The 144,179-nt window shown below is 37.3% G+C and overlaps 1 protein-coding gene across 1 annotated transcript; it reads left to right on the forward strand.

Moving 5' to 3' along the window:
• Positions 1 to 35,409: 35,409 nt before the first annotated feature.
• On the forward strand, positions 35,410 to 106,956 carry ST18 (ST18 C2H2C-type zinc finger transcription factor). Its single transcript, XM_063394267.1, has 20 exons — positions 35,410 to 35,459; positions 37,440 to 37,470; positions 52,820 to 53,010; positions 57,290 to 58,087; positions 60,830 to 60,964; positions 62,663 to 62,753; positions 64,258 to 64,365; positions 65,462 to 65,667; positions 68,893 to 69,104; positions 77,572 to 77,817; positions 83,459 to 83,574; positions 86,774 to 86,836; positions 87,635 to 87,703; positions 92,670 to 92,732; positions 92,818 to 92,898; positions 93,941 to 94,162; positions 96,225 to 96,313; positions 97,739 to 97,842; positions 100,027 to 100,170; positions 101,010 to 106,956. Exons 3-20 carry the CDS (start codon positions 52,836 to 52,838, stop codon positions 101,148 to 101,150), a joined length of 3,063 nt encoding a protein of 1,020 aa, XP_063250337.1. The 5' UTR covers positions 35,410 to 35,459; positions 37,440 to 37,470; positions 52,820 to 52,835; the 3' UTR covers positions 101,151 to 106,956.
• The last annotated feature ends 37,223 nt before the right edge of the window (positions 106,957 to 144,179 follow it).

A 144,179-nucleotide genomic window follows, 5' to 3' on the forward strand; every position in this document is an offset into this window, starting at 1 on the left:
GAAGTTTTCCATGAACTTGAATAATAGTCAGGTAACTGTTGTATAGTCTACAAAGAAATTTTATTTGTCAGTCTGGTTTATCTGAGGTATTACCACCATTAATTTACAATTTTATCTATGATCTTTGAGGAGTTATTTTATTTGTCAGTTGAAGTTTATGAGGTCTTGTACCTAACCATGAATGTACAATTTCTTATCACAATGAGTCTGAATAGTAACTACTGCATATTGCAATATACGTTTGTTTCATTTGGATTTCTAAAAGCCATCACTCTCTCCTATTGTATTTCTCTTTTGCCTAAATAGCAGTTTGAGGGATAATTTAGCTTTTTTTACCTTTTCCTCATTAGTCTTGCAAGTTTAGAACCTCTATTGCTTACAGGATTCAAACAGGATGACTGTTGTAACCTAAAGTTTTGCTAAGTTTTAAGCACTTACATCCTAAGTACATTTTTTTTTTTAATGGATAAGGAACACAATCCAATCCACCAGTTTTCCATTATTTATGGTACTGCAAACCATGCAAAATGCAAAGTTCTGTTTAATCTGAACTTTAATTAGGATTGATTTAATGACAAAGATTTTTTCTTTCTTACTTGTCTCAGTGGAATATAACAAATACCTTTCAAAACCTCTTTTAGGAAGTAGTCCTAAAATTTTATTTTTCAGTATGGATGGCACTGCCACTGCAACTATCTAGATAGTTATTGTACAGGGAAAAGTAATCTGTATGTACAAATTTTATTCACCCTCCCAGTCCCATGTTTCTCCCATGTTCAAGAGGATCTGAATAGCTCTGCTAAGTGAGCTGTATCTTTAAAGTAAATGAGGTGCTTATACTTGACCCAGGAAAAAATAAAGACAGTGACCTAAATGCCAATCTCTATGATCAATTAAGGCCATGCACAGCAGATCACAAAAAAAAAAAAGAAAAAAAAAGACTAGGAAAAAAGCTCCATCTGGTTCAGAAGAGAGTGGCCAGTTCCATAAATAACACAAGCTGTCAGGAAAACATCATTCCTGAAGTACTCTCTGTATTGGCTTTCTGTCCAACTACTGCTCCACTACAAGGAGCTTCAGAGCTTTGCATAGGCTTGGACCAAAACTGTCTCTTCATCTCACCATAAGTGAGATGAGTTAATGAGTTATTTCAAATTAGCAAGGTGGAGAATGGAATGTACAGAAGTAAAGAACATGGGCATATACAATTCTAGAATCCTATTGCACATGCACACAGACACAGACACATACACAAACACAAAAAGCCCATGTACACATAAAAAAAGTCTAGGTTTTCATTTCAGCTGAGATTTTCTGAAACAGGACAAAAAAACCCAACTGCAACATTATGTCTGGAAAATGCAATTGCAAACTCCATACCAAAGTATGATGTAAAAATGAGAAATAATCTTTACATTTAATTTATTTGTTTTTCTAATCATTGTCTCAGTAGCTAATAACATTTGTACTCCAGTAGTATCTATTGCTAGGTCTGAAGATGAGAGTTCTGTATTTACGTACAATCGTAACGTAAATAAATAAATAAATAAATGTTCTGGAAGTTTATGACATTGTGAACAACAGAAATATGCCTGTCTTGGGTGGGTTTTTTTAGTTGGAAGACAGGTTTCATGAAAAATGGAAATGCTAACAGAGAACATGAGCAGTGCTGAGATGGTGTTGAGCCCTGACACAACAGAAGAATCCACAGGCCCAGCATTGCCCCTGTAGTTTTTTATCACTCACTTCAAGAAAGCATCTGGCATCTCAATTTTCCTCCAGATGCCACTCAGTGTCTCCTCTCTGGAGTTAAATTTAGGGCTCAAGGTATGTAGGCTACTAGGCAAGCATTGAGAATTACTTTCAACAATCTTACCAATTTTGAGGAATTATCTCATGTAAAGGGTAGCAAGCTTCCTTGATTTAATTCTGCACTACATCTCTAGCACATGATAGGGCCACTCCTTTCCCAGAATGTTTCATCAGTTTTACTTTAACATCCTTCCCCCTACTGCAGAGGGAGACAAAGGATTCCCCATTTTTCTAAGGTCTTCCTGGGGAAAAGAACAAAAGACAATTTGTTTCTTTAAGTATATTTTCTTAGTTAAACATACAGTTTATAGCTGAACTGTTTTCCTGAGGAATCAAATTGTTACTCCTACCAATACCAAAAGTGTTAAAGGATGAGAAAGTTGTGGCATGAACAGGGTGAAGAGACACTCTGGAGATTTTGCTTGCTCAGGGGTGAAATGGAGACCATTATCCCTGCCTGTTAATCTGTTGAAGAAAAATAGCAAACTCCTGCGTTATTTCTTCTTTCTGGTGTGCATTCAGAAAACAACACACAGAAAATTCACTTTGAAACATTTCCTTAAAAGTGCGTGATCAATCCCTAGGGAGAAATCCACAGCGGAGAGAGAGCCTCCTGCTTGTGTTTGATAGTGACAGATAGCAATGGAATACAGTACTTAGTGCTCGGAACTGAGAGACCATTATGTGTGCAACTCACTGTGAGACCAAGGCAGAATAAAGCTTCCCCCAGCCCCACCCAGAAGTGTGGCTGCCTTTGTAATTTTAATTGGTCTGTGTTTGTGGAGTGGGGCCTCTATTTACTTATGGCTTGGGGCTTGTGTTTACCAAGCCTGGTGGAGGCCAAGTGTCATATCACTGAAGCTTAGCTCCTGCAAGCTCTCCTGCTATATCTTGAGGCACTTTTCTTTTCAGTATCTGTGCCTGTCTAATTCACGAGCTTCTGTGAAACAAGCACAGGAGGGTACAAGGCCTACAGGGAGGAATTACACCTAATTACTCAAATAATTGCTAGGCTGTTGCCTTCTTAGTCACTGAAAATAATTTCCAGGTCCCTGGCTTTTATAGATAGTCTTCTAGAGGCAGGAGGACACAGCCCCCTTTTTAACTCAGCCCATTCACTCACAAAATCAGAACACTCGAGCCTGCAAAATTAATAAGCACCACTTCCATTACATATATTTTAGGTTGTTGTTGCCGTGGCGATAAAGTCAGGGACATTGAATCTCCTCTGTTGAGCCATTGTTATCATCCCTGGCCATCTGCTGCAGAGGAGTGATATTCCATCTCATTTGCATGATGACTGATATATGGGAGGTTTGGAAGGACATATGCCACAGCAATCATGTGATGAAAATTAAAGTGAAAGTTTTGGGCCCAGAGCCGAAAAAAATCTGTGTATGCGCATGAGGCTGTTGATGTGCAAATGTGAATCATATTGAGAAGGTTTGAATAGGGAGGTGTGACGTAAAGAGGGGACACAAACGCAGGTGCTTATCTCTAGGCAGTCAAAGGCGCTGGATGTCATATCATGGGAACTACCTTTCAAAGACACAGCTTTAGTGCACAGTTCAGCACACAAGGGAGGAGAAACATATAAGTTTTGGAAACAAAAATAAAGTAAGTTTAACAACTTTTTCACACTATGAAGCCATTGATGTTTAAGCAACTTGTACTGTTAGTAACTTTCTGTCTTTTTTGTTGTTGTTGTTTGTGCTCTAAGCTTGCAAAAAGCAAAAAATCCTATCCATGATGTTAAAATCTTGAGAGATTGCTGTTAAGAACTTTGAGGGGGTTTAATCCATGTTTAAAATGCTCTCTGCAAACTTTTCTTTTTCTTTTTTTTTCTTTCTTTTTTCTTTCTTTTTTTTTTTTTTTTTTTAATGACACTAATGCTGTTTCTTCCACAATGTATGCTTGGTCATTATCTTAAATGCTATTTTGGGCCTCAATTAAAAAATAGCTACTTGTAACTGCTTTGAGACAGCTTTCTGAATAAAATGTCATGGTGTAATTGCATTTATACTGCCTCAGTAAAGCCTTTGTTCATATACATTTTACAATTGTGCAAATTTGCAGCTCTAGCTATTTGATTTGAAGAAATGATCACAAGGACACTTTTTCCCTCATTTTGAAAAGTTACTGAACTTAAATATTGGCTTTTTAAAAAAGAGAGAGGGAAAAAATGAACTGGGAGAGGGAGAGTGGGACCAGTGTATATGCAGGAACTGTTCGATAGATGCAGGTTAATTTGCAGTTCTGTATTACAGACCAGAGAGCTTTCTCAGGATGTTTTAAGATGCTTTAAAATCATGTGTAATGCTTTTGAAATGAAAATTGTTGATCAATATGCCTATTAACTTTACTCTGAGGGGAAAAGGGTCTTTCAAAGCATGGCATTCCTGTCCTTTAAATTATTTGGGATTGAGAGAGTGAATTGGGAGCTTCTGATTAAAAAAGCGAATACTGTACTTCAGAATGAATGTATGTGTCAGGAAAATCTTTAGAAAGTTAAATGACAGTAATATCAGGCAAGGTTGAAGAATGAAATGGACCTTCTGGGACAACATTTTGCAGGAGGATAATTTTTATGAAATAGCATTTGATGCTAGGGAAAGTCTGTTTAACACTCTGATCAGCAAAAGCTCTCTCTCTGACTTTCTTTTGTCTTTAACAAAGCACTTAGTTCATATGTTTGTCTTCCTTCATATGTAAATAGCAAGACAATCTTGTGCAAGGTGCTGTGAATTTTTCATTTAAGAGATTATAAAGGCACAAATCCCAGATTTTATCCTTAAACTGTAAAACTGTATGGGGTGAACTTTGTTAGTTAAGGATCTTTGTGGGATTCAAAACGACCATTTGCTACCTCTTTTGTCAATTAAATTAGTTAAGTTAATTGCGTAGATGTGTCTTTTTGTTTGGCTGTGCAGTGGTTTTGTAATTCTTGAAGAAAATTACAGCATTTGTGATTAAAGCTTTCTCTGAGACAATAATATATTTCTGCTCTAAGGTGGCTAATAAATAATACACATTGGGAATGAAGAATTTCTAAATATAGGCTTTGCCTCTTAACTTCCCAGTTTGGAGCATTTTATTTTAACTTGTAAACATCATCTTTGTGTTATAGTACTTTCATGCCTGCAGGCTAAGATTACCAGTCTTCCTTTTTTTCCTCCTCCTTCTAAATATTCAATTACTCAATGGTAATTATTATTATGTGGCCTTCTTGGCTTACTGCATTATTAGATTAATATAGATTTCTTGTGCCAAATTAGAGGAAATCACTGTTATACACAACAACGAATCACTTTTTTTTTTTTCAAATTTTTTTTTTTTTTAGTTTTATTTACTTTGTTGAACAACAGGAAGACTTTGACATCACAATGTTTTATTCTTAAGACTTAATATATGTCTTTGAAAGCTGAGCGGGAGAGGGTCTCTTTTTGTTTTTCTTTTTCTCTTGTAGGTTTCTAATAGAAACTTTGATTAAATTATAACTTAATTTTTTCAGAGGTCTATGAATAGGGATCTTTGCGAACCAAATTGCAGTTCAAGCCCCCTGATCTCTGATTCTCGTGACAGAGGTGTGTAGCAGAGGTGAGAAAACTGAAAACGAAAGAAGAGGAGCTGTCCAGGGTACTGCAGGGTACTGACTATTATTTCCTGCTAGTGCAACGAAAAACACCTTTACTGAATTATTCACAAAACTGCCACAATTTGTTACTTTTTATTTTCCCCCTCAGAAACAGAAAAAAGCACCCACCTTACAACGAAGTGAACTATGAAAATGATGTGCATGAAAAACTTAATTCAGGAACATGTCATCTTTCTGTGAATAGCAAATACACCCTCAGATCACAGTAACTTTCAAAAATTGCTTAGTAAGATTAAATTTTTTGTGCAAAGATTTTTGACAAGGTTACAGACAATAAACTGTACCAATCTAAATTAATCCATGAGTGCAACACAAATGGTTTCTATGGTAGTGCTGTAATGTAAACAAAACAAAGGGAAAAAAAAACAAAAAAACAACAAACGCAGATCCCAATCTTGCATTACTTGATTGCTTTTGAAATGAATTCTTGTCCTTATGTGACCTGAAATGTGTGGTTATAAAGCTATAGAAATCCAAACGATCATATTTGTTTGATATGAAATGAAAAAAAAATAGTTAAATTGAAAGTTTAACATCATGAAATTCAAAATCCCAAGCGGTATATAAACATTAAAAGAAACTTTGGACTGCTAATCCTAGGAAATGAGTTTTATGGATTGAATTCAACAAGGCTTCAGAAATGGTTCCATCTGCTGCCTAGCAGCTGGTGAAAGGATAAATTTAATTCATTAATTCATTTGGAAAAAAGGATCCAAATAGTAAAGACTTCATTGCTCATAATGCACATAGGTGAAAATCAAAACTGAAATTAGGTTCAGTTGATCATCTTTGATAGTGAGAAACATTTTCTTTGTAATTGTTATAATTATCTTGATCAGTCAGTTGACAGTGTATTGACTATATGCAGTTAACTGATGTTTTTCTGTCTTAAAAAGTTGAGAACAGTTCTGAAAGCATAACTCCTCTTCCAGAAGGAACATCTCTACTTAGGCAGTTACAGATTGTGTAGGTTTTAAAAGTTAGGTTGTTTCAGTGAGACAATATTGGTGTCTTTCCATGAATATTTGCAACTTTTCTCTTATTAAGTCAGTTTAAGAATACAAAATAAGAGACCACTGAAATTAAAAAAATAGACTTAGGCACAGTTAAGTCACCATAATAATCCAAACCCAGAACACCAAATGCAGAGTTTATTACTTTGCTTTTCTATTAGAGTCATAAGTTTTCTATTAGAGTCACAAGCTTAATAATTTCTTTTTTGTCTTCACCCATTTGAGTCTCATGTTAAGTGCTATAAACTTAGAGTATGAGTGAAAAATATAAGTTAACAACTGAGAAAGGGTGATATCTAAAAATCCAGACTTTTAAAGGCAAAATTAATTGGATGAATGCTTCAATAATAAATTGACATTGAAGTTCTAGCTATAAAGTTTTCCGAACTACAACGATCTCCAGATAAAAATAATTTTTTAAAGTGGTTGCCTCTAATTTAATCTAAATCACAAGCAGTAAGTGCAGAGTTAGCTAAGGCTTTTGAACAGTAAGACGGGCAAGTGGAAAAATCTCTTGCTCATCTTATACCAGGCACACAGGTGAACCTTGCCTCATTACTTGCTGAGGAATACACAGGACTGATGCACCTGTTGTCCTGGAACCAGCTAAATGTCTTCCAATGCCTATTTTCAATGTTTCGGCTTGAGATGGTGATTTCATGAATGATATTTGGCTTTTCCCATTTCCTCTGTAGCCCATAGCTCACTGTGGTGGGTTTGTTGGATTTACTATAAAGGTTCTGTTCGCACCCTGTGGGTTGGGTTAAGAATTAGGATTTATGCATTTACTTCTACTGTTGCTTTGTTTATACAGCTTTGGTTTAGTTTTGATCCCTTTTTTTTTTGCCTTTGAGGCTCTTCCACAGTGTCAGCTGCTGACTGATAGTAGGAGAACGGCCTCGTGGTGTGAATGAAAGGGACCTAGCGGTTGGTAAACAGAGATAAGGAATAAATAGAGCACAGGCAAAAGGAGATAGTTCTGTGGGAGCCCAGATTGCCGCCAGTCTGTTCAAGTGAGATGCAGTGCCTGTCCTTTTCCCAGATTAAATTAGTGTGCGAAATCTCCAGTGACCTCCTCCCCTTCTCCCCATACTCTTTAGCCAAGCTGAACAGCCTCTGCTGTAAAGTATTCATTTTATCCAGGGACAAGTTGGACAATAGAACTCTCCCTGTTACTTATGGACAGCTGTCGTGATTCATGGGGCTTTTCAGCATTTCATTTTTCATAGGAGTAAAAAGGGTTTTACCTTGTAACTGACGAGAGGTTAGAAATGCAAAGATGCCAGCCCTGAGGTTGCCTGTAGTAAGGAAGTTAATAAATAAATATCACACACACACACACACAAACACGTCCCCTCCCCAATGTGTAAAAGGCTGTGTTTTTTGTTAGGTCTGCTCTTCTTATTTAAAGGGGTTTAATTGTGATAATATGATTACACTGAAGCATGAACTGCATGGAGAAATTAACAAGCAGAGACATAGCGATATGCAGGGCCCCCAAGGTTCCCTAAATTAAAGGTGACCAATGCAATCCCAGTGAGTGCCCTTTTGCCTTCTTTGCCCTTGCTTTTGCCTACAACTCCTATCAGTTTATTACCTGCAAATAACTCCCAGGAAAGAGTAAACACTCATGAGATACCTCTGTGGTCCCCCGTTTGTTTTTTTTTTTCTTTCTTTTTCTTTTTCTTTTTTTTTTTTTTTTTTTTTTTTTTTTTTGTGATTTACTGCAAATATATTCAGCATTTTGACTGATTAAATAGACCTTCGGCAACCTTGAGGGTCACTGTGTAGAGTATGTACATAGAAAATGCATCAGCCCATTGTACCCTGGCAGCTAATGAGATTGGTCGTTAAGTAAATGACACAAAGCCTACAAAAAAAGCTTAGCAGCTCACTAGAGTATCACAGAGTGTCCCTGCACACCACACAACGACACAAACAGTGGACTAACCTAGCCCACCCCTGCTTTATTCTACATCACTGCTTCCCTGATGTCAGCGTGAGAGGCAGAACAAAGGCTAAAAGGCACACGGTAAGTCAGTCTGACAATTATGCCCTAGGGAGAAAGTAGAGCAAATCTTAGCCTAACCATGGGGTTGAAAGTCCGTTTCTAGACAAGTAGGTCATAATGAAGGGATTTTTTTTCCCCCCCTGTCACTTCATGAAGGGGAGAAAAAATATCTCTGGAATCAAGGTTGGGTTTGTTTCTTGTTTGTTTCCTTTTCTTTCTGTCTGATTTGCCAGCTTACAAAAGTTTCTGGAATTCCGAAAGTAACGTGAAACAGTATGTTTTGTGAACTGGATATTTCAATTATAGTCTAATGAATTAAATATTCCTTGTAGGAACTGTCACACAGTAATCATTGATTCAGATGTACATTACATCTGATGAACTTTACAAACAGAAAGTTTCTTTTTACTTCTCTATAAAAATCTGCTGAAAATGTGTTATATATATGAATGCAAATTTTAATCTACTAGACAGCTACTTACACCCCTAATTCCCTCGTACTATTTTTACAAGTATGCAGATATAAATGAACTTGATACTATAATTTTGGGATTTTTAAAAAGACTTTTACATTATGTCTTCCTCTGTGTTGTCTTTTATATGAGCAGAAATTAAAGAGTTGAAGATTACTGTATAACAGAGTCATTACTTATTTTCTTTGCACAGCAGCAAAATATTCAGCTGATATCTTTTAATAGCAGGTGCCTGCCTGTGTAACCAATGATAAAATCTTTTCTAGTAGTGTTTCAATATAGTACCTCAGGACCCTTTATTTTGCTGAAAAATGGCAACAGGAAGTTGCCGGAAAGTCTTGTTTGCATTGCTAAAATGTTTCTGTCTGCTTTGCACTTTGGAGGCTCAGGGGATGTCAGCTTCAAAACAACATGATATTATTGCAAGATGCCTGTGTGCCTTAAGTAATGCTTCTTCTCTCCTCCCTGCAAAACCACTGCAAACCACATGTTTTAAGAATGCTTTATCAAATACAGACAGTTAAAGAAGTGGGGTTTAGATGTCAGTCTGCATTGCAATTGATCTGTTTTGGGGTTTTTGGCATTTAGTTTTGTGTTTTATTTGGGATTTTTTATTTGTTTTGTTTTGTTTTGCTTTGCTTTGCTCTGCGACTTATTTAATTTAGAAAAAAAACCCCTATCAATATATGTGTATTTAGACATCTTAGGATAACCTGTTCACTTAATTAAAACTCTTCACAGGTCAGAGAAGTCAGTTCGTTGTGATATGTCCCTTACCCAGGAACATGGGCAATATAATTATCAGCACAGCTTACAGACACTAAGATGATATGTGACATTCTTACACAAACATTTGATGATCTCTTGCAAACGGGTATGAGTATAGGCATATATACAAATCTATGTGTGCATATTCATTAAAAAAAGTTCACACATGCAAACACTATATTTACTTATGTAACATCCCAGTTACCTGACACTCAGTATATATTAGGTATATCTGCCATTATATCTGATTCAGCATTTTCCCATAATTCCAGTTTAGAAAATATTATGAGAAAGTAACCAAACTTAAGTAAAATTGTGTATTTTAATTTATTTTCAATATTTTTAAAAGTTGTCTGCATCTCAGCAATATTCTCCCTGTTACCTCAGCAAATATGAGATATTCAAACATCAGAAAACAAGTTTTCTTTCTAAGTAAAATAATTCGAACCTAGATTAACACAGATTTATAAAGCTTCAGTCTTGCAACACAGCTTGCTTTAAAATATGCTAACTGATATTAAGTTTTCAGTTCATTTTAACAGAAAAATTTCCAAGATATTTGATGTTCAAGTGCATCCCCACAGCTTTTAAAAATTAGCATATCCCTGTGACACAGTCATGTATCCTTTTTACATACCTCCACCAACAAAAGTAAAGGGTATTTGATATTTTAGCATTCACCTCATTAAAAGGTTCAGCTATTTTTACTTTTAAAAGCAAAGAATGGTTTCATAAGGGTAATGCACATACAGCAGTGTTACAGAAATCATACTGCTGTAATCTGACGATTACATTCTGTAATCTGACAGGTTGAGCCGCAGTAAGTTTTAGTAGTTTTTCACAGCTTCACTTTTTTTCCTCTTGTTTGTCATTTCTTTACAACACCTAAGAGAAAAGACAAAGAAAACTTGATTTCTTATTGTTAATGTCATTCATCTGATCTCCCTGATAAACTATGAAGCACTCCAGATTTTTAGAAACCGCTCTTCACTCGACTTTTTGGACTTTACAATCCAGTGTGAGGCCTCTACCTTTATCTTAGAGTACAGTTCTGGGGCACAAGAGTTTGAGCTGTGTATGTGAATCTGAAAAACGCTATGGTATTATGCAGTTGTATTGAATAATTCTAATTCAGTTTTTTTGCATGTTTATAGTTTTTCAAGCCAGTAATCCCAAAATAACAGTTATTCCTAACAAACGTCTCCAAAGTCACTGATGATCCTCATAAAGGCCTGACGCTGTCGCTCCAAAATAAAATATAACAGATGACACGCAAAATAAACTTTACATTCTACTATATCCACAAATATATAGAGAATCTAGACCAAAGGCTTTTACTGAGCTGATCAATTTTGGAAGTGTACATATATACCTGGGATCGGGGCACTTTGTAGTTATTGTGCGCCTGGTTGTGGTTCATTAAAAACTACACAAGCAAAATCAGTGTTTCTGGATTTTAGTTATCTTGAAGTACTTAAGATTACAGATACTGTTTAATTAATAATAAAAAAGGTTTTCTTCCTCTTAACTTTTTTAGTATTTACATCAAATCTCTTCGGAGGAGAATTGCTCTCTTATGTTCATGGAAGGTTTTTAATAGCAGCTCTTGCCTTTCTAAGTGACAGATTTCTGATTCAAGAAAAGTTGATAATCTAACAGCCAAAGTTACTTTAGGATGAATAAGTTTTTACCTTCTTGGATAGGTGAACACTGACAAAAACATTTATACACAAGTGATTCCACTGAGGTGAGGTCAATGGCTCACTTTAATACATTAATCAGGTGTGTAAGTGTTTTGAAGACGAGGGGTTTATTGATTTGCTTAAGAGATTCAAATAATATTTGCTAGCACATATCTCAGGTTTGGTTTCATGTGTGAACTTCTCACTTCATTAAGGGACTTTGGTGAAAAAGAGCTAGATTTTCATTTAAAAGCATGTATTTGAACTCAGCTCTGTTGGGCATTAGATTTTAAAGAAATTCTTTAGAACTTTTCCAAAACATCGGTTCAAATGAGCAGCAGAGATCCCAATTTCTTCTAAATAGTGGTCTTTTTTTTTCCAGCGGTAGCGTCACTAGGTCAGTTCTGTAAATCTCCAGAGAAATTTTGACACTTTCACTGCCCCTCTTGCCCCCAAGTTGAAGCACATGTACGGCATCTGGATTGGCACAGCAAAGTAGTAATGGCTCCAAAGGCACCGTTATGGACTATCAGGTCAATAATCCTTATGTTAAGAAGGATTTACATGATACAGAGTAATGGCTCTGTCATTTTTGAAGTAAAAATCCACTTTTTAATCAGCATAAAAATATTGTTTTGCGCTCTTCACATCAGAGTTATGAGGGGAGTTGAAAAGACAAATATATATAATTTCCTGAAATAAAAGTTCTCATTTAAATGGTTGAATAAAATAAATGTTAAAATACTGTTGGTAGACAGCTACAGTGTATCAAATGGCAGGGACTTTTTTGCAAATGTACTTATTTTTCTCCATTTTTTTCTTCCTTACTATATTAGAAGAATTGTAGGATGTCTATATCATGTCTTCAAATAGTGTTTTTATGAGGCAGTCCAGAAATAAATTTGGCTTAGGGTTTGGGGGGTTTTTTTGTTTTGTTTTGCTAATTTTTCTACTGTGTGATTTTCTCCTACTTCTGGCAGAGGTTTGACACAATCTAACACACATGATCTTGTTACAAAAGTAAGTTTGAAGGTAAGATCAGCGGTCATAGAAAACCACATAGAAATCACATAGTTGTGATTTTTTTCTCTGTTAATATGTTTTCTTTTCTCTGATTGAAAAAAAAATTCTCTGATAAAAAAAAAAAAAAAGCAAACCACACACAGACACGCAACACCTTTCTTAAACATCCCACATTTGGGCAAAAAGTATTTTCTTCACTAATAATGTGATTAACTTAGAGTCCATTGAAGTCATCAAATCCTAAATGAGCACTGCAACAAAAATGAAGAGAAGAGTAGACATGACATTTTCACTGTATTTCTAACATTTTATAAAATTAAAGACCATTTTGAAGTGTGTGTCTGATGGGAATCATCCTATATATAAGCATTCAACATTTAGTGAACAGAGTGCAACTGAACACATGAATCACGCTAAGTAGCATTGACACTTGATCAAAAGAAACATATATTTATGGCTCAAGTGTATGTCCAAGCTAATCTGTGGAGAACCTTGCCATTATTTTTGTGATAAACAGTACTGTCTACAAAAAGGGTTAAAGAAAATGCATTCTGTTGCATCTGCTTACTAAATCCCTTACTTTAGTAGAAATTCAAATTTTGTAAAGATTATTCGTTTTATTGATGCATATAATTATAATCACAAGCCATCTGCTGATTTGGCAGGCATGGTTAAAATTCTCTAACTCTCATAACCTTTCAAGTACAGTGCCCTTGGGACTCTATTTCACTTTTATATTTTGGAAAACATGTAGGGACAAACAAGAGAGGTCATCTGCCGAAAGTCAGACCTGTAAAACATTAAAAGAATAAAGATCATGTTGACTTCTCTTGTTTTAAAAGGGAAAAAAGTATTTTCTATTTTGTTTCTCACTTCAGGAAGGATTATACTGGTTTTCATCACACACTTTGGGAATTTGAATTTTTTTCTAGGGATTAAAGCTCTCTCCTAGCACCTCTGGGATCTGGGTTCCAAGTTTAAACTAAAAGAACAAATATTGTTCAGTTTGGTTGCCACAGGTGAATTAAACATATTTAACCTTGGCCTTAATTTTTCTTTTTACACAATGCTCATTGCATTTCCATGTGAAATGTTTTAACAAACACTATTCCATTTTTTTAAATTTGTTTACTGAGTTTCACAGAGAGGCACCTATCATATATTTAGCTTTTTCCTGTGAAGCTCAAAAGAGCATTTTGATTTAGAGGGCTATATCCAATAAGGCATAAAATGAATGGGTAACATTCTTTGCCATAGCCCTTTAGAAACAAATGACTTTATTTATATTAGCATACCATTGACTGGTGGTTAGCCACAGTTGCAAATGTTTGGGCTTTTAGTCTGTAAGAAGGCCTTTGTGTCCATCACCATGTGTTGCCAAACTTTTATGCTTGACAATTCTTTCTTTTTAAAAAAATCTTTGTAGTTGTCATTGTGTTAAATGTGATGTTACTCTGCTCTTCTAGCAGAAAACAACCACAAGGGGAAAAAAAACCCAACCTCTAAGGTGCTCTCTCTGTCAAAAATTAAAAAACAATTATCCCATTTCAACTAGTTGTGGTGTATTGGCAGTGCTGTGATTTAGAAAGAGTGTTTTTGAGAGAAAATACAGGAAGGTGGAAAAAACTATGTGCAGAATGGGATAGTCCAGTGACTTCCTGATATTAGCAGAAGTCGAAGTCAGTAACCCTTCAACAGAGTTGTCTTGGCTCATTCTGTATTGATGTGTAGCTTGCAGGGACAAAAGATGCAACTCTCACTTCTGTTTAATTAGTGTATCTGAAGGCCTGTGTGCAACATGCATGCTGCTTTACTTCTTTTGGAGGTTTGATTCTCACCCCACACCCTCATTATGAGAAGCAGGAGGGAAATGCACATGTTTAAAAGTGTCTTCACAGCTGAAACTAGGGAAACAGGCCGAGAGTAGCTCTGGTTTATTTCACAACCAATTAAGTATGACATCTGTTGAAACTCAGGAAATAAGTCTCCCTTCCCCCTGTTCATATACTTAAGCTGCCAGTCTTTTGTTTAGATATGATGAATTTCACCAACAAGAGTTTTTTCGTGGGGGTAAATACATGAAATTATATTATTATTAATAATAATAAAAAAATAAAATCTTTCTTCACTTTGTTTTTTGCACTGCATTTTACTGAATGCATATGACTCAGATCTGTTTGAGTCTCATAAATCAAGCAAAGAATTGTGTTAGTAATTCTTTGCCTAAACGCTCACCTTACATGCTAAAACAAGGGCATGTTTGTGGCAAGCAATGCAGGCATGATGACATTTTAATTTCTGAAAATCTGGCTCTTATTAACTCCCAAAGCCCAGAAAAAGTCCCAAGAAGGAATTTGGGCTTTAATTTATTTACTTACATGGTTGAAAACTTGGCTCAGAACCGAAGACACCAAATAAAACGGGGCAGGTGGAAATATTTATGGTTAAAACAAAGCAATACAAAAGAATTAAATGCAGATCCACTGTCACTGGTGACATCAGGTTTCTCTGGTGTGCAACAGTTCATAGTAGACCAAGCAAGAAACACGCATAAACTCTATTAGCACCTTTTATTCATATCAGACCCTTTCCATTTATCATACATTAATCCATGTGATGAATTTACTTACTTTTATTCCTACCTAAAATATTGTCCAATACAAGTACTAAAAGGATGGTACTTCAGTCCATACCAACTCTCAGAGTTCAGCTTCCCTCTGTTCTGCTTGGAGCTTGATTGTCTTCTTTCTGCTGTATCTGATAAGAAACATTTACCACATCATGCTGACCTTTTCCTTTGCCTCTTGGCACTGGGTTCTCCTGTGTCTCTGGAAGCACGCTGCTCATGCCAAAGCTAAGGCTAACTCTCTTTTTCTGTAAGTTACACCATCTAGTGCTCCCTTTCATTTGTTCATCAGCTTCGCTTCGGTTGCCAGTTCTTTCCTACAAGGACTGGCACTGCCTTCATTCCTGGAGGATGCTTTCCTACTCTTTTTCCTCTGCCTTCTCAGCCCTATTTCACAACACAGCTCACATGGCATACATGTTATTTAAGTTTTAAGATGCTGTTCAGTGATTGCCATAGGTTCCTTGGTTAGGAGTCGTCATTTGGTGAAATGTCATTGTGCACATTGGAAGTGGCTAGACCTGAGCCAGTCATCCAGATTCCCTTTAGAGTCAGTGAAGAGAGACATTTCTTGTGTGCAACTCATCTCACCCTGAAGCAGGATATGAAATGAGTAAGATGTATCATACATCTACACAGCCTCAGAGATGCCTGCAGGTTGCCTACAGGCTACCCAGAGACCATGGGAATCCAGCAGTCCCTGCCTCAGAAATACGTTTGTATTTCAGGCATGTAAAATTATGAAGATGAATCCCATCTTTCCCATCCAGCCTACAAACTGGACTTGATTTCTTCTTTAATTGTCTTTACACAGAAACATTTCCCACATATTCATACAAGACAGTGATATGGATAATATGATATACCTTAGATCAAAAATCTCCTCTTGCTCCTCTCCTCACATGACATTGATGAAAATCTTTGTCTGCTTAGCTATTAATGGAGAGCAGAATAACAGAAGTGAATACTGCTCTGCAGCTCAGAGGACTAAATTTTGCTCCTGAAATGTAATTTTTACAAGAAGGAGGGTGTCAATTCCTTGTTTTCATCTTAGATGTCATTATATTTCTTTTTTAAAAAAAGTTTATTTTCTCAAAACTGCTTCTTAAAAATATAAAGAGAAATGAACTATAAGATTTAACAATATCCATTAATTCAAAAATACCTTGAATGTGTTGGATTTTTTAAACACTACTGATAGAAACATTACCAGACATTTTCTTTCTCCTGTTGGTCACCACTTAGTGTCTGGAGACACTTTTAAGGGTGGTTTCTCTGTCTCCTCAGGCTTTTAAGACTCTGTTTCTCAGGCTTCAAAGTAACAGAAAGATTGATTTGATTATGGTTTTGCACTGTTTCAGTGGGTGATTATAGTGATTCAATATTTCCCATGCTTTGATAAAAACTATAAACAAACTTTCAGATTAAAATTTCAGATGCTGTGTATATTTTGCATATTTCAATTATTTTCTTTCAGTTTTCAAGAGATTTTCATTTTTCATTTTCTCATCTTTCATTTTCAAGAGATGACACAGATTTAGATTTTTACAGATTTATTTATCATCCCGTGATTTTAGCATATAGGCGTGTGATTTTTAAACAAATAGTCTTCTGAATTTTTAGGGACAGCTTCTCAAAGTTCCTTCAGGTCAAGGCGAAGTTCTTAAATTCTCCAAGTGGGCAGTTCAAGATTCCTTCAGGCTTCAAAGTTACATGCAACTCCACAGATCTGTGTTAACCCTTATGTAGTGGGTGGTCCCTGTGGGACAATTTTTGGCTGTGCACTTCCCTAGTCCATGCCACAGAAGGGACGGTGGGCCTTGGAAGCAGGGAGTGATAGCTGGGTCTCTGATGCTGTTTTGCCTTTTCAGACTCTTTCTCTGAGGGTAGGATAGACTCAGGAGTCAGTTCTGCTGTAAGATAATGCTCAGCTTGATCTTATTTTGAAATGATGAGTTTTACAAAAGGTGATGGCTCTGCATCTCTAGTAGCACCTCCACAGACTCAAAGTCAATGAAAATCATGCATGAGATTGTGGACATGCAAAGTTTATTATGGTATAAATTGGTACCAGTTCAATAAACATAAACCTTTAGAATGTTGTAACATTTCTGCTGAAAAGCTTAAACATAATATTCTCGGAATTTTCTTGCCCAAAAATCAACCTTTAGTGTCTGTCATTAAAAAGTCTCTTCTTATATATCCCTAAGTCATTCTGGATAGCATGAGGGAATAAACAGCTTCAGCCCTGAATGTTTTGGGCCCAGTGTTATTTATAGCAACAACATTAGCAATACCAGTTATTTTTATTGTTATTAGTGTGACTTACATGCTACTATATTCTGATCATGGGGAATAGTACTGTAATATTGAAGAAGTGCAAGCTGCTTTCAATCAATGATTGCCAGCTTACAAACAGCAAGTTCAGCATTGCAGACATGCTCCAGGTCACAAGGCTTACTTCCCTGTTTATTTGATGATGCCTGTCTTTTAAATTTACATGATACTTTAGGGGTAAAGCAGTCAAGTTTATAAGAGGAAACAATATGGAAGACATAACGTTTTTTTACACCAATTATTTTTTCCTTCCACCTGAATCTCCAACAAAAATCCCCACAATAAGAATATCATCAGCTCAATAGACTCAATAGACTCTGCCTTCTAGCATCCTAATTCTTTCAATGTACAGCATGAAATCTACTTCTAGTAGAGAGATATTTAGCCTGGGTACTGACAGAATTCAAGTTAAGCAGATCAGATCTCAGGAAAGGTGAAACTCATGCCAAAGCTGAAGTTTTTCTATTTACCAAGTGGAGAGGACTTTTTCCCTATTTCCTGCCTATGGATGAAGGAGGAATATTGTTCTTGAGAACACAGGAAACCTAAGAAAAGCCAGTAGCATGAGAAGACTTTGGCTATGTGGAGAATAGCCATGCTATCTCTGGGAATTAATTTTTTTTTTTTTCATGAATAGTGTGTTGGAAAAAGGAATAATCTGGTCAGAGGAAGAATCTGAGACAAAATGAGCATTACATAACAGTTTTTCCTGGCCTGACCTGAGTGATCAGGGGTTTCTGTGAATCATTAAGCCCAATTAATGCACCTTCAGGAAATTCGCTTTCACTTAATCCAAAATCAAGCAAGAGAATTGCTTCTAATGTTGCAATAAATAAATATCTGCCTTTTAAAATACATAACCACACAGCTCACATTTTCTCTCTGCTCAGAGTGTTCGAGCTGTCTGTACAACTTGCACAGCCTAGGGTTCATGTCAAGAAGAGGTGCTTTGTTACACTGATGCTCTAAGGAAAGTGCACTACTCATTTCCTAGATCACCATTGAAGTGATCCCTTGGAATGCCATGGTGCTTTTGCTTTTCTCTTCTCAAAAGGAAATTTATCATATATTGAGCTGTCAGTCCTGCCAGGACTGGAGCTGGGAGCTTAAGTTTTTTCTTCCATCATCATATTAAGATGTCTATAGTCCTGCCATAAATTTGCCAATATTCATTATCTCATGTGACAGTTAGCAAGGATTTCAGCCTCAAATAATAACTTAATGAACAGGCCTGTTGCAGATAAAACTGCAGGTAGTTGAGCTCATTCTCACATGACATGTACTCATGACATGTATGTGCATGTTGTCCCTTCAGTGTCTTCAGGTGAAAATCTGCTTTCTCTGCTAACATTTGCAGGTCTTACATGGAGGAAATCTCCTCAGATCAGGGCAACCTCCATACAGATATCTTCAGCATAAAATCAGTGGTATAAAGACAGCACCAGTTAGGAGTCCTGCCCTCACTTATACAAAAAACATTTTCTGAATGTTGACACAAGCAGGACTGGAGTTTTGGAAGAGCTGTCATTATGCCTGACTTCAGCCATATTCTTTGTAGCCTCCCAAAAGAAAGCTCAAATAACCAGTAGTGAGTTACTCTTGATCTTATATGGCTATAAAAAATACATCCTGTTCTATTTAACTAGAAAATGACGTGTTCTATTTACTTGCTATTGAATTACCTGTTGGAATTACGTAAAAACATGAACAGTTTACTGAAAGTCTTAAATCATTGTCTCATTAAAATTTGCCGTATAAAATAATACAAAATCTTTCCCTAATTGCATTAGTTCTTGTTCTATCACTTACACTACTTAAACCAATATATTTATAAAGACGTTTTCTAGTTCCTAGATCAGCAAGCCATAAGTAAACATCCTCACTCAACAATCGGGTAAGACAAGCTAGATGGTTACAGGGATCTAATCTTCCTTATATAAACTATTATGCAATATTACAAAAAACCCCCTCTCATTAGTTTTTATGTCCCTAGATTCCTACTCCTGTTGATGCATTTAGTAACCTGGAGAGCATGGTGTTTGCCCAAAAAATAATGTTTTTTCCATGAAAGAACATGGGAATGGAAGGAGTTTTAAGTATTTCTTTTTTTTCTTAAACTGCTTTGCAAATTCTTTGCACAACAAACCTCGCCAGTGTGTAAACAGGGCTCTAGCTACTGTGTTTGTCCACAGCTAGAGCTACAGATGAACACAGTGTAGTTGTGTGATGACAGGAACAGCTGACTCATTAGTAGAGAGCAGTGAAAGGTAATTAACCCTGGGAAAAGTACAGCTGCCATGCGAGCTGTTCCTTTCTGTAGGATCTGATTAGAAATTAGTGTTAAACCACTGATTCTTTAAAAATATGTCATTGATAATTCACTTTCTCTCTCAGGTGTAGCCCCTGAAAGGGGCCTAGGATAGAACTAGTGTACAAAAGATCCTCTATCTTAAAAGACCTTTTCTGACAGAAGTGCCCACCTGTTTGGCTGCTTCTGGACTTTTCTTAACCATGAATATTGTCCCAGCTTTCAATGTTTTGAGGACAGCCTCCAAGTACATGGGCAATGCAGAGAATGCACTGTCAAAATGATTTAAGGTTGTTGGTTGCCATAATGGAGTCTTTAGTGAGGCTGATTATTTAAAAGTCACAGCTACTACTTCTTGTATCAGGACACAGTTGTGATACAAAATCGTCAGACCTCTTCAAAAGAAAGTAAAAAACTGTCTCCTGTGCTGTAAGCACAGCATATGAAAATAAAAAGAGAAAAAAAGTATTATGTCCTGAGCACAAAAACCACCCCTCAGCCCATCCCTTTTCCTGTGCACGCTTTGGCATTTGAGGTATCAACATAAGACACAGAGCCTGTGATTTAATCACACCCCAAACAAGAAGCCAGACTATTACATAGATATGCAGACACCTGATAAGGGCCTACTTATCAAGAATGAAATAACTATCACCTGAAATAGCAAAATTACATTTATTGTGCTTTTGGAATTTCTAAACTGCTGTTTATTGTTTAGAGCTGTCACATGCAAAATTGTTTAGATCACTTTACTTTGTCAGACTTTCTGACCAGAACTGTGTTTTTGCATACCTGTGTGATTAACACTGAGTATATTTGAGTGCTTTCACACGCAGATAGCTTGTATTGCTGAGGTCCACCAGTGTCATTTTCAATCCAGCCAGGCTTACATTAGGCAACCTGAAGGATAACTGAGCTTGAAGTGACAAAGCTTGAAAGACATCTCTCCAAAAGATGATTTTTTCATCTTGCTGTAGTCCAATTTGCTACAGTAGAATTATTACTATTACTTTTCCAGTATAAAATAGTACTTCAAAGATATGTTCCTGCAGTATTATTTTTTAACTCTGTAATGGTTAGTGGTACCACAGGTCACTTTCTTACCACACATTCAAGAGGTTCACATTGAAAGAAACTTCCCTCTTTCCATTTCTTTTAAATTAAACACACAGTGTTTGTTGTGTGTGACAGTTGAACTTAATGTGATCACAAACATATAAATAAATGTGTATACACAGAAATAGATATATATTTGTACACCAGAAATATATATATATTTATTCACAAACACACACATATATATTCATATACATTCATGAAATATATATGTATACCTTATTCACATTTTCAGCAAAAAGAGCAAAAATATTCAAAGGAAAACAGTTAAAGACATTTTCTTGGAGAATGTTTCTCTATATAGGAAAATAAACTGATTTTTAAGATAAGGGTCTGAAGTATAAAGATTACAGTTATATCCAGATTGTCTAAGATATTAGAAGAGAAGAGAATGGAAATGTGTTTAAATTATTTTGCTGTTTACCGTATGTTTTTTAGTAAACATCCTTCTCAGTATGGTCCTTTCTTATTTCTTCAATTTTTTCTTTGTAAAAAAGCCTACAGTGAAAGAGGAAACATTTAAAGTTGAGTTTCAGAGGAAGTGAACAGGCTACTAAGCTGATGAATGCATGATGATAAAAATAATATTTGCTACATTAAAGTGTATTTAGAAATGCACAAAAGCACTTTACAGCACTCTACATTGTTATCCTCATTTAGGTGAGAGGTGAAAAGACTTGCTGAGGGGCACAGAACAGATCAGTGGCAGAAGCAGGAAGAGGATTCCAGAATCCCTTTTTTTCCAGTTATTTGCTCAATCATGGTGCCTTCTATTTATGTCTATGACAGAAGACAGGTGTCATTTCAGGAAATAATCTTTGTCTCACTTTAGAATCATAAAAGGCTCTGAAAAGAGAATTTGAACCACTGTTCCTGGTGACACTGACCTCTTATCACAAGTTTGAATAAACCGAACATGCTTTTCCTTGTTCCATTTACCTGATGCAAACATATGATAAGCAAAACCTTTCAAATAAAAAGTTTGTCCAAAGGAACATTTGACATGCACATTTTTGTATCTGACAAGTATTAGTGAATTTTTTGGATATCCCTTACTGCTTTGCAAGGTGATATTTTTATTCTTGGAGGGTTTTTTTTTTTTTTTTTTTTTTTTTGTTGTTGTTTTTTTTTTTCCCTGTGCTCTTCAATATGTTCCTAAGATCTTCAGGGCTGTGCAGTAGTGTAAGAAAGCCCCCATTATCTTTAGCAGTTAGGGTCATTACAAGTCTTTGAAATGGTGGCAGACTGTACTTCACATGGCACTCTTGAAGTTAATGAACATATGTGATTTGCATGTTGAGGGAAGGCACACTTCTTCCCTTTGTGTGACTTTCCCTTTCCTGGGACATGCCTGTCATGCCTAATGAAGAGAACTTGTTCAGAAAGGGCAAGATGAATGCATAGGATAGCAGAATGGTAGTTGTAGTTCTTTTAGTAAAAGTAGTTTTTATTTTTAGGTTTATTTCTCCTTTTTACTCTATGTCAGAAAATGTCCAGTCAGCTATTTAGCCGTGGGTTTTGTCCAGCATAAGAATTAAGATGTCCCAATTCTGGCTATTAAAATATTCCTGAAATATATGGCTAGAACAGTCAGAAATCACGAAGGAGAAACAGAGGAACCTACATGAAGCCTGTAAGTGTTTGAGAGGTGACCAGTTTTACTGAACCCAACCAGCTTCAGAACTTCTACAGAGATTCAGTGCAACCGTACCAGCACCCCACAGACTTGCCCTGGACACCCATCAATTCTTCACTAACTTGCTGGAAATCAAGCCCAGTAGAAAGACTGTAACAGCGTTGGCTAAACAGCAGGAGCAGACCAGGATCTTCCTGCTCCTGAAGAAGGCAGTAAGGGAGCCACTAAACCCACACAAGTTCTCTGTTCTTGGCTGTGCTGATCTGTGAGCTCAGGCATCTCCCTCTGTCCTCAACCCTGCAAGTTCTGGGCAGCCCTTCAGTGAGCAGAGCACGGTCACCTCTTGCTGGAGGTGGCAGTCGTCCCCCCACACAGCGCCTCACAACAGAGATGACTTCACACAGGGAAAGTCATCCTGGCTGGAAAAGAGTAAACACATTTTACAAGAAAACAAACCCTGCATTCCAGAGCCAATGACGCATGCTCTTTGAACTTTCTTGTAAAATTGCTCTGAAATAATAAGGTTGTTACGGTGTGGTTTTACTCAAAATAATGCATATCATTGTAAAACAAACCTTGAAGTTAAGTGGCTACTATAATGAAACATAGTTGCCATAGTTACTGCGGGCGAGCAGAGAATAACTTTTAGTTCTTTTGAAGCTACAAATTAGTTTAAAAAGAGGAAAAGAAATAAACAAGCATGCAAGAGTTTATTATTCAGTGTTTCATGCCTGATCAACTCTTAAAAAGGAAAACTCTCCCTAGACTAGGGCAAAAACTTTTTCTAGCTGAAATCTATAATTGCCCATCAACAAACACAAAATTACATTTCAACTCTCCACTATGTCTGTTTTCATGTTTCCCCCCATTTTCTTCCCCTGAAGAAACAGTTGTTCAAAGTTCTGCTTGCAGAATTTTGTTAATAACTGTCATTTTACAGCATCTAAATCGCTATAAAAATAATGTTCTAAAGGCAATAATGTATTGCTTTACACAACTCATGAAATCTATGGTCTAGCTCTATTATTCATTATAAACACTGTCTTAAAGCTGATGAGAGGGAAATGAGAATTTATCATAGTGAAGATGTCTTCTAGGACCAGCTTCATTGTTTTTCAGTTTAGCATCGAGATGTGCTCTATCCCTGAAGTGTTAATGGAGGTCACTGCTGCTGCTCTCCTTTACTGCGTCAAAGCAAAGGAGTTCCTACAGAGTTGACTATTGAGAAACAAAATGATGTTCTTTCCAGTATATCACCTTCAGCTTATGAGCCTCTAGAGCAGTCGTGATTAACAGGACTTTTACAAAGTTTCTGTGTAGTTACAAGGACAGCTTCAATCTTCTGTCATTTTTTTGCATTAGCTATGATTATGCTTTTACCACCAAAATGCATTTATTCTAAAGGTAACAATACTGACTCAGAGAATAGCTTATGTTTCATCTATATTTATCAGCACTCACTGTACATTTGTGTCTTCATTACCAGGAAATATTAAGGGACATTGTGCCATCTATTCCTGTTTACAGTTTATTATGCAGAGATAGGAAACACTTAGCATGTAAAATGAATGTAGAAATTATTCCTGGATAGAAACACGGACATTTCCCACTCGTTGGCTCTTTCTCCTCCATCACCGGATCAGAGTGTAATTGTCAGTAATCAGGCCTGCTTGCTGCTGATAAAACCACTCTGAATGCTAGCAGCCTTCTTTGTGTGATGACTCAATTATTCCAGAAGTGCCTCATCAAATCTGCCCCATCAGCTGGGCTAATAAATAAGGAGAAGAAACTGGCCCCCCAAAGCAAATTATAAATCCATTTGCATTAACCATTTCACTGGTCCATGATCTAGGCAGAAATAAGCATGGCAGATTGCGTTAAGCTTATTTGAATATGTTTATAATGTTTACAGCTTGCAACCTTTTTTTTTTTTTCACAAGGTGTTGGAATTGTCGGTCATGAATAGCATCTAAATGCAGTTATGTTAATTACAGCAAAGCCTCCGGCATCTTTGAGGGATAGTTTGTTGCTTAAATCAGGTGAAAGTTAAACTCCTCTGCTAGGTGAAATATGATCTTGGCTTTGGAGTTACTGCCCTATTTGAAAGAGAGGATGAGTGAAAGTTTTTTACAGGTACTAGAAGGGCAACTGCCTGTGTTACCAGCCTGTCTCATGCTGCAAACGTGACCTTCTGTTCATCTCGTGGTAGAACAAAATAATATAAAGTTTAGCATTAGAGTTGAGAAAGAAAATGCGATTGTTGAAACAGCAATAATTCTGTGTACTTTGTACTGAACGAAACAAGTGAAGAGACGAGTACTCTGCCCTAAGGAAACTCCTTTCTGAAGCTCAAAATATGCACAAAAAAAATGATGTTCCCAAGTAGAGTCCTGCAGATTTCTTGCAGAGAGGGTGTAGGACAAATAGTATTCAGTTAATCATGAGCTGAACATCTTACGTGTACTTCAGGATCTCCCCGAGGCTTGTGCAGAACTTAATGTGTAAAGTCACAGACTTCAGACTGAGCAGGATAAAGATCTGACTGAAGTACAGTTATCTTTTTTTATTTGTAATGCTATCTTTCATTCACATATTATTTTCTCAAATACTAAATCTGCTGCATTATTTTGTCTTCAGAAAGAGAAATCACTGTCACTGTAGAAGCACAAGAAATGTTCAGGGATCATAATGGTGAGCACTTTGGATTTTGTTTCCTTAGATATTACTTTTATTCTGAGTTAACAAATCACAAACTGAAGACATTATTCATTCCCACATTTGCAATCTATCAACCAGTGATGAGGGAAATGAAAGAAAATCAAATTAATCTGTTGGAAATGGAATGTATTATGCTTAAAAAAGCTTTTGCGATCTTTCACAAATATAGTAGAACTTTAAGTATTGAAATTCTTATAGGGAAAACAGCATCAGACTTTTTAACAGCTGAGATAATTTTGTGGTTCCACAATGTATCTTTTCTCATTTTAAAATCATCAGGAGCTCTGGTAATCTGACCTGAACGAGTGGACTTTTACCCACAGACGATGGGTCAACAAGAGTAGTTGTTCAAAGGGATTTGTCGCACACATCTGATGTAGAGGATCGGACCTAAACTGTCATTCACCTCAGTATCCTGGTATGACTCATGGATCTCACTAGGATGGCACTTCACAGTCAGTACAAAATCATGTTGCACTGGAAATGTCTATAAACCAAGGAATGAATTGCAAAGGCTCCAGGTGACTTCACTGAGCAATTACACTGACAAATCAAGCAACTCATATATTCCATCTTCGTGGGTTTATAAAGTTCATTATTCTAGTTGAACTGAGATGATGGTTGAAAAGAGTGAAAGTTTTCTTTATAGGCAGGCAGGCTTCACCTTCTAGAATAAAAAATACTGTCACACACATAGGCAGTTGTAAGCATGATTTACTTCTGTGAAATTGTTTTGAATTCTTGATTGAAAAAGAGAAATGAATTAACGCAAGATATGAATAGATTGGGCCAAATGAAGATACATGAGGACCCAAGTGGAGTGACCCCACCGAAGAACCTTGATTGACAAATAAGTAAGTTAGCTCTGCCTTATTTTCCTCAACAATGATCTTACCATCAAAGCCATCGACAACCTGGTTAGATGTTCCTTGTGGGCTTTTGAGGCTGAGGCCTTATTTTCTCCAGTTGGTATTGCAGATTTCTGCACTTCTTGCAATACCTCAAAAATTGGCCCATAATCAATTTTATAACTCTCAAAACTCACTAAATAAATGCAGTATAAAGCCTTGATACTCCTGTGAAATCAGCACCATGCCTTTTTTGCTACCTGAACTATCAGATCCCAACATTTATATTTGGAATATTACTTCTTGGAGTGTGGACAGGGGTGACACGTAGTTTATGCTACATTTAAGGGTATGTCACATCCCATGACACAGCATAATCCTGCAGACCCTGTTTAGAGCATGACAGATCCATTGTATTAGACTTTTTATGAAACACCATATCTTCAAATGTGGGTACACACCCACGAATCAGCTGAATGGCAGCCAACACCCTGTTATGTGAAAGAAATCAAACCCAGCACATTTAAACTTTTCTAACCAGCAACTTCTGTTGTGCTTAAACACAGCAGAGGGGTGCAGGATTTTTGTGTTTAGACACTGTTGCATGTAGTTTTTCGGTACAATTTTAAAACCTGGCCCCCAGACTCATCCCAGTCCAAACTCCTTTTCTTCTAAGGAGGATTTTCAATATACTAGCTTATTATGTAAAGCTAAATGTGGAAAGTTTTGTATATTTTTCTTTGTCCTTTGTGCACTTTTCCAAGTGGATCTCAGCTGTGCTGTCTTAACTCCTGGTCCCTTAGGATGAGAGAGGCAGCAGATGGGGTTAGGGCAGAGGGCTGATGCTTCTGACAGCAAACGGCCTGGTTGCTGAGTGGAAGCTGTGAGCGTCAGGAAGCTCCTTTTCCCCAGAGAACCAACTAACCACTGAAGAAAGTTGAAAATGAGCCCTTTGAGAAACGCTATTAAAAGTAGTAAAAAATTACAATTGTGCAGATGATGTGCTGCTGTGTGGTTATTCGGATGCTAATGAGTTTGACATTAGGGAACTCAAAGGGTTTGCAGCTACTCCCTTATGTGATTTAGTTCTTTATTGGCAGTCTTTGATAAAATAGAGGAAAAATATATTGTTAATAAATACTTAAGTTGCTAGAATTTTAGACAAAAATCTGCCAAGTTTAAGTCTTTAGAAAGATCTTTGCTCACCATTGTAGGTATTCTCAGAAGTCTTTTCTTTTAGGTTAATACATTTTGAACAAAGAGGAAGAAGAAGGTAGAAGGCTTTGAAACTTCTTTTGTGGTTTTGGGGTTTTTTTATGAATGTTGAAATAAAATAACAGGAAAATAAGACTTTGAGAGTAAACAACATCTCTTTCTAGTAACATGTAGGTTAAAATAAAGTTTAAAAAAAATTTTGATACTGGGATGGTTTGCTCTGGGTTTTCTCCCTTTATCATCTTACATCTGTTGTTTCATTATTTGATAAAAGTGTACTGATTATAATTAAAAGTTCTAGATGAGATGAAACTAGCATCTTGTCACACAAGCAGAAATTAGTCACTCAAGAAACTCTAGCTTCCCTGAGAATCTGTTAAGAATGACTGTTCGCAATTTCAGAAATGGAACATTCAAAATTTTATTGAAGAAAACCCCATCAGATATCATTAAAGGCATAGTTAAAGTTCTGAAAGTTTATTTGCAAACCTTGTCATAATTGGAAAATCTTCAATGAATAGATTTATTTTATTAAATACACTGGGTGATATGTGAAACAGACCTCTGAAGTTGCAACTGATAGCAAAATTTTAATGTTTTGGTCATTAGTGTTAGGAGCAATGCCTAAATAAAACTTGTGCTTAATAGCTGCTCGTTGTCATATTCTTCCAGGTTGCAAGTGCCTAGAACTTCTGGTGTTAGATAAGTTTGGGTATTTAGTATTTCTGAAAACAAGGGTCTCGGTGTTGTACACTCTGATATAAACTTCTGCAGCTCTTCTTCGCTTGCTGTCACTGTTGGTTTAGCATGAAGTCCCTCACAGAAAGGAATAAAAATTAAGCACGGAGAAATATCAAAGATTTCCTTAATTTGGCTTATACTGAGGACACTCTCAGCCTGCCAAACTTTAAATTTTAATATTTGAAGTCAGAAAAAATAAAACGGAGGGGTTTTCTTCTGTTCTTAAAATATTTCAGAATGCTTCTCATTCATTTAACATCACAAACTGAACCATCCCACTCAACCAAAGGGGTTCTGATGCAATTAAGACATTTGACTAAGGATTTCTACATGTAGAAATGGTAGACTTTTGTCCGCATGAGAAGAAAAACTTTTCTTTGAGCAGGTCTATTTCATAAGCTATCATAAAAGAACTAATGATGTAAAGAAACTACTGTGAGAAAAGAAAAAAGCTGTTCTTTACACCTTTTAAAAACATCATTGATGTCCCTACACCTTATCTTTGTAGGATCACTGAATAAAATATTGCACCTGGATTATTTACCCATTTGATTTAAAGAGTGTCTTGTTTCATCTATGTTTTATTTAGTATAGCTGTTTGTTTTCTTTTGTTGTTTTTGTTTTTGTTTGTCTGTTTTTTCCAGAGAATGAATTTGAGGATTATCTGTTAAATCAGGCAAGGCATCTTGGGCTGTGTGACAAATTTGGTCCTTTGGAATCTGCACGTATTTTCACCTGGAAACACGTAAAGGTGGGATAATTTATTTACAAAAATTAAATTGAGTAGAAATATGATTATATTGTTAGTAGCATACTTTATGGTTTCATGTGTTGTGCCTCATGCACTAGGACTACTTTTATTTCATAATATCTACTGTTTTAAGAAAAGTCTTCTACAGTCAGGTATAGCAGTATTAAACAGTTAAGGAGATGAAAATTTTTGTAAATACGTAGAAATTCTAGTTCTTAAATTTGTGAATTACCCTCTTTTAGCTATACATACCATCAGTAACTTGAGTATCTTTGAATCTATATGACTCCAGGAATGAGAATATATTTCACAATGCACTGCTAAGTTTTATTTTTTAATCTTTGATTTTTAAAATCTTTTTTTAATATTTTTATTCTTTGATTAATAACATTACTGATTTTATATATATATATATATATGTATATACATAAGGTTTATTCCTTTGAGATTTTTTAAACTGTTTAACTGTTGGGTGGGCTAAAACTTTACTTAAAAAGATCTCAAAGCACCAAAGCTTTTTTTTTTAATAGTGACTTTTTCTTCTAAAAAAATTATGTTTAATATATACTAGCACAGGAGCCACTGACAAGACCTTGAATTACATAAAAAAATAATCTAGGACGAAAAAACCTGCAGAAAGTATCCTGTGTTGAGCTGCATTTTGGCATAATATACTATATAATTTTTCTCTGAATTTAAAAAACTAGCAGTTGCCCCTTAATTTCATGTAACTGTGACTCTGCCCTCTGAAGCCTTGGTAAAGAAGACTAATAGAAATACTTGGCACATGTTGGTTACCTAAGGGAATAATAGAACTATTTGCTGTAGTCGTTTGGCAAAAGGACGTAAACATATGGCTTTGGTTTATATTCAGCACTGCCAGTTGTGCAAAGTTGCATGGATGAAGTATACAACAGCAGTGACAACTCAGAAATCAGAAGTGAGAATCAAAATAAATCATCCTCATTACAAAGCTATTCAAGCTTGCCTCTGATCTAAGGCTTGTTTTGTCTCTGCATATTTTCAAGTAGCGAATTCAACATTTAAAAAATTACTTCTCAAGACCAGATACACCATTAAATCACACTACAAAATGTCAAATTGTTGAGGATTTACATGCATTATAAACACGCTTTAAAGTTTGCATTTAGTAAATGTACTTATTTTAATTCTCAAGAAATTCATAGAGCTGAACAAATTATTTCCATGTCATTCAACTTTTTTTCTAGAGAAATCAAGTAAAGCATTGAGCAAACTAAAGCAAAATTTTCAAAAATAAATATGTGATGACTCCTTGGTTAAGAATAATCAAAATCACTAAACAAGATATATTTTTAGTGATAGTCTTTAGGAATATGTTTCTAAATAATTTTTTTTCTGGTCATGAACATATTATTTAAATAAAGAAAAAAAAAAAGGAAAGGAGAGGGAAAAAAAAAGAAAGAAGAGCAACAAACATCCATATTAAAAGCAACGTTCCTAAAAAATTTGTATTTGGATTCTGGATAACTTTTACTGCCAGCAATGAAACTACCTAACTTTGTCTAGAGGTTGTTATGTGTGTTCTCAGCATTTCTTTCTTTCACTGTAATTCTCACTGTCAGTGTGAGATTACTACTTCATATTAACAATTTTATCACAGGTTAAGAGAAATATTCAGTCAGCACACATATACACATACAGACAAATAGTGCTCTGCTCTACTGGACGAGAGATAGGAAATCTTGCTTTCAGATTTATTAAAAATATTTTTCTCTATGACTTTGTTCTCTCCTTATGTGATAGAATCTTTCATGACTTAGTGAAAAGAAATATCAAAATATGAGTATCAAAACCACTGAAAATCTTGCTCTTGGGATAATATTTACTGTAGGGAGAAATACAAAGACTTTCGTGTCACCTTGGGGCACAGTATAGCACAGTCCTGTTCACTGTCCTCAGCAGAATCTTATTTCAGCTTTGAAGTTTGTGATTTGTGTTGGAGACTTGAGAATGGATTTCTGTGCTTTAAAAATCAGTGGTTTTTTTTCTTCTGACTGAGTTCACTAAGCTTGTGACAGATATAGCTGTTGTCTCAATACTAACTTAAGTAATTAACAAATTAAAAATAGTAGAGAAAGGTTGTTCTTTTTCTAGACCTCTCAAAATCAGGTAAAGTTTGTCCTAGTGAAATGATTCCCCAAATTTAATCTTGAAAATGGGGAATAACTTTAAGTCAGAAACTCACAGTGCAATGATAAATCTTAAACTTATATCTCTAGATAAACTGGCAATTTCTATTCCTCTAGCTATTTATGTAAAAGGAAACAGACTAATACTCAAGCAGTGTGAAACTCACTCCAGTAAAGTCATGTTTGTATGAAGATTACAATGGAAATTACAAAGTCCATAGCTCTTACATGAGTTCTTTCTAGGAGCTTTCACTTTTAACCATGTCAGCAGCACTGGCTTCCCTAAGTCATAGTTTATTTCACAGTAATGTGCTGTGAAACTATCCTACCCAGATAGTAGTGCCAACTTAGTTTCTGAAATTCAAATTTAAAAATGTACAAGTAAATTGAAATAGTTGCTATTATTATTTTTGTCATTATTCTAATTTATTGCACATGCCCTATTTTCAGCTGTTAGTCATATTCTTGGATCCTGTTATAACATCAGTACATGCACATGTGCACAGACAGATTCCAGGCACACAAAAAACCAAACGCAGAGCCAAATCCTGATTCTCTCACTCATGGAAGTATTTCCAGGTGCTGCTCTTGAGTCTGTTAACTGCAGTGGGATGGTACAAACAAAAGAAGTACCATTTGGTTCCTGCAGCCAGGAACTCCAAAATAGTTTGCTCAGAAAGTATGATTGATGCTATTGCAGCAGTAAATTAATCTGGAGAAACATGAATACCCTGTAGCAGTTAAATAGCAAATTATTACATTTTCAGCCAAGCAGAATTTGGGTTGTTGTCAGTGACTCCAGTCAGTTTTCTACGATCTAGTTGTTGACTTACACTTACATTTCGATCAACATTGAAGGAAAAGTGGAGGAAGGATCAGAATGAAATTCACAAAGTCAGACAGAGGATATTCATAAACCTTGGGGATTTGTTGAAGCATGTTTTCAGAAAAGAATTCGACATCAATATCTTCAGTAAATTTTGAGATTGCAGAAATGGAGAATAACAAGCAGAAAGCATTTATTTCTTAGGCCACTTGCTTAATGATTTGGGACTGCAGAGCTGCTGTGCCTCTGTCCTTGTGTTTCTGACTGCATATTTCCCACTAATTCCTTTAGAGTCCATTAGCTAGCTTCAACTAATTTTGAAAAGAAAATGTTTAGATGAGTTTAAAATCCATCAAATCAGAGAACCTAGCTATAAAACATGAAGATTAAGTGGACTTAGTTCCGCTATTCCCTTGCCATTATTTTTGTAAAGCTTGCCCTTAAAAATTATGGAACTATAACCCGCAATAAAATTTTCCTGGCAAACATTTTATTATCCCCATGGTTCTGATGGCTAAAAAAATTAGCGGTGAGATATTGTGTTAGGATTTTGTTCAGACATGACCATTCTATTTACCCCTTATGGATTCTTGACTCAAGACAACATCTGTAGAGGGAGGCAGGGTGACCATCCCCCAGCTTTGACAGCACGAAGCACCTTCCAGGATCCACCCCACACTTAGAGTCACAACAGTAATAATATATGTCTCAAATTAACACCTTCATAACAATTACCTCTAAAATGTTGGCTAGAATTTCTCAGAATTTAATCCTTTTGTTGTTCCATGGGTGATTAAAAAGCTTGAATGCTTCTTGCTGACCATCCTTTGCTGTAATTTCATGTAAAATTATCACTACGTAGATGAAAACCAAAAGTGAGACTCTTAGTTCACTTTTTATCAGTGTCAGGTAGTCTCTAAAAGAGCCCGAAGTCCAAAGATAGTACGTTTAAATTTTGAGAAGACAGGTTTTTTGGTGTTTTTTTTTTTTTTCTGAAACAGTTAAGAGATTTCAGTTTTATTATTTTTGTATTTCAAGTTAATGCATAGAACTATTTTGTAAGTTAAGGTGTCTTTTGTGCCACACAGACCTGATGATTATTTTGAAATGTGGATGCACCAGGCCAAACTGTTCTATAAATTTTAGGTTTTAGTTGATTAAAAGATATCTCAAAGTTTGAAACTTTTACAAGGAAAGAAAATCAATTGAAAAATCACCTGCATTGATTTTATCATTGGTTTTCACTCTTTGTGCAGTTTTTAAATATTCATCACAGTGCAACCTGCTGTTTAGACCAAAGTAACTGCTGTTCAGTAGAAGCAGCGGGCACTTTTTGTTTCATAATTAAAAGAGCAGCACTGTGATTGGTGTGGTATTTATTATGAAATGATGACAAAGGAGTACCAGTGATTTTAATAGTTTTAGCTTACCGGAGCTGTTGTTAATTTTGTCTGTAGAGTTGCAGGTGAAATAATGCACAGTGGATAAATAGTCTATATTGGTTTAACTGAACATAATATATAGTGTGTTCTGGAGTTGTTTGTCTCAATAGACTATAGTAATCAAAAGTAATGAACCTATTATGTGCAGGACCTTGGAGAGCATAGAATGGCAGTAAAAGTGTGGCACATAAAAGGTTTATTAAAGGAAATTAAAGTCCATCATTGCCACACCTGCTCCCCTATTATAAGTCTATGGCAGGTCAGTGCCTTCAATCACAACTCAGCATCAGAGAACAGAGCCATGTTTCCCATTACCATTGCAGTCACATTGCAAAAACTCGTTCTCCAGCTTTTAAGGATAGTAACAAGTAAAGGCTGCCATCAACCCCACTACATAAACAGAAGCCCCTCATGTTTTTCCCTGCTAATAATCAATATCAGATGTAAATTTAAACAGGGAAAAGGTATCATTGTCTGGCTTTGATGAGAATTTCCATCAATTTATAATTTCATTTCAGACATCACTAACCTTCTAGTGTTCTAGAATTACATTTCTTTCAAGTCCATGAAAGTCCATACCCATTTCAAATGTTTGTATTCTCTCCTTCAGATAGGTATTTTGATTCCAATAGCTGCTTATAATATTCAAACATATATAAAAACAAATAAACCCCAGGAAATTACAGAAAAGCTTTTTATCCCCTAGAAAGTCTGACTTTACTCTTTTTTTTTCTCAGGTCAATTTTGTCATATTCTGCAATGTTCTTTCAGATAAGACCTTCAAAACATCTGAGTCATATAGAGCTAAAAATAGAGCATACTTAGATCTTCAAACTCAATAAATGGAAAAAGGCACAAACAGGACTTCTTGCATCTCTCCTCAGTTCAGTGCAGTTCAGCTGATCCTCAGAAAGAAAAAGTGAAATAATAGACCAGATCTTCTGTTGACATCAGTATTTATCTTGTGACATTTTGCAGATGTTTTGCCTGGCAACTTCTGCTCTCCTCGTCTACCTATCACCCAACACAGTTTTATAAATCAGACACTGGTGTCTGCAAACTGAAGAAGCCCATAGGAATTGCTTTGTCTACAGTATATTTGATCATCACCATTTTACAAACGGGGAAACTGAGATTCAAGTCAAAGACAGATAGCAAGGTTCCCTAGGAGACTGAAGAAAAATTCCATAGCTCCCAACATTTTGCTTAGACAAAAATTCCTGGTGATAGAGTTGTCCTTATGTAAAAACAAGTGTTACTTTTACAAAGGAGTATGCCTTGCTGGACATGGTCAAAATTACACCATTGTACAATCTGCTGTATGTCACAGCAGTTCTCCACAACACAACATGAAATCTTAATCCCTTTGAATTTCAGGGGTTTGCAATAAAATCCATGGATTGAAAGCCTGCCCCTCTAATTATGTGTCTGGGCCACATCCAAGACCAGAAGGTGCATCTTTCTAGTTTGGATTTAGTAGTAGTAGTCAAAAGTGTAGTGAGAGCAGCAGATCTTGAAAGACTCTCTTATTTCAGTTAGAAAACTTATGACAGGAGCTGACTTCTGGGGGCAATCTGAGCTTTTTAATTGTTTGGGTTTGTTTGATTTTTTTAATGTAAAATACAAATCTGGACACCACATTCTCCCCAAAAAAGTCCCATAAACGTGTAACTCACTGTCTCTTTAGGCAAAGCTTCTTAAGGAAACAGTTGATTAAGTGTTGAAGAATTTCAAAGCTGCATGTGTGTAGTTATGCATTGTCAAGCAGGGAGGTTTCATGTTTTAAGGATGAAGTTGTCAGAAACGCAGGTTCCAACATAGCTCTGGAGCTATGCCTCAGTTACAATAAAAATGCAGAGTTCCTGTAGCCACGGCAGCATTCTGGGATCTTTTATTTCAGGAGGTGGATGCTGAAAGCAGCACTCATGCAGCATTACTCTTTCTAACCTTATGCCTTCAACTAACACCTGTAGACCTCGTCATTAAACCTTACAGAGTCACTCATAACCATCACTTTATTAAACAAATCTGCATCATTAAAGGTATCTCCTAGGTATTTACTAGATATTCACAGATGGCTTTTTTATCTCTTTGACAAGATTAATAAGGCATGATTATTCTTTTTTTCTATTACTGTCTAGCCTTTGGAAATGTGGAAAAAAAACACCATTGAAGTATTTTTTTTCTCAATGGCAAAAGGTATGAATTAAAGACCTTGTGTTAATATTACAGATGGATGCAGATGGGGAAAATAAAAAGCTGCGCACACGCTCCAAAGGAACCAAGGGTGAGTTAGCAAGCACTCTCCATGCCCCTGTGCCCAGATCACCATGAAATATCATAGTTCCTGTGCACAGTTCTTAATGTGCAATGAGAGACCCTGTAGCTTCCTTACGGCTGCTTTTTTAATCAAGCCAGGACACAGACTGCTGGCGTTAAGAGGCACAATGTTATTAGCTATGGTAAAAAGAAAAACCAAAATAAATCTACTGATGCTATTATCTTTGAGTTATTTTTCAAAGAAAATAAAGGCTACACTTTTTATTATTAAAAAAAAAAACCCTCAACCAATCAGCCAAAAACAAACAAACAAACAACCCCAAAATTATTTTCCACATTGAGTAAAGTTGACAACATTGAATGGATGCTTTAAAAATAGTATATCAAAACTTTGTCTCAGCCACCTGTGTTTTTATGTCTACTGCCATTAATTATCTATAAAACAGTTGTGTAAATGGCCCAGAAGTAAATTTTCTTTTATCAAAAGCTGCAGGTGTATGTGACAGAAGAGAATCTTGTGGGTTTTTTGAAGTGTTGGTACTCATGTTTCATTGGCAAAGTTATGACATAGTTGTATTTCCCAAATATTGCTCTTTTTTTGTAAGGAACAGATGGAAATGCAGTACTGAGAGATAAACAGGCCCTTAATGATCTCAACATCTGGAAAACATGATTGAGTAGCAGTACAGCCCTTCCAGGAAAATAACTTTTCATTTTAATTCATAACACTTTTTGTGACTCTTGATAACAAGTGAAAAATGCATATACTTAAAAATAAATGTCAAAGTTTTGCCTACCCTGTGAATATTTTTGCTTATGACTATTTTCAGAGGCACAAAGCACCCATCCTTCACTCTGACTTTAATGAGAATTGTGCATTCTCAGGATTGTGTAAAACAGACTACTTCTATTTGTTGTCACAACTCACTAATTTGAATTGTTAATGTTGTGCCTTCAGGTTCAAGTTATGGTCAGAATGAAAAATTAGAGTGGTTTGGCATTACTTCTCTATTTTCAAATGATCAAAAGGACAAAAAGTGCTAGACTTCACTCAGGGAAAGACAGAGGAAGAGCACTGAAGTACAACAGACTGACTGCAGATAAGGGCTAAATACAGACAAACCTTTACAAAAATCATAATCATTGTCATATCAAAACTTTGATGCAACCCTCAGTGGTGATCACTGATTTTAATATAAAATTCATACGTATTTCAAAAGTACCAAACAGAGAACTTGGAAAGTCTCTGAATGGGGAAGTTATTCACACCTCAGCATTAGGGCATGTCTCCTCTGTTGGTCAGGACTGTGAGTTAGAACAGTTTGGCTGGCACAGCAAAACTAGTTGCAGTTAACAGGGGTTTCATACCCTCTTACTCAAAAGACTAATAACACAATTTTAAAACTTAAGAACTTTTTTTCTCCATGTTTTATACGTGTGCACAAATTCTTATAGCAATCAATACATCAAGAACATTTTGCCCAGAAGTGGAAACAACAAAATTTGCCTCTGCAATATGAGCTGTCCTTAGAGACACCTGTTGGCCTTGTCAATATGCTGTATACTCTTGTGTAGGCAGGAATTTCTAAACACCAGTCTCTGCAACTCCCAGACTGGTTTTAAATACTGAAACATATGAGATTTTCAGCATCTCAATTTTCAGGAAAAACAAGGGATTTTGCTTTTAATTTAATTTTTTTTTTTTTTTTTTTTTTTTTTTGTTTTTGTTTTTGTTTTTTTTTTTTGGTTTTTTTTGTTCTTCCACTGAACATCCTACTCCAGGTTTCATGCATCCTAAAATAACTGTGAGAATTGCGTGTTCATTTAGTATTTGTCACTAGTAGCTACTATCCTGTGGTTAGCATGAAATAACCACCTGTGTTTTGATAGCCACTCCTCTGTCATTACACATAGGCAGGTGCAAGGCTGCAGAAAGCACAAGTCTGGAAGTGCAAACTAATTAATTCTTTCCTGCTTTTATTAACAGTTCAAGTGGACTCTATAGCTCAAGAGCTCAGGTAAGAACTTACATTGTTTATTTTTTCAGTTTTGTTTTCTTATTATATTGACGGATTTATATCACTGATACTCCTATAAAATAAAGAATCAAGCAAATGTATTTTGTAAAGCTTTAGCACAGATCTGAAAAAGGATAGTTTATGCGGATTCACTTCTTAGATATACAAAAAACTCAAGCAAAATGTAAGCAATAATTATGCAAGCATAATCAAAAGTAACTTGAAATGGGAAGGATTCTGATATGTTGCCTTTATCTGGTATATAGCCTGTATTAGGGCACAAAACAAAATACTATCTGGTGAATCTTCAGTCATCTTTTTGCTATAATTTGTATTATAGTATTTCAATATCTGAACATTATAAAATATGTTAATATATTTTATTAATACATAAATAATCCTAGATGGCTTTTATAAAACTGATAAAACTTACTCCTGTAAATTCTAACTGACCTAATGGCTCATTCTTCCTTAAGGATTTGTTGAGGTTTCATAGTTTATGGAAGGAGCAGGGAGTATTGTCAAACTTGCACAAAGAACATCAGTCCACCCAAAACCATAAACTACACAAGGATATTTCAGACTGCAAATACTCTGGTAAAATTTCAACATAACTACTTTAATCTACCAAATGCACCAAATTCTAATAGCTGATCCAAAAACTTTGATTAAACTCTGGAGAGACTGGCAGATTATTCTGTAACAAACCTTTAAGAAAGAAAATATTTTGAGGTACCTGCAAATTCCTAGAGTTATTAATCAAAATTACAATTCACTAAAGCTTCAGTGTAAATACTGAAAAAAAATTTTGCAGAAGGATCTTGAGAGTTTTTGCAAATTAACTTATTTTCCCTACAATCACTTTTCATCACATGTTACTGAGCTTCTTGCTTAGTCCCAGCAGGCATCCAAAATATGTGCTTGTGTGTTCATCCATCTAGGGAACAGAAACATCATCATGTGATTTATTTGATCAACAAAAAATGTCCAATCTATTAAAATGGGACGTGAAATATTTACAGGAAATTATTTGTAGTGAAGACATACAATATTTTAAGGTTTTGTTTTATAATAAAACTGAGGAAATTATAAGCTTCTTATAGTTACTCCACGAACAGAAGTGTAGGCTAACTTTTTGGATAAAATATTCATGGTGAGTCACTCATTCAGCTCTACTGTGAATCTCTCTTTTTTTTTTTTTTTTTTGTATAGTATCAGTTTCCTGAGATTTAGTGCTTCTCCTTTTTTTCCTCTGTGCATCACTAATTTATGCACCAGAAGGATGCATTAATCCGAAGAGGCAGCCATCCAAAAAAAGGATGTCCATGTGTTCCTAAGAGAAAAATGTTTGAAAAATAGAGGATGTGCAAGTTTCTGCAACATCAGGGAAGCTGTGATTTATGTATTATCAATTGCTATAGGTTTTCCCAAGCAGATTTATTTTTCCCTGTGAAATACGTGCTGTCTTGGGAACTACTGTGTAGCAGCTCCCTCTGCCAGAGATGTGGACTACCTCCATAAGGAAACATACATTGGTTTGAAACAGTGAGCTAAACACCACAGAAAAGCATTATCCAGTCCTTAACTTGGTATTTCTGATGTCTGCTGTACCGAATTCCATACTGGATATCTCCACAGTCAAGTGACTGGCATACAGGTCAGGTGACCTACTACTTGTTCTTGAAAAAGTAGAGAGAGAGAGGCAGGGACTGCTTTTTGGAAATGGAACGGCCGCACTGCCTTCCTGTTAGCCATACCCATATTATTGTGGGAAAACTATTGATCATTCCTCAAGAATTAAAAGACTGAAATTGTCTGTTGTGTTCCCTGGATACAGATATTGGAACCACTGTCTTTTCTGACCAAGGTTCTAAATGCTGTGTTGGCTGAGAAATTTAAATCCATGCTTAATTAATTTCCCCTTTTCCCCTGGCTTATCCTATCTGACAAAGCACTTTTGCACTCCTTATTGAGTTTCTGTTACGAAGTGCCTTGGGATACTTCTACATGAAAGACACTACATAAGCTTACATGCTCATTTTGTATTATTATTAATTTCATAACATTGATTGGTTCTAGAGCATTTGTTAGCCTTTTCTTATTCTGTAACTCGTGTTTCACAAAAGTAGAGAATAAAATAAATGAAAAGCAAGACAAAGAGTTTCAATCACCAATTAGATTCAATAAAGCATGAAAATTTCTCTCTTCTAAATTTCAGGCATTGAAATCTTGCTTCATAGAATTCAATGCCAAAAAAAAAATCTCATGATTTCAAGAAAGCCACGATTTTGCTAAGAAAGATGGCTAATATTGTTGCTTTCATCCATCTTCTCCTGAAAAATAGGACCACCTTTCTGAATAAAAAAGTATATTTTTAGAAAAATATTATCTTAAGAGACAAGCTGGGCTTTAGATTTTTTATTTTTCTTTGTAAAATAAGTAAAGATTCTGGTGCACTGGACTGACTTTTCAGAGAACAGACTTTTCTTCCAGGTATACCCGATTTATTTGTCAAACTTGCACTTATTTCATGTAACTATATGCCTCAAGGAATCCAAAATTTCAGTAAAATATAAATAATTTTCTTATACATGAACACTATTAACATATCTGTGTTATTAATTCAAATTTATTAGGGTTATTTTAACAATATTTACTGTATGTGCTGCAGTGTTGAAGCATAGTGTGCTAAACATAGTAAACCTTTCAAAACAACTGTTTCTCCTTGAAGTCTTGATCATCCGTTTAGTAGCAACATGATTTAATTTTTTATTTAGGAATTTACTGCTGTGGTGTTTTCATTGGTAGCTAAGCTGCCTTAAGAAAAGATGAATCTTTTTATCACAAAGTAAACATAACAGACCATGAGTGGTAGAGGCGAGTGCTGAAGCCAGGAGTTCTCTTTCCATACATTCAAGTTTGAATCTGACACCTTTTGGGCATGGAGGCTCTGTTGTATCCATCTTCTGTGAGAAGCAGAATGAAGAGGTCTTCTCTTAGGCAGCTTTGTCATGGACCACTGAAAGGACCAGGACCTTCAGCTGTGTTCAGGATTAGAATGGAAACCAAAGTAAAGTGAGGAATATTGGAGTGATGTATTCTCATTACTGTGTTTTATTTAACAGATGGGATACAGTACAATGAACCATCTGTAGGTTATGGAGTGGCATCTGGGTCAGTCCAAGGAAGAGCAAATTGGATTGATCCAAGCACAGGATTGCAAAAGAATAGATCAGTTTGGCTAAATCCATATCTGAATAGAAGGGGTACATTTTATGAGTTAGATAGAAGTGAAACCAAGTGTTTTGGGCTTCTGTCACTGATGATTAATGTAGAGTCCACAAGGTGTTTCAAATCATGAAGAACATTGCTGTTTGGTGGGAATAGTCACACTTCCCCTTACTTTCCACACTGTTGCATCATTTCTTCAAAAGTAAGGAAAATAACTTTTTGTATCTGGAACTCCTGTTTCAGGTGTTGCTAGACATTTTAGCTATTCAGAGAAGTTGAATTGTTCATACTGTGAATGTACAGAGTGATGAAGTTCTTGAATATTTTAGCAGAGAGAGGACTAAAAGAGCAGAGCAATGTGGATGTCTCTTTGTTAGAAGTAGTAACTGGGCAATTCAACCTTTTGCTGCTGTCTGTTGATAAGGAGGGTGAGAAACCAGCAAAGAAACCCTGCAAGTAATGGAACTGAAGCATCTCAGAAAGTCTGTGTTACCAAAATGCATTCCTTAACTTCACCTGTAATGTTTTAAGAGGCATGTTCATCTGTACATCTTGTTGTGCACAAGTATGTGACAACATGCCAAAAAACATGAAGTAGTTATTCCTTATTCCACATTGTTGAATATTTTCCTGGTTTCCTTTAAGAACTATTAAATTACATGTATGTAATTCTAATTGAGCTCTGTTTCAAACAGTAATAGGATGAAACTAGAGAGTTTGGTAGATAGAAGGGAATTTGGCCAGCCAGGAAGAGCTCATGGCATGAAAGAAAAGGCCTGTTCATGCCTAGCTGCATTTAGAAAGGAATGATTTGCAACTCTTTTTCTGAACTTCATAAAGTAAGCACATTTCATCTTAATAATCATAATATTTAAAATCTTAAAATCTTAATACTTCTTACTTAAGCAGTAAGAAGTATTTGTGTGAAAAGAAAGCAGTAGTATGGCAGATGACTGGAGAAGGAGGTGAAAGTGAGATGATGGAAGAAGTGAGCACATGAAGCAAAATCACACAAAAAGGCTCCAAGGTGTTCCTCAGTAAGAATTGAGATTATGGTTGATTTGTGTAGCTATCACCTTCACAGTGGTGTTATCCCATAGCACCGCTTAGAAATGAGACTGAGACTGAGAAATCTGTTTGTTCCTAGCTGGCATCTGGAAAAACTGTTAGGTTTGTCCTTTGGGCTTGGCTTCTGTTTCCACAGGACTTGGTCAGAGACTGATTTTCTGGAAACTGCTGTGGAAAAGCACATTTGACATAATCCTGAATAAGCACATTTGGAACAGAAACTGAGGTGGACTCTCGCATTTCCTGGTGTCTCATCTGTCTCCCACTGGCAGAGAGTGTGGGACCCTAGCAGTCCTTAATGCGCTTTGCTGAAACAAATTGTATCTCTGAATTCAGACAGACTTAGTAGTAAATGTTAAATGAAGATGGTCAATAATTATAGCTACTGCCAGACATGTCTGAGCTTCACAGAAAGTCTTTTTTTTTTGCATTTGAAGATTGGATGTTGACAGCACATCCTTCCAGCTCTCCTCCCAATGCTTCCCATGATGGTAACTGGCTGGGGCAGAGCTGTGCCACCTTGAAATTTAAATGTTTTTCCATAACATATTGGATTAAGCATTTCACTTGAGTCAAGGATCTGTATAATGCTGTTTCTATTGATAACTGATCTTCAATTAAACAATGGGCATCAACCTTAAGAGTAGCTATTCCCAAGATCTGTTAACAGAGTGAGTTAGAGTATCTGAGTTAGAGTATCTGCTGCTTGCTCTTTAGCTTGGAAAAGGAATTTCCTCCTTGCCCTAGCCATTGTAGAGATTGAAATGGTTATGGGGTGCTGAAAATATTAACCTCTGTCTCTTATTCCATGATTTCTGGTACAAGCAATCTGTCATGTTATTATGAATCATGATTTCTTAAATTCCCATTAAATCTTGTTCATTTACTGTTCTTTTCTTACAACATTGTTAGATTCCTAAAGAACTTTATCTGGTGGGCTAGACCTTACTCTCCTCAAAGACTCTGTTGAAATCTATGTTTTACGCTAAGGAAAAATGTTGTTTGTAGTTGATGTTTCATAAAAAACATTGAACAGTCAAACATAAACACTGAACAATCACTATGTGGTGTCATTTCCTGCAAGGCAAAGGTATATAGTCACAGTATATTGTCACAGTCAGAGTGACAAAGAATAGTCCTCTAATAGCCATCAAATTGTCAAATCTATAGAGCTGTAATCCCTTCTCTCCCTTCATTCTGCCTCTCCATCTCATTCCTTTCCCTCCTTTCCTTTTCTTACAGTTTGAATGAGTTGATGGACTTCGGGCATTTTGACGTTTTTATAGTACCAGATGCTTTCATAGCTCAGAACCAAGTTATTCTTTCAGTGCCATTAAACCAGTAACCAAGACCACAGTTAACCACAAACAAACACAGAAAGAAAGTCAAAATTCAAACATTTCCACTTCAAGTTTTCTTCTTTAAACATTCATGTAAGTGGGTTAAGGCTCACATAAAATGTTGGCAATTTGTATATAGAGAAGATCAGATTTGTTTTCACTTTTATTAAAGTGTCACTCTTTGAGTGTAAAGTAATAAGGTAATAAGAACAACCATTCTGTTTCAATAAATGATAACACAGTTCTGGGTGACCACTAGTAATGCCTTTTAACATTTTGCCGGTAACCTTGAGGTTTACAGTTCTTTGACTTAAATATTCAGTAAACTGTTCTGAATAACCACTAAGATGGTTGAAATAAGAACTGTACCTCATAGTTCCTTTGAGACAATTGTGCTTGGAGATGTTAATTATGATTAATAATTTGTTTAATTCTTGTTGATTTATGTACTTTGATCAGACCTTTTCTTCTACATACTGTGACATCTACCTTTTCTTCCTGGATTTTTTTAGAAATTTAGAGAAGTGTTTCATGCTCAGATTTCTATTTTAGCTTGCTTTAGTTGCTACTTAATGTGCATTTGTTTTATAGGTGACTTTTATAACTCTGTTTAACAACTGCATTAGATATATTTCCATCATATTAGGCCTCTTTTGATGTCTACTAGGTTGATTTCTAGCCAAAATCCACAATCTTAGTGTCTCTTTTTGTTATCACGTTTGATTGTGGTTTTACAATTTTTTTACTTAAAGCCTCCATTTAATATTAAAAAGGGTAAGGTTTTTTATAATATATGTCAAATCCACATCACTTTATTGTGGCTGCTAGATTGAGATAGTTATTTTCAGTTTTTTTCTACCTGAGAGCTAGTTGTATCTTAGAATATTCCTTGTCTTGGACTCAAATTTTAATCTTATTTAATATATTACACGAGTCGTTGTCTTCCCTATCACAACTTCTGTGCTTATCAGCACATAGTAAATGTTATCCTCCCAAACCCACACAGAAATTCAGGGTTGCATATGCCTTCATGCCTTCTGCTGCACGACAGAATGCATCAGAACATTACAGCCCCAAATGTTCCTTTCCTCTTATGGCAGATCTTTTCCCTGTAGATGACCACAAGCCATACAGAGATGGAAACACACACCCGTAACTTCTGTCTCACATATATCAATCATGAGTTAAATATTATGGCTAGCTGAATTGCTGCCTCTGACTGATGTCAAGGGTTGATTCAGCCAAGCAAAAGTGAGGAGAAACAGACTGTGTACAGCCTGGAGATAGCAAGGAAAGGGAAAGAATGCAGCCATGGGACCTCCTGCTGCATTAAAGGGAGGTGCTGGCTGCTGACAATGACGTGCTTAGAGTCCCATTCTCTGTTGGCAAAAAAAAACCACCCACAAAGCTGATCTTCTTTGCTTCTTCTTTAACCAGACTGTAGCTACCAATATGCTTTTTATTTAAGCATTTATTGGCACTTGCAGGCTGACTACTCATGTGCAAGGCTTTCTGGATGCAAAGGTTGTGTGGATGATCTGTAGATTTGCCTAGAAACTTAATCCATTCTAAGCCAAATTCTTGGCCTGGGTCCCACTGGAATTTATTGACCTACTAAACCTGGACAGATTGAGTGAGTAAATGAAAAAGAGGCTAGGGAGACTGGATTTGGCCCAGATCTTGGACATTCATTCATTTTACTGAATTTAAGAACTCGAACTCCACAGAATAAAAACTAAATTTTCTATAAACTAGCTCTTACTAAAAATAACTTACCTGATAGAAAAGAGCCCAACCATACAACTTAAACCATGTTGAGTTCTTGATTTATGGAATGGCAGTCTGACGAAGTCATCCATTTCACTGACATAGTATTTCAAATTGAGGGTTTATATGTAATATTTTTCCTATGATCTGAATATCCTTATGATCATACAAGCTTGCTAACTGCAAACAAGAAAATCAAAGAAGTTAAATCTCTGTCGTCTTCCTCCGAGTTGCCTTTCCTTAGTGGAGAATCCTAACAAAATAATAAAATAGAGTTTAATAATAATAATAATAATAAAAATAATATATATATATTTAAAAATAAAAATAAAAAGCCATTTCATGAACCTTTTGCAGCCTGAAATTTTTGTCCACAGAAGCATTAGCTTGAGGCATGGGTAAATTGCACCATAACTACATGTCTTTTTCCTATGTTATTGCTGACTTACTATTGCTCCACTCTTTTTACATGCTTCTTTGCATTTGCTCGATCATTTCACAGCCCAGTTGTTCTTTTTGGTCAGGTGGCCTGTAACATTCAGTTTACTGCCTGAAACATCTCCAAGCTCGGAACATAATGACTCAACACCATTACCCATTTCTCCCCAGCCTCTTCTTACGGGGTCTAATAAATCCTCTTTTACCAACAAGGGTATGACAGTTCCTTCACTTTTCTTATATGTCTTTTTAAAATAAAATATGTCTTTTAATATCTTACTCCAGCCAGCTTTCAGTTATGAAACCATATTTTCTCCACATTATGATCTGTCCAGTTCTGCTCCTCTTTTTTTTTCTAGCTAAACTTTCCATTAGTGTATATAGAAGACACTTAATAGTCCCAAGTTACTGATCTTGCTTTTCTCTATATTAGTGCTCATAAATATAAATTTCCCTTTTATCTTTTCCCCATCTATATCTCATGCCCATTCCTTTCATCTTGGTCCAGCCCTTGACTGAACTTCTCACAACTCTGGCATTTTAGAGAAAAGAGCACTCCCATAGTTGCAGAAGGTCCTTTAATCCTGTAATGGTTGTTACAGGGCACAGGCACTGCCTCTGTCCCTTTCACAGATACAACTTGTAAGCCAAGTGTGTGATTTACAAAAAGATTACATGATTTTTTTTGTATTGTGTGTGCTGTTTAAAAATGAGGATCAGGCAGATTTTCTTTAACATTGGAGTAAGTCCTCCAAGTTCTAAACTTCATTGCAACCAATTCTCTCTGTCCAAATGAAGAACAAATTTTTAACACATTTTATTGGTTTGTATTGTTACCATTTTAATGCTTTAAAATGCTGATGGAAGAAAATAGTTTTTACCTGATGAATTCTTTCACAAATGTATTTTTGAAGAATTTCCAGCTGGAATACTTTTGCAGATTTTTCTCTTCTCCTAGTCTGAATCAGTAAAATAGAATACACTCAAAATGTTATAAAATATCACAATGTTATATATTATTATTATACAATTTTATAAATTATCTGAAATAATCAGGTAGCTTGGTTAATTCTATGAAATAGAAGAAACCATTAATGCCAATAACTCTGGCTCCAGATGAGCAGCTGGGGCAAATACATGTTTAACTTCTTGTCAGTGATGAGAACTCAGTGGTCTTTTCCAGGACTAGCCTTCAAAATTTCATGTGTAAAATCCCATATCAGAGTTAACAAATTTCCTCCTTTAATATTTTCACATAAAGCCATAAGCTTTTATTTGCATCATGTTTGGATATTTTTAACAATTGTAAAAATTATTTAAATAGCTAGAAAGAAAACACTTGTTTTCTAATTTAACTTGGTCTTAGATTGCTAATGAATTTTAGCCCAAACCTTGATGTCAGTTTTCTCAGCTGCCAGTCACAGTCTTACTCCTTAAAGTTCTTCAGCTGTCCGATGTGTGGCCACCTATTACTTGCAAATCAAACAGTTGTTTCTGGACATTTGCAATTTTCCATCACCTGACAGTTCTGAAATCTAACTTTTACTTATTTTAAGTAGATAGAATGGTGATTTCTTTTATCCTTTGCTCTAGCATATTCCACTATTCAGGGATAAATTCATGGACTTACAAAACCTCTGTAATCATAGTTTCATATCCTGTTAAGTAGAAAGATGTTTGGAATTTGAAAATTCATTGCAGGATGGAACATCAGGATACAGTGCAGTGGAAATCCTAACATAAATTAACATCTTTATTAATCCATACAGCAGACAAAAGAGGAAGTACTGAAAAAACAAATCCTTGAGATTGGGAGTTGAAGGGTACATAAATGGGTTGAAGTCATTACAGCCTTTTCTTAACTGGCATTCTCACTAATAAAAAACATCTCATCAAGTATCTTTCTTAAAAAATATAAAAGAGCCGTGTCAAGAAATACATCATTATCACACAAGTAATTTTCTTATATGCTTTGAGAGAATTTTCTTCATTTTGAATCCAGCAAATACATGGACTTTTGAGTAGGATAGAGTAATCAAAATTACTGTTTATCTGTCATTTTTTGCAAGTGTCTATAAGCCTCATATATTTTATATTTTAGTATCCATGATCGAAAGTGATGTATTTTTCTTTCATTCTTTTAGATAACATTCAAATATATATATTTTTAAAATATAGATTTATATTTATATGTTTATATATATATATATAAGTTGTGACTAATATATGTGTCTTAAAGTCACTTGTATCTAGTTTTCTGAAGCTAGGATTTAATTTTGCATACAGTTAGATTTTGCGAATTCTTTCATATTCAGTAATTTCATAGCATTGAAAACACCACCCTAGGCCTCGGGTGTGGAAAAATTCTTGCAGGCCTGACTGGTGCTGTGGATTTTCAAACCCTCTGTGGAGACTCCGACTTGTTGAAACTGTTAATAGCATCTTTCTGTCTGTTATCCTGTAAGGAGCAACCTGAGCTGGCAACACTTTCACTCTCACTGAGACACGAGATTTACATACATTCTTCACTAACGGTGAGAGTTAACGAAGAAAGTGGAACATAAATGTGTTTTAACCTGATGACAAACCACTGAGTCATAGTAACACTCCGCCTTCCTTCCCAACCTCTGTTGTCCATCTGAAGTTATTGTAATTAGCAACACTTGTTTGGAATTTCCAGTGCAGCGATGAGACTACCAGCACTGTTTTTTGAACTCTGGCATAACATTATTTTCACTGCTCTACCTTAAATGCTAGGAAGCCTTTGAGCTAAAGAAATAGATGGAATCCAGTTCATCTGTGTTTTAGAGAACAAACTGATATAAAAGAGAGACTAAGATGGGATATGTTCAAAATTTATGGTCCTCTTAGATACTTCTGATTCTTAAAATTCTTAGAGGCAACCCCAGCCACGACAGACATGTATGTTACTGCTTCATCTCTGAGAGGCAAGTGTCCCTGAATTTTTAAATACCAATTCTTCCCTCCTGTAAGGAAAGTGTAGTATTTGACTACATTGTCTTATGGCATCTGAAAGTTTAGGAAAAAAATAAACCTAATCAATGTCTAAAGCATCTGGCAATATCTTTAACTACAACAGGATTAAGGAGTAGTTAGACTAACCTTTTCTGTGTAAATACTAGTGTGAAGTTAAATGCTTCTAGACATCAGAAGATGCTGTCTTCTTTAATTGCAGTTCAATAGTTAAGCAAACAGTCAAAATCCAATTCATGTTACAAATTTAAAATAATTTTCTCCATGACTAAAAAGTTCCACTAAGTTTTGTTGCACAAACTCACATAAGGTATATGATCCTTACATAACAGTAGAAAATAAATGTAAGTGCCTTGATATTTAAAGGCAATTATTTTCTCTCTTGAATCTAAGAAGTGTATGTGATGTGTTCTGGTCTCACTATTTTACGTGGCATCCATTACAAGCATTATTAAACACCAGTTTTCAGGTTGAATGTACCCCTAGTTTTACCCACTATGGCAATTCTTTGCTCTGTTTTCATGCTTTGCCAATTTGCAGGCTACTATGAGTAAGAAAAAATCCTCAGAGGTCTGTAAGTCTTGCCAGCAGATTAACTACAACAAATCCTTACTGGATACAATGTGGTTAAAGGTCGGGTTGAAGGCTTGACAAACACATCACTTAGATGAACCAATTGCAAAAAAACCCTCCCAAAACAACAAAACAAAGAAAAAACAAACAAAATATCAACCAGCCAAACAAACACAACAACAAAACATCCCCAAGCATGACCAGCTTTTAAGAAAAGTATTATATATTTGGGACTGATTAAAACCTTTATCTTTCTTCTGAGACATTGTTTTGTGGTGGGGATGCAAATGACAGTACTGCCTGTGTACTACCAGTGTCTGCAAGATGTGATCTGGAAAGAAATAAAGGAAAAAGAAAGACCCAATAATTTTCCCCAAAATATATTTAGGTATGAAACATCTATGAAATATTTATCTTGGGGTTTTTTTTCAGTATATGCAGCCAGGTCCTAGGTGTCTTAGATTTTAACCTCTTGACTCACACTATGAAAACTGACACAAGACTGGTCTTGGTAATGGGATCATTCAGTAAAAAAAGATATAATAAGAACTTTGCTCCTTCTAGATAATACAAACGTGATTTGTTATCCATAAAATTTAAGCACAATGAAACTGCGGAAAAAATTCCCAACTATGTATTGGCTGTGGGCTCATAACAAAAAGAGCTTCTCCTGTTTTATGAGCCTTGGATTACCAAATAACCTTGACAGCTGAATCAGTGTTCCATGACAACAAACAGGTCATTGATAAATAGCAACAAAACTATTAGATGTTGAATTTAAGAGATGAGTAATAGAGAAGCTAAATTATAGGTTTACCACTTGACAAAATACAGCTTGACAAATCAGTGATAACCTACATGTGTGTCTATGTATGAATGTGCACAGGGAAAAGAGAGAAATAGAAACTTTTAAAGACAAAGGTAAAATCAGCATGACATGAATGTTACAAAGGCATAAATATATTCTTTTAACAGTACTAAAATTCCTGTTTCCCATTATCAAATCCTTTACAAATCATATGTACTTGAAAATGCAGCCATTTGTGAATTTTTATGGTTTTGTTTAAATTTTTCATTTTAAGCAGTGTATGAAAAGGGGAGGAATTTCTGATATGTGATCTTTAAACTTTAAACTTTTTCCTGCAAAATAATAGATTCCAATCAAAGCTCAAAACCAGCAGTTTAAAGGACAATCAGCAAAAGCAAGGCCTGAAAAATCTCTTCCTGGGGAATGGAGAGCAATTTGAACTTCCTAAGAAATAAATGACAACTATGTTTGTCAACTTCCTGTAATCAGAATGGTTTGGGGAATGACTTTACTAAAAGTTGAATCTTATGTATTTTTAAGAAATGATGGGACCAATAGAGGAAATCTGGACTGGCGGCTGCTCATGTACAGAAAAAGATAAAATAAAGACAAGGGAATGCATCAGTCTTTGACAGAGGAGAAATTTCCCCATATGACCAGTGTACTCCTGGGAAGATCTGTGGGCTGCCTTTGAAGCAGCAGCTTTTGCTTTACTGCTGTAAGCTGTGGAGGCTCTGTTAGGTGGGATCCTTGTGCTCTCACTTCCCAGAGCAGATCTGCAGGTGTGGCAGCAGTGCTCCCACACTGGTATAGACCATGGTCTGCTGACATCTGAGCTTGACTCTCTTTTCTGGTTGTGGTGAAAAACCAATGTGTTGAATAAGTGTTATGCCAGTCCACAGTGTAGAACCTGTAATGTTATGTTGCTAGAAAAAGATTGTACTCAGTGAGCAAGAATACAGCAACAAATTTACTGTATTATCACATTTTCCCTTAACTTGAGGTTAGTCAAAACTTGACAATACTCAGACAAATTACAGGATTAAGGCTGAAGAAACAGATGAAGTTCTGTGACCTGTGTTGCACAGGAGGGTCCAATTGGATCTCCTGTTCCAAAAAACCTGTTAATTGTTCTGGTGTAAGAAACAGCTATAGTTTTGTCAAAGGGGAATTAACACTGGAAATTCATCATATCCTAAACACTTTCACAGTATCAACTGGAGGGTAACTTGAACAATAAATGAGAAGCACACAAAGTAAACCTACTGTAGGTTTTGGGTTTTAAAAAAATTGTGTATGAAGGGATTTCAAATTTTTTGTTATTTATTCAGTTTTCCTGGAACAACATGACTGGTATGAGCTGCCATTCACAGATATGAACTAAGTAACTGTATTTCCCTAGAAAAAAATGCATGTTTTTTGACACTGCATCCATCTCTGATATCTGTTATATGGGCATTATTTCCAGTGGTACACTGATACTACTGTGATTCTGACCTTTATTATGATATTCATGTTATCCTCTATTCATAAAGAGAGAAATAACACAGAAGCCATATTTCATTCAACTACAGCATAGGCTTACCATCCCATATTCCTGGATTCCAGATGCCCATAGCATTTTGCCCTTCAGAAGATCAAGAATATCCAGTGTTTGAGATGTATATGACGGAATTTTAACATTCCCTCTAAAATGCAGATCATTGTATTTACATGTCCTTTATATTTGCCATGAGGGATTGCCAAAAAGGTGATTAGCCAAAAGCTTTTTTGGTTTTTTTAACAAAAAGCTCAAGTTAGTCATGTGCTTTCATCCAAAACAATCAGAACCTGAGCCAGTTTAGTGCACATAAGATACCTTGGAAGGATTAATTTATGCTGTTGAGCTTGTAATATGTGTAACCAATAGAAGTTCTCTTCATACTTTTTTGGGTTTTTTTTTTTGCAAATCTTGCAGCTAAGTCAGTGAGCCAAATGCAAAATCCAACACCTGAGGGCATCATGTAGATTTGTAATGCACCCTGGGGGTACCTAAGGTTGAGAAACCATTGAGTGGATTACACAGATCCGTATATGTTGTTTTCCCATCTCTGACAGTTATAATATGAGCAGTATTATTTGTGCTACAAAAATTTCTTATTATACTCCGTGTGAGAGAAAAACAAAATCATCAAATCACCTAGATGAAAAATCATTAAGAAAAGAATGTTGAAAATTCCAACCTCTTTAGGGATGTGTTTTATGTTGGAACACCTGCATGCCATACAGATTTGTACAGTGACAAAGGTTTGGTTAAATAACTGTGGAACCAAATGAATATTTAGATAAATATATGGGTCTATTAGGACCTGAAGGAAGTATATTAAACCTGTTATAATTCTTCCTGTCTAAAATCCTGCCATTCCTCCTCCTGTCAGTCATCTGAAAGTTAGGCATCCGAACTGTGTGAAACCTTTCCCAGAGAACAGCTCTCCCTTTTTTCACATAGATATAGTTTTAAGTGAGATGAATAGCCCTTTGCAGGAGCTTTTTTTCATAACCTATACAGAGACCTGAGAAAAGCTTGAACCAGGTCTTTATGGCTGGAGTAAATCAAATGAAACTGATGCTCAGGACTAATATAGAAAGAGGGACCTGAGTTGCAAAATGTTATCAATGTACAGTGTTTCTCACAGGTTTTATGCTGTTGGGCTCAACATGTGTAATTGGATATTCATACTGATGTAAAGATAATGGACCAAAGGCTCAGGATTTTATAATAAAATTGGTAGTGTTATTTTCCCTTCAACTGTTTTCCTGGCTTATCTATACCACAATTTTGTTTACTTTTTTCTTAAGGCTGTTGGGTTATGAGCTTCTTTGGTTTTGTCTAACTCCTCATTCGCCTTCCCCCCCAAAGATTTTGGCAGCAGAAAAAAGAGAGGGGATTTGCCTGTGGCCTGGACTTTCAGTACCTGAGCTAAAATTAAATATCCACTAGACACAGTTACCTGAAACTGCAAGTGATTTAGCATTTTGTCAGTTCTCACTTTTATACCTAGAATTGAACTATAGCGTGGTGTTATTTTTAAAACAATTTGCACCTCACTTCTCCCGTTTTTTCTCTGTCCCTGGCAATTGATCATTCCAGTGCCTACAAATGCTCCATGGCTAAGAAGAGAAAAGCTGAAGATCAGATATCAGGTGTTCCCGTCAATAAAAGGAAGTCCCTGTTAATGAAACCCCGCCACTACAGCCCCAGCTTGGAATGCAAAGAAGAAAATGAAGACAGGACAGAGTTACAGGAAGATATCAGTGTCCTCAAAAGCAGCTCAACTCCAGGTAGTTGCTTACACTCCACTTGAACTTGAATTCCACTGGAAGGGAGATAAAAAACCAGTATTTTCAAACAGGATGCAAGACATGTTTGACTTCTAAGACAGTTGAAATGGTGCCTTTCTGTCCAGGTTTAACCATCATACTTTCATTTATTTTGTACAATAACTTCTCCTGGGGTCTAGTAAGTGCTTTGTAGGTCACAGAGACAACTACTGCAGCAGGTCAGATATGGAGCAGCATCTGCTTCTTCACTACCTCTGAAAAGGACAAGCTTATGCCCAGCACCATCCCACACGTATCTGAAGAGCAGATTTTCACTGGAATATATGGAGCTCTTAGGAAGGAAATATAATGCTTAGCAAAACATTGTTGACTTTAACGTTTAGCAAAGCAATTTCATGCATGTGACTGCTGTGTGTGTTCTGTTTAACACGATTATTAGACTCAGCACTTTTATACTTGTTATTCCAACACTGGTAAGCCAAACACATCTGACAATTTACAGCAGCTTCTACAATGTGTATGCAGGAAAATATGGACAAGGAAGGGGGACAGAAAGATGTAGCTATAGTATGTTTTGATTACTCTTCCTTTCTAATATTTTTAAATATATATTTAAGTTGAACAAAAAAGTCTCAAACCAAATTATTTTTCACGTATGTGTTTAAGAATTCCTGCCAAAAAAGTTAATCAGAAAAGTGAGAAGATATCAGTGGAAGATATGAGGAAGACATTGGCAGTCACCTGCACACAGTAAATGTTAAAATAAAAGGAATGTGATCTGGCACTGAGAAATTAGTAATGATAGATAATATGTAAACTGAATGAACTTTAATGTCACTCTGTTGTTAGTTGCTATTGGAATTAAAAGACAATTTATTTTCCACTTAGTTTCTTTTTATGAAATGTTTTTGAAGAACAGAGTGATAGATTACATCATCTAGGGTCCCTTTATCACAAAGACTGGACCTAGATGGTCTTTCAAGATTCCTTCCAGTCTGGGCTGGAATGTGTTTGTGTGTCCTATTATTTTATGATGAAACAAGATTAGTTGTTTGTGTATTTATCCACCCTAAACTGAACTCCCTTAAAACAAACCCCATGAATTTTATATATATGACTACTATAAAACACACAGTAGAGGAAGAAAAATGTCATTGAGATTGAAGAGACAAATCCTGATTCTACCAAAATACTGGAGCTCTTTCTGGTATTTCTATAACCGCGAAGTTTTCAGTCAGCTGCCACTTGTAAACCTTCTAGGAGGAGATTTTTCCAAAGGTCTGCATCCCTTTGCTGTGAAAGCCTAGAAGGTGGCTCCATCTTCAAATAGAACATTAATTAGCAAGGTGATACACAATGTCTCTGTCTTTTGGGTGACATTTTTAAGAAAAAAATCATTACATAAAAAATCCCATACCTCTCAGTGCCTGTTCAGGCTGCAGGGAGTATTTCTAGCTCCTAACACCAGAAGGGAATCTGTTGGAGTAAGGGTTCCTGTATGGTTCCTGTTCTGGGGTTTTGTTATTTTTTGTTTCAACATTTTGGGTTTTTAGATATTTGGATTTTAGCTATTTTTTTTTTGTGTTGATTCAGACTGGTTCCTGATCATCCAGAGCTGCACTCAGCAATGTCTTTTTCTTCCCCTTTTTCTGTCCTCGGCACATCTTGAAGAACTTGATGAAGGGAAATTACTATGATGAGTGTAAAGGTAGACTCTGTGTCATTCACTGACAAACCTAAGTTATTGAACTTTTTAAAGTTCCCTTTTTTAAAGGGGAAAGTGATGGGCCAAATCTGTTGATAAAAAAGTAGGGAAACCATGCCTTTCAGTTAACATAAAAAATCCCACTTGGCTTTGAAGATATTTATTTGATACCAGTATGACATATTCCAACCTGCTTGTGTCAGTGCTAATACAACCTACATCTTTTGCATAAATTTTACCAGACACAAATTTCAGTGAGAGCATACAGTTGGTCTAGGTATGTAGGTTTACTTGGGATTTCTTAGTGTGATATTGCTCACTTTATTATGAACTCCTGATTCTTTTCAGTTGATCCATTAATGATTCAGTTCATGGACTGATGCAACTGTAAACTAAGCTGAGTTTTGGTTATTTTAAAAGTAAATTTACAGCCTGTAGATGTAAAAAGCAAAGCTGGGACAGCTGAACCATTAAGACTGATTCAACAACAAATTTTTAAACATCTCTTTAAAAATTGCTGATTATTTAAGGAACAGGTTTTTTTAACATGAACTTATATTATTTTTCATCTTTGACACATAAAATAACTGAAAAAACTCTTACAATTGAGCATTTTGTTGGATTTGTTTTCTTTTGATGGGTGGGAGATTTAAGATAGATCTTGTTAGTTTTTGAAATTACCCACTGATGGGATTCTGTTATTTTCCAAATGGCAGAAGAGCAAATAATGGAAATCCATTTGACTAAAGTTAGTTATAAAGCCAAATCATCATTCTTACTTGCTGAGATGTGAAAAGATGGCAGCCTTTATTCAGCATACTGCAATGTGTGTGGTACTAGGCCAGCTGCTAAAAAGTTACACGAAGGTTTACAGACACTTCTTTAAATACAACTTTATACACACAGTGCACAAGGCCACCTCTGCCTGCATGAGTCCAATTTTCTGAAGAAGAATAAGAATTAATCAATATTTTCTTTTAACATATAACAAACAGTTGAACCAAACAATTATGTAAACTGGAAATGACCCAAAATGCTAACAGTTTGGCAGCAGTAAAGTGAAATGCATTGTGGTGCACATGTGCATTTTTGTCCCCCTTTTCCCCTCCACAATAATCTGCACTTAATAGGAATATTTTAAACTATGTAGCTAAGCAACAGAGGTAATTGTTGCTTTCTAGAGCTTTTGTTAGGCACTCTAACACAGCCCAAATATGCATAATTAGGTATAATGTCTATAAATCATTATTGTACACATGTGGGTAGTTAAGTGGATTGAGAGAATAGTTCAATGAATTGGACATATTCACTGAAAATGCTTTTTATTTGTTTTCTGTAGTTCATAATACTTTAAAATTATCATAACCCTTTACACTTTCTCTTAATAGCTCACTGTGTTATTGAGAGAAACTTCATTTGCATTTTAGGCTATGCTTAATTTATTATTTAAACCTGGAGTTCTTCTGTTTCAGGAAAGGACAGACACATCTTATGAAATAGTCTATGCTTGTTTATTCATCCTCCTTTCTAGGAAGTAAAATGTTAAATTTTTCAGTTTATGTTGAATAGATCCCAACAAAAGAATGTACCCTATAATCAGCATTATTGAAGGGGCTAGTGTTGTGACTAAATTCTTCCCTTCATCCAAAAATGCTTTTAGTTACTATGGCAATATTTACTTGATCCTGGCAAAACCAGTGTTGATTTTAGAGAGATAATTACCAGAAAGGAAGATGATGGAGATGTATTTTTGAGTGTCCTTGTCAGAGGAAATGTTTATAAAAAATTAAATGAGATGCAAAAGGCATATTGTATTCCACGCTGACAACCTCTCCTACATGCAGCCTTTATTACCTGCTGGCTGCTGCTTTTCTTCTGAAGAAAGATGTTTATGAAGACAGGATGCACTTCAGTGGTGTCTTTAACAAGTCCTTTATGAGTCTGTACATAACAACCATTTCTGTTTGCCTGTGCATGACCTGATCTGTCACTTAGTGTGGCAATTTCAATGGCGACCCGGAGCTTGCCCTTTGTGAAGTATTGAGGATTTTTCCATCAAGATCTTTCATGGGATCTGGGGTGACTGGGAAAGTAATTAGGGGTTATTTTGAGAAAATTATTTGGGAATCTTAGATGAAATAGAACTGAAAATAGATCAGAGGAATTTTTAAAAGTGTTTGTGTGCTTGTATATATATATATATATTATATAGATGATATGTATATATGTAATATCAATGTATGGCACATTATATTTACATACATGTTTATGTCTGTGTGTGCATGTGCATGTGTTCTAAATAAATAAATATTTTCACCCTCAGTGAGAAATGGGGGTATAATCCTTTCCCATATAGTGCTGGAACTATACTATAAAGTATATATAACATTAGAAAGGCTTTTCATCATGCTGCAAGCAGTCATTTCAAACAGATCCTTGGTGTGAATTCAATCATTTCAGAGTACCTTTCTGAGTAATGAAAGAGTAATTGTTAAGTCAATATCTCCATGTTATTTCTACAAGATGAAAAAATAGTTATTCTTACATATTTCTCTTGCCTTTTTTCTTGTACAGAGGAGAGTACTCCAAAATCATCTGAGGAAACCCCTCATTTGGGTGGGCAAGAAAATTCCAGTCAAAGAAAAGAAAAATACTCCAGCTATCAAGATACCGTGGCCAAATCTTTGATGAACATGGGAAAAGTAGCAAAAGATTCACCCAGTCAAACAGTGGCAGAAAATCTAAATGATAGTGGCATTCAATCCTTAAAAACAGAAAGTGATGACACTGATGAATGTTACCTGATTAGCTCAGCTGAAGGAAAGGAAAAGAGTGCTATTTCTGACCCAAAATACTGTTCATCTGAGGAAAATGAAAGTAATTCTGAAATTATGGACAACGAGTGGGATAGCTCTTCAAATTTCTCAGAAGAAACCAGTGTAAAGCCCCCTGTAACTCAGAAATATATTGTAGAGTGTAACCAACCCAGCATCCTGGAAGTCCCAGAAATTAAGAAGGAAGAGGTTGAATATGGCCCTTGTGAAGCACTGTGTGACTCAGAAGCAGAGCTAAGAGCACCCCAAGAGCCTCACTCAGATCCCTTTGAGAAGAGAATTCAGAATCTCTTCCCTGAAAGTGAGGAAGATGACAACGAGTGCCTGTCAGAAACCACAGACGTGTCAGTTGAGCTGGACAAAACAAAAGGGAACTTGAGTTTGCTAGAGCAAGCGATCGCTCTGCAGGCAGAGCAAGGGCATGTGTTCCACAGCACCTACAAGGAACTGGATAGGTTTCTCCTGGAGCATCTAGCAGGGGAAAGGAGACAAACCAAAGTTATTGACATTGGTGGGAGACAGATATTTAGCAGCAAACGTAAGGAAGTATTTTTGGCTCTTCTTCCTGGCTTAAGCATTTGTCCTGTGACTGATAGAGGATTCTGAGCTGGGTTTTATAGCAACAGTAAAGAATCTGGAATTTAGCTGGTAATTTTGTTAATTATGTACCTTCACACTAGTGCCTCACGTCTAACCAGGTTAAATGCTAGGTACTTGGCTTCCTGCCAAACTGCTATGTGAAATGATCAGTAATGGGTACTAAAAGACCTGTGTAGCTGGCACTGACATTCCTTCTCCTCCTTTTCCTCCTCCTCTGCTTCCTCCTCTGTAGGGTACTAATACAAACCTCCAAAGACAAGGCACTAAAACAGTGCTCAAGGGCAAGTTTAGGGTGAAAAATTGGCCTCTCACAGAGATACTACCTAATTCCTAAGCCATGTGTTTTCTGAGTTGTCTGCTTCATGCATCAATCACTATTACATCAATCAATATTACATTTTTCTTCATCCAGCACTTCTGAACCAGGAAAGCACAAACTATGCTCTTCTGGCTCGTTTGCCGTCAGCAGAAATACCAGTAAACTTCAAAATCTTTATTGTTTCTGAGGGTTTCTGGTATCCTACAAACCCGTAGGAACATCACTCAATTTTCAGCACTTAATCAGGCTTCCAGAAGTGGAGATTTAAAAGACTTGGGTTTGATTTAAAAACTGGGCTGTCTTGTATGAAACTCCTCAATTGAGGATAATAACAAAACACCAAGAGATGTCATTTTATAAGCACACCCCCTTCTGTAGTAAGCAACAATATATTAATCTGTCCTTTGACTTTTTGTTTTGGCCTTCCAAACACCCCGAGGTCACCTTAGCATCAATGCAATTTCTGCTTTTGATAAATGATTTACTTTGGTATTTCTAATGTAACTTTAGAGTAGTCCCTGTGGACATTGCAAATATTATAGTAATTTACTTATCTAAAGCATTTGGTGTGAGAGAGAACTGACAGGCATTTTTAGGAGCTGCAACTATAAAATATTTCCTGCAGTATTTGGGAAGAAAATGCAGACATCTCATTTTTTTTGCTCAAGCAGTGTTTTCATTAGCATGTGTTAAGCTGTGCATGCATGATATTAACCTACCTTTTTACTAAACTACATGAACCTTTATTTGCTCAGATGACTTTGGCTTATGCAGAAACTTTATCCTTTCCTACCCTGAGAGTAGCTGTGCTTACATTGGTGTCAATGTGACTTTCTCACAGCACACATAGAAAAGAGCAGTGATGTAAGAATGTCACAATCTATCCTTTCCTGATTTACCTCATATTATAATTAGCTGTGGTTTCCAGGTGAATTCAGAGGTAACACCTGTGGAGAAACACACCAGGCTTTGTTTGGGTTGTATAAGCACCAGATGATTGTAGTCAGTGTTGTATTGGGCACATAATTTTGCCACTTCATTAAATTAACCGGGTTTTATTTCTAAAAAATCTACCATCAGATCCGTCAGCTCTTAATTTTCATTCTTGAATTATAAGTCAGAAAAAAATCTACTTCATGATAGATCTTTCCAATTACCAGAGGAACACTAAATCATATTTCAGGGTCCCTCTTTATTTTTTGTTCACTATTGCAGCACTTTCCATTTGCAGTGATTCCAAAAAGCATGTCGCCTCTTGATGATGCTGAACCTATTTTCTTTCATCTTTATTTATTTATTTTATTTTATTTAATCTAAGAACTTGCCAGGAAGTTTAACCCTCAGCTGCTGTGGTGATTCTGTCCCTAAGCACATCCTACCTCGTAGTCCAGAAAAATGAGCTTGAAGGAGGCAGCTCCCTGTTCTGGCTGCAGCTGTTTTCTCCCCCAGCACCAAATGCTGTTGGCAGCCAATCACAGATGGAGCTAAAACCATCCTCAGCAATTTATGCGGCCACTTCCTTCAGATTTCTCACAAGAGAATTTCTGGACCAGAAATCATTCCTTTCTAGCCCAGACTTTTGATCACGCATTGGAAATCAAATAAAGGTTTTCTGACCAGTGCCTCTTGCACAATTCTAGGTGCTTGAAGCAGGAATTGGGGATGCAGTGAGGCCGCTGCAGAGCGGTGGCTGTGGGGCTGGGCTGAGACCTCGCCTTTGAAAGGGTATCGGCTGCTCCATGTTTGCAGTGGCTTTGTGGGCTGCTCCACAAAGAGGCATTGCCATGTGTACCAGAGGGAGCTGCTTGCCTTCCCTCTCAAATGTAAAGTGGCATGTATTCAGTTTCCTAACAAAGAACCTACAGCCTAGAGATCTGTGATATTTAAGGAATGGCTTCTGGTTGAAATGCTTTTTGTTTGTTTGTTTATTTGTTTCACACCTCAGCTTTTATTTGGTTGTCCCAGCTTCCTGGAGTCTGACATTAACAGAGAAAAAGATTGTTTCTCCTTTTTTTATTTATTCCTTTATAGATCTTGCTGTTGGCTCATGCTGCCAGTTTTCTGGCTTATTGGATTGTGGCTTCTGTCCTGTTTGAGGCTCTGAATGGAATAGATGACACTGCAATCCTAAAGCTATATAGTTTAGCACATAAATGGCATACTGGGAGAGAGAAATCATTGTTTAAAGGACACAGTGTGAAAACCTGAAGTGATGTTTCAGGTGCATACATCCCTGTTAAAACTTTGGACAGGAATTAAATCTGAAGTATAAAATAGAGAATATCACACTGCTAGGATCACTCCGCTGAGTGCAGACAGGGGCTAAACCCAAACAAAATTTTTAATCTGATTTCTCTGCAGATTCACCCAGGCCTGAAAAGAGAGAAACCAAATGCCCCATCCCAGGATGCGATGGCACAGGGCACGTGACTGGGCTGTACCCTCACCACCGCAGTCTCTCAGGCTGTCCACATAAAGTTAGAGTGCCACTAGAAAGTGAGTATCATCACCCTGCAATCCAGAATAACAACTGTCAGTATTGTGGGTACTGTGTGCTTATGCTAGAGAAGAATCCCCTTTTTCTGCATGAGATTGCAGGATGAGACTGGGAGAGAAGCCATCACACCCTCTTTGCCCTCCAGCTCATCGTCACAGTCCTGCTTCCTACACTTGTGCAGCTCAAGTGCTCCCCAGCAGCAACAGCAGCAGAATCCTTAGGTAGCCTGGGAAGAGCAAGATCAGACAACCTGTCCCCATGCTGCCAGCAGACCTGCAGGCTGTAGTCCCATGAATCTTCAAGATGTTGCTTGCTCACACCTTTGCTGAGGCACAGATATCCCCTGCTTGTTTCGGAGCTGTGGCCTCATTTGCAGCCACCGCACACGGAGGCTGCTGGTTTTCATTGCCAACACATGAGAGGCCTGGGCATGCTGATGTTTCTAGTGTCCCCCTTACTGCTGAGCTCAGAAAGGTTATTTCCATCAGTACATCCCAGCACCGGTCTGCAGCAGGTCCCTCTCTTGTGACAGTATCACACTAACTCTTTTATGCCCAGTCTTGCCTGAATTTCCCTGCTTATTTCTAACTGTGCTGCTCTGATTACATTGGCTTTGTGTGTGTGTGTGTGTGTAATCCTGCAACATGATGCAATGAAATGCTGCGTAATAAGCCAAAACTTAAACTATCCGCTTAAACAACCTAGTTAGTCAGATGGTTCTTTGTGGTGGTATGCATAACAACAAATTAAAGGGATATTTGCACTTTACCAAAATCCTCTTCCTAACTGTAGCTCTCTCCCTTTTTAAAAATCTGGTACTAAACTGGTATTTATGGAAACATCTGCTGAATTAAGCAGGCTGCAGTTGGAAGCCTTAGCAACTTTAACTTCCTAAAAACTTAAAATTAACAAGTTCTTGTTAATTATCACGCTTCCAATTAGATGTGCTCTGTCCTGATGGGATTAAAAAAAAAAAAAAAAAAAAGTTAGAATGTGGTTCCTGGCAGAACAAACCCGTGGACTGCACAGCCAGCTTTTGTGAAACACTGTGCCCCAAAGATGTATAATATTTAATACGGATATATCTGTCAGTTTTAGCAAAGGTGATCCACATCCAAGGGCATAAGAAATGTACAGACAAGAGGTTGTAATCGCTACTAAGAGTGTAAGCTGATCTTTGGAACCATTACTGATTGGTCCAAGGTAGTTTCAGCACAGCTCAGATGACCAGAATGTTCAGAGGGACATTCTCAATATATCTGATAAAATATATAAAGAGCCTTCCTGTACTTGGGAGCTTTCCTTCCCTGGGACAGAGAGGGACTGCAGCTCCATGTGACATGGGCTGTGTGGCGCAGGGCTGCTCTATCACCTGCCTGTTGCAGTGTTAGTGGTGTATAAAGGGCTTCAGGATTTAACATCTTTGCTGATTTCCACTTATGTTCTTTTAAAGTCTGTATAAGCAATTTTGTGCATTTGGGAAGCCATGCCACAGTAATATAAAAATAAATTGGTTTAAGCTGGAGGCACCATGGTCACTGTGTTGTAAGTCCTTTGCTTCCCCTCTTCTTTTGTGATAAAAATGTGAAAGAATTGAGAATCTGAGTTCAAAGAGGATATGTTCATTTTTTTAAAGATATGTGGTTTTAATTGATGCATTTTACTATCAACTTTTTTTTATTATTATTTCTGTTTAGTTCTTGCCATGCATGAAAACGTTTTGAAGTGCCCCACCCCAGGATGCACTGGAAGAGGACACGTCAACAGCAATCGCAACACACACCGAAGGTAGATCAGAAAAATTCATGTCCGCTTAAAACCTGACGTATACTCGGGAGGAAATTGATAGGCACATCTTGGAATTAGATGCTATGTACTACACTGAAGAGTGTCTATGAACTGCAAGGGCAGCCTGTATTATTTATAACCAAATAATTGTGTTTAATTCCATTATATAAAAAATATGGATGCAGCACAGAGGATGGCAAATTCCACTTGTATTTTCATAGACGAGATTTAAAGCTACAATTTCATCACAGCCCTCACATTGAAAAATCATCATGTACAAGGGGAAGGAATGAAAAATACATTATTATTGCCACAACTGGAAAACCCAATGGAAACCAAAACCCATTTGTTTTGCATCACTACCTGCTAGTCCTTGACAGGAACCTCCAATCCAGGCACATTCCCTTTTAGCCAAACAGAAAATTTGAAGTGAACTATTTTAAAATCTGTTTGAAAGCTCCACTTATTACCCTCAGGAATGCCATCTCCCTGCCTGGAACCCTCCTGTCTGTTTAACATGTTGCCTGCAGGGAGAAAGTAAAATAGAGCAAGGACTTCCAGACAGGCAGCTGTGGAATCACAGCTGGGCTGCAGGTGAGGCAGAGAGTCAACACACTCTGTCTCCAGCAAGCCATTGCTGTCAGCACAGCACTTGTCAGTACTGCTTTCTGCTGGAAGCAGTATATTCCATCATACTGCTTCTGGGAAATTATAATGTCAATCTTAAAATCGAACTTGAGACCTGAGAATTTCAAAACCAACTTTCTTTGTTGATCTGAATTTTTGGTGAGATTTTGGGGTTTTTTGTTTATTGATTGATTTGTTACTACATCGCACACCAAAATTAAGGTTTATCATACTGTGTTTTAATTCTAGGAATAGTAAGTCAGTCTTTATCAGGCATATGACAAGCTTGTCTACAAGAGTATATAAGGCACAAGCAGATATTTTTTCTTTGTTTTGCCTGTTTTCAATCCTCAGTTATCTTTGAAGCACATCAGCTTTATCATGAGCAACCCGTGAATAGGATAAGAAAACATGTTCTAATCTAATAAAACAAACAGAAAAATATAAGCTAGCACAACTTGAAATGACAAAATGTGTTCTTTGGTAACAGTCTCTCATATATCCCTGCTTTTTTTTCCCCAAATTTACTTTCCTTTTAATCAGCAGGAGGCTTATATGCATGGTTTAGCTGATAAAGTAAATGTCATTTGTCAAAAAATTTACTAGTGACTTGCCAGACACAAAACATCAAAGCTGAACTGTGGAAAACTCCTACATGATTCAGTTTCCAGATATATCACCTAAAATACACAGATTTCACAGTTTTGCATTAAGGATTGAAAAACAGATGAATCTGGGCTATAACAGCAGCAGTTCCTTTAAATTCACAGACATCAGTCACTGGTTTCCACAGAAAAACAGCACACATCTTTGCTCAAGAATCAGTTTCAATGTCTTTTTCTTGTTGTTTCTGTTCTTCATATTTGCTTTTCAACAGCCTTTCTGGTTGTCCAATTGCTGCAGCTGAAAAGCTGGCAATGTCCCAGGAAAAGAACCAGCTCGAGTCTCTTAAAAAAGCTGGGCAGTGCCATGATCAGACTCACAGGTAGGAGCCCTCACAAACCAGTTTCTCCCAACAAACAAACTCTTATTTATGCACAAACTGTGTTGATTGGTCCTCAGACCTTTCACCCACTTCAGCTTCAGTGGTAACCCAGTTTTCTCTGCAAATCTATCTGATTCTCAAAATAAACCACCATCTTTCTGTTGGTTCTTGTGCATGTGGCTGACATTAAAGACAAGAGATGTATCTTTAGATAAGCAGTCAAACATATCCTATTAAATCTTACTTCCAGACAAGTAACCTGATCAGAACAATTCATAGAATTTCTTTATTTTTAGTTTATTGGTTTAATTACTTTAATTTTTATACAATGGCATCAAAAAGGAGAAACACTTTTTATTACAATAGTATTTTGTCTGAGTTATATGGACCCTACAGACATGCATAATTTGCACATCATTGGCACCACGACCATTACAACCTATTATATTCAGGTCTATTTGGGGACACTTTAATTTGTGGATTATTGACATGATCAGCTCTAATGGTTCCTTCAGAGCCATTACAGAATATTATGTCCATGTGTCTGCCAACTGCACGTGCCTTAACTCTACATGTGAAAAGTCCTAAGGAAATTACTAAAGACAAGTAGCTACTGAACATTAACTAAATGGAATGACACGCCATAAATCATTCATTCCTCCCAGATAGCACAAGCAGTTATTTCAGATCATCTTATATTAGATTTATACCATACTCATTCACAGTCAAGTGAGAACAATAGTGATCCAAAAAAACCCCTAAAAGCTAGAAAAAAAATCCAGACAAATTTTTAGAACTAAAGGAAGTGACAATCTAGCAGTAAGTCAGTAACTTCCTTGTAAATAGTCCAAACTAATATTAAACAACACTGCATTTTTTAATATTCTTGTCTTTTAATTTGTGAAGTAGTCAAAGTACTTTTTGACTATGAGTCAGCCACCGCGTTTATGTTGTTTATTTCTCATATACACCCAGTTTTGCATGTGGTAATAGCACACTTTTGGATTATGGGATGCAGCCATATCCTATTTTACAAGACAAGGTTGCTTAAAGACATTCTCACCTTTCTCCTTCATTCTTTTTTTCCTCTCTGCAGGACAAATTTAGCAAAGCAGCCTGAGGTATCTCAGTACAGTTACAGAACTTCACAGCCAGTCACTTCCTCCAGAGGCACCCTAGTGAAAGAACAGGAGAAGTTTGGGAAAGTCCCATTTGATTATGCCAGTTTTGATGCACAAGTCTTTGGAAAACGCACAACAGCACCTGTGTCACAAGGTCAAAAACCACCTCAGTTTCTTGAATGTAAGCTCAAAATTCCATTTTCTCTCGAAAAAGGGGCAAAATGTCAATGATTTTTTTTCCTTTTTGCTTGCTCTGATTTCAAACTTCTAGAATTCTAAAAAGGTCTGTAGAAACCATCCTTATCACTTGCATCTAGAATGTTAAATAGAATCCCTAATTTATGGAATATAGAATTTTAAAACCCTAAATATCATCACTACAAAGTTTACTTTTTTGATGCTTCTTTTGAAAGCAGTTATCAGTGGAAAAGAGGAGTTAAAAGGAATGCTTTATGTTTCATCCATCACCTTCTTCCTTGATTAAATTGGGATATCTTTATGAGATGGATGAGAAGTCCCATGGAATGCGTCTGAACAAGATGTGATGAATTGTAGTACAAAGAAATCCAAGTTAGGTTTCAAAGGTACTTCAGGTTCCATTTAGCTGAATCTATACAGGTATTATTCCTCCTAGATGAACATATGCCCCAGCTCCGTTAATTCCAGGCCTGGGCTGAATTTGTTTTGGTACCCCATATTTCTGTACTAAATCGTATTTGTAGTGCAGTCATATCCAATACCTCAAATTGTTATCAAGATTCCTCTGCTTGCCTCATTTCCAGATTTGCTGAGGTACTGCTCTGCACAAATGAGGTACCACAGTGGGAACACTGATGGGTTATTGCAGATGCTCTTCAGAATCTGCATGGGAAACACCTGCAAGGCTCTGCCATTGCACTGACCATCATAAAATATTCTTTAGTTTAAAGAAAAAAATAATTCTGTTGCCATGAGGGAAATGGAAATGTTTAATTCCAACAAAACTGGGTTCAGAAGAAACTAGATCCAGAACAACATGAAAAAGAAACTTTTTAGTTGGCTTTTGTTTTGTTACTGACAAAAAAGATTAGTAAAGGAAAATGAAATAGGAAAACAAATTTTGTCCCACTTACTCCAACAAAGAAGAACATTCACAGTAAGGTGAACAGAAAAGCAAACAATTTTGTTAATAAATAAACTAATATATATAAGATAATTATTACATAATAAACATCTAATATGAAAAATATTATATATGTTTTATATTTTGATATATTTTGTATATTTTTATATTTATTTGTGTATGTGTCTGAGTACACAAAAACACACATATATGTTTGTAAGTATTTGCTTTTTGTGTGTGTATATATAAATACTCTCTTTAAAATTGCAAATGAAAAGTAGATATTTATCTGACCTGGAAAATAGGCTAGCTTAAATGAAAGCAAATATATGTATTGCCACCTTCTTGGGTGGCAGATTTTCCAATTCTGTTTGTAAAACTGAATATTCCCTATTAGCTGTCTCTTTGTACAGATGTATGTCTATTTCAGAGATTCATTTCAAGGAAAAAATGATTGAAATGTTTTTAAACAAATGCAAATACATATCTATGTAATTTATGTATGAAGCATATCTGAGCTGAAGTTTACAGCCCGTTGTTCTTGCAAAGATTGCAATGTGCAGCTATTATTTTAATGGAAAGGTGAAAGTAAAAGAGCTGGTGAGTGATTTAACTATTCAGGTACAAAAAGTTGGCAATAAGAAGCTGATGATGTAGTGATGGGTTCAGAGTCCTGTGTAAATATGTAGCCAGACAAAAGCTCGTCATTAGTCCTCTGTGGATGCTGCACTTGTAAACTTTTTTTTTTTTTTTTTTTTTTTTTTTTTTTTTTTTTTTTTTTTTTAAACAACAAAAATACAAAACAAAACATACACCCTTTAGAGCCTGGGGTGGAGTTTTTTGTTGTTTGGTTAGCTGTTTGTTTGTTTTCTTTTAGGATAGGTAATGAAAGATGTACTTTCTGGTCTTTAAACACAATTTAAATTTCATTGCAGTAACTGTTAAAAATGTAGACTGTCTTGTTTGTGCTGTGGTTACAGCAGGGTAGATAAATCCTTTTTAATTTTCACTAGAGAAAGGGAGGACTGAATCATGAGGCTTTCATGTATTGCTCTACTGAGATGCCTCTAGTGCCTAGAGAAATGGAACATAGCATTCAGCTACAGTCAAAGCACATAAACAAGCATTTCTTTTGGAGCATCCCAAGTTTGAGGGAAGATGAGTCCTCCTATGCCTTGTGTAGCTCTTAGCATTAAAAAGCACTCAGCCAAAGCTCTACATCCAAAGGGATCCAGAGCCTTGGGGCTCAGATCTTTAGGGAATGAGCAGATGGCCATACGCAGAAATGTTCTTGATGTATCTGGGTGTAGGCTGAGAAACTGGATTTTGCTTAGTTTATCTTTGTAGGACACTGTGAGGGCTGCAGACAAAAGAAGTGATTATTGCTTCTTTAGAGCTGAAATCACGGTGGTGTGTTCTCCTTGCAACAGTTTATGCCATCTCAAGCTCCAAAATCCAGAAGAGAGAGCACAGTTCTCTCTAACTATTTTAGAGTAAATGCTGCTGATGAAAAAGAAAACGAACCATACACACCACTTGTGTCTGTGAAAGTGCTTTTCTGTTCACCTGTTGTTTTCAATTTTCAACCAACTTCCCTGTGCCTAATAAATCTGTGTATTATTCCAAATGTAGCCAACAAAAGACTGCAAACCAGGATCATATGTGGGTTCACTATTTTTTTAATTGATTAAAGGATAGACTTAAATTTCTAAATGTTTCCACAAAATCAGTACTGAATGTTCCTTACAGGTAATGTTTTTATCTGATTTCTCTGCTTCATTCAAGAGCCTGGATTTGTGCTCCTTATTCACATAAGCAAAGCTATTTAAATAACAGAATTATTCATCTAAGTAGAGTAAGCAGTGTTGTTTTAGCAAAGACTGGACAAGTCACTGTTGCTTTTTGCACAATAGAGCTCCAAGAGGAAGCCTTTGTAAGAATATATTTACAGTTGCATTTGTCCAATGGAATGGTCAAATCACAATGGATACCACACTAATGCTTGCTCAGTCTTTCCTTGGACATCATTGTTTTTAAAGCCTGAGTTAAGGATAAGTAAGATAAGAGTAATAATCTCAGAAGGTTTGTTGACAGATGTGTATATCTTGAGGAAAAATTAAATTATTGTGTTTCCAAAGCCATTTTTACTGTAAACCCTTACTGGCAAATAGCAAATGGATTGTTTTAAATGTAACCTTTGAATATTTTTTTTTAATGTATGAAATTGTAGTCTGAGAAGCAAAACTATTTAATGGGGAAAAAAATTTCATACATGCGATTGCTAATCAAATCTCTCTTCAACAGCAAAGCATTTTTCAAATCCAGTGAAATTTTCTAATCGGCTGCCTAGTGCTAGCGCCCACACACAGAGCCCTTGCCATGCCAACTCTTATAGCTACGGTCAATGTAGTGAAGACACCCACATAGCAGCAGCTGCTGCTATCCTGAACCTTTCCACCCGCTGCAGGGAAGCAGCAGAGATCCTCTCCAACAAACCACAGAGTCTGTCTGCCAAGGTAGGGTAGTCCAAGAACCTGGAGGGTGTGCTAGCTACTGAACTGTGCGAATAAACTGTCTTTCATGTTAGTGACTGCATTAAATCCCCCAAAAGGAGGCTTCTGTTTGCATGCTCTTTTGAAGAGAGGCAGAGGGAAAAAAAAAAAATCAGCAATGCAGTGACCGGTTCTGATAAAACTAAATAAATAGAGGGAATTATGTTGTTGCTTCTTTTCATAATTGAGCCCTAATTACAAGGGGGGAGTTTTCTGGGAGGAAAAAAGAAAAAGGTTATTTGAAATCCAACAACAATCTGTGGTGGATAATGAGTAAGATCTGTTTTAAGAGGGAATTTTTCTCCCTCTGAAGCCTGCCCTTAGAGATCACTTTGGAGACTGATTTTTAAATATATATATATATATATATAAATCATATGATTAATCAAAGGGATATTTTGCTAGCAATGGAACAGAACTACCTATGGAGTCTGTTGTGTTTGGAGCCCCTAACAGTTTGGCAAGGTGGAGAGGGGGGAATAACAACTGACTTTGGTAAAATTCCCCTTTCTGCTGGCAAGAATGGAGAATCAGGCCCACTGCGTTTGGAGATAGATAATTTGGGCAAGTCTGTCATAATGGAAAGCTGCCTAATTTTGTAGATGTTTGTGTGGCTTTCGTGTTTTGGTTTCTGCTCTGCGTTTCCTCACAGATCTTTATGATTTACAAATGGTGCTGTGTGAGCTATGAGCCTTATTTTCTGTGCCATTACATAGTATTATAATGCTGATGAAAATAGAGAAGATTTTTTTCTGATGCCAGTGGTGTAGGAGTACTATTGTTTATTATTTACATTAAAGTCACACATGTTCCACCGTAATGAAACTTTTGAAAGCCCTTTGTAGATGAGAGCGAGTCATTACAAGGACTTAAGGAGGAAACACTGGGGAGTGAAAAGAGGTGCATTTGTCAAAACACAGCATAGCAGGTGTGCTTCTGCTGTGGGACTCTGACTCACAATGTTTGCACCAAAAGACAGATGATCTGTTTTTCTGCAAGTCAGTGTCACTCTACCTTATCTCTCCGTTATCTGAGCCTCACAAGTGTAGTTATCTGGCTACATGTGTCTTGCACAGCTGTTGATCTACATTTTGGTTGAGGGTTTATTCACCATTGCTAGGAGGTTAGCTGTTACTTTTTGAGTGGAACCTTTAATTTGGCCATCAGCACACCTTGTTAGGTATTCTGAGTCTTGTGCCTTTGCAGAGTGGTATCCCCTACTTTGCTGCTTTTGATTTCTACTTGTGTGTGAAGTTTTGGACATTAAAATCAATGTTGGGAGATGTCACAGGGTAAACCTTTCCCTGTAACTCATATCTTCCAAAGACTGCTCATAGAACTTTTCCTAATGACAGATCCATCCTTGATATCTGCTGCAAAAAAACTCCTTCTGTCAGTCTTTGATAGAAACTTCTTCTAATAGGGAAATGGAAACAGATGCCAATGGTTGGATTAAATTGCTGCAGCAGCCTTTGGCTGACCTCAGCAATAGACCTTTGTTGCCAGAGAAGAGCAGTAAAGGGACCAGGCATAACCCAAAGATTTTCTCCTATGTACCTGCTTCACCGTTGCCAAATCATGGGGAAGGACTGAATGGAAGTGAACATAATAGTAATGATACAGAGGGGCACTTGGGGCACATAGTTTACTCCTTTTTCACAGCCAGGAATCCAGCCTAAAAGAAAATCACCTGCCTACCTTGCTATCTGCCTGCCTCCACTTTTGCCAGACTTTCTGGAGGGCATGCTGCTACAAAACATCTGACAGAAGAATCAGAATTAGCTTCTGGCCAAAACACAGACAAGTAAGCCCCAGACAGATTTGGTGTCCAAAAGTACACAAAACATATTTTTATTTGGTTTTGGATATTTATTATTTTGATCATACAGGATTCAAACCAAAAATTGTGGAATTAGGTTGCCAGACTCTCTTCAGTGAAGACACTTTCTAATTTTAAAATATGAAACAACAAAATACTATTTATCAGTGTTTCTGAATTGTTTTGTGGCTGGTAGTGGCCACAAATGTAAATGTTTAATTGCTAAGATATCTTATAAATGTTTAGATTATTTAAAAACCCTCCTTGAGACGTTATCTGTATTTAAACTCAAATAATGTCACACACTACTACAGAGTTTATTTCCTTTTTCTACTCGAGAGCACACACATTAAACATGTTTGAAAATAACTGTGTGGAGTACCTGTGTTCAGACCCCCACACTACCAAGCATCTCAGCCCTGCCCCTTGAAATACCCTTTTGTTCCTTTTTCTAAGAAAATCTGATTAGCATTAGCAGATCAAAGCTCCTGACTTGCAAAGGTGTTTGAGCATCAGGCAGCCTTCCCAGCAATCCAATCCCTGGTCCTTTACAGATGGGAGGCTGTGTGGTGGTAGAACAAGGACATGTGAGACTGCAGAAGATTTCCCAGGCTTGCTGGAAATACTTTGCCAGTAGCACAATTGTCAGAGATGTAAAAATACTGTGGTCTAAGTTTTAAAAGCAGAACTTAAAGTTCAAACATTTCAAGTAAGTGGCATTTTCTTGTATTTGCTCAAGGCATGCATATGTTGTCTTGCTTAAACAAGTGGAGAAAACAAAGTCCTTTTCAGCCCAAGTGTGTTCCCAAGTATCTTTTTTTTACTTTTTGCCTCTTAAATTTTATTTCTTGTCCCCAAAGCATTGTCCGTCTTCTAAAAAGAGTTGGATGGTTCACCCTGAATATTCACCACTTTCCTGTATATGCAGATAACACTTAAAATAAAAAGTAGATGTATTTTATAACATAGTTCCAAATTTCAATAATTTACTGGATATTCAAAAATGTATCCTTCATTCTCTACATATTAGTTCAAAAGGGAGAGTCCAAAACAACAAAAGAGAAAGCAAAGCATAGCAAGGATGAAGAAGTCACATTACACATTAACAGTACCACTGGTGAGAAAAACTTCCAAAGAGACCTTATGTTCAAGGTGATCTGACAAATATCCCAAGCTTAAAAATAATCATTTAAAAATTAAGCCATTAAAATAATACATTTATTCTGAAATGAGCAGTAAAATTAATCTTAAACCTTATCTATGAATTATGTATCAGTTGCATACAAAATAGTAAGATCATCAGATACCTTAATGATATCGTTTTCAAAATAATTAATACCACACTAATGTTGCACTGTCTGAGTCATTCAGCCTGGGACTACAGTAAACTTTTCCACTAAATATTATCCCAGCCAGGCTATTCTCATGCAGTTAGTACCCCAAAGAAGTCTCCTGGTTGCATTTGATCTGCAGTTTGTGTAGCTGCATTCAACTTCCACTCAAGTCCCCAGAAGGGTTCCCCTAGGAGGCTTAGCCTGCAGTTTCTAGTTCTGTGTGTAAGAATCCACATCATCATAACTTCCAGGATCTCCCCTGTTTACACCCCTCACCACACGTCTCAGTGAGGTAGCTGCAAGCAATAGTTTATCTGTATCCTCATCACTACTGCTTGCCAAACATTTTGTTGACTGTTTTGGTGGTTTTCCCACCTGTTTAGACAAAATGGCATATGCACACCATGCCTTGAAGGAAAACAACAACAAAAAATATAAAAATAAAATCACATTTGCTAAAAATATTTAAAGTTTAAATTCTGGTTTTGAACAAAATTGTGTCATGTCTCCATTCTTGGATATTGATGATGGTGAAAATTGGATCAATTATTTAAAAAAATGTAGTTAGCACTCAGCATGTTTGTCAGGAAGTACTTTACTCCAAATACCTTAAAGCATAAATAGAGAATGAAAAATCGTCCAAGAGTATCACTAGGTATCATCCTGTAATACTGCTGTGCACATTGCTCTCTAAGTACCTTCTTGGCTAGCTTTTTTTAATTTGTGAGCTGCTCTGGGCTTAAACTGTGACTCCGTTTTTGTCTCAGTGTTGTTGGGCTGTCACAAGTTTTTCATTTTGACCCAAATTAATATTTCCCTTTTCTGCAGAAGTACTCAATTGCTTAAATTTAAGCAGGAAGAACTGAGAACCAGGTGCATGTGTTTTTGTTTGCTGGGAATAGAAAAGATTGTACTCTTTTGGATGGACTTGTACTAAGAATATTATTCATACACACAGCAAGACACAAGTTTCGTTTACCCCCAGTACCAGAGCTTAAGAGCTCTTCTGAGCTTTCCAAACCAGACTGAACTGCTAGGGGGGATGTGAAATCACTGACCATGTTGTTCCTTTGGACTTCCTTAGCATCAAGTTCCATGGCTGATGCCAACCAAAAAATACATGAAATCCTTTATATTTCATGACACAGTCTCCCTGATGTCACGGGTTTGAAATAAGGTCCATGCAGACACAATAATTTACTCTTTCTGATCCAGCTGAGATAAAGCTTAACTTGTAATCATTACTGGAGACACACTGGAGAGTATTAAATGTTATGAGTGATCAGATGGACCAAAAGCATAGGAAAAATGCAGGAGAAATTTGGCACAAAAAACTAGCATCCTTTATTGTCCTAGCTGTTGTAATTCAGTTCTAAGGACAAGACCTAATTGAGTACTAAAAAATATTCCCCGATATTTATGTCATCAGATAAACAAGGCTGAAAAAGATTGACTTTATTGTACAAAGCAGTTGGAGAGTATACAGATAATTTTTTTGGTTTCAGTTTGCATATTTATATTAGTCTTCATTTTTGATAATAAAGTACTATTTGTACCTTATTTTTTCACTGAATAGCTACTGGAATAAAGAAAATGTGCTCCGATCATTTTTCTTTCATTTTTTATTCTGGAATCCTTTTACCAGCTGCCTGCAAAATGTTAGGTGGGGAGATTAGACTGTCACTGATGAGGTAGTAGGTAAGAGGTAACCTGAATTTAATTACTATGTGCATCTTATCATGCTCATTGATTTCTCTTCATGGTTTCAGAGGATATTTTCCTGGTTTACACTAGTGTAATTGTAAATGTAAGATCAAAATCAGGCTGCAAAGATTTAAAGAGCTTAAAACAAACATAAATTAGGAAATAAAAAGATACATTTTTTGTCTACAGTTTTAAGGAATAATCAGAACAGTTTACATTGTTTTAGTAGCTGTATTTTAAATATCTCATGATAAATGGATAAATATAGGCCTTTTCACACATGCAGTAGAGTCAACAGTAATAAGATCTTGCCTTCATTGAGGAGAACACAGCTTTTACAAGCCTGAGCTAAGCATAGTAAGTGCCATTTTCTGTCAGCATGTCAGAGCACTGCTTTAGCATTTTTTCCCATTTGCCATTTTTGTCTTTTTAGTTCCATTTAAAAATTAATGTAAAAATAAATGTGGTAAAGCATGCAAAGGAGACATATTGAGAGGAGGGTGGGATCAGAGTAGGAATGTAAACTGGAGCAATAACTCTGACTTCCCTCTTTTTGCTCTGCCATTTGGAGTTTGCTAGGAAGGCACCAAAGCAATAGCTCTTTTATACCACTCTGAGTAAAAAGCCATGCTGTAAACGTGTGACCAGTCCTGCAATGGGCAAGGGGGGATATTTTTCCCATGACTTTGTTTAATTGTTGTGTGCATCTGTGTGCTCACTTAAACCCCATCTGCACGCTACTTCACAAACACAACCCAGCCTTCCCTGGTCAGAATTAGGTACGTGTTGGGCAACACAACTTCTACACGAATTTCAGGCAAGTGTTGAGAAAGCTTTAAATATCCATGTTAGTAAATGTTCTGCTTATCAGTCAGAGCTCCTAGTGGAGGCTGTTGGTAGGTGTTTCTCAGAGAGAATGATTTTCTGATATTATTCTATGTCGAGGTGCTTTAAGAAGGGGACTTTGATTGTTTTTGGTCCTTTTTGTTGTTGCTGTTGCCTTCTGAGTAGTTGATATTTTGTCAGTGACAGAGAATCTGCACTATTTATGGGTTTTGCACTATAAAACTACCGCAGCCCAGTCACATGGCTTCCTTTCCTAAGCCATCTGTCACAGAGGTCTGGAATTTTATGTGAATGTTGGTTGTGCAGACTTAACCCAAGTTTTTTTATTATGAAAAATGTCAGCAACTACAATATTTAGCATTTTACTTTACATTGGTCATTAAACTTGATTACTGTAGCTCTGTTTCATTGCTATAGTTACATATCAACTATGAAGCCAAAAAACACTGGGGCGATCATGGCAGAGCTATATTGTCAGATCCTGGAGTGTGTGCTTGGCACTGATATAGTTAATATCTTGGATTTTTGTAACTCAGGTTTATTAATGCTGGTATAAAAATGTATTTGATATTATACAGATGGCATAAGATGTTGTGGTTACTAAGTTATTATCCAGGATAAGCTGCACTGTCAAATTCAGGGCTTAAAACTATCACAGGAGATTAAACTATTTACTAAAAAGGGGCAGAAAGATATAACCAAAGCGTCTTAGTATGAACATATTAGAAGTGTATTTACTTCCCATAAATATAATAAAACATCTCTCTCTTTAAGCTGTATGATTGAAAATGTGAACTTGGCTATGTGGGAGAAGCAAACATAAGAGGTGCCTGAGTTTCTGAACCAGGGACAAGCAGATGGCTTGGTGGTGCTTCAGTCTAGGTGGGCATCTGTGTCAGGCTCATGGATGCAAAAGGGAGTCATGCTGGCTGAGTGAAGAGAGATTGTTGGGCCTTAAAATTGTCATCTACCACCAATATTTTCCTTCTGATTCAGAAGATTTAATCAATCACATTTTACCTTTAGATGAGTCATCACTGGCAGTGGTAGAAGGCAAGGCTGCATGAAGGAAGCTTGCCTCCTCAGTCCAGCCAGCGTGGCCATGCCACACATTCAGCACAGGGAAGAACTCTTTGTTTCACCACAACTCTTAAGATCCTCAGGCAAGGACAGGTTTCACTGCCCTATCTTTAGCAATTGAATGGTTGACTATTATCATGCCCCAGAAAATTTAATGGGCAGAAAAAGAAAGGGCCTCCTTCTGCCAAAGTCTTTCTGAGGAAGAGGTCTAAGAAACACAGACAAACTTGCCCCCTGGACATATCTGACTCTTTTCTATTTACAACACAACATCTAGGTGATTCACTTACACTATGAGTTTCCTATCATATTACTCAAGGTAGGAAATATTGGTTTATACAACCGTCTCCTACAATTACACAGCACCAAACACATCTACCCCAAATTCCCAAGTGTTATCCAAGCTTTGTGGTGATGCAAATCAAAAATAGTAGTGATGACAATAGCAGAAAGACAATGAGCAGTGTTAATTACAGCACTTTTTGTATAGACCTCTGACACTGCTATTTATCTCCATAGACTTTGAATCTTTTCCACCTTCTTCAGGAAAACACTGAACTGGACTACTGAGTAGTCCTCCAGAAGCCACGTTTCATCATTTCCCCTAATTGCCTTCAGTAAATGTTGGCAATAGTGAGGACTGGTCTTAAATTCATCTCTATACAGGAAATATGTCAATATGCAGTGTAGAAAATTAAGCATGAGGGCAAATTTGTTGTTGCTTACATTAGTAAGATGCATTTTCAGCAGCTTTTTACCCTTGCAAGAAGAGGAGTTTGTCCTCTTTTTCTGTGATCAAACAGCATAAGGTAGAACAGTGACCTCTCCTTCCTTTGTTCTTGTACAGCCAAGCAGCATTTGCCTCTTTTTGTGAGCAGGAGAGCTTCTCCCAGGCTTGAAACAAAAGTTGGGTCTCTCCCCAAACTGCACACACCTCTGCAATTAGTGGCTGCTCTTTACTGTGCTTCTCAGGGAGCAAAGGGTTTGTTAACATAGGCAGACTGTCTCCATTAGGGAGAACCTCCTCAAGATCCTCCTGTCTGAGGGGTCTCAGTGCAGACCTGTGCCTTAGTGGCCTAGTCAAATTATGATAAAGGCAGTACATTATTTCAAGTGATGTAGAAAACCCTAGTGAAAATTTCTCCTACTGTGCTACTTTTAGATGTATTTCTTTCCCCCTCCTTCCCCCCGCTCCATGATGCAGATGTTGTAATGTTTCCAGGATGTGGGGGGAAGGGAAGATATGTAATAGTAATGCTGTTGATGACCTAAACAATGCATTAATGCTTTTAACTGTGAATTGGGGTCATAGTTCTCTGTAAGAGTGAAAAGATCAAGAAGATTTAAAGCTAAACTTTTTTTAAATAAAACTAGATTTAGGGTGTATAGGTTATGGTTTAGTGGCATCTTATTTAAATTCTACTTACTATGTTTAAGCTGAGATGCAGGGATATCATTACTGAAGCTACTCTTAAGTCTGCCTAAGAGTTGGACATTAACTGACATAAATCGAAAAGCTGGGTTTAGATTCAGATAAATTTAAATAAAAGCGTGCATTTATATTTATCCTTTAAAAGCACCACATGGTTATTTTACAGCCGTACTGTGTCCATATCTAAACATGTCTCTGTTTCCTGTTGCATGTCAGGGAGCTGAGATAGAAGTGGATGAAAATGGCACACTGGATTTGAGCATGAAAAAGAATCGAAGCCAAGACAAAGTTATGCCTCTCACTTCTTCCAGCACAGCACTTCCCACTCCTTCCTCTTCTCCTTTCAAAGCAAGCAGCATCCTGGTAAATGCAGCCTTCTACCAGGCACTTTGTGAACAGGAAGGCTGGGATACACCAATCAACTACAGCAAGACTCATGGCAGGAAAGAAGAAGAAAAAGAGGTATTTTTTCAGTTTCTGAGTGACTTTTTCCCTTGCATGAGAGACCATATGATAGTCTTTAAGACCATCTAGAACAGTTTAAAGGGAATCAGTTCCCATAGGTAGAGGCTTGTGAACATTGATCTGGTTTTAATGGTCTCATGGATGGGATATAAAAAAACCCCTTACTCACTTTGAAAAATCTTGCTTTCAGAGCCTACTTGTTAATGTCCATAAGTCTCTAAGGTAAGGGAAACAAAGGTATCCATTATTAGAGTCCACTTTTTAAATTTTGTTCCTAATGGCTCAGTGCTGTAACACAGACACCCAAATGGATTATGAATCACCAGGGAAAAAAGAAAAACAAAATAAAAATAATCCTGACAAATAAAATCAAACCAAGACATTTCTTTCATGCTTAAACAAGAAACAATTTTTCTGTACAAACTCTTCAGACTTCCAGATAACTTGCTATCTAAGCATTTAAACTCATCCTTAAAACTTTGCCTGTACTATTCTTTCACTGGAAAACTATTTCTTTTACACAGTGCAAGAAATTTTTGTCACTGAGTCTTAGATCTTCAGCTTGCAACTTATGCCATCAATCATCTAGGATGTCACTTCCAAATCAGTAATAGTCTTGATTTTAGTTTTGTTTTTGCTCTTTCATGTCTGTTTATCCTGTGTTGGAAACAAGGCAGCGTAGTCTACTATGCCCTTTCTTTCTTATTCTTCTACTTTGCTGGCAAGTTCAAATTTTTTTCTCTTGAGCCTGACTTTCCTGATATGGACTGCTTTCACTTTTCTGAAGTCAGGAAGGGACCATGAGCTCTTTAAAAGGGTAATCAGATAAAGGCCTGTATTCCAGCTTTCAGAAACAAACGAAAATATGTCCTGGTTGGAAGGCTTTATACTACTTACTCCTTGTTTGGTTTTATATATCTAATAAGAGAATTCGATCATTATATTAATATAAAACTATCTTTTGTTCAAATGTCAAATCTGGCACTTCAAGAAGACACAAATGGGGTAAAGCTATTTAAAATTGAGGTTAGGGGATTCAGGTATCCAATTAAAAAAACACCTAGAATTGAAAGATAATTCAGTTGTGTGAGGAAAAAATCTATCAGCACAGAGTAGTGAGTTGCCATGTGTCCACTGCATGGACACTGCTTGCATTTCTTTAAGGCTGGGTTGTCTTGAACCCTCTTTGGGGCTAGTGATGGTCTTTATCTCACCAATGACAGAACAAACCCTGTACCAGGGTTTTTGAGTGGGTTTGACGTGAAGCAGGGGGCTGAGGGCTCAGGCCCTTCCCCATTCATGCTGCACAGCGAGCAAGCACATCCAGCTTTGAGAGACCTGCCTTGCTCCTGGCATCAAGAGGTGTGACAGACGTGGCAGGGGACCTGTCGTGTCACTCCTCCTCCCTGCTGCCATCACAGCTCAGCAGAAAAGCCAAGACTGGAGCACCTCCACAGCCCCCCAATCCATGCCTCGCTTTCACAAGGCCATGATGGGTGTCAGGATGTTTCCCTGTCCCTTTCCAGCACGGGGAATTGGAGACAAATAAACTATCTAACAGGACATAATGGTCCAGTGCACTCAGGCACTGGTGCCCCTTGCACTCGGTGCTTTAACACTGAGCATTTTGTCCCTAATTGAAGATCTGGCCCCAGATCTCTGCTGTGAGATTTTGACATCCCAGGGAGCCTTGATACGTCCACTGATGTCAGGGCCAGAGGCTCTGTTTTCAAAATCAAAGACTGGCAATTATCCTTATGCAAAGAAAATGACTGATTATATCTATTTCTAATTCATTGTTATCTGGTTCATATGCACAACAGTTGCTTAATTTTGGTGGTAATTTCCAGAAAATATTGTCTCTCTCTCTCTCAGCAAAATAGCCTGTCCAGATGCCCCCTTAAAAAAAAAAAAAAAAAAAAAAAGCAGAATTTGGAAAAAGCTCAAAATCTCTCCAAAAGGAAAGCACTGAGAAATAACTAGAGCTGTCAGTTAGTTCAACTGTCAGTTCTCCAAAGATTTCAGGGCTTAAAAATGTTAAAAGTGCCAGATGCTATTATCTGTTATTCATTATGTTCTGGTCTTTGCTGAAATCAATATAAACTTCCATCTGTACATTAATGGAGTATCATTGCTTGCTTTCTTTCAGTAATGTGCATGCATGAATACACACATGCTCTTTGCAGGAAATAGCAGTGCTTGGACCAATTGGGTTGGTTCCGATTTTTCTTTTAGTCTGAAATCCTTTAGATTTTAATAGCATTTAACTATAAATCCATTCAAATGGAAAAGGAAAAATTATACATACAGTTGGGGTTGTTGACTAGCTGTGAGGATCATCACCCAACATACCAGAAAGAGAGAAGTGCTAAAGGTGTTTTCCCAAAGGATTATCTCTCCCTCTAAAGAGAAACAGCTGGAGAAGCACACAAGCCAAGACATGATGGTCTACTTTTAGTCTTAAGTGCAGAGGATCAAAAAGTATTTGTTCTGTATTTCTGACCTTCTGTGTTTCAGACAGATGCAACCCCTTTTGGGCCACGTGTAGTGATGTAAGGTTCTAGAAAGGCAGAGTTTCAGTATTTCTTTGCCTACATTTCCTTTGCACTGTCCTGATTTTGTAACTTTTATATATATCTGAAGATTTCATGCTGCTCGAATAACACCAAGTATCCCTCAAGGAACTAAGAAAATGCTGAAGAAGTCACCTGTTTTAATGTCTATATTTCTCACTTACTCCTGGGAAATACACTAGGAAAAAACTGTATAAAATTGTTGATATTTCTGTATGTATGTGTGTGTATACCTTTAGTTTAAAAAAATTACAAATCTTAATAGCTCAATCCAGGAAATTCACCATTAAGGTTTGAATAAAACCTAATTACTTAAAGATAGAGAAGGAAAATACTGCAGTATAAGTTATACTGGTGGCTGTAGGTGTACTCCTGACAATCTTCACCATGAAATCTTATTTTTATTAAATGACTCAGTGAAATGAAGCTGTGACCTGCAATATTGTAGCATTTTGTCAAGCCTTGGATATACATAATTCTCCATCAGTCTGCTCTGTCCAGCAGATCAGACAGTGATATGATGAATAACTCAGACACACACACATAAAGTTTCTGTTCCATCACCGGCGAAAGATCAGGATATCTTTAATTTAAAATAAAGAACACAAGTTGCACATATGAAAATATTAACATATCCTGCAGCACAAACAGTTATGGCTGCTCTGGTGTGCTGCAGGTGCATCCTGAGGTGCACCCAGATGAGGATCACAGTGGAGTGCTAGAGGGTTCTTTTCACCACCCCGTACTACAGGCTGCTCTCAGAAGTGGAAGATGCTGATGTATGCCTGGTTTCAGGCATAGGATCCAGGATAGGCATAGAATACCTAGAATCCAGGCAAGGCATGCTTTAAATTTTTAGAAACACACATCAGTTCAGTGATGCAGATGTAGCCTGGCAGAGTTAGCTGTTAGACAGGAAACCGATAAACCACCCCTCTTTAACCTTTGTTAAATTAAGTGGAAACCATTTTACCTGTGTTTTTTGAAGCTACTTTGACATCTGATCCCTTCCAGCTGGCAACTGGGGGTTAGCATTTTTTGTTGTTTCTTTGTGGAGCTTTTGATTGTACAGTAACTTGTACCAATGATGATTCCTGCTTGCACTTATGTGTTTTTAAGAAAGGTAGGTCAGAACTTCTGGACAGAAGTAGTCAGGAATTCAAATACCCATGGCAAAATCACCCCTATATGCCACTGCCAAAATCACCCCTATATACCACTGGGAAAAAGATTTAACCCAACTTTGAAAAAGTATAATTGATGTTTCTTGGATCTTGAACAAAGCTGACATCCATTTTCCCACTTTTGCATTTTAGCACTTTGGTTTCCATGTTTGGAAGACTTTCAATCATTTATTACTTCTGTACTAACATTTTATCAAGACCTTCTGTAGTTGCTAATTTTCTCTGTTGCTCCTTATCTGAAGTTCTCCTTCAGAAATATAATTCCCCAAGCCTGAAATATATGAGGGTTTTTCTATTTATTTAAAATAATTACTCATTAATTACTGTGAAAGAGTGTTTAATAAAGCAGAGTATATGTATTTTTGCTTTCTATATTTGTAGCAGATTAGACTATTCCCAAACAAATTAACCCCACAAATGTGGTTTAAAAAAATCAGTAGTAATTGCTACAGCAATAATATGGCATCGTTTCTATAAGTATGTGAAGTGTGAGTTACAGTAGGCAGTAGGTAGCCAGTAGCAGAAAGCAGAAGCAAGTCATATTGAAGATCCAGGCTCCAAACAGGCAAAGACGAGCTGCCAGAATTGAGGACCATATGGAAGCTTTATCAGAAGAAACATCCCTGCAGAGCTTACAAGACCCAGGAGGCAGAAAATCCATTTTCAGTCCAGATTCGACTCAGCCCTGCACTCTGTGCTCAGAGCTCTGCAGACAACCCTGCTCCTCTGTCCTGGCATGTTTGTCAGCTGCACGAGCCCAGAGCATCCGTGGCACCAGCACTGTGAGCTTAGCAGAGGCTGGGATCTCCCCCTCTCAACCACAGGCAGCAGTTTCTGCTCCTACAGGTGGTAATCTCTGGGAAACACCTGAGTATTGTAATGGAATCACAAAACCAACATGAAGGCCAAGGAGGGATTAATAGAGGTCTGATAATTGATGCTATAAGCATTGGAGAATTCTCAAATGATGAAATAGCTACAGAGCATCCCTCCAAAAATAAAATACTTATCTTTCATAAAGATAATAATAATTGAAGGCATTAAGTCTCAAAACAGTATAAACCAAGTTATTTTGAAGTGATCAAAGAAGATTTTTCAGAAAAAAAAAAAAACAAACTACCTTCCACGATTCCAAGTTTCCAAAATGCCTTCCTAAGGGAGTGAATGCTCATGATTCATACCATTCACCAAACAGCATGGTAGCAGTGATGATTTTGATCTACAAATAGTGGAGAACTACCTTTAGCAGCCTGCTATTAAGAAAGCTTCAAAATTGTTTTGTTCCTTATTGTTTTTATTTTAACAAGAATCTGCTCTTTCAATAAGATAACAGGACATTCCATTCCACAGACATAAAATGCTTTGCATTTACATTTGTGTGTGTAAATAACACTTTTTAGAATTTATGATTGCATTTTTGCACATCATGGTGCAATGGTCACCATTTCAACTCTATTCAAAAGTCAGCGATGTACTTACACAGCAAATAAAAAGAATATAACTACCAAAGTCTTGTTTGGCTCTACCAATAACCACTTTTCTTTTCTCTGTGTACTTTTCTTTGGCTTTTATCACCATCTTATGAAACAAACACAAACTTCTCCTATATATGGCTTAAACTAGCATCTGGTTTTGGAAGCATTTACACAACATTTTTAAAAGTTTCCCTGTAAGAACCTGAAACTGTGATATACTAAACTTTCTTAATTTCTCTCCATCATTTCTTTTTCAATTTTTTTTTTTTTTTTTTTAAGTTTTACAAGAGATACTCTTCTTGCCATGACAAATTGTTTCTTGAATCTGTGGGACAAATTGTTTCTTGGATCTGTGGGAGGACTTGAAGAGAGAAACCTTTTGTTACATTCTGATCTAATATTTCAGAAAGATCCAGTGGGCTCTCCAGAAAACATGGAGGAAAAGAAGTACCCAGGAGACGTCTCCATACCGAGTCCTAAACCCAAGCTCCATTCAAGAGATCTCAAAAAGGAACTCATCACGTGAGTCACAAAAAATGCTGCATTTTCCTTTGCCCTGATAAAGACTGGCTATGCTGCTGTTCTGATTTCTGTTTTGAAGCAGATTTGTAGGAGCTGAGCACTGATACTTGCACAGTTCACTGTCTGTATTTAGTTCCACATTGTGGGTGTGCAGACATGAGATTTGGAGCTGCGACAAGCCAGAATGTGCCTGGGGGTCTAGATAGATTAAATGACTAAATTTACAGTGGTTGCCACTCCTTATTCCTCAGACAGATAGGTAACAAGTGGACAACATCTTCTAAAAACACACAGTTTCATAACATGCTACAGATTGGCTCTGCTAATGCTTACATAATTAAATAAGCTTTAACTGAACAATTGTCATTATAGATCCATTGCTTAGAGCTTGTGTAGAAGCAGTCAGGATTTCTCAGAGTTCATAAAAAGACAAAATACAAGACAAAAATGGGGTTTTCCAACCTGTAGGAAATGTCCTCCATCTGCTTCCTTCCAAGCAGAATTAGTTATTCAGTCCTGCTGAAAATCCAGCTGCTGTAGGAATTCACACCCTGGGACTACAGGCTAATACTCTCTTTTCGCAATTACTGAGATGCACTTGCTCTGTGTTAAGCTCCAGAACTTTACTATCTAGAACTGCAAATAGGTCCTAATAAGTCTGTCTGCACACAACAGCTTGTTTCAGTTTAGAACTGTTCACTAAAAATGTCCCAAGTAGTTCATAACACAAGTCACTTTTTAAAAGTCTCACGTACGCTCTTCACAAAATCCCTTTGGGTTCGTTCACATCAATATAATTTTGATATTAACACAGAGTTTTCACTGTAACAGTCAACTAGGACTCAGCAATCATTTGTGGCACTTTTCTTTTTGTCCCAAGCCAGAGAAATTGGATTGGGTCTCTTTGAACAAGTGTGGTCCATATCACTTAGTGATGATAGCCCATAACATATCACTGCAGGCTCACCCATAAATAAATGAGTCACGTCCCCCCAACCTGTGTCCTGCACTCCAGGCTCGGTGGCACTGAAGCAGTTAGAGCTGCCTCTAGAATTTACATTTCCCTGGGGCAAACTGCAGTGAAGAGCAATTCTTTCCCCTCATGACATGCAGTCTGCATGTTGTCTACTCACCACATTATATCTGCAGATGTAGTTCATGACCTAAATTGTTACAGGTCAGGTTGTTTTGCCTCTTCTTCTAAAACAAATGTATACAAAAATCACTGGGAGTTTATTTGCTGAGGACTAATGGCTTTCCTTTTGTAATATTTATTCCTTTGTGATACTGACCTGTTTTGAGGTATCTGTAATATACTTTTCTACTCTCCTAAATAATAACAACAAAATATTTACTAGGAGAATGATGAGCTTTGAGTGGTTGTACTCTATTATATTCAAACAGTATCTAAAAACAGGTATCTGAAATGTAATTGTGCCAAAAAATAAATAAGGAATAGTTTTAATTTATCAGAAGAATCCATAGGCAATATAGGGATCAGACCACAATCCTATGATCCCACTGAGCTCAGATATTTTGCTGAACAATTCAGTACAGTTGGCTCCATCATGAGGAAGCTTTTAAAATGACATAGGCACTTGCAGAGAAAAAATTTTGAACGTGGTTAGGGCAGTTGGAGCGAACTACTGTATGTATACCACCATCTAGCATGTGCTTTCTATTTTTCCATGTTAGTTCTGTTGGCCATAACAGCATTGCTCAGGTTGAAATGAGCTGTGAAAGTGAGGCTGATGTCTTCCTAAGGCTTTTTTACAGATTTGAAAAACTTCCTAGCATTCTGCCAGCCCAGAGAAAATAGCCAGGTGAGCATCTCAGGCACCCCTTTTTTCATTAGCACAGACCACTAGCTAACAGTTTTTGCATAGCATCTGCTTGCCCTTTTAATTCATATTCCCAGTGAGAGAAAAACAGCTTTTTATAAGGTAACTCTCCAAGGTTGGTGTTAAGAGTGTTTTAAAGTACTGTACAAAGGTATATTTAATTCACCTCCCCCTCCATGCACAAGTTGCATTTCTTGGTACCTTTGCCCTTTTGCAGAGGACTGTATCCCAGTTTGATAAATAACTTCAGTGTTACAACTGAAGAAGGACTGAGGAAAAAGAGAAGCTATAACATCTTCTCCAGGTCGAGCATACCTCCATCTCTTGGTTTAAATGAGTATATCTGTTCTGTTAAATGTACACCATTGTCTTGCTTCCAGCCATGACAGGGTTAAATTTGGCAGTAGCCAGGAGGTGGGGTGGCTGGGACCTGGGGGTTATTCTATAACCTCACCTCAGGGAGGTTTTCCTTCCAGTCAAGTAAGCTTGGCAAAGGGAGCAGTGGGGTAACACCAGTTCTCTTCTGAGCAATCATTTGCCTACCTTGTGCACTTATGGATATTTTTGCTGTTACCATTCATTTTCTCTCATTAAATTGTTCTTATCTCAAGATGTGGCTTTCACCTTCCGTGCCTCCAATTCTACTCTCCAACCTGCCACAGGGGAAGGAGGAAGGGGGGGTGAGCAAGCAGCCTATGGTTTGGAGAGTTTTGGTGGGAGCACCAGTCTGCAGAGTCCCATTCCCAAACCACAACACCCACCTTTGTACCACTTCTCAGTTCAGCTGAGAAACAGCTTGAGAAAGTTTTGTTCTCTTTTGAAACTTCAGATGTGCAATACCGACGTGCTTTCTGTTCTGCAAGCAACACTAACACCTTTCTCACTTTTATCAGTAAATAAATATTGAATATGTTTCTAAAAAAAGTGCCTTATTTTAGTCAGAAGTGAAAGGAATTATTTTAAATATCACTGTTCTCTGGCCCCCAGTATGTTATCAGAAACTTCAGCTCCAACATTTATGATTTGCTGTGAAAATTTTCTGCCAATAATAAAAAAGTTTTTTAAGAACCCACTTTGTAAGCAAAATACCTATGATAACCAAAGATAACCCTACACAGATAAAAAAATAAGTGTTTGAATTATTTGCATTGTAGAAATAGGAGAAAAATTTTCCCTCTGTGCTTCAAGTAATAATTAAAAAGCAAAAGTGAAGTTTTTCTAGATTTCTGAAGTGTCGTGACGGTGTGTAATGAGGAACGTGATTGCCCTAGGTATCATTACATAATTGACTGCAGAGTATGGTGATCTATGTGGTGTATTACATATACTCTAATTGCTCATTCCTTTTTTTTGCATAGCTGTCCAACCCCAGGCTGTGATGGCAGCGGTCATGTAACAGGAAACTATGCCTCACACCGCAGGTAAGAAACAACAGGAAGCCTCAAACAGGAAACAGACCTACTTCTAGCTCTTGTCACCTTTGAACCTTTTTGTACTAACCATGGATAAGTATTCAAAAGCAATTTGCAGAAAATAATCCACAGAGAGATGTGGCTGTTTTTCCTGGTTTTGTTATATTTGTGAAAGTCTGGACTTAATACACTGAGGCAGTTAAGCAGCATATGCTTATTACTGCAGCTGTAGTTCTCAGCTGAGACCTGTAGATAAGTCATTCAGTGAAGTTTGCATTTCCCGGAGTGTACAAGCAGTCTCTATATTGATGCTGTTGCATGTGATTATAAATGAGATTTCTACATACCTTCCTATGAATGGCTTTGAAATTCATAATATGCTATTATAACCCAAGGATATGAAATGTTTTCCTCAAAATAGCCTACGGTCAACCTAGGTGTTGAAACAATGATTTCCTGCTTTTCCCTTAGGAGCAGAATGGAAGTGTTTTCTGCCTCCTACCACCAACATGGACCAGATCCTCTAGCTGTCCTTCATATAGAAAATATAAAGGATGGATTCTGTGTACCACTGTCCCCTCATAGCAAAGATTTACAGGGGCAAGAAACCTTTGTCCCTAACTACATACTTTTTTTTAGTGATTTAAGAACCACATCCTTATGTTGGCTGGTCCTTCTTTGCCAAGAATAAATATTCAAGAGTATAATTTTAACTAATATAAATCATAGATTGTCTGGATGTTGCTGTTTTAGATTAAAAAAATGCTTTTGTTCAGTAAAATATTTCACATCAGGTTTTCTTTTCAGTGTTTCTGGGTGCCCATTAGCTGACAAGACATTAAAATCCCTTATGGCTGCTAACTCTCAGGAGCTCAAGTAAGTATTGACAATAGCACAAATGTTATTGTTTTTTATCTTCGACAAACATGTTCCCTGTATTATTGAACTGTAAATTTGAATTGCTTTGAGCAGTATCAAATCTTTGTCTGAAAAATGTAGAGAATTGATTTGAAAGCTTCTGAGTGAAATAAAGTTTACTTTTCTCCATTTTTCTTTCTTCATTCTCGTACCCCTTCATTTCCATTAATTAATCAGGACCTGGGGGGACAAAAATTGTAAACACTGGGAAAGATGCAGTTTTCCCAGTATTTCTGAATCAGAGAGGAACAGAAAATATCTACTACATAAGAGTGATCTGGCAACTGATCCAGATAGAATTAATCGGAATTATTTAGACAGAAATAAATCTAGTTAGAATAAATCTAAAAATGAGACCAGAATACCTGTAAATCCTTTTTTATTATTCACTACCCTATACTATGTGTTTAATGTCACTGAAGCAGACATCAAGTCATATGATTTTGTGCTGGCATAATTCTCACCATGAAATGTCACTTACAAAAGGACTGTGCAGGCTTTGCTATATAGACAGATGTATAGGGACATATGAATATTTCAAAAATCTGTAGTCAAGAGAGGCACTGGCAACCAGTCATCTAGTTATTGAATTGGCTTTGTCAATAAGGATGTGGGGAAAAGGGAAGGATAATTAGAGTTCTTTCATAGCTTTCCCTCTGCAACTTGTAAATTGGATCCCATAATAGATGGCTTCGAAAAACTCATGAATGCATGCAAAAAGGGGAGAGCCCCGTGACTGTCCTTTCTGTCCTTTAAGTTCATCCCCAGTCCACATAGAAGAAAATAAAATCTGATAATGGCACTATTTGCCTTTTCTAATGGTATTAATAGCAGAAGTGACTACATTTAGGCTTGGCGCAGTGTTTGGCTTCCCCAGATCAAATTTTAGTGGTCTTATTCCCTAGCTTTGCAACTTAAGTTATAATTGAAATGCTGAGCTGATGGTAGCTATGAAGTTGAATGTACAGGAGATGCAGCAAAATAGCAACAAAAGACCATTTATATAGGCAGCTGTCCAAAGCAGTTCACAAAGCCAGTAGGTAAACTGGCACATTGGCACAACGCTTCATTTTTTGACATCTCTGATCCTCAAAGGTATAAAATTTAGGTTTATTTTGTTTTAAAAGAGCTGAATGGTTAGCAAGGAACTGACTTGCAAAAATGCTGACAAATTTGAAGTCATTTGCTGAGTCATATATATTTGTCCCTGCTTTTATTGGCTTTCTGCCATACAAAGACACTCACACAAATATTTTGAATAGTTGCTCCTCATGCATCACCCCCCCCGCCCCATTCATGTGTGAATAAGTAAATTTGCATACCAATATGGTTATTTTTCCACTAAAGCTTCTAGAGTTTTGGTCATGCCATAAGGAAAGAGGAGCAACAGCATATGACTTAAATGACAAACTGCACACTGTACGCCATGTATAATAAGTGAGTTGTGAAAGACAAAGTCAAAGTTCATGGACATTTCACAGACAGAAATATGTTGCATAACGCAGTTAGCATTTAATTTCAATTAACTAGAAAAAGAGCAAAAATCAAAATCTGTTCACAGACAATTCGCAAAAGGAAAAAAGGCTAAATAAAATTATTTTTCACAAATGCATCACCTTAATTTAGGTTCCTGCAAACCTAGTGCAGGTGATATTTTGAACAAAACTCTGCTTCTGTCTAAATTAAATCTTATTCCAAAATGCTGCATACATGCTTGTGCTGGTATAGTGATACCAATAGTTAATTTTAGCATTGCTGTGTGAGCAGAGGGCATAAACGCTCGTAGAATCAGGCCAGGAAAGTACCCTCATGTAGTTAAGCATGAATATGAAAAAGCTGTGTATTTTTTCCAAATGTTATTCATGTTTAATTTGCCAGAATCAAGATAAGATTTTGGCTTTAATTATGAAACTCTATGCCAGCAAAGATACAAGGCTTCCATGTGATCCACAGTTCGGAAATAAGGAAGATCTGCTCAGAAAATGAGGCTGTGTTTCAGACTCAAGAAAATTTCTATATGAGAATTCTTGCTGCTCAGAACAATCTGAGGTGGTCAATTTAAAACATAGTAAGTTTGATGATGAGTCAGATTTTAAAACTAATAGGGATAATTGTGGCTGATAGCCCATTTAATCAAAGAGCTTGCTTATCAAACCTTTTTAAATGTGTACTTTAGAGAGGTATTTACTTACAATTCAGAAACTTTTAGGAATAGGTATTTAGTCCTATCCTTAGACTAGTTTTTCTAGTGGTTAAATGTCAGCTTCTAGGAAGAGATTTGAGAAGTTTTTTTACATGGGTTCCACATAAAACTGATACTTATTTATATTCCATAGCCAGTATAACAAATTTCAGAGAACGGTTTTCTCAGCTGACCTCTCTGGGTTTGCCTTAACTACAGTTCATATCCAACACCTCTGGTGAGCTTTTGAGGGAGAAAATATATCAGAAATGCTCCCAAACCTGCAGCTGTTTAAATTTTACATGCAGTTGTAGTTCATCTTCCTAAAGATAAAGCAATCCTCTTGGGGAAAGGGACAAAATAGAAGGTATTCAATGCCCATTTGCAAAAATCTATGTGTGAAATCACTGAGAGATTTATTTTTGAATAACAAATTTGGAAGAATTGGAAAAGAACTTGTATCCTACACCCACCTGAGGGTTGACATCTCTTAATTTGATGTCCTGAGACCTCTGGCCCTTCAATTTAAATCTTATTTTCTTGGCTCTGCACAGGAATCCATTATAGAGGATGACTCCCTAAACTGAGATTCTAGTCCAAACACCACTTAAAAGCTGATGAAATTCCACAACATTACTGATTGCAAGGCAATAGAGTTTTGGTGTATTTTGTGTTCTGGAATTTCACAATTCATACAAAGATATAATTGATATTTAGAAAACCCATCCCAGTGGTCAAGATTAAGTCCTGCTAATGAAGCCTTTTACTTATTTGTCAGTAGTCCACCTGAAATATCCTTTTACAGTTTCATTAGTACTGACAATATCTCAGCCTCAAATCTTCAGTGACCTCCAGAACAGCTTGGACTCCAATCCAGTCAGAAATCTGTCTGCTGCCAGAAGTGGTAAATACAGATGGGGTGACATAGATTTTAGTTCAGTGTCCTTTTTAAGTATATTCATAACTCCCAGACTTTCAGATCTGAATGTCTCATACAAAGAGCTTTTCTTGAATTAAAGTCCACCTTCAGTCTATGCAGGGACCCCTTCCATCTGTGATCATCTGATAAAACAAGTAGCCAAAATTAATTTCCTTAGTTTTTGGCATGTTTTCTGGATTTACTTGTGAGCATTCACACTCTCCAGACATCTGCCCTTGCTGCCTGCTCCACATGACATTGTGCCCAGTCCTTTTCCCACACTTAAACAGGTCAACATTTAGTTCTACACAGTCAAGAATATCCTGGCACTCTGCAAACCCCCACCTTTACCTTTACTGTCAGTGTGAGGCAAGTCATTCTGCCAAAAATATTTTGTTCACTAAGTGTAGTCATGAAATGTTTTGACATTATTTAAAAAAAAGTCACCCCTTTTTTCAATTGAAATTATTTGCTGAATTCTACTTGAATCAATGCATAAATTTGTTCATGTCCAAAAGAAGTCAGATTTTTGACAAATTAATTGTTCACAGAAAACTAGTTTCAAATATTCTGTGAAGAGACACACCTGCACCCTCAGATGTGCTAGTACAATTATATTTGTAGGTGTTTTCCATGGCAGCTTACCAAATGACTAGATGAAATCACGAATCTCTTTCACGCAGGCAAGATTCAGGAACAACTGAGACCCTTAAGAGCATATTGAACCCTTTAAGCTTCCTTAATGGTTCAGCACATTATTTGGCACAACTCCTCATGTAATTCTGATACTCTGTAAAAATATTAGCATTTCAAAGTCCCTTGGGGTTGCCTAGTATAAGAACTTTGTGTTGTGGAATACAGAAACATAGGAAAGGTTGGCATAACTTCTAAGGCAAATGTTTTTTGGTGCTCCTTTGTTTGCTGAGATATGTTTATATTTAGTGAAAAAACCTCAAACCAAGCCATCCCACAAATATACAACAGCCTTAAAAGGTCCTGCTCCAAATCCCACAGAGGTCAGTGGAAAACTCTACTGACTCAAGTTAACTTTTGGGGCACAACAAGCTAGAAGCAACCCCTGTCAGATTGCTGGCAAAAGCACAGTAACAGGCAGGTTTTTTTTCTTTTTATTTTATGGCTATCTCAGCATTAAACATTCATACTTGAAAAGGTTTGTTTGTCATGCATACACAGAGAAACCCCTTAACTATGAGAAATAAGCATAATCCAATTGCTCGGCTGAACACCCAACTGAATCTCAAGCTAGAAAGAGATGCTCCTGTGGTGTGCTTACAGTGCTAGAATACACAAATTATTAAATTCAAACTCTGGCTATCACCTACTGCTGCCCGAAAGTAAAACTGCTTCTCTGCTTTCATTTCCCCTTCTGTAAATACTGGCAAAGTGCTTATTTATATCTCTACCTGAAAACATCATACTAATAACAAACAAACACATAACAGAAATTTACAGATAGATCTGTATCAAGCTGCTTTTTTTCTTCTCTTTGCAATGTTGATTCTGTACAAGGAAAAATGTTTGATGCAAACATTGATATAAACTAAGTAAATCTACACATCATATACAATATATTTCACATTCCTTATTAAAATTATGATATTAAAAAAATGCCTCCCCAAAAAAGAGGGAGTGTGCTTATTTCAGAAAATAAGAAAAACAACCAAACAGCGAGAGGAAGGTTTAGTTATTCAGCAAAAGCTCTGCTATTCTTTCTTTTGCTCTAGACAAAATATGGATTGTACATTTTATTTACTCTGTATCTTTGCGACTGTATTTTGTAAACTGCCTGTATTATTCCATAGGTGCCCAACACCTGGCTGTGACGGCTCTGGCCACGTGACAGGGAATTATGCATCCCACAGAAGGTAACAACCACCCCATCACATGGGGCTGCAGTGCTCAGGGCTCCCAGCAGAAAGAGGTGGCTCTTATTCTGTGTGCTTCTTTCAGCTTGTCTGGTTGTCCTCGTGCCAGGAAAGGAGGTATCAAAGTCACTCCTACCAAGGAAGAAAAAGAAGACCCTGAACTTAAGTGAGTGCAGAAGCAGGGGTCCACCACCAGTGGAGGGGGGAAATGGCCTGTAAGAGCTCAGGACTTGAGGAACCATAGGGAGATGCCCCAGTTAATCTCAGCCATGCGAGAACAGTGCCCAGAGCTGGAACCAAACCAAGTGTTTCTGCTTCTAGTGGAGTCCATCACCTAGGAGACTGAACAGTGAGGAAGAATTGCTGTATCTGCTTGCATTGCTCCAATTATTTTAAAGAGTGCTATGCAAGTGCCAATTGGTTGAAAATTTTGGCAAAATGAAGGAAAATTATTACTGACTGAGGTGAAACATGTCAGCTAATTAAATCAGAGTGACACCTTCAAAATATGTTCCAGAGAACTTAAATATCTGTAAGTCTCATGTCTTTTCTCTATCTATGAAAATTTCACTTAAAGGAAAAACTGGAAACTCAGCAGAGATTCACTACACTCCTGGCTTGAATGCACATTCTGTTAAAATTTGTAAATGATAACTGCCAGGATATAAAAGTGAAGGCTGAGTTGCATGGAATGTTGTCTTAATACTTGCTGATGATATACATTACAGAGCAGCATGAAAAATTCCTTATCCTTTCTTTGCAAGTATTTTCATGGGTTTCCATGCAAGTTTTCCAGTTACAGGAACCCACCCTCTGCTTCATACCAGAAACTGAGATAGAAAAAAGACAATGGTGACTTTCCATACACTTAAAGAAGTGTGATTTAATTTCACACTTCTATCATGCCCATGATAGAATTTCAGTTTTCTTTTCTGGTAAAATACTATCTAAATGAATGTCCTATTTCCTAAATTTCTACAACTGTATTTTTAAATTGCCTTATTTCAAGATCAGCTGAACCCCCATAACCCAGCTTGAATTCAAGCAAGAATTGGGTGCTCTGGTACAGTGTGCCATCAGGAACCAAGCTTTACTCCATTAAAGCAAAGTAGCAAAGGCTGCCAGAATGATTTTCTCAGTATTTTTTGAGACTGTCTTTGCCAGCTGTCTCCAGTGAAAATGAGGGTTCTTTTGCTGTGTTTCTGTAGATGTCCAGTGATAGGCTGTGATGGCCAAGGTCACATATCAGGTAAATACACTTCTCATCGCACTGCTTCTGGTTGTCCTTTGGCTGCCAAGAGACAGAAGGAGAGTCCTGTCAATGGGTCTTCACTACCCTGGAAACTGAACAAACAAGAGCTGCCACACTGTCCTTTGCCAGGCTGCAACGGGCTGGGTCATGTTAATAATGTTTTTGTCACCCACAGAAGGTATAACTTTGTGTTTTCTCTTTTCACTTTTCCTTAACATTCCACTTTGAATTGGAAACATGTGAGTTTAGAGTCAGAATAAATTATGCTGAAGTCTTTTGAGTAATAACATTGCAGCTAAAGTAATACAAAACAGAATTACTTTGAGAGACTTCAACTTTTATGTCTTTTTCTATGTTCCCATTGAAGCATGACTTTCCAAGGTGTTCAGATTAGCACAGTACCTGTGCATTTGAAAATTAAGTAGAGTTCTTTCCTACGGAAATATGGAGTTGTATCTTCATATCTTAAAAAAAAAAAAAAAAAAAAAAAAAAAGAAAAAAAAAAGAGAGAAATATCATTGAAATGTCACTAAAAAAGTTTTAGCTGAGAGTAGTTCATTTCACCTTTCTATCAGTGGAAAATTTGTACTCATAAACTTTGTATTTGAACAGCTAAAGTTACACAAAGAAAAAACAATAAGCATGCAGCACTCATATGGATTAAACAAGTTCGAAGTTATACCAATCTTACAAAGAGGAGTCACACATATAACTAACCAAAATAAATACCATCTATCACTATGAAAAATAATAATCTGACCATATTGAATCAAAAATGATCAGAGTCTGATTGGCAAGTTTGGTTTTCTGTCTTAAACAGTAATTAAATCTACATTCTCTATCTCTTTTGCTTTCTTCCTAACATTTTGAGCCAACCTCTCCAAAACAAGAAATGTCTAAGGTCATTTGAAAAAATTCAGTCAGAGTCCAGTGTTATCCTAATTTTATTTCCTACATCCCATCTAAAAGTCTTTTCATTTGGACACTACTGCAAATTGTGGCTAATTAAGCAAGTAGCAAAAACTGTATGCTAGCTGGTAACAATTCACAGTACAGATGATTTCTGTCCTACATAAGGCTGGGTCACTCTCAAGATCACAGTAGTTAAAATGACGTAGCAAATATAAGTTTTTTTTATATTCTTTCCTAGGACATTGTTACTTGGTACTAACAAGTAACTCACGGCTATCAAACAATCTCCCAGTTAGCTATCTACTCTGGGCAGAGTTAATAAGCAGAAATTTAGAACTGAAGAACTAGCTTTTTTCCCTGTATAGCTTTTAGCCAAGCTAATGAAAGCTTAGGTTTTGCTGCTTTATTGGTTTTTCTTCTATGTGGAAATGCCATGTCTGTTAGGATTCTCTCTTTTTTTTTTTTTTTTTTTAATTTTTACACCCACTCCCACCCCCCCCCCCCCCCACACACACATCCACACACATCAACCATTTTCCTGTGGAACAAAATTTTCCCTTACTCCTTACTCGGCTACACCTACAAAGAAATCCTTCTGCCAGTTCTTCAGCATATGGGTATTTCTTCTTTGTTATTTATAAAGATAGTATTAAGACAGTGCAATTCCTCTTAGCCTTTTAGTGGGCTATAAAAATTGCCTCAGATAATTACCAGTTGATGAAATTGTAAGCTTTGAAATAGCAAAATGTAATTTAATGTGAACAGTGGTTAAAAAGCAAACTGACTATATAATAGAACCATTCAAAAAAGCTATTACAGCCTATAGGGTATGTCCAGAGTTATTATTGTATTGATCATTATTATGTATCAACAAAGTGATACAAGAATTGTGCACTGTGGACATCATCCCATTAACTAATTTTTTTTTAGGATAGCAAACTTGCCATTTTAAAGGACCATACTCTCCTCTCCTTTGGAGCACAATCCCTTGATAAAAGCAGTTTATAAGTGTTCAAACATTAAGAATTCTGTAAATGCATCTTCATATAGCTTAAGAGTAGCTGCTACTGCAATTTTGATTATTTTGAAATATGCTTAAGAGTTGTTTACTCATAGATTGAGATTTCTGTGCCAATTTTCAAGCTGGAATATACAGCTAAATGACTCTTTATGAGTTATGTCATTCCCCGAAGCCATGCTATAATGGAGATACTGATGTGACCTTAGGTACAGAGGTCTGTCCAAGTGCATGATTGCCTGAAAGGATTGTTGCCATTTTCAAGTGGGTGCTAATGTTTGGTTGTTTTTTTTTTTCCTATCCGTTTCAGCCTGTCTGGTTGTCCTCTGAATGCACAAACCATAAAAAAGGGCAAAATTTCGGAAGAATTAATGACTATCAAGCTTAAAGCAAGTGGTGGTAAGGAGATCTGTAAAAAACAATGACATTTATTTAGATAGAAGGGCCTTGACTCCTATTTATACTTGTGCCCCTTTATGCCATTCTGGCATTAATTCTCACTACTTTCAGTTGTCTCCAGCAATAAAAAAATCTTGACTAACAAAAATATTTGCATGAGAGATTATAAAATTATTTTCATCTTGATAACTCAACATTGAGGACATGCTCTTGTCACAGAGCATATTTTTTTTTAATTTGGGTGTGCTTTCAACATTGTTTTTATTAATAAACAATTAGTTACAGATCAGGAGGACTTAGCCATCTGATGAATAAGGTAAGAAGGGAGAAATATTGTGGGCAGAAATTGACTCATCTCTCTAACTTCATTCCTACACAGTTTAGTATCTATGCAGTGCTCGTGCAATTCAGCTAACCTAAGTGCAAAGCAATAATTACCAAAGAGTTGCAGGGGGAAATGTGTAGGAGTCTCCCTTCTTACACAATATGCTTTAGCAATTTTGGCATTGAGCCAGGATTCAGGAAATTTAGCTTTAGCCTCCAACTGCTGAGGAAAATGGTTGCATTACTGCTTACAGATTTCCCAAGCTGGCTCCCCAGTAGACTCAGTTCTAGGCTTTAAAGCAGTAGCAACCGTGGCATAAATCTTCAGGCAGAGTTGGGCTCAGATGATGCTAAGCAGAAACAGGAACATGTATTGTCAGCAGCTGCTACAGCTCAGTACTTTTCAGAACAAGGCTTTCATTAAAGAACTGAAGCTTTTTTTTGCTATCTAACTTGTTCGGATGAAAAATACTGGCTTCTTTTTTTTTCTTTTTTTCCCTGTAATAATGGTTAGCTTTCTGAAAATTTCACCCTTTTCTGTTATTTAAATTTCACTATTTATCAGATATAACTAAGTGCTTATTGAAACTATTCTGCACAGGAGCTTGCCCTCACAGAGATTCTTGCAAGATCAGAATGATCTTGAGTGAAGATGAGTGAACAATTCAACACTAATATTAATGAAGATGTTGCTCTGGTGTGTTTTCTGAAAAAACAGGGTTGCTGTTGCATTCCTTTTTGTTTAAACAAACAAGCAAACACACCCAAGCACCATAAACATCTCCTCATGTTTTATGAAAACTTTCCTCTTTCCAGGCAATTATTCCTTTCTGTACCTTCCAGCTTGTAGTTGCATGATGCAATGAAAAAAAAAAGTAATTGTGGAAAAAATGAGGACTAAGATAGCCCCATCTATGTTCCAGCTTAGGTAGGAAAGAATTTTGACAGTAAAATCAAACTAAAATAAAATTTAAGGATCAATCATTTACTGAAAAGCTTATTTTCCTATGGTTAAGTAACAGGTAATGCAGCTTGTCACTCATACATCCATTTACATATGGACACTTTAAATCTGATATTTTTATTTTCGACTATTTACAGGTATTGAGAGTGATGAAGAAATAAGACACTTGGATGAGGAAATAAAAGAACTGAATGAATCCAATCTAAAAATTGAAGCTGACATGATGAAACTTCAAACTCAGGTATGTCATAAATGTGAAACATTTTATTATGCTATGTTTAAGCACAGTAAATAAATTAAATGCTATGTAAATGCTTTGTTTAAAAATAGCTAGTCTCCTCTGCACTTATTTTTCCAAGCTCTTGTTATTTTGTTATCTGTAAATAAGCAGCATGTATTGTCTTAAAGATCTGGTGAATGACAAATTCAGGGCAGTTTGTAGCTAATCTTAGTAAGCAGAAATAAAATACACTTACCAAACAAAACATTCATTTTCCTTTGTTGACCAAACATTTGCTTACTAAACCAAGGAGGTCCTATGACTTGAGATTCAGGGATGATAATTCCTCTCATAAATCCATTCTAAGCCTTAATGAGAATTTAATGAGTTCTTATGTGTACCTAAGAAAATTTTCCTAGTTTAGTTCTCCTACTGTCAATTATTCAAATAGTTTGAATTTTGCCTCCAGGCAACAGCTGGTAAAGAATGTATACCTTTTGCTAATTTGTGTAGAAGAGGATTTTGATGGGAGCTATGCAAAAGAGTCATTATCTTTCATTAATTTATATACTGGAGAGATTAAGTTTGCTTTAGTATGTGGATTCTATGGTTCTATGGAATAAGCTGTACAACTTCATCCCTTCAGACTTCCACATGCACCTGAAAGTTAACCTGGGCAGACTGGGTAAAAGCATGAGCAGAAGCTTCAGGATTTTCAGAATAAGAGTGAAATAAAATTAAAAATCTACGAACAGAATATAAATCTAAACCAAACTGAGTGTAACCATACCCCCCTATATTTGCACCAGATAGGAATGAGCAGTGTTGATTCATGCTTTTTTTGCAGTAACCACTGCGTGTATGGTGTAAACAAGGTAGAAGCCTGTGCCACCTGTGCTGGATCTAAACAATCTGGCTTCACAGCCCAGCAGTTGTGGGGATATCCAGCCCAAACTGCACTGCGGGGGACTGTGCTCACTGTCTCAGGACACTTGGTTCTCTCTGGTGATCAGTGTGGTATTTGCATGGAGATGGCCCAGTTTATGCAGTCAGATTTCTTCTCCCCGCTCTCTCCCTGGTAAAGACCAGCAAAGACTGAAGTACAGCAGAAGCCATGAATCTCCTACCTCCTTTTACTCCACCCCTGCCAGTGTTAGACTGCTACAAACACCCTCCAGAGGAGGGGTCGTAGTGGATGACAGGAAGGCAAAAAGGGGTTTCTCACACTGGGGAGATTTGCTGTGTGACTGTGTGTGAGCAATGGAAGTAAAGTGGCCACAAGCAGGAGGCAATTAAGTAGTGCAAAGAGGTGCATACTAATAAGGATAGGGTGGGCATGACAATCGTGGATATGACTGCACTGGTCAGTGCCTGGTGGAGCTGTGGTGGAGCAGAGGGATGGCAGCCCTTGGTTCCACCCTGCTGAGCTGTCTGCTGCTGGGACAAGGAGCGGGGCAGGAGGGAACCAGACCCTGCCATTGCTGGTTTTGTTTTTTCAGCACTGTTTTTGACATCTAAGCTTTCAGATCTGATTATATCCCAAAGCTCTCACTTCAAAAAGATATCATTTTTTTCTACCTTGGCTGCTCTTTCCTGCTGTTTCCAAAACCCTCCTTTCCATTCTGCTGGTCAGAGATCATCTTTGTGATTAATGCTCAGTGTCTCAGATTCCTTTCCACTCTATTTTTTTTCTTATTGTTCCCAGGACCAGGCCTGTTGCTAATCCCAGCCAGCCCAGAGCTCGCCCAGGAGCAGGGAAAGTAGCACAACAGCTAATACCCGTGCCCTCGCTATTGTGGTTGAGCAGCAGGGATGCTGTAAGAGCAGGACAGCAATGTAAACATCAGCCTCCTTTCTCCTTCCCTCTGCCAGCCCTGAGGCCACACTCTCCATCCCAGTTCCACACTGACCTTCCTCTCCAAGCTCAATTCCCTCCTCCCACTCTGGGGCACTCTCTAGTGCCTTGATACCAGAAGGTTTCTGCATGAACCAGCAGCAAAGTCCGTAGCTTCAGAGCAAATACAACCTTGTCTTTGCTCTGAATGTTCTGAGGAGAAGTTCTGTCTCCTAAAAAAAGCATAGCTGAATTTCAGATTCATCATGGCCTCTCTTGTAATCACCCAGCTGATGTTTTAGGTTCAAACTGCAGTAACAGTGCTGCCAAGGTTTTGTGTGTCTGTGTTTGTACCTGCCTGTCTCTTTTAGATCACATCTATGGAGAGCAATTTGAAAACAATAGAAGAAGAGAACAAACTCATAGAGCAGAACAACGAGAGCCTGTTGAAGGAGTTAGCTGGCTTGAGCCAAGCCCTTATCTCCAGTCTCGCTGACATTCAGCTTCCGCAGATGGTAAGACCACGGCCAGCAGGTTAACTTCTTTTGAGACTGTCTTGGCAGCACTTGAAGCAGATGAGCAAGCTCAGGGACCAGCAGGAGCACTGGAGATGCATTAGCAGAGAGCACTTTTAGGCTGATTTGCTTTGCAGAGATGCAGGGTCATGAAGTCTGTGTGGCAGTAGGTGCAGTTGCTTTCAGGAATGAGCCAGCCCTGGTATCTCTGCCCTGTACCACACCGTGCAAGGCAGGCTTCTCCCTCAAACCTCCCTGTCTGAACACCCACCCTGCACAAAGAATGAAAACTTCACTCTGATGAGAATCCTTATTTATTCAGCTCCTAGATCAAAACTATAACCTGTTTCATACTGATGATTTTTCTGGAGACAAACAAGCTCTATCTTCTCAAAAATTTCACATCTTATTCTCAAACATAGGCCAAATCCACAGAAGCACTCGTGTTTCCAGTCCCCTTTCCAAATGTCAAGAGTGCTACTGGAAGATTAAAAAAGGACAGTTAAGGGGAATGTCAGGCACAGTCCTAGAGACAAAATGGCCACAAAAACAAAAACCAAAAAACAAAAAAAAAAAGAAAAAAACCCACCACCACAACTAAAAAGCTTACACTGATCATATCTCCAACTCCTTTTCTTGCTTGGAGAGAGTGTGGATTCCCCAGGACACTCAACTCCTGTAATTTTCACAACCCCTCCATTAATCTGGGTGGCTGCCGTGTTTATGACTTCTCCCCAGTTGCCACATCGTTCCTTTGACACGCTTTGGGGTTGGGTGTTTGGGGGTTTTTGGCCTTAATTTTACCTCCTGCAATTATAATCTGTTTTGTCTCCATTTAGGGGCCAATCAGTGAGCAGAATTTCGAAGCATATGTAAATACACTCACAGACATGTACAGCAATCTGGAACGGGACTATTCCCCCGAATGCAAAGCTCTGCTGGAAAGTATCAAACAGGCAGTGAAGGGCATCCATGTGTAGGATGTGAAAGCTGCTGGGCAACAGAAATTACTTAACAGCAGTAAACTCCAGATGGATCTGTTAGGAGTTCATGTACTGCTAAGGGGTGTAGGTTGCCATGCTGCATTTACAATTGCAACATTGCACTAATTTTTTCCCAGCTGACATAAAAAAGAATAAAACCACAACAGACTATTTGTATTAACAGCAATGCACTCTGTTAGTATATTGTATTTATTTCAGTACAATTTCTTTTTTTTTCTTCTTTTGCACTCAGTTTTTGTAAAGTGAATGTAAAAAGTGTGTGCGACTATTTTTTATATTTTTTATTTATTTCTAATCAAAGAGTTGTTTTTTTTATCTTTTAACAGCATTTTTGCGGCCTGCCATATTTTTACAAATGTGTTTAATTATTTATTTTCCAATGGGATTTTAAATAGACTGAAAGCTATACTGTAAATTAAAAAATAACTTGCTGGGTTTGTACAGGAAGAAAAAAAAAACCTATGAAAGTAACAAATGACTGAACCGTGGTTCTAGTTTTATTTTCCTCGCATCCTGCTTTTTTATAATGGCTTTGTATCAGAAATGGGTTTGCAGTAACATGAGATGTGAAGATGCATGGAATGAGAAGATAAATGGTGCCCACTAGTGGGGAACTTGGGCTCTTAAAAGCACAGTATGCTGGAAAACAGTGTGTTAATGAATATGTTAGCAATAATGAAATATAGCAATCAGCAAAGCACTTGACTTGGCTGTGTGATTTAGCCGATGAGAATGATTATTTAAAACGTTTCAAGAGAACTTCAGATTTATTTTACCACTGCGGTTTTTGTTCAAAGTTAGCTCATGGAGGGAAATGACAAATATCTCACAACAAGAAGGGTAATTAGGTAGGTACTGGTACTTTTTTAGTATGAGACGTTGAGGTTTTAAGCAAGTGACCAGTATTGCAATGGATTTGGATTTAAAAACACGCGAACACATCCCAAGCTAAAGGCTTTGTACATATGAGTCGAACACATCTCCCCTGAAATGGCATTTAATACTGGTTTGAAGGTAATGGCAGCTGAGAAGGCAGCGGCCTGGAGGGCAGCAACACCCCTCTGGCACCACGGCGGTCGCTCGTCCCTTTGAACGACCGGTGGCAACACCGTGACTGGTTTCTCCCATCCTTCTTCACTAAGACTAGGCCGATACTGAATTTGTCACCAGCCTTCTGGTAGGGTGCCAAGTGCTACAGAGCAGACAGGCAGGTGGAGGTGTGGACAGACGAGCACTTGCGCAGAGGTGCGGGCACGCGCCTCGGTATCCGGTTAGCCTGGGTGTGGAACTTCTGAATCCGTCAGAAACTAGCGGTTGCTGTAACAGAGGCAATGTCTATTTCAGGGATTGTAAGTAATTAAGCATTGTTTCAGAAGTTTTTTTTATATTTATTTTTTTTAAGAAAAAGGTATAAACAACCAGCTAAACTGCCTTTTTTGTATGCACACACACCTCATGTGCATATGTGCCTCAGTGTAAATGTATACATGGATCTAGCGTGTGTTTAATTTTTCCGTGCTATAATGAAAGTGTTTATTTTTATTAGCCGCATTTATATTTAGATTGAATATGATGGCATTCACGGGCTTGACATATACAATTATATTATTACTGTTCCTGCACAAAAGTACTATTCAGAAGTGATTCAACTCTCATGCACTGTGGTCACTGTTCTGCATTAGGTGGGGCTTGCTTTTTGTTGGGGGGTTGATTCAACTCTCCAATCTTAGTTTAGACAGGGGAAAATGTGTGTTCTTAGGAGCTGTGTTTATTTTTAAATTGATTTTTCAAAAGCTACCATATGTGCTGTCTAATATAAATAGGAGAACACCAAACAAAAATTTGCTATTAAAGTTATTGTTCTTGCTAAAACCACAAAAAAGCAAACATTTGTTATACTTGTTAAATGCATACAAAAGGAGTTCATTCATTACAAAGACTAAAATTTAATTTACTAAATATTTTAAAAATTTGTTATATATTTTATTTAAGTAAAAAAATTCTCTTACTGACCTATGTATTTATTATTATGATTTACTATGACTTAATTTTTCTGTGTTTGGTTGTTTGCTCAGGATGTTCTGTGAAGTATGTTTGTATTTATTTGCCTCCCTTGTACTTGATGTGTTTTGTACTGTGCACTGGGTTTTTTTTTCTTTCTGTTTTTCTTTTTTTTGCGTTTAAATGCATTGATGAGCTATACTGTAAATTAGACCTTTTGTAAAGAGCAATGATGTATGCATTTTTTAATTTGGAGTAGTTTGTATACTGTTTCTTCATACAATTAATATTTCTTACATCAAAACAACAAAATTGTGTTCTGTGCTGTACATTTGGTGTATGGTAGGAAATAAAATTGATAATGAAATATTGCAGCAAGTTTGTTGGGTTTTTTAGCCTCTAGATGCTGACTTATATTACACTTCCTTAACTGCACGTGGCACTATAAGATGGGTCAGATGTTTCACTTGCTTTCTACAAAATGTAGAAATGTGTCATCCTGGTAAGTAAATTTCTCATATAAATAATTTAATTAGTGTTTTACTTTGTCAATTTGAAATAAGGAGGAGAAAACCAGAACCGCTTAAGAGGTCTTTTCACTTCTGAAGGAAAAAAAAATCAAGATGATAATCACTGCATTATTTAACGCATTCTTTTCTTGGCAGTTGTAGACTTCATTTATACTGATAAAGTACAGGATTTGTGCTGACCTTTAACAGCTGCTAAATGATGTTTAAACATAAAAGCCATTGTAAAGTTTCCAGCAATTTGGAACCGCCCACTGTTCCAGTGCAATTTTCTGCTGAGAATTGCAGTGCTTAGACATTGCAGAAATAAAAATCTGCTGGTTTTAGAAAGACAATATTTCCATCTAATGGACTTTTTTTTTCACTGCTTGTTGTAGCAAAACCAGGCCACTTTTATTTAGGATGCAGGCTAATGGCTTCAGGAGCATTTCTTGCCTCAGATTCCAACTTTCCACCGATAGAGAATAATTTTCATTTGGAAAATAAGTCAAATTTAAATGCCATAAACTAGCTGATAATTATTTATTTGAATAGACATATTTAGATAAACCAAAATGGACTGACACAAAAAAAAATGACATGTCCTGCATTTAGCTAGAAGGGAACTTAAAAATTTGCATCACATGAATCCAGAAAGCTCACAAATCTTGCCAGGTTTGAAGCTGTAGAGTCAGCAAAGGGCTGGAATGAAGACAGACCTGTGCTGGGAAGCTGTGCTCCTATGAAATTCAGACTTCTCTTTGTTCTAGGACACTTATCCAAGGGCACCATGAACTGTTTCTTTGCAATAGTTATTATTTATGTAATATGACAATTAATATAAAATAATATTTTAAGGGTTCTTAAAATTAACTATTAAACTTCTGCTGTGGATCTTCATATCATGAGACACTAGGGGGACAGTCTCTTCTTATACATCACAGAAGCAGAAACAGGTATGTCTTAGCAAAGTGCCTTAATGATTAACAGATAAAGACTGAGGCAAACATTTTCATTTTGTCTGGCTGCCTAAATTCAAATCACAAATTTAGAAGGCCTTTTTGTCAGACTGACAACTCTTCTCATTTCATTTTCAACGTTCAATACTAAATATGGTTATCTGCTTTTTATAAAACTGGGGAAAGGCAGTGGTATGAGGATGATGTTGGGCTCTACATACACCAAAGAAAACTATGCTCTAATCTCAAATATTTCCAGCAATCTGAGACAAGGATTGTGACCAAAAAACCACTTCCTAGTGGTTTTGGATAGGAATATGCTATCCACAGTGAAGGGATTAAATTATTATTATTCTTATCTAAAGACTATCTACAGTCATCTTTAAATAACTTGCTTTGATAATGTTTCGGTGTTGAAATTACATCTTTTTTCCATTAAAAAACCTCAAAACAGTTAAGCTATATTCATTATTAAACTAATATAAGCTGGGGGGCTGGGGATATCCCAAAACAACAAAAACCATTGTGCTTGAACAAACTTCCCAACTATTTTCATCTTCTGAAGATTCTATTTTTAACAAATGTTCTGTAACTATGCCTATAGATAGGGGAGAAGTGCTTAATTCAGTAAAAAATACATAAATTCAAATTTCTGAATTAACTTGAAAGGAATTGAGGCTTTAAATATGAAAGAGAAGGAAGGGGAGTAAGAACAGTCAACATCTGCTGTCCTGACAGCTCAGGAAGCCTATCCGCTCTCTTAACTAACCATGATAAAGAGTTTTGAGTCTATGATGTAGAAAATAGATTCTGTAGAAAACAGATTCTGTTTTCTACTGCAGTTTTATCTCTATTTACTAATTAAGCATCTCTTCTCTCTTGCTGACTTAGTGTATATATCTAACTGTGTCATGGCTTTTCTACTCAATGCCCCTTTGTTCTACTTACACTGCACTTTTAATAAGTCACAGGATTTCTTGATGGGAATTTGTAATCATGCAGTGACACAGAGTTATGACACAAGTCCTCTTCTTGGTTTCCTCCCGTGTTCATTTAGTGCAATACATTCTACCTGTCTTGCAAATTCTGCCATGCCTACACTGTTTTTATGATTTATGCAGCTGTGTAACTTGGATGCTGCCAGGAGATCTGCACCAAAGTCCTTTGTTCAACTTGCTCAGGATACTGTGGGATGAGAGCTCCATTTAGCTTTTGTGTAATGTAGGACAGTGACCTACTTTCAGTACCTTTCAATATCTCATTCTGGCTTGGTTTTCTTCTGTCTCTTTTGCTCTAGTAAGTCTTAGACAGCCAAGCTTACACATAATTGCATCAGGGATTAGTCTGATTTCCTGTCTGACTTCATGGTACAAATTGCTTCAACTCCACTCCATTCTTAACCAGTGTTCTCAGGGACATTGTCTAAGTAAATCTCAGGACTTTTCAGTTATGTGATAGCAATTACTATTTAGGTTGCTGCTGTCTGCTCCTGAAACTATTATTGCACAAGATTTTTTCCAACCAGCTTTTGATGCCCAGCACCAGCATTTGGTGCTCGGCTCCACATCCCTTGGAGGAACCTCTTTTTTAGAAGCTAAATGCACAGCTATTTTTGTCAAGCAGGGCCTTTTCCAAATTCCCTTCTCTGGCCAATTCAAATTTCCATCTACTAAGTTTTCATATTATTTCATAGCATTGTTTATATACATACATATATATATATCTTGTTAACACTTGTTTGCACAAACAATACATCATAAAATTCCAGGTGGGTTCTTGTACCCATCCCAGGTATTGAAGAAAACATTGCCTTTATTTTCCCAGGCCTGGTTCTCAACCAAACCAAAGTCTTCGTTTACTGTTTGTGCATACCTTTTTAATTTGTTTTTTTAACTTTGTTTTTCCTTCTGACAGAAAATAAAAATAAAAAAAGAAGAGAAACCAAAGGAATTAATCCCATGGAATTAATCTCATTCTTTCTTTAACTGACAATGCCGTCGGTCCAAATGTTTCCCTGAAGCTGGGTCTAGGGTTGAAGCTCTCTGGCTAGAAATATTTCCTAATTACAGTAACATGTAGCATTTTACATGCACCCTGTGCTTCCTTCTAAAACAGTAAACAAAATCTGAATTAGGACCTAGGTTCAATCCTGATTTCAAAATTATTGGGATGAAATTGATCCGATCCTTTAGATGCAGGATCAGCTTAGTTCCTTTGCGAGAGAAGTGCCTACAATTGGGAATTAGTTTCTTTAATTCTGATGTATGGTCAAAAAAGTTTTAGGGAAGGAATTAAGGTTTTAAAAAGCTCATAAGAACTTACCAGGAGAATGGGTGTAAATTGAATTCCCTCAGTGGAAGTGCAGTGCCATCTCCACAGACTGAAGAGCCAAGCTCTTTGCACAGACACGGCAGAGGCACCGCCCATGGAGCGCCAGTGCTGAGGACTGTGAGGGGACATCTTGTGTTTTCCAGCTGGCAGGAGACAAAATGGCACCTCAGAAACCTCAGACTGAGCCCCTACTCAGGCTTCTAGGCAACTCTGAGCAAGACACTTGATTCTAGCTCTGTTTCCACATTTGGGAAATGAAAATTACTCCAAAGTGCATTGGGAATGAGCAATGCCAGTCTTACACAGGGGCATGAGTTACAGACATGTGTACAGGGAGGGAAAGCCAGAGCAGATGTGTAAGGGCATATAACACTCCTCCTTTTTTTTTTTTTTTTTTTTTTTGTTCTAAGACATTATTACAGTTTTCATTTTATTGGCCTGCTTCTTACATGGTTTCCCTTGAAGACATCTTCCAGTTAGTGCTGCTGGCCAGTCTCAAATTAAATTTTCAAAATGCAGAAGCTAAATTTCAAAACAACAGAAGCAAAGGCTATAAAAACAGAGATATTTTTATTGAGATAATGGAGCTCCCACAGATTTTGTGAAAAATCAGCTGATTGCTATGAGAGCGAAATTATGATTCATGAGAAGAGGGAAGAGGAGGGAGGTTCAGCTGTTAGAGCTTCTGTTTGGCAAGGGCCAGCTCCAGATCAGCATGACGTACAACTCAGAGTAGCAGCAAGAGTTAGTGCAAAGCTGGCCAGAAAACTGTACTTGTGGGCTTGGTACAGCATCAAAGAATGTAAACAGTACAAGTCTTATGTGTGAGCATAAATATTTGAGCAAGAGTGAAGGTAGACAAGCAGTGACTATAGGCCTGTGTTTATAGTGACATCTACAGGGTTGGGGCACAGGGCACAAAACCATGGGAGTCCCTTGAGTGCATACTCAGTGGAGAACAGGCCTGTTTTCCAAATGTGGGTCTTTACCCATTTTGTCACATGAAACACCCTCTCCACCTTGCTGTGGGATCATCAGGAGTAGTGTTACTAATCCTCCTTCCTGGGGAAGCACGTGCTACCTCTGGGCTCTGGTTCACCCTGGGATAAATTTATATGTGTAAGAATGAAGGTATTACCCAGCATCAGCAGGGCAGGCTAAGCCCTGCTGGAGAAAACCCCAGAGGCGCAAAACTCCAATGGCCAGCCCATCTGCTTTTGCAGGCTGAGGTTTGGTGGGGGTGGCTGGTGGTTAGGAGGAACCAAGGTGCTGGCCATGTGCCTTGTGTCCTCTACCTTCCCACGTACTGCCAGCCCCAACCAGGTAGCGGCCATCCAGCTGCATTTCCTCCCTTTTCCCCCCTCCATACCCCGGCCAGGCTAGAGGCAATTCTTGCTGGGTTTTTTTTCTGCAAGAGGCTTAAATCTCCTTTCACCATCTTGGGAGCATAGCGTGACTGCAGCCTGCGCTGGCTGGCCCGGCTGCCGCGCTCGTGATGCCCTTTTTATTGCCAGATTAGAGGACATTGTCGTGACGCGCATGAAGCCTTCCAGATAAGGCGCTGTACAAGTTCCAGCAGGTTCCAAATACAACAGCGCGGCTTTCGCATCCAGCCCACAGGATCAGAGTTTATTTCCCCAATGCAGACAGCTTTGCACTGCCTTCCTGTTAATTAAAGTAGTGATTACAATACTGCACTGTTTACATGTAAGATTTTGCATGGTCTTGGCCATTCACGTGCAAATGAACTTGTAAGCCTTTCAGTGCCCTAAAATCTGCTGATGTCAGTCTTCCAATTCTAACTCCATGTTGTAGGGCATGTGGTTTTCTATAGCTTAGCTTTGATACCCCCAAGTCATATTATCTCTATTCTCAGCTTCATTATGATAAATCTTTCACTGGTTTTAAATCAAAAACTTTAATTGTACCGTGCTTATTCAGCTTAGGTTTTGGCTCCTGAAGGCAGCAGTTTTAATTGCATCATTTGTATAGTGGCCCAATATGTTTTGGTGTGAAAAGTGCATTATCACTTTTAATTTTGCATTATTTTCCCCATATGTTTTGGTTACACTAAAACTTCAGATGGGAAGTGATGAGGTTTTCCCACTGTTCCCTCATTCTCTCCTCAGTTTTTTTTTAATGAGCTAAGACCACACTATTTTCTTTTGTTCTCATCAGTTGAGATTTTAGGGAGCTGTTTATTTGTAGGGTAATTCTTGTATTTATGTAGACCAAGGCATTAGACATTTTTATCCTCTACTTATTAACAAGCCAGATGGTACTGGCTGCTACCCACACAATTCCAATTATCAGATGGCAAACTGAAATATACATGGGGCAAATGAGAAGATGTATATTAAAGAAACCTCATGTAGAATTGGCTTCTCAGAGATGTTGATTCACAAAGGGGTACTAGCAATTAGGGTATGACAGCCTGCTGCTGAATGTACAGCATTGGCCTGAGGGCACAAGCATTCAGCTTCCAAAATTTTCATACTTTCTCTCTTTCCCCTATGGTATGAATACACATCATTGAAATCTCATTCAGTCTTTCATCCTTTAGACTTCTTGTCCACTTCAGAATGATATGTAATATCAAAGACACTCAGTAAGTTAAAATATCCCAGAAAGATGCAGAAGAGCTGAAAATCTGCATGAAGTCTGTTCAACAAATCTCCTAATACACTCTCATGCACTCTTTGGCACATACCTCAGTAACACAGGAATAGCCCTAACACTGAAATCTAAGATGCAATCAAGTATTTACTTGTATTCCAGGTCTCAAATTTACCCAGCAGTTACAATATACACACGGATTTTTGCTTAAGAGAAACTCCTAACTTCAGGTTTAAACAAAAGGAGGTCTGGTAATGCCAATTATGGTTGGCTTCATGGTCTTTTAAAACAACTTTTGAAAATTCAGAATCTAGACCCAGTCCGTACAGAGGGATTCACAATGCATCAGTGACATAGGCTGATGATAAAGAATGAATGATTTAATGGAGGTGTTTTAATGGTTTTAATGGGAGATTTTATATTGCTTTCTTGTGCTGGAGGTTTCTTTTGGTGTTTTGTTTTGTTTTGTTTTTTTTTTCTGTTTATTTGTTTCTGTTTGTTGATTTGGGGGCATTTGTTTGTTTGTCTGTTCTGTCTAAAAGATGGAATCTCTATAGGAAAAGTGTTTGAGTAAAAGCTGTGCTCTTATGCCGCCTTTATTTTGACATGGAAATAACGTACATGAGTTGGCTTGGAAAATGGTGAATTATGTGGGAAACTTTTTGTGTGACATTTTTATTCCTTTTCTCCTTGGGCTCAAGCTGAAAGTCTGAAAGCCAAACAAAACTGTGAAGAAATTGATGTCCTCAGATCAGATAAGCTAAAGGAAAAAAGTTATTTAAGCTAAAGTAATGGCTTTTTCAAGTTCTTCATTTCATATGGACTACTAGCAGTTTATCTAGATGACTGGATTTTGCAAAAATTGTAATGTGAAGCATTTCAGACTGTTTCTAGTTTCTGTTTATAGTGTCCAATCAGGATAACACCTCTTTCAACAGCTGCTCTCACAATGCAAGGGGAAAGATACTCTCCTTGCAGCTGTTCCTGGCTCTAACACTTACAACCTGCAAGTCTTGGTGAAGTGTCTTAATGGAATGAGTTTGAAAAGCAAATCTGCCTGGTTTAACACCATTTACACTTCAAACAGATGACCACATGCAAATGGAACGTGCAAATTCTCACTCCTATTCATGAAGCAGTGAAAGATGTGCACAGGCATTTGTCTCCCATTTGGTTACACAAGTGTATGAATCTGCAACTGTGGAGAAGCTGCTGCTGCTTCTTCCTCACCTTCCATCTGTGAAATAGAGGGCTAATAACATTCCTTTCATCTAGCTGTTAGCAGTAAATGTGAGCATGATCTGCTGGTCTCTAGAATGCTCTCAGTGAGATCCTAAGTGTAAATCAGGGGTACAGCTATTCACACAGTCTTGGGGAGTTCAGACAGAGTTTCACACCTGGCTTAATAGGTGCAAAAAATCCCAAACCAAACCCAAACCATTGTCTAGTACTTGTTCTTCCCAGTGAAAGAAGCTGATTGCCCTCTTTATGTTACAAATATTCCTCAAAAGGGTTAGGCAAAGTAGAGATGTTCAAAATAAACATCTCCTCGTAAATCTAAGATGTAGTTGCCAGTTTCTCCCAGTCTACACAATCATCACTTTTTACTTCAGTACCCTAAAATCCACCAGGCCAAAGTTTAGTTTGATTTCTCAAAATAAGAAATTTGACACTGGATCAGGTGCTTGGAGATCACTGACATCCTAATTATTGTCAGGTCTGGATTGCAAAGAAGTGATTCAATAGCTGAACATCTGTGTACTTGCTCACACAGAGTTGCTGTTTCACCCACAAGCAGCTGTGGAGTAGACAGGCAAAATTCTCTGCATGGTGATAATTACAGTGTGTATTACAAAGGAGGCATAGACATAAGAGCATGCAATCAGATTGGGGTTTTTAACTTTGGAACAGAGAAACACAGCTAGATCCAAGGCTAATATACATAAAATAGATTTCTCAGTCAAAAGAGAGGAACATTTAGTTAGATCTAAATGAGGAATGAGAAAATTCACTTACTAAACAGGAAACTTTCTCCAGTCGTAGTTTTGTTTCTATAGAAGCAATGGTTAAGAACTACCCAAGCATACAAACTCTTCCAGAGACTGAAATACAATTGATTGTCTATGGATTGGCAATTTTCTTTAATATGCTTTTATTGCTTGCTACATGTGTCTGCCTGCTCTGTCAGAAGGAGTGGTGTTAGCTATTATATTATCATTACTGACCACCATGCTGGTGGTGACAGCTGAGTACCCTTATCAGAGCTCATGATCTCTTCATCTCCTATCTTTTAGCCCTTCAGTCATACCTTTAGATGAACAGTACTGCATCTCAGAAAAAAAAATCAGTGAAATTTTTTCTCAGGGCAATCTTTCAAGGCGAGCAGCTTTGTGCTGCTGAAAGACTATAGAGCTTAAATGAAACAAAATTGAATTTCATTAATGCGTGATCCTTGTGTGCAGGACTGCCTTTTCTCTACATTCTGGATCTAGAAACTCATCTTTCTTTTTCATTACTAGGAGCTGAAAGGCATTCAAGTATGAAACAGTGCCTTCCTTGGGTTAATTCTGACACTTTGAATTCACTGATCCAAGGTTCACATGGGAGTATGAGTGTGCTAGTGTGGTGTTTTGGGATCACTACCCACACAGCCAGAGGGAACAGTCTCACCTGAGGTAAACAGAGCATCCTGGATGGTGGCAGGAGTGAAGATATCATAAAACATAAGGGTTATACCAAAGTGCAAGAAAATTAAATGGTGTCAAGGGTCCAACATTTACTGCAAAATGGCTGCATTTTATTATCACAGGGGTTTCTGATATAATGACGACTGCACAGCAAATTCCTGTTCTAAGCAGTAGTTTAGTTCATGTGTTTACATTACAATTATGGAGAAGAGAAATAGAAATCAGGTTTCTACTTTTTTTTTTTTTTTTTTTTTTTACAAAAGCAAGTCTTGTTTTTGCACCTGACATATTCAGGAACTGGATTTTGTTTGTAATCTGAATAGGTTCCAAAATGTCACAATTTTTTGTCTGAGGGAAGATATTAGGCAGAGCAAGATTTGTGACAGGACAAAAATGATACATCACTGTATAAAAGCAAACCAGCTGTTAAGGTTTTGGTTGTTCCCTTAATAGGTAGCCATGGAAAAGCATTGTTTGGGTAGAATAACTGCAAATCTGTGATTGTGGCACTAAACAGGGTGCACAAGAGGAAAATAAGAAAATGCAAGATTTAATTTAAAGTAAAAAAAATTAAAGGAAAACCATTTGGAGAGGAAGAGAGATGAAGAGTGGTAACAGGAGCCCCCCTCCTGCCTGCAGTCAGGGCCAGGTAGAAGACAAAGGCTGGGTACTATGTAGAATGTGTCTCTGCTGAGACTAAATATATTATCCTGACACACCTGGAACAAAGCTGTGTGTGGTCAGTGCAGGCCTACCAATGGCTCTGCATGTTTAAAACACAGGGTGTCCAGCACTGATGGTGTTGTGGGTGCTCCACCAGGGAAAGCTGATGGTGTGGGTGCAGGCAGCCTCTGGCTATGGGGAGAGGCCCTCTGGGTTTGCTGGCACAGGAACAGACCTGCAGGGCCCAGGTTTGGCCCTCTGGGTTTGCTGGCACAGGAACAGACCTGCAGGGCCCAGGTTTGGGATGGCCACCCCTCACTTAGAGCCTGCAGAGAAACGTTGGTCCATCATTGCCAGAGCCCCAGTGGTTCTCAACACGCTTGTGTCAGCAATCCCCAGGGGGCTCGTAACAATTTATAGTAGCTGGGGCTCATCCCCTTGTGTTTTGTATCCCACAACAGAGAATAAAAAATTCAGCAAGATGCTTAAACGTGTTTGTGTGAGTTACCACAGTTGTTCTGCTGACCTTAATGGTGCTATTCACATGCTTAGAGCAAGGCCTGCGCTCAAGTACACTGCTGAATCAGCTCTTGTGTGTGTACTGAAATATAACAGTGATTTCTGCAATCAAGGCCAGTGCCAAGCTCTGGTACACCCCTGCCTGGAGTCAAGATATTAGACCAATGCTGCTGTGTGTAGTAGCTGGCATTGCAACTCCTCTTCCCAGGGCTGCTGAAGATGAGCAGGAAGCATCCACACAAATTGGCTCATGCTGCTTCTTTAATAATTCATGTATTTTTGCTCTCTTCAATAGTTAATGAACCTCCCCCACTCTCACCCTCGTTCTCTCTCCCTCTCCCATTCAGTCAGTTTGTTGTGGTTTCATGTATCTAATCCATCTGTCACTCGATTATAGCTATCGAGCACCTGTTATGGATTTCTAGAGTTTCATTCAAGCTGTTGACAAGTTATTCACAAATTGGCCCTTGTCACACTGTCATCGTGTGGAGTGCACTTTAGTGAATTCTTTTGGGTACACAAAATAATGAACAGAAGACAGCAAGGCTTGTGAATCAAGCAGTTTCCTATCCCCAATATTTGAAAAACTGTTAACTAATTGGAAGTTTCTTGTGGGTGATATATTTTTTAAGCTCTTTCCTTAAAATATTTTGTCTTCTTCATGCAGACCCTTTTGCATGAATAAGCATAACTTGATTGAGCTGTCAGGACAAGCTTTGTTGACAGTAATGCCTTATTCTACACAGTCTATGTTGCAGCTGTGACAAGTTGATCACTGCTTCTTCTGCACAATGCCACTTGCCACACTGCTTTGGTACTAGCAGGGAAAGCAGAGGGCTGGTTGACTGACTAGCCCTCAGTAGCTGCAAGTATCTTCTCCTCGGGTGGTTATTTGTTTTATTTTGCCCTGAAGGATACCAGGCAGAAATTAGGCAGTGGAGGTGACAGAGGTCACTGTCCAAAAGTGAAACATCTCCTGAACAAAGGGCTAAGAAAAGTTAAGGTTAAAAGTAGGTTCAGCTGTGTCTTGAAAAGTCCTCACTTTCATAGCAAAATTTCAAATATCTCAGTACCAGAAGGTCTAGAAATACATATTTTTTTGGCCAGTTTTTACTTCTGCTCCCATATAGGTGATACTTCCTCCTTAGACTTTTGTCCTGCACTGTTCATGTAACTCTTCTGTCTGTGCTCTGCTTTCACTACCCAGATACTCTCATTATTACCAGCTTTTAGTATTGTAGTAAGGACCTTGAAAGTAATGTGGTACCAGGGTAACATTAACATAAGCTACAAGAGGATCCTAATATATTCTCCCAGTGCAGTGCATTAGTGGTACAGAAGAAGGCATTTGCAAATACAGGCAAAGTGATTGATCTGTTTGCAGCTATGAGAGAAGTTATTTATGCACAATTTGGCTCAAAACAAGTAAATGTAGTGCATGCATATCTGTATATTTAAAAACTATTTTGCATCAATGAACATATGTACATTTTTTTTAGTGTAGTCTGCAAATCCTTTGAATAAGATTCCAGGGCTTCAGTGTTTTGATCTCTGAAGACGATTTTTTTTTCTAAATTCAAAAGGAGAGAAACTAAGGTTTAGCAATTGCCTTGTCCATATGGGGTGCAAATGTAGCATTACAAAATTATCTGGCAATTGCAAAGGGGCTAAATTACTTCTGCTCACTTGTTAGATTTCTTAATGCTTAGGATTTTGATGCTGTAAGATCCATTTTTCTTTGTGGTTGCACAGGGTGACATCCAGCTGCCCTGATCATTGCTCTGATAAACCAATAGGCGGCAGGACTTCAAAATAAACTGTGAAATAATAAATCCATGTTCCATTATAAAGAAGTTTAAAATACAAAGTGCAGCTGCCTCGATAGTCAATAACAGTTATCTCAGAAGAAGCTATTTTTAGAGTTTTTTTGTATATGTTTATAATAATTTAATGTTCAAATCTGTGCACTGCAATTCAGATGCTCAGAACAACTTCCACTTAAAAAAACCCAGAGTTTCAGGGAAGTTATGGATTACATTTGTAAGGACATTTAGGTATTAAAGGATGCTGATAAGCATCCATGATTTTTAAGGCATGTAAGATTCAGATTCACACAAATACTTAGATACCTAAATATTTAGTCACTTATGCTGTGTGATACTGTAATACTCATCACTTTCAGGGATCCCAGCATTAATAGGTTATGATAATAAAATCCTTTTCCAAAATCAACTTCCTTTGAGCCAGGTCATACAATCAAACTACACATCTGAAGAGGCTTCACTGAGCATTTTAAAACCAGACCACGGTAAATCCATCAGTGCAAATCAGTAATGATAACTTCTCACTTGCTGCTATCTAGCACATTCAAATCAGCCCAATCCTAACTTCAGCACCACAGTAATGAGCTGCTCTGAACCCTGCCTCAAGCAAAGATCTTGCAAGCCCTCACACCAGGGTTTTAGCCTGGATATCTAAATGTATATATACTACTATCTAAACAATACCCTTCTACTACTGGCTTACACATCCAACAGTGTCTCCAGCATGCCTGAGGCTGTCTCCCACCACCATGGCAGAAAAATAAATACAGGGATACCTCTAGATGGAAGAAAAGCCAACTCCAGACTACCTGACAGCTGAGGGATAATGAGAATAATAGAATAAGTGAGCAGAGACAGCCTTCAAGACGAGCAGAGGTTTTGACAACTAGGGCACAGGCTGCTTAAGTAGTTGACTTGGCTGCACTGCCCACGTCCAGCAGAGCTCCCAGCCAAGGATCCTGAGCGAGGGGAGCCACCTCTAAACTGGCATCACATCAGTTGCTCAGACACATAAGCCCCATTCTTCAGCCTTGCACTATTGGCTAATTCAGGCAGCTTCCTCGCTCAGCTGTTTGCCTTAAAAAGCTGAAAATCCCTTTCTTACAAGCTTAGCAATTCCCATGCAGGGATCCCAAGCTGCAAATAGACACTCAAGTTGGTGCTAAAATTCCAAGCTGTGAGCGGTCGAGGAGTTGTGTTGTGCCAAACAATGCTGAAAACCATCTGAATAAATCCCTTCAAATCCTAAATCTTTCTGGCTGTCAGGAAACTAGGCTAAGGGGGCTTAAATCACTTTTGAAAATTAGTGTAGGATCCTAAGTCACTTATGTGCCTTTGAGAAATTTATCCTTAAAAGTTGGTGGCTCAAAAGTGATTTTCCTTCACAAGTACCTCTGCTAACTTCAGAAATCATCCCTATAGTGAGCATGGATAAAAATTATTCATAGAAATAAGGCTATCATGAGCTGTCTGAAAAAAAGAGAAGCATAAAACAGGCCCAACACCATACTGGTGTTCAGGCTGTTTCAATGAATTGCTTTGAAACAAAATGGTTTTCATAGGCTTTAAAAAAACCCAAAAAATCGTGATGTGTTCCTTTTAAATTTTTTACCATATAAATCCAAATGTTTTCTGAGTATTACTCATGGGTGCTCTGAGCCTTTGATTACAGGGTATTGTATGGTTTTGAATTGATTTTGGGTTTTTTTTTAATTATTGTATTGGTCTTTTGGGTGACATCAAAAAGAAGTCTCAGGTTTTAGAGCTGCTGAAGTATTGTACTGTAAGAATTGCTGCAACACCTCTAGTCTTATTTTTGCATAAAAAAAATATAAAGGTTTATAAAAATGGTATGTTTTACCTTCATTTCAGTTGTTGCTAGTCTTTCAGTGTGGTTTAGGGTTGTTCCTGTCTACTCTGAAATGGTTCAAGGAGTGAACAGCTTTGAGGAAAAGAATCATTCGCAGATGCAACTGATGAAGATTTGGATAGAACTGTATAAGTCTGGTCTAGATTCAACTGTTGGTTACACCAATGAAAAATCAGCACAGATCTCATTCTTATATATGCTTCTGATGTTTCTGCATTTCTCTAATATGCACTGTAGTGAGACATGGCTGCGCAGAACACCTCGTCTTAGTTGCCTGCTCTCTTGAGCAGAAACAGCCTTTGTATATCTACTAATTTCCTTCAAATGCTTTTCTTCTCAGCAGCTCTCAAGCATTTTAAAATAGGAATTTTTTCCTTAATAATGGGAGCATTTCCTATGGTCAGGTATGGGAGTATTCTACATCTAGTGCCATCTGTAGCATACCCCAAACTTTACATCCCAACCTCCATCTCACTTCCCATTTTCATGGTGTCTTCTCCCTCTACAATAACTTTTTTCCATACTTTAGAAAAGTCACCACTGACAAAGCAAGTCCATGTGGTCTCAGCAACCCAGTCCAGAACTGCTTTGGAAAAGGGAAATCTGTGAGAAGGTTGTCAGAACAGAACATGGCGGGAAAGTGAGCCAAGACAAAAACAAAACCAAACCAATGTGAAAAAAACGACACAAAAAAAATCCCCAAATCAAGCAAAAAATCTTTAGATCTTCTCCTGCCTTGAAGATTTGTGGATTCTCTCCTGTACATCACCATTTCAAGCACTGTTGGTCTGAGTTATCTCTGAGCTATACAGGCAGTCATGGGGCTGAAGTGGCTTTGTGGCAGGCAGTTGTGCTATTTCTTCCACTTGACAAGTAAAATCTCCTGCCATGTCGTTTTCCATTTGCTTCTTTTGTTCCTGAAGAAATGCTCAGTTTCATAAAAGCTGCCATGCCCTGGGAAATACCATGTACTCTTTCTTTTACAGAGCCTGTGCATGTAGATCTCTGAAGACATACAGGAGATTTTTGACTTTGCATAGAACAAAGGCTCCCAAATCCATTCCCGGAGAATACCTATGGGGGAAAGAAAAACACCAACAAAACCCATCTTACTTGCCTTTTGACATGTACTATAAAAACTTAGTGAGAAATAGGTTATGTGCACAAAATAAAGATGTACTGTATCAGCCTTCTTCTTTGGAGATTAACAATGAAAACTGATTTATTTTTGGTGGCACTTCCTCCCCTGGGCCTAGAGAAAATCAAAACTCTAGATCATCCCAGGAAAGGGTTTTAAAAAGTCCATGTATGCTATTTTTTTTCCCTTAGTTAATATTGTTGAACTTAAAGCTTGCATTAACTAATTGCTAAGACTTATATGTGGACTACTTCCTCATACATTTCTATTAAAATATAAAAAATCTTATTAGCATTTAAATAAACATTGTGCTTATTGCTTAGTGCTTATTTTGCTGTCTTTAATTCAGCAATCAACCTCTGTCTTACATGGAAAGGTTCACAGTAATGCAAAAATATAGCAGTTGAGGTCTAGAAGTATTTCTATGCAGATGGCAGGGTGGATCACTGCTCACAAACACATGTGTATGCATGCATATATGTATATAGATATACATATAAATAACTTGAGCAACTAGCAAATATATATATGTTAGTTATGGTACTCTCATAGCTTTATGTATAAATATAAATACATATATTATGATTTTGATGAGAATTATTTTGATTACCACTCTTAAGACAGTTGCACAAATAGGACTGTGTCAGAATGGTAAATTTTTGCATTTCCTGAAGAAGGGTTTAGAAACAATATCAAAGCCCACACAGGAGTGATAAATCGGGCTTGTCACAGGAACTTTGACTCATTAGTGGGCCAGGTATACATAAGGATGAGTGTATGTTTTAAACAAAAAATTGGTGTCATTTAAAGCCACTGTTTAAAGTATTTATTCTAACTCACTTGCTTAAGAACACAACACTAAAATCAGCCAGGTAGGTAATAGGAAAGATTCTCTTCCAATGATTTCTCACAGCCAAAGACTTTCACTGTCTCTATGCATCGACCTTTCAGCAAACATAGCGTGCCCTTAAAGGTTTTTTAGGACAATATTGGTGAGTGCAATTTTTTTACTTTAATTTTCATGCTACTTTGCTTTTGACTATGCACCAGGGATATTTTTAGATTATTGATGACTGCACCATCTGGCTGTATTCTATTAATATCAGTATAACTGAGTTTTGCAAACTCTTTCTCCTTCAGTTCAAACCCTCAGGCAACACATCTTCCCACAGCTACAGCAGGTACTCGAGTGAATGACCTTGCTTGCATTAAGCAACAGAAAATATTTGCTCATGTTTCAAGCAGCATTTCTACCTGTGCTTTTTGACAGTTGTGAGTATAGGACTTGAAAGTAAGAGGATGGAAACAGATTTCGAGGTTAATTATCTCTTACCCTCAACTCTGAATCCATCTGGATATTGCTGAATGCAGAAACTTGATGGCTGGGGTGTTGTTGGGAGTGTCATGGTCCAAAGAAACCCTGAAGGACCTTGCCACTATGAAGAGTTGCAAGGGGACCCTCACCAAGGAAGTTCAGAGTCAGATTTGTCAGTCAAGAGGTGGAGCTGGACACAGAGAAATTCCAATTTTTTCAGCCTGGAAAAATTCCTGACCAGAGGAATTTGGATTGAGGGTTTGGATTGAGATTTTTGTAAGCTCTTTTTCTCTTGGTTTCCAACCACCCGTTTAAGAGAAAGATTCAAATATTTCAATGCCCATTGCTTTGCTTTTAACACCAGTTTCATGTGGCTTGCCAGTTTGGTTTTCAAGTTCTGGCTACACTACATGCTATTTTCAGTACTTCCGTAATTTCTTTTAAAAAAGCATAGTAATGCACAGATTTCTCAAGAATAATGGATTAAGCACTTGACAACCTAGTTATACCAACTGCTGTATTTTGTTTTCATTGGTAATAATGCAACCGTTTAATCACAATTTTTTAATCCTTAGAATTGTGATGCTTTCTTGACTTGTTTTCCCGAGACTTAATCACTGAAAGCAAAAATTTGTTGACACAAGGAGTTTTGATACCATGGTGCTGAATATCCATGAACTTAAAAACAAATTCATAAAGTGAACTGTAAATAGAGTGTTCTGGTTCTTCTGCTCCCCATATTCTAAGGAATATTTACAAAAAAAAAAAAAAAAAAAAAAAAGAAAAAACCTCACAGAAGCTTTTGTAGGAAATTTATTAACAGAGAAAAGTTTTCTTATTGATACTGAATTTTTTGAGAAGCCTCATAAATTATTTGTCAAGTTCAACTCTGAACAAACTAAACATTGTAGTGGTGTCATCTGGATATACTGCTGTGTATAAAAGATAGAGAGCAATCCTTTTTGGGGATGTGACAACAGGACTTGAAACAAGGATATTTCTACTGCATAAGCTGCAAAACAACATCCTTTATCGGAGAGATAGGCTTTACCAACGTCTATTCATCCACACTGCAGAAAGAGTTGGCTGAAAACATAGTATATGATCTTTGTGTTGGTTATAAGCCCATGAATATAATTCTTATGGAAATTATTTTTATCTTCTCCAAAGACAAAATGTTTTGGAAACTCCCCATGGGTTTCTCAGACTGTTGGTTCATTAACTGGATTACTCCTGCAGTGTTTTAGGCTCTCACACTCTGGACTGAGCTGTGATTCTGTATCTATCTCCATTTCTTTCTTTTGCTGCCTTTTCCTTTCTCCAACCCACATTTTTCCCCAATGGGAAATAAATTGTTTCATATTTTTCATTTGAAGCTAAGGCTTCTTAAATTACTTCCATTGAGTTTTTTCCAAATCAGGTTCCATTAGCAGAACAAAAATGAAAACAATTCCTGCTGTGGTGAGCCTTAAGAAACGCTTTGTGTAATGAACCAAGACAATTGGTGATTGACAGTCAAGAATTTATGAAGCCAGGATACATCCAAAAAACCCTCACTAACAAATGGACTCCCATGTCTTTCCTAATTTCAGCAGTCAACCTTATATACCAGGTAAATAAATACTCAGGCTTAAAGATTTTGATAGTGTATGCCCCCAACAATGAAAAGACATGGTTAATACTTTTTCTTGGGGTTAAAGAAACAAAATTAACTTCAGAGCTACTATTGCAAACTCTGTTTGGGACTAGGGCACAAGCAATAGTAAGATGGGGGAAGACCTAATGTAGGTGCTAAAAGCACAAGGAACTTACTGTTACTACAGCAAGAGATCCCCAAGAATTTATGGGGGAGAAAATGCATGGAGCTAGCTGAGCTCTTTTGTTCTGGCCTGCTGCCAGCACTTCAGGACACCAGACAGGGTCCTGCAGAGCCACTTCAGTGTGTGGTTCCCATAGCAGCTGACACTTTATCTTCACTTTATCAACAGCCTGAGAGATGATATTGACGCACAGCACCTGCACAAGGACCAAGTTCAAATCATGTGATGTCCTGAACTATACAATCTTCCCAGAACATGTCTTGTGACAGGCTCTAGTGCTAAGGCAAACCAAGGGCACTTCAGAGAGGGGGCTTAAAGCAGTGGAAATTAGATATTCTGGTAAACTCCATCCTACAAGCTCTTGCATTGCACCAGCGATGGAAGACACAGGGTGGCTCTACAGAGAAGTGCTCTAACGTGTTGCACACGGATCCCCACAGCATTTGCAAGGTATTCATCTCATTCTGCATGTCTTCCTTGTGTGTTTGCACACCTAGACCTGGAACACTGTGAAGCATGAGGAGAAACACATCTGACTTCAGGGAATCCTAGAATGGCCTGAGCTGGAAAGGACCTTAAAGGTAACCTAGTTACTACCCTACGCCATTGACAGCTTCTCTGGGCAATCTGTTCAGTCCCTCACCATGCTCACAGTAAAGAATTTCTCCCTAATATCTAATCTAAACCAGCCCTCTTTCATTTTGAAGCCATTGCCCCCTCTTGTGTCACTACATGCTCTTGTAAATCACCTCTCTCCATCATTCTTGTGTCTCCCTTTAGAATGGAGCATAACTGGAAGGCCTCAGTTATGACATCCTAAAGCCTTCTCTTCTCCAGGCTGAACAATTAAAATTCTCTCAGCCTTTCAGTCTTTCTAGATAAAATGTTGTAATTTTCTGAAAATTTTTATTTGATATGCTTAAAATCTGGAATGGCAATGTCTGCTAGAAGATTCAGAAAATTCTGATCTAGGTTTTATGAAGTGCTACAGTTCATCAACTAACAGATAATCTATTAAAACTACAGTCATCAAAAATATGGTGTATAGGATTTTAAAAAGCCATTTAAAGTTCTTGGTTCCTTTCTATTTATTTTTCCTTTTTTTTTTTTCAATCAAATGAGAATATAGTATTGCAGGTGGAGATCAGATCAGCATTTGAAAAAGAAAGGAATTAAATTGGGAAGGAGTGCATAGACTTTTTGGTTCAGAGAGTTCACACTAGGAGTCATATCAATTATACCATCCCACAAAATGTTCCCATGGGAATCTCTGAGTATATCATAGACCCATTTCTCTTTTGTAGGCAGTGAACACTTAAAACTGCCATAGATACAGAGGAAACAGAAAACCTGCAGCATTTCATGAACAGGCCCTTTCCTTTGCATTTTTTACACCCTTAAGTGTAAACTATTATCTGCTGTTACTGGACTCCTCAAGATTCCACCTTACCATCAGGAGAAACTCAGATCTTAGCATTCCAAGTTAGCCTTTAATCACAGGCAAGGAGGAGAGAAGTGTGATGCTGCAAGAAGGGCTCATGCAGCTCTTTTACACCACAACTGCATTTTATTCAGAAAACTGGACTATTACAGCTTTTCACAGGGAGCTACTCGACACTCCAGTAAGTGCTACCAAAAATCATTTGATAAGAAGCCCTTCTCTTTCCTTGGTCCATTTTACTTCATCAGGCTTTATTTATATGTAATGCTTTTGTCTCTAATTGCCCTTCAAAAGTTTACAACCGTATTGATGCTTGTAAGAAGTCAGGCAACTGGAACAGGTGGAGAGTCTTCAGCATAAATTACAAAAGGATTAGGCTGTAATTGAAAGGAGAACCTAACCAGCAGAGAGGAATTTCTGGTACTTATGAATCAAATGTATCTTGATCACCTCAACCATTTTGATCTACACCTGCTAACTGTAGCAGAACTGGAGAAAAAAACCGTTCTTCTTTTTAGTACCATGGGAGGGGATTGTTCTTTGCAAAGGTGTGCACCTACAGAGATGCTCTGAACTCAGAGCTTTGGCACAGCTTTTGCCACTTCCATTTGCTGCATAAAGTGATTACAGCTTGTTTTGTACATCTCACATGTGAGACTTTATGAGAAACTCAATCAGGCTGGCAAAAACAGGATGAAGTGGAAACAAACTTAATTTACCTCTAGAAAAGAGGACTAGAAGCACAGGCCTTGAAAACTTCTGTGTCAAACGAGGTTGAGCTGTCAAATATAAATATCCCCATGATTAGAGAGGACTATTTTATGTCTCAATTTGGGATTTCGGAAGCCTTCATTCTAGCCAAGCCTTTCTGGAGGATGTCCTAAACTCCATAGCAGATATTCATTTCAACTAATTACAGACAATCTGTTCTGGAGAAAATGAGTATTAGTACAAGACTGAAATGCAATAGAAGACACATATGAGCCTCTATGCAACATTCCCCCTTTCAAAAAGCATCAGAAATTTTTGTTCATTATCTGAAAAGGAACCTCACCTGACAATATAAGTAGCCCTTCCTTCAAACTTCAAAAGCCACAACCTCCCCTCCAAGCTTCTGGCTCTCATCATCTTGTTCCTTTTGAAAATTTTCTGTGATTCTTTTTCTGATGATAAATATAAGCTCACAGAATGAAAACAAGGCAACCACAAGAGTGCCCCTGTTTCAAGTGGAAAGCACAATCATGTGCCTCCTAAAAATTTCAGGTTGTAGTGTAGGATCCATAAAAAGCCCATCCAACAGATATGAAGGAGTTATCCTAATCACAATGTGGGTAAAGGGAACATTACCCACATCACGACTTGTGCAGGTGTGACTGAATACAAACTGCTAATATTTTTAAAGTCTGCACTCCATGAAGTTAAAAAAAAATACTGTGATAAAAATAGAAAGACTAAAATACCACTTGTTCTTGAAAAAACCCATCAGAAATTAATTTTATACTACTCAGTTTCTACTGAGTTAAACACAAACTAAGCACTGGTGAGACCCCACCTGCAGTTCTGCATGCTACTCTGAGGTCCCCAGCACAGGAAGGATCTGGACCTGTTGAAGCAAGTTCAGAGGAGGCCACCAAGATGATTAAAAGGATGGAGCACCACTCCTATGAGGAAATGCTGAGAGAGCTGGGATTATTTGGCCTGGGGAAGAGAAGGCTTCAGAGAAATGTAATTGTGGCCTTTGAGTGTCTGAAGGGAGCCTGCAAGAAAGACAGAGACTGCTTACAAGAGCGTGTAGTGACAGGATAAGGGGTAATGGAGTCAAACAGAGTAGTCCTCTGGTTTAGTGAAAAGTGTCCCTGTCCATAGCAGGGGATTGAAACTAGACAATCTTGTAGGTCCCTCTCACTATGAGTGTAAGGAAAGCTATCTAAAACCAAGTCACAGACTAGCATTTTACTAGTTTTGGAGTTCTAGCATATTCCATGAAATGTCAAAAAAAAATATTAAAGATAACAGTTGACTACAGCATCCTAATAAAACTTCAGAACTAAATTTTAAGGAATTTTTACAAATCTCAAGAGATAATCTCAAGAGATAATATAAAGATTACCCATCTGACATAAAATTCTGAAACATAAAGCATGATCTCCATTTTGCTGTCCAAGTTTTATCCTGAATTTACTCACTTTAGTATACTAAATAGACACATAGTTATTCTGCAATAAGGACATCCACATTTTTTATTTATTAAAAATAGGATAATATCTATATGTTGTAATGCTAGACCATGGTGCATTTCATTCACTTTGTGCAATGAAGGTGTATCAATGCCAAAAGCACAATGCTAATAATCTAAGAACATTCATGCTACAACAGTGAAAGGTAGATAAAGATGCATTTCACTACCAGACAGGAGAATTTCTTCAACATTCTTTAGCTGATCTGTCAAGTCCTTCATTGAAATTTTTAGTAAAGCTGTCATCTTACCTTTAATACAAATCTTCATCATTCAGTCCATTTTCTCCTCTCTCTCTCTCTCTTTCTAGCTCTCTTTATTTCTTTCTCCCTTTCTCTCAAATACCCTAAAAATAACCTTCAGCTTCTTTAAAACATAAAGCTTTGGCGTTTTGGAGAAACCGTAATGAGCCAATAAACCCAATTTGGAGGCTGGTTAGTACCACATAAATTAATTTCCCTGCTAAATGATCAGAGTCACATCCACCTTTTTCACTACCATCTGCCTCACAACAAAGTTGGCACTGTACTCCTTTGAGAGGTGGACTGTAAAAGTGTCATTTAGGAAAGGCTTATTAACAAAATCCTTTCTAAGTTCCAATTTTCCTGTTCCAGGGTAATGATCACAGGCAGCATATATACTGTTAGCAGGAAACAGTCAAATCTCCATATGGCATGCACTTAAATAAATAATATTAAAAAAAAAGGAAAAAATGGAATATGTGTATGGATCTATACAAATATTCACCTTCATTTTAAGAGATTTTCCTATGTAGTTGATCACAACAATTCTGCTAGTTGTTAGTTCTGCCTATGAAGGAACAGACCCTGCCAGCTGGGGTATTTCTCACTTGCCTGTGGAGTATGTAAACAAGCCCTTTGCCCCACCTATAAAATGGCACAGGCACAAACCACTTTTCCTGAGCTTGCTCTTAATTCCACGTCCCCGTTGTGATGTGTGACAGACATTCAAAGTCACTCACCTGGCCATCTGATTTAGCTCCTTACCAGAAGTTGTAAAGCCGGAAAGCATCCAAACGTGGTTGCTAAATTCTGATTAAAAAACATTGTTCTGGAATTTTTTACTGGAGACTAAGGTTTTCTTTACATTGAGAAGCCTGCAGTGAAGGAAAGGACCTTTCAAATTTTGACAGGGACTTTCATTTTGTTTTTCCAGTAATGAAAAATATAGGGTGACAAGGGACAGTACAGAAGTAAGTTTTTCCATGTGAAGAAGGTAAGGAAGAAGTTGAATACTCAAGTTAAAATGTACTTTTATGTGTTTTGCTTTTCTGGAGCAGAGTCAGAATTAAGCAGTTCCACCAAATGGGATTTTATTTGCAATGAAGTTATTTTGCAGTTAATGGTGCTGTTCCTTCCCAGGCCGAGGTGCCAGTGGACCATGAGCTTTCAGACAGGGGAACAGTAACAACATGACATACAAGCATCGTGTTATTTTGTTCTCTTTCATTAAATGTCCTACAGCTTGTTGTTCTACCACACAAAGTGTAGATAGTAGCCTTTGTTTATTTTCAGAAAGAAGATGTATTTTTTTTCACCAAATTTTCAAAACCTCCATTTTCTCCCCCCTAACACTAGCCCCAAATCCTGAAGCAGTAATAGTAATTACCTGGGTTTCAATGTTCTCGCCTTTCTAAATAACTGGAAAATACATAATTAAAATAGTTTCCATAACTTTCTATCTTATTACGCATAATTAGATTATTTAGTATTATTTTTCCCTCTTAATACTTATTTCACCTGTTTTGCTAATATAGATGTTCTAGGGAGAACTGTGTTTTAAGCAATGATTTTCAATAAATCTACTTAAGAAACTCATCAGACAGTTTGAGAAAAAAAAACAGTAGCAGTAACCACATGAGTCAACTTTAACTTCAAAGAAGCGTTTGAAACCACACTGTGGATTTCTAATCAGCTTTCTATCCTCAAAATTGAATCTAAATGACTTTAATGTAAATTAAAAATAGCAAACTATGTGACAGCAAAGTTCAAAACCTACACCACAGAATTACTGTCTTTCTTTCAGATCTATTGTCTCTCTAAATTCAGAAAGAATTGAAAACTTCCTTTTTCTCCACTGAAAATTACCACTGCCAGTAGACCATCTAGTAAACTTTTTATATTGAATCTTTAATTCACCTTTCTTAAGGCCACAATAATACTAGAAACTCCAGGGTACACACATATTGCAGTATAATAACATCAACATTAGTTAATAACAAATCCAAACTATCTCCATGTCTCAGGTGCAGTAAACTGAAGAGGCAGAAGCTTCTGTTTGCTCCTGCCAGTAGCACAGGAGATCTTCTCTATTTCATCATTGTGGAGATCAGTGCAGGTTTTCTGCTCATTATGGGAGACCATTCTTGTTTACCCTGTCTTCACTGCATCCTGCCTCTCAGATCCTGAAAATATGGATATGCCTATTTTGAGCAAGGAGAGTTGGCTTAAAAAACCTCCCTGGCACTATTAGCTAAACTCTGTGCTCTAGGACTAGGATGAGCACCTTGAGGTCTCTTCAGTTTGGTTAGGTCCAAAAACTGGCAAAATAATTGTCTTGCATTTTCCAGGAATTCCAAATAATTTCCATGAGAATAAGGTTTAACTGAACTCTCTGGACTCCTCACACCTGGTCTCTCTTTCTCCATGTGAATTATGGAGTTCTCCAACGTCACAAAAATGGAAATTTACCCTAGGACAGAAAACTCTGGGTAGGTTTCTGTCTGAACTGAGGAAAACTTGTGAAAAGTGCTTTCAAGTTACAAATGGAGCTTTCTTAGAGCAGGAAGTGTAGCCACCTACCCCTTCACAGCTGCCTCTTTGTTAAATGCTGGGTGGTTGAGAGCTCTTTGCTACTGGCAGCACTGCTGAGCCACGTCCTCCCCTAAGGAACAGGGACCATTGCACTTCTTAAGAAAGAAAAATACATTTTCCTGGGGTTTTTGGTTGAGTTTGAGTTATGGGAAACATTCTACCAATGCTTTAAAATCAGTGCTTGCCTTTCTCTTATTTCTATCCTCAACACCTTACAAACACAGCCTGTATTTGATTCCTGCTTTACATCTACAGAGCCATTTCACTGGCAGCTATAAACATAGGATGTGTTATACTGGTCATTAAAACCCTGATCAGAGTATCCAAAATCTCAGTTTGTCAAGCGAACATTAATCTGGTCAATTTTCCACCATGTATGTGATCAAAAGAAGCAGAACTCTGCTAGCCCGTCATGCAAATAAAATTATGTGCACAGGGCACACTATTGATATTATCACCAAAGACCTACTGCGTATTCCTACAAGGCTATTTTAATGTTTCTGGTGTATCATACCTTTTTATAGACATGATTGCTGATTTTAAAACAAAACCATTTCTCTTAGCTTGCTAAAAAACAAACCTAAAGCTTGGAAATATAACTATTATTTCTGTGTACATATTTTTGGCACAAATACAAATTCTTTTAGGGTACATTACTTGGTATTCTGCAGATGAAAATGAGCCTGGTCTTTGCATGTTTTCAGCTGACTGGATGCAAATCTTTGAAGATGCAGAAGCTACATAACAATATTTAAGATGACATACTATTTGGAAAGCTTGCAAGACATTAATCTGATCACAGCACCATGTAAAATGTGGCTCTTCCATTTCTTATTTTGTTCTGAATATATCCAGACATTAGATATCCTGGACATTTTGAAATGCAACTGTGAGTATACAATGCTCAGAGAGAAAGAAGGCCTAAACAAGTCCACTCTTAGGTCTCTCATTTGTCTGCTCAGTTTCTACAGTCAACTGACTTCAGCAAAACAAGTAGCAGGATGAAGCTGCAGAACCTGAACCTGTTCCCTCCTTCTGGAGGACAGTGAAAGGCTGCAGTTACTGCCACCAAGAAGTACCGGAGATATATTTTGGAACTGTTTAGATGCTCATCCTGAATTCACCACAATATAAAGTAGATATGTATAAATCTCTTTCTTGGAAGTAACCACACAGATTAATAAAGGAGTTTTATAGATATAGATATAGATATAGATATAGATATAGATATAGATATAGATATAGATATAGATATAGACATAGACATAGATATAGATATAGATATAGATATAGATATAGATATAGATATAGATATAGATATAGATATAGATAGATATAGATATAGATATATATGAGCCAGTTTATTTCTGAACAGATGCCTGAAGAGCATACTTTTAAATCTGAGAAAATTCAAAACTAAAAGGAAAGACAGAAGATAATTTGAGGGTGTTCCAGTCCCAAGTATCACAGCAGAGGCAGCCTTCACATACAATCTGGGTTTCAAACTCACAACTCAGTGACTTTCCAAGTGTCCACACTGCCCACTTTCAAACCTTAGGGAAGGGTGATTTTTTAGCTCATCTCCTGTTTTGGCCATGATTGTGATATTGGTCTCTTCAGGAGCCACCCACAACTGTTTTCTGTGCTATTTCCTTGCTGGATCTTTCATTTATCCTTCTGTCTGCTCTGTTCTTCAGTTGTGAATCCTCCATTCTCTGATCATGTCCACGAATTTCTGGGGAAGGTGGTGACTCCAGAAGGCAGAGAAAGACCTAGTGTGTGAAGCTAGGACAGGGCAAGGAGACTACCTGTCCACTGACCTGCCACACACTTTTGAAAGAAAATAACTGACAAACTTCAGACACACTAATATACTCCCCATATATCCTAAAAATCCTCTAAAACTTACCATAAAGCACCTTTAAAATTAAAAAAAAAAAGGAAGAAAAAAATTCAAAAAGACATCTAAGATGATACAAAATTACAACAAGGTTTAACGGAGCAAATGTGCCATGACAGCATGTACTGGTACATCAAAGAGGTTCCTTCTCAGCTGGAGCACAGAACAAATGGAGTGAATAGGCACACAGAAAAATGAGACAATAACTCCTATCCAAGCATCATTACATTCCTCCTCTCCCCCACACACATGCATTCTAAAGCAGATTCCTGGGCTGTGACCATGCCAGGCTCTGCAGGTCCTGAAGCCTGCATGTCTGTATGTCCCACACATGACATCAAGTCCCTGGTGCACAGGACATTTCCTAAGTAAACAGACACAAACACAGAATCATAAGGTTGGAAGAGACCTCCAGGACCATTGAGTCCAACCCAACTCTAACCTCAACTAAACCATGGCACCAAGTGCCATATCCAGTCCTTTTTTAAACACATCCAGGGATGGTGACTCCACCACTTCCCCGGGCAGACCATTCCAGTATTTTATTATTCTTTCTGTGAAAAACTTTTGTCTAATATCCAACCTACATTTCCCTTGGTGCAGGGAAATATGTGTCTCATTCTCTATGTTTCTCATTCAGCATTTCAGTGGTGCCCACTCAGCATTTGACACATCAGTGCCCTGCTGAGTGTTCCGTTCATGCCACCTGGAGCAAGTTCTAGGTCATACCACCAAGCCCTACAGCTCTGGGCCTCAGACAAAAGAAACAAGCACAAATAAAACCTTTAAACCTATTGGAAACAGCTCAGCTTTACCAGGTGTAAGGATATGGTGTTAAGGACAATGTTCCATGAATAGAAGAGAGCTGTTTAACAGCTCGGACCATGTCCGAGAAGAGACTGAGGTCTTGCTTCAAAGACCTTGGTGCATTTTCTCCACCTGTATTATGACCAAAGCACATCCATCTAGGGCTGAAAATAATATACCTGTTGGATGTGGGCTGCTCCTTGCTGCTGAAACAAGCCCTGAGGGGTAGGACTAAATACTGTAAGAGCAGCACTGAGCAGGTATGCACACACACGGACCTGCCTGGCACAGGTTTGCTGTGGTTCAGCTGGCCCCTGGCACTGACTGAGCACAAACACCACTGCCTGCTCCCTGTCGGTCATACCCAAAGAGAATTTGGCTTGTTTAATACAGAGTAACAAACGCCAAGAGAACATTTGTCTTCTAAATATATAAACTGTGTAAACTCTGGGGACAAACATCTGCTTAAGTTTAAAAATTAACCTTTGATCAGAGACAGGCATAGTCTGGGCTCAGACAAACTTGGATATAAACACATGCACTGTGAGGGTCTGATCCAGCCTTTTGGTGGGAATTGCAGGCAGCTGTGGAGGGGAAGGCAGGAGAGCACAAGAGGAGGACAAAGCTACATTAAAGCTGTTTATGGACTGTCATTAGGGGTGAATCAAAAGCTGTGAAGGAAAAACAAACAAACAAACAACCCAAACCAACAGTAAAATCAAGAAGAAAGTAAAAAAGATGGTAATGGTTAAGCTAACAGAATACCAGCCTGTAAACTGCTTACAGTCTGCCTGCTGTAATAGATATATTTTGCTGAGATTGGAAGCCTAAACTCAGAGAGATTCAGAACTGGTGAGTACATAAATGTCAGTCTGTGTAAAGAGTATGAGGAGCCAATGATTGTGCAGGGAACAAATTACTCAGATGCTGTTGCCACTCAGGAAAAAGTAAAGCTTATTTGGTTAAGAAAAGGGTGTTTTCTGTGTACACAGGATAGTACCAACTATGTCACTACATTAAAATCCTTGCTTCCTTTAGTTTTTCAGGGTTCTATTGCCCTGAAAAATTTCAGTGGTTAGTTTGCAAATACCTGATTTATGGTCTTTTTTTGGTTTATCTGGATTAGGTTGGGTTGGGGTTTGGGAGGTTGATAGGGTTTGGTTGGTTGGTTGATTTCGGTTTTGTTGTGTTGTTGTTGCTGTTGGTTTTTTGAGGTAAAAGCTTGAATTTCGTTGTGTTAGGGAAATAAATCAGGGCAACAGCAGAGCTACTCAGACCATCTTGTTCTCCCCTATAGTTTTGAGGAGCAGACAGGAACATCACCATCTCTCTCCCAAGGACACAAGACATACACAGGGAAAGAAATTCAGTGGGGATAAATGTGGGGAAGGTATAGCTGCTGATGCTCCTGTTGTGTTTAGATTACTTGTTTTGGACTTATTTTTGCTGGTGGGGAGGTTTGGGGTTTGCTGTTTGGGATTTTCTTATTCTGTTTGACTTCTTGATGTAGCTGCAGCTAGGGAGTGACTCCAAATATGCGCGAAGGTGTTACCTCTGTAGATGCTCTGCAGAGTTACCTCTGGAGGCCTCCAGGACATGCCAATAATCCACCTACATCAGGGATAGTGATCCTCAGTGAAATACGCTGTATTTGGCCTCTCTGTGGTGGAAAGATAAAGCAGCTGTTAGTCCTGCTGACTTCTGCAGTTAACCCAGCACTTCTTATATGGTAGTGTTTGGTGGGTTTTTTCCCTGAAATATATTGCCATTATGTATATATTACCCTTTACTGGTTAAATGGTTCTCTCTAATTCCCTGCATTGATGTATCATGACATTGAACCACCAGGTACTGAAGGTGTAGTGCTCAGATATTAGAATGGTAGGGAACTTAAATATCTAGAAAGATCACTGATAAATGATACACTCTGCAGACAAACCTCTGCCAAATTCTATTCAAACACCAAAGGGATAATGTGAATATGACTCTAATGAAGGAAGGCTGGAGTTGCCATAATGCATGCAGGTGCAATTGCTCCAAATCTCTCTTAAAATCCATTTTCCTGCCAGTGCTCATTCTTCCTTTAAACAGAAGTTAATACTCTGCTGACATTATTGAACTCCATCATGCTCATTATCTCAGGCTAGCATTTAAGTCAGGTTTTTGGAGGTGAAAGACCAATTCATTAACTCTATTGTGTCACTCAATGACTTCCTGTGGAGAGATCATAAGTCAGATGAGGGTGTCACTGCTGGAAGATAAAAGACAGCGATAAAGTAGGAAGACAACTGGTATAATTCACAAAAATGAGGAAAAAATTACTCTATAGCATTTAATTTCTATTCATAGTTCAGGTTTTAAGTATGTTATTTAGATACCAGTGCATGTGAGATTTTTTTTTGAGTTTCAGATATGGAATGGAAGGGGTTATTGGTTGGTTATTTGGTTTTGATTTAAAGGAGAAAATTAATATAGGCAACAAGTAACACAATAATCACAATAAAAAAATTAAAAATGTGTGCTTTAAAGCCTGATGTGCTGAAATGCATACCTTCATTTGTCTTGGCTTAAACGGAAAAAAAAGTGTTTGGAATTTGGAAAATCATTACTCTGTCAAAAAGAAAATATTATTACATTGTTTTAATTATTGATAAAGAAGAAAATGACTGCCAGGAATCAAAAATTCACTTATTTGATTAAAATAAAATCTCCATACTGTTTTTCAAGGTTAAAGAAAATGTTTATTTTTGAAATACTCTCTCGAGTATTCTAAAATAATTTTTATCTCTGAAAGAAAGAAAAATTCTCTATGAAAGAATTTTATAGGACTTCTATATAAAAAGTAGTTTTCTACATCTCATCCATATTATTTCTTCTGTCCCTTCTCCCCACACCCTGCAACTTTAAGCTGCACTCATTTGAAATATTTTCTGATATTAACAGACTGGTTGATTTTTTTTTTCCATCAGGTAGCAGCTTGGTAATTGGAAACTTAAGAGACACTTTAAATATAAACATCACTGAGAATCATAAACCATTTTCTTCTTGACCTTTTCCACCAAAGCATTAGCTTCTGAGTCAGCCTGCTTTGAAGCTACAGAAGCATTACATATTGTTATGTTGGTTTCTGACTTCAAGCAATTCTTTTCTTCCATTTCCTCCTATTTTTAGCATCTGAAGGCTGAAATTTTACAATATGGTATTGCTCTTTTTTTTTCCCTGGGAACAAATGTCAGTGCATCAAAATCTCACCACTTTTAGTATGTGTCACTTGAAATCACTGGGAAAAAATACTTTGTAAGCCTCCTTATTGAATCATTAACCGTGGGCGCTACTATAAATAGTTTTCACAAAAGTTCTGGGATCAGTTATTTCAGCATCACTTCACTGCTAAGTAGAATTCATAAAGACTCTCAACACTGAACAAGGGGACAAAAAAAATAACATCCCAAAAGTGAAGCGGTATGCAGTCAAAACATTTCTCTTGTATGTAGTTTTTGTATGTGTTTTGGTATCTCTCTTGTAGTATCACATCAATTTCTATCAATTATATAGTATTTGCAATGAAAATAACTCATATACACAAACGCTTGAGTTGTTCAGCTCCTCCCTGTGTTTAGATGCTAGTCTTAAATCTTCCAGACCTGACATGCTTTCTGCAGCAATCCAGTCCTCTCAGACAACCATATAATAGTTGTTTATTAGGAAAAGATCTTTGAATTTCTAGGAAAATGGTTCATACCATCTTTCTGATCTACAGTTATTGAGGCAAGGGGGTTGTGGGGTCATGGTAAACACATGTGCCAGATACAGACAAAGGCCACAGTAGCTCTCCTCTTGCCTTTGGTGTGCTGCCACAGAAATTCACCTTCAGTGTATGCAGATAGTTATGTCATGGTCCCATAGCTGTGGCTGTGGACAGGGTCAATCTCCTCATGGCATATACAGCTACGACTCCCATACAGCCTGCAACACCAAGTATTTATCAAAGAGCCAGAAAGACTCTTATTTTTTCTTGATAATCAATTACCTTTGGTGTCACCTGGCCAGAGGTGTTCACTGAGAGCTCAGAGACATTCACTGAATTTAATGAATCTCTGGGAGAGGTGTGATAAGCAGAAAGACTTTGATATATTTGGCAGGGACAACCAGTGCAGGTTTTCCAGGATGCTGTTCAATTTGCCATTCATCAAGTTTGTATCTAAAGCAACAACGAAAGCAAATATATTATACATCTAAAACAGGGCTACTAAATTGCCACCTAGTGGTCTTGTAATGAAGCTAATACCTCCAGCCTGCTGATCTGGCTGAAAAAATATTGGTGTGAGTTTTGTACTTTTGTCAGGGTTCCAGTGTGGGTGCCTTGCACCTAGGGTGATTGGACCAGAGGGTTGTCAGGGCACAACTTCCAAGCCACTACAAGACAGAACCACTGGGACTGCTGGGGTACCAGGGGCAGCTTGTACAAGACTTAATATACCAAAATTGAATTTCTGAGCCAGCCAGCCTGTGCTTAGGGTGCTGCACACCCTAAAAAAAAATGCTGCTAGGTAGGAGTCCTAGTCTATTTATTAGCTGTACTACTTTTTAACTTTTCCTTTCTAACAAAACAAACAAAGAGTAAATAATTTGAAATCAAAGGTTTTCTGACTATCGGTAAATTAGTTATGAATTTTGTCCTTCAGAGGCTCAGTAAGATCCAGAGTGATGGTTATGGCCTTTCAGTACCTACAGGGGCTATGCAAGAAAACTGGAGAGGCACCTTTTACAAGGACAATGGAGTGACAGGAGAAGGGCAACAGCTTTAAACTGAAAGTGTGTTTAGGTGAGATATGAGGATTAAATTCTCTACTGTGAGGGTGGTGAGGCACTGGAACAAGTTTCCCAGAGAAGCTGTTGGTGCCCCATCTCTGCAAGTGTTCAGGATGAGGCTGGACAGGGCTGTGAGCAACCTGATCTAAGGTGGCAGGGGTGTTGGAAGTAGATGATCTTTAAAGTCCCTTCCAACCCAAACCATTCTATGATTCTTTGATGATTCCAGAGGAGGAAGCACTTTGCTCTGCTGGGGTGTTCTCCCACCTTCTAGTCTCAGTCCGCGTGAGCCATATGTTCATCAGCATGTGCTGTTTACACAGAGGCAAGCAGATGAGAAACAATAAAAGAAGCACACATGGAACAGTAAGTTTTGCAGTTCGGCTTTCGTAATTGGTCTGCCCAGAAGCGACTAAGACAGACTAAATATAATTTGCAACATGACGAACTGCATAAGCAAATTCTCTGGGGGTTAATGCATCCTTAACCATTTTAGCAATAATCAGCTGGGGGAGTGCTGGACTGCACACTGACAGAGCTGATGCTCACAGCAGGTGGGGGAGGCAGAGGCCTCATGTTAGGAAGCACCCTGGAGCGGGGGCTGCTGGCTACAACCCTGGGAGGACACATCAGTTGTTTCACAGATAAGTCAGAGATAAGTCAGTCCATGGCAGCAGAATCCAAATGATTCATCTTCCTCCTCCATCCTGTCACTTGCTGGGACCCACTACCTAACTGCTGTACGATTACTTAGCTGAAGGAGAAACATCAGCCCTGAAACACAGACTGAGAACCTTATTGCACCTTTATTGAGCTCCTGGGTAGAAAAGGTGTCACATGAGAATAGCATTGGTCTGAGGCTGCTGCACAAACTGAAAGTTTTACCCTAGCCAAAACACATCCCCTTGCAGATCAATACCTTGATTAAGGTATTGGCAATTCTTGTGTCTTCTCTCCTCTTGGGATGAACTGAGAGCCCTGCAAGCAAAGGTCACTGCTTCTTACAGAATATGAGATGAGATAGGTCAGGAAAACTAGATGAAGAAAACAAACATGGTTGCAGCAAAGGGTAGGACTTGGGTAGCAATAAAAATAATCAATCATTGACATGAATATTGTCTTCCTACACTTCAGATTTTTGTGATTAAAGTACAACTCACCATATAGACCACCATATATAGTTCTATTTTTCCTTTCATATCACTTTTGGCCTGGTTGACATTAATCCGTTTTAAGATAAATCTGATTTTATTTGTGGGCATTTTGCCCATCTTTTTTTTTTTCTTTGTGTTCACCTGTAATTATCATTTCACAATTTCACATTTGTTCTTGTCTAGAGAAATTTGTACCTTGTTTCTGTTTCACAGATTTGATTTGCACACAGTTAAAACAAGTCTCTATTGTTATACTAGTGTCTGACCTCACACCATTAACTTAATTATATTTTGGTCAATGAAGTTCTCTGTAGAGTGAATAGCTATCCAATTTGATTTGTTTTTTTTTTAAGGCCTGAGCTTCCCTTCCTCTAGTTATTATAGAGGTGCAGTAATATAGGAAGCTGGAGACACACTCTGCACACTGACATGCCACTAATCCAAAGTACCTAGTATAATAAAAAGGCACTTAATTAAAAGCTGGTTTACTCCTTAATGTACTCTTGGTGATCTGATCTTTAAGGAGTATACAGTATAAGGTGAAGGGTAATCAATACAGTACTGTCTGAGAAATTACAGATTTAACTGCATACTTGTTGTCAATAAAATTATCCAGGGACAGAATGCCCTATAAAAGCAACCAGCTTTTTCAAAAAATAAACACTCTGCTCCAAATCTGAGAGGCGGGAAGGCCACAAAATAGAATCCACATGACAATTATTCATTTGAACTTTAATGTGTGCCATGAGTTTCTGTTTCCCCTAACCTTTTCTGAGTTAGTCTCTTCAGGGCTTATTAGGATTGCCTTTGACGAAGGGATTTACCACATCATCAATCTGTCACTGTTCTGCTATCCTAGTAGCTTCCTGAGTTTCCAGATTCAGTTCAAATTGCCATGCCAAATGGCAGCCACTTAACTCTGGAAGACATACCTTTGATTTCTGGGGTCTTGTGCCCACTGCAGGCAATAGTGAACACTTTCAAATACATCTCTTGACATTTTTTACATATTCCAGGTAGGAAATTCTAGATCCTCCTGCCTTCATCCCCACAAATAAGCAGAGCTAATGGCTTGAGAATGTGCTAGATGGATAATTCAGTACATTTTTTACTTGATGTTTATACATTTACAAAATCCCTGACGGCTTTCAGAAGGAAGAAAGCATCATCCAGTGTTACTGTGCCAGCATTGAGTAAGAAGAATAACTATTCAGGTGCCATGTATAGGGAACATGCAGTGAGAACTTATTTGCGTTGGCTCTGGAATTGTACACTGTTTGTATTCTCTTCATCTTATGGGCTATGCAGTTTTTACTCAGCTCAGAGCAGTCAGACTGAACTTGTGTCTCCTAAGGGGCAAGCTATCTACACTTACTGCTCTGGCAGAGAGCTACCTTAAGGCTTTTAAAAACTGAAGTACAGTCAGGCACTTAAAAATAGACCGTAGTTTTCTCAGCCAGTTGACATATCTCAGGTTAAAAGACAAAATAGGGCTTTCACAGGAATTTCTTTGAGAGTCTTAAAAGATATGAGCAGGGTACTCACAGTACCAGAACAGTCATGATCTGAAATCAGATTGTTCTCTGAATACATGGAATGGTATTCAGTCAAAGGGATGTAAAAGTTGAAGTAAACTGAATATTGTGGGGGTTTTAAACAAGTTTAAATCAAAATTGTGAGTGAAACAAGCCTGACCTTTTACAAAGCAAAGTTGCTTTTATTTATTCATCTTTTATTTTCACTTTGCGTGTGTGTGTCTGTCACCTCCAGGAATAAAAAACACTGCAGTCAATTCCTTTCTGCCTTTCTTTATATGGAGCTGGTATTTATAATGAGCCTCCAGTCAGCTCTGTCATGTTAAAATGAACTTTCTGAATTATTGTTGTTCGCCTGATTTCACAATCAGCCCTTTGCAAGCCACAACACTGTCACTAGCAATCTAACCAAAGGCAAAAAAGTTCTTTAATGTCTAGATCAGTTTATGTTGAATAATCTCAACACCTTTCAGCAGCAGAAGTATATAAATACAGCTGGAGTGTAACGAAACAGAATGCCTGAAATTTTAAAAAGCCTCATACATCCATGCTTCTTTCCTTCCTGCTGGAATCATGTAAGTCATAAATGTTGGGGGCTCTTTTCCTCCTCTATATCTTGCTAATACTTGGTATTTTGCCTTGGGTGTAAAGGTTAAAAACTTTGAAGGTTGATGGTCTTTGCCATAGGGAAGTGACTTCTCTACTAGAAAGTCAATATTTATAAAGTTATATAAAAATTCCTCAGGTCAAGAAAAAAATATTTTTCTAGCATGTACGTCTCTGTTATCCTCTTGATAGATAGAGCAAAAAAACTACTGTCTTTTGGAACACTGAAGTAATAAACCAGCCAGAGATAGTACCTTTACTTGCAGCTTGAAGTCTGTTTCCAGTTACCACTTAATATTTTTTCCTTTACTTTTTCCATTACTATTTCTTCTTACAGTTTTTCAAAGAAAGCATGAGGTAGAAAGGATTGGGGTGGGGGGGAGTGAGGATAGGAGAAGGGATTGCCTATATCCATTCTCTATTCATCATCTTTTCAATCATCTTCTCATCTCCTAAAAAATGGAAATCATCACAAAAACACAAGCTAAATTACTCTTCTTCCCATGTGTTTACCTGTTGGGGTAAAGAAATATGCTATCTGATTCCAATAACTGTGCTAAAAAAAGACTGATGTAGATTCACAACAGGTGATTTTAAGAAAATGTATCAGTGTATAAAGCATTGATAAGATTTAGAAAATAATTTAGAACATTTATTATCTCTGACAGCAACAGAACTGTTTTCTATCCTCCAGGTTGAGATGAACTTTGAAAAATGCTTAAGACAGGCCCCTGTGCATATTATCTTTGCTATATAGTCCTCTGTGTGTAATAAAGATACATGTGACTAAATTCTGAGTAAGATACGTGTTTTATTTCTAGTCCTATGGTAGAGCAATTCAGAGTACAATCTGACTCTAACTCTGCTTCAGCACTGGCAGGATTCTCACCTATTCCAGGGCAGTGCCAGTTGCTCCCGGCAGGGCTGCGGGAGCTTTGTGGCTCTTTGAGGCAGCTCTGAATAAAACCTCACTACTAACCTCAGCCACTTGCCAGAAGTTATCACAACTGCAGATCGCTGGAAAAGCTCTGTCATTGAGCTAGAAAAACAGAGCAGAAGAGAGGCTGCACACTCAACTCTTAATTCCCATTTTTCCAGTACTTTAACTTGCCATAAAGCTTGTGTTCCACCAGAGGGCATTCCATGCCTCAATAAAAAATGCAGCTCGGTAAACAATTAGAAAGCAAGGAGAAATATTCCTCGTGTCTTCTTAGGCTATTGGACATTTCATATCACTAATCAAAAGCCTACTACAAACTGAAATATCCCGAATGCAGCATCTGTCAGGTATTTCTCAACTGAACTTTCATTCCAGTAGCTCCTTTACTTGGAAAAATTGTAAATTAATTAGTTCTCACTTGTAAACAAATATGGAAACTAAACTATTAGAACAGAAGACATATTTTCCCTTCAAAACAAATTAGTATGAGGAAAAATTTAGGAGCATGTTGATTTTTCAGATATTAATTGCATAGTTTTAGGTTTCATTTCTCCTAATGCTCAGCTAACACAATACAGACTTTTTATAGTTAGTGAGCCACGTGTTTCTGTGGATTTTGCCATACTAGTGTCAAGTAATACTGAATTCCACCAGCTGAGGAGCCAGCCTATTGCATATTATTAGTTACAGAAATATGGCACAGCTGGAAGTACATTTGTCTTTTAAAAATTTTATTAGAAAAGTATGCTGTCATTTCACAAGTCTGCAATCTTGTATAAGGATTCTGAACATTTTTTCCATCTTAAAGATCTTAATATCTAGACAGCCTCTAAATTGATACCTATAAATTCCAATTTTCCATAAACCAAGTAAAATGAATGCTGTCACTAAAACTGAAAGAAAATGACTGAGGAAAAGACAAAGAAAGCAGCATTTTTCATACTTCCGTGCAACTTTTCATTGCAATTGGCTTAATGTTTGCATTTTTTTTCAAAGTCTGATAATTTTAGCAGCACTTGTAATGATTCCTTAGCTTCACACATGAAACCAACATGAAAATAACTTTATTGTCTTCCTAAAGACTCTATTTCTACCTGAAGAAAAGAAATAATTCTGAATTATTATTGAGACCATTGATTAAACTTTGTTATGCAAGAAAAAAAAAAATCTAAAATGTGGGTAAGTCATCAAATAGTAAGAATGGAAAGTACTTTCTTCAGCACAACACTTATTTTTACACAAGGATGTAAAGAATATAGCAGCCAATGATCTTCACATTATACAAAGCATCCAGCTTTTCAGGTTTGCAGATAAGTACCTAACTTCAGACATCAGAATGTAAACATAATGTAATAATTGTTTGTGTGTTTACAAGGCAAGGGTGTGCAGTGACTTAAATCTATTCCATGGATAGTAGAAGCCCATTGGGTTATTTTCAAAGTGATTTTCAGAATATCATTACAGCATAGGATGCACTCACTTGCCTGTTCATCCAGCATGAGTTTGCTTCCTTACTTGAATACTGGCATAGCTAATTACTAGCTTATAATAATGTCTGTAGCAGAATTCTATGATTTGAAAGTACACTGTTTACATGTAAGTCTGGTCCTAAAATTAAAATATTATTTCATTCTGCTTCAGTGGATCAGAGGAAAAATGCCCTTCCAAGAGAAGGATAAATGCCCAAAGGCATGTACACAAATGACTCACTGACACTTTCTGTACATTTTCCTTCTGGCTGTTTCAGAACTCAGCAAAACACCTTGTTGGTCACAGATGAGAAAAGTCCTTGTCCAGCTAAGCCTAAAATGATCTCAACTTTTAGCATCATCTAGGCTGCTCTATGAACAGGAAGGACTGTGCTAGGAAGTGAAGGCTAATTTGTCTGAGAAGCAAATGTCCTAAAAGACAGAATATAAATGAACTGGAAACTATGGGACAATATTAATTCAAACTCTAAGGTTAATAAGGACAGTAATTGAGTTGTGAAAGTCTCAACCACAAATAAAAAGTGCTTTAAGCACACTGATTTCTACCCAAAAAGCCCATAAGTCACTGGACTAGAACTTGGCTCAAAGCCCATTTCTGGACATGGCCCTGCAGTCCCTTGCTACGATGCTATAAAAACTTAGGCAGGTGCTCTGAAATTTGAGCTATCAAAGTCAAGGAGACTGCTCTTAGGAATTTAAAAAAAACCCTCTTCTGTTTCATGTTGGAAGTAATGGGTGGTAGAAAGCTTTCAAAATATGTTATATTTCTTACTATTTTTGCTGACTTTTTTTTTTTTTTTTTAATGCCAGCTGTTTATCACAAATGCAGGGTAACCCAGCTGGGCTGCAGAGAGGTTATTTTGCCTCAAGTGAGCCAGACATTCTTAAGTAAAAACTTCTGCAGAAATTATAAAGAAAGATTATGGATGCATCCACACCTTAACCAGTAACTAACTAACTGAAAAAGTATGCTCTCTAACCTTTGAAAGCCTCTTGGCTTTCAACAAATGTTTTGAATTGTTATGGTTACTACATGCTTGTTGGATCTATGATTTCTGAATGTGTTTGGGGTGGCCTTGTTTGTCTTTCATGTAACAGTTTTTATAGAAGGGAGTTGCTTAGAGTCATCCCAGATTATACAAAGCCTGGAAAAAAGAGAAATGTAGCCTCAATCAAAAGGCAAAAGTTACGTTGCCCCTATCACTGTTGCAAAGAAAAAAAGTGCAGGTCAATGGCAGCAGCTGGAGGGAGTCAAAAAAAGAACAAGAGGATGGAAGTCACATGGTCAAGGAAGAGGCGCCTCTGCATCAAACTGTAAACAAGCACTTTAATCATGTTTGCTATTTCATTACCATTTGAACAATTCAGATTGAAATATGAAAGATGGTTTTATCTCCCTTCTCTTTAATGCAGGCCTTGGACAGCTTTAAGCAAAACACTTCTCATCTGAATGATGAGGATAACAATAACATTTCTCTGTCTCAAAGGGCTGATTATGAAAATAAATTAGATGCTCAGATGTTATAGCGATGAATCCCAGTAAATTTAAAAGAATTTCCAAAACAAAATAACCACGTTTAAATTATTTTTCAGATACCTTGATTTCAAGTTTTTTTTTGGAAATCATAAGCTATTTGTACATAAGCAAGGAATTTCTGGATGGTTAACCCCAGAAATCTGAAGAACACTTATTGGGAAAACACTTCAGCTAGCTGACAGCAGAATAAAGAGAAGACTACTAAATTATTAAATGACCTACACTAGAGCTTCTCATATGCAGTTTTGCAGCTGGAGAAGAAGTGACTGCTAGAATGCTTAGTTTGGTGTCTTCAAAATGTCTACACTGAGGCTCTGGTTTAAAAAGTGATTATGTAAAAATAGCACTTCCTACTCAGCAGATCTGTTCTTGTATGCTTTTGTAGGGAGAGAGGAAAAAAAAAACAAGCCACTGCGTGTCTTCACTGCTGAGCCACCATATCTCTGGGGGGGAGGATGGGGGTGGAGAAAACTGCATTATACTCTAGTTTATGCAACTTCATCAAAATCACCAATTTAAAGCTATAATGTACCTAAGCAAAACCTATCATTTTAAAATTGTGCCCTTTGAAATCAGACCTGCATAACCTCATTACCTTCAGCTGAATGGAAATGAATGAAATGAAAGGAAATAAACCCTTCAGATTGAAAAATCATGATTGGATTTCCTCCAGCTTCCTATCATCACCCAAACTAATCAAGCTATTTTCTCCCCAGGTGGAAAATGAAAAGAAAGAGAGAGGTGATGATGATTCTTTTTTTAAAATATTTGGCAGGTAATCTCAGAGCATGGAGCCCATATAAGTTTCAAGAGGTTACAGGAGGACTACAGAAGGCTAATACTATGATAACAGCTGCTAGCACAGGGATGTAAACAGTGCAAAAACCAGATTCATGCAGTTTGGCCAGCCTGTTTCCAGGGTTGTCAGACTCCTAAGAAAGTGATGGAGTGGGCTTTGCCACTATCAGATGCTTCCAAAGATCAATATGTCATAGCAAATGCTCCTCTTTAAGGTTTTCAAAAGAAGTCTTCTTTGTCAGTATGATTTTTTTTCCTAAAGAAGGGCAGATGAAGAGGCTCTTGTAAAAAGAAAAAAAAAGATGTAAAATTCTGAACATGGGAAAATATATACTTAGTATCTGTCTAGAGATTTGAAAAGATACTTTGATCATTCTTGCCAATTACATACCTGTTAGAGGCGAGTAGATTTACATATTTAATATTCAGCTAATCTCCAAAAACTTTGATCAAAAAGACATGCCATTTATCCTCAAACACTGTGCCAAAATTTCATCTCTAGATAGCCTAATGTGTGAAGTGATGAATTTGTTTTCAAGTCTTTTACAGAATGCCTCCATTTTTCACTTCAGATTAAAACACCTACCCTTTTAACAAGTGTACTGCTTCTCCTGAACACTATCTTTAAATATGAAAGAAATCATAGCACAATGGTTCCCTCAGGGTT

This window comes from Prinia subflava, chromosome 1 (genome assembly GCF_021018805.1).
Source record: "Prinia subflava isolate CZ2003 ecotype Zambia chromosome 1, Cam_Psub_1.2, whole genome shotgun sequence".
Taxonomy (NCBI): Eukaryota; Metazoa; Chordata; class Aves; order Passeriformes; family Cisticolidae; genus Prinia; species Prinia subflava.

Bases quoted from the DNA above. Each gene is read 5' to 3' on its own strand.
- ST18 (XM_063394267.1), top strand. From the start codon at position 52,836: ATGGCTAAGAAGAGAAAAGCTGAAGATCAGATATCAGGTGTTCCCGTC. The intron at 60,965-62,662 runs GTGAGTATCATC...ATTTCTGTTTAG, and splicing joins AGTTAGAGTGCCACTAGAAA to TTCTTGCCATGCATGAAAAC. The intron at 96,314-97,738 runs GTAAGGAGATCT...GACTATTTACAG, and splicing joins CAAGCTTAAAGCAAGTGGTG to GTATTGAGAGTGATGAAGAA.